Source organism: Lepisma saccharinum, chromosome 19, assembly GCF_977018435.1.
Source record: "Lepisma saccharinum chromosome 19, izLepSacc3.1, whole genome shotgun sequence".
NCBI classification, from domain to species: domain Eukaryota; kingdom Metazoa; phylum Arthropoda; class Insecta; order Zygentoma; family Lepismatidae; genus Lepisma; species Lepisma saccharinum.
Window position 1 is genome coordinate 67596222 of NC_139247.1, and position 121896 is coordinate 67718117.

General features: G+C 38.7%; 2 protein-coding genes across 4 annotated transcripts; one reads left to right on the forward strand and one right to left on the reverse strand.

The window, feature by feature from the left end:
• Window positions 1–25288: 25288 nt before the first annotated feature.
• Window positions 25289–33673, forward strand: LOC146003182 (uncharacterized). 2 transcript variants are annotated; one of them, XM_083141368.1, is made up of 2 exons: window positions 25289–25402; window positions 31769–33673. In XM_083141368.1, the coding sequence occupies exon 2, from the start codon at window positions 31782–31784 to the stop codon at window positions 33024–33026; it is 1245 nt and encodes a 414-aa protein (XP_082997494.1). In that variant the 5' UTR covers window positions 25289–25402; window positions 31769–31781; the 3' UTR covers window positions 33027–33673. The 2 variants fall into 2 exon arrangements, with proteins under 2 accessions (XP_082997494.1, XP_082997493.1); XM_083141367.1 differs by lacking the exon at window positions 25289–25402 and adding an exon at window positions 25457–25605.
• Window positions 33674–35043: 1370 nt separating this feature from the next.
• LOC146002907 (uncharacterized) lies at window positions 35044–121509 on the reverse strand. Of its 2 annotated transcripts, none has more exons than XM_083141006.1 (4): window positions 121382–121509; window positions 43181–43394; window positions 38329–38671; window positions 35044–35603 (listed from the first exon to the last, which is right to left on the reverse strand). In XM_083141006.1, exons 1-4 carry the CDS (start codon window positions 121388–121390, stop codon window positions 35057–35059), a joined length of 1113 nt encoding a protein of 370 aa, XP_082997132.1. In that variant the 5' UTR covers window positions 121391–121509; the 3' UTR covers window positions 35044–35056. The 2 variants fall into 2 exon arrangements, with proteins under 2 accessions (XP_082997132.1, XP_082997131.1); XM_083141005.1 differs by having other exon boundaries at window positions 120975–121498.
• Window positions 121510–121896: the final 387 nt, after the last annotated feature.

The following is a 121896-nucleotide window of genomic DNA, read 5'->3' on the forward strand; positions in this document are numbered from 1 at the left end:
CAGGCATGTAACGGGAGATCACACAAGCGAGCTTCCTCTATTCTGACTAATAAAACATCATTCTACTCTGTGAGCTGCAAGAAGAATATTGTGAGCTGCAAGAAGAAAATTGTGATTGTGAACTGCAAGAAGAAAATTGTGATTGTGATTGAAATTAACTAACGTGAGTAAATTTGTTTGTTAGCTTGGATAAGTTGGCTTTGTGTTATATAAATAGGTAGTGTTGCACGCAAAAAGAAGAGAGAGAAAGTATACAAGTTTTAAGTGTGTTGCATGTATCTCTCTTGTTTTTTTTCTTGCTTGTTTTATATATATATTTATTACATATTACTATATACATCAGGCATATGTACATCAGAGTAACGAGGCTCTGGCGTCTGGCAGACCAGTATAATTTTGCGTGTGTTAGCCTGTTTTTTTTTTGTGTGTTTGATATTTAGTGGAGGTACATAGTGTTTCGAATTTTATTATTATTTAGTTTTATACACAGAAAAGATATTAAACATAAAATTAAATAAAATATATCTAATTATGTTTTTTTATCACGACAAGCATTCACAAAAAATAACAATAATGTGGTTTAAAGTTTTTTAACGTAATTGCTACGTAAACAAAATGGCCGACTTGCAATGAGTGTGTCAGTTTTTTTAAGCCTAATTGCTACGTAAACAAAATGGCCGACTTGCAATGGCCGTGTCAAATATGAATAGATTGAGAGATGGAAAAAGAAGTTAAATATGCTTAAATAAAGTGCTCCTCCGTGCATAGCACCATACCATAAAAGCATATAGGAAAACTGCCATGTTTATGCATGAAACTTAAATATACATATAAAATTAAAATATTTGGTGCTGACCGCATCACACATTGCTGACTTTGCATTGTACTTTCCTATATTCACATATGCACAGTAAAACTAATCGGAACTAGGCCTACAGTTTTTTTAAAATAGGACCCGAACCACTATGTACTTTTATCGGGTTCGAACCCAGGACCTCTTGATTACAAGGCAACAACACAACTACCGCACTTTCGAGCCCTAGTGAATATGTAGGAAAAAACAACGGTATATACATAATCCAAAGTTGCGTGATTCTAGGCCCCATAGGAACCAAGAAAATCAATGTCTTGGAAAACATCTTAAGATATTTGTCTTAATCTTTAAGAAAGTCGACTTCCGGTCTGTCAAGATGTTACTTCCGGTCTGTCAAGAAAATTTTCTTAAGATATTTGTCTTAAGATGTTTTCCAAGATATTGATTTTCTTGGTTCCTAATTGACCTAGGATGATGATTTTAGGTTTGTTGGATAGGATTTGACAAAAACTATACGACTAGCAAATAAAATCGATTCCACCCCCTCAAGTTTCGAAAATATAGACAATTTTTTTATTTTTTGAGAAACTTGATTTGCTGGCTTAGTTTTTACCCTATTTCGAAAATTTTAATGACATTTGATAAAAAATTAAATGTACTCTACAACCTATTGGAAACATAATGATTAGTGCTTACTGTTTTCGAGTTATTTTAAATTTAAATTTCAAGATGTGATTTCTAAATTATTTTGTAACTCGTAAACTGGGGGTCGTAGAAAACCCATTCTTGTTTTATCTGCTATTGCCGGACAAATACTATAAACACAAATAATGTTTATTGTTTTGATTTAAAAAAATCGAAAATAACTTTGTTTTCTGAAAATAATTTTGTTTTCTGAAAATAAAAAAATGTGTGTATGGAAAAAAAATACGATTGTGTAATTTTTTATGATGTATGTTTGCATGTAAAAATAAGTATACCTGAAAGTTTTAGAATTTCAAAATAGCTATATATATATTTGCTATTATATCAGCCGAAACAATAGAATATATATAAACAAGTATATTTTCATAGTTTCATACCTCTACTAGATTGGTAGAAAAATATACTAATGGGTAATAAAATCTGAAGAAGATTCGTGTCTAGCAAAAATAAGCTAAATAGAATTACACATGCATACAATATTTATTGTGCTTTTTCCTATCTACAATCATATTTTTCTTATATATTTTTTTAAATTTTTTTACAGGGTTTATTTTGTAAACACTCTACCACCAACAGATCACATATAAATAAACATACCCCCCCAAAAAAATGCGCTCCATGAAAAGTTGCCCCGTGTGCAAAAAAACCATATCAAGCCAAAATTTTGCAAGACATCGTCGCACCTGCGTGCCAAGCAAGCATTTGGCTGCCACTGAACTATGTTCCGGATGCAATAAACACATTACAATTGCGTATGCCAAGAAACATAAGCTTATTTGTCTAAGCAAAAATACATCTGGTGCTCAACCGTCGACCAGCTCGACCAAGAGGAAAGCCGAAGCCGACTCGCCACCACCCGCCAAACGCGTCAAACCTGTAGCGAAAGCGAACCACTCTGCTTTCGAGCGGTTGTTAGAGGACTTTGTCCTCACTTCGGAGGGCTCATGCTACGTGCGTAGCTTTTTGGAGAACGTGCAAGCCAAAATCATTTCCATCCTCGGCGATGCACTGGCTACGCACCCCACCAAATTCTACGCATCGCTACGTTGCCAATACAAGAACCCGTCTAACAAAATTTACAGCTTCTGCCACAATACCAAGGCGAAGACGCTGCATCTGGCGGATATCGACAACCTCGAGGTCATCTACAACCAGTTTGCCGATGAGCTGGTGGCAAAACAAGAAGAACATCAAGCTAAAGGCTCGGGGGGCTCGCTGTGTGGCGAGCCTCACGAACTGTGCGTCAAACTTTGTAAGTTCGTGCCTCTCTCCGCCTCCAGCTACGTCCGCTTACCACGTACCATTGCGGCAAAGAAGGCCGTCCTGAACATCCTAAATAAAGATAACAAGTGCTTCGTCTGGTCGGTGCTTGCAGCATTACACCCTGTCGACAGGAAAAACCATCCACACCGGGTTAACCACTACCTACCCTACGAGCCAGAGCTGGAAGATGCGATGGCTGGGATCGACTACCCGGTGGCGCTTTCGGACATTCGAAAGTTTGAGGTTCGTGCGCGGTTGGCCATCAACGTTTACGGTCTCACTGACGAAAATGCGGTGTACCCTATTCGCGTGAGCGACGTAAATGTTGATGGTGCGCAGGAAATTCACCTTCTGCTCATCAAGACCGAGACCCATCACCACTACACCCTCATCCGTTCGCTCTCCCGGTTGGTGTCGAGCCAAACAAGCAAACACGAACACCACATAGAAGTTTGTCGCAGGTGCCTGTCAACTTTTGACAATCGAGAACAGCAGGATTATCAGCACATCAGAGGTCCCAACATCGCTGCAGAGAAGCTCGCTCGCCACAAGTTCTACTGTAGTAACAACGAGCCGGGTGTGGCAGTCTTGCCCAAACCTGGCACCGTGGAGCGTTTCCACATGCACGGTGCCATGGTGGAGCATCCCGCTATCATCATCGCGGATTTCGAGGCCTTCCTCAAACCCCTGTCTACTTGCGATCCCGATCCCGAAGTTTCTTCCACCACCCCTTACCAACTCCACGAGGCATCCAGTTTCGCATACGTTGTGGTGTGGCGAGACCGACATGTTGACCCCGAGCCCTATGTGTACCGTGGCCCCGACGCAGCCAAACACTTCCTCGAGAGGATGGTTGTCGAGGCCAACGAGATAGGGAAGGTACTGTTGACCCCCAAGCCTATGCTCCCACTGTCCCCCGACGATCAACGTAGACACGACGAGGCCATCGCTTGCCCTGTCTGCGTCGAGGAGTACACCGCCAACAACCGTAAAGTCCATCACCACGATCACTTTAACGGTAGGTATGTTGGTCCATGGTGCAACGGATGCAACCTCATGGCCCGGGACCCGCGCTTCATCCCTGTGTTTTTTCACAATGGCTCGGGATACGACTTCCACCATCTGGTACCTCACTTTGGGTACGACGACATGCGAATCAGCGTCCTGGCGCAGAACGAGGAGCGTTACATCAGTGTGAGCAAGTGGGTGCGAATCTCAGGATCACACTCTACCGTCGAGCTTCGCTTCCTCGACTCCCTGAGGTTCCTCCCGGCCAGCCTCGATGCTCTCGCAGGGAAGCTTAGCGACGAGCAAATGCTCATTACCTCCGGAAACTTTCCGAACTTGGACGCAGGTCTCTTCAGGCGTAAGGGGGTCTATCCCTACGAATACATCACAGACCCTTCCAAGTTCGCAGAGACGTCGCTACCTCCTCGAGTAAACTTCTACAGCAAGCTGCGAGGCTCGAACATCACCGACGAGGAATATCACCACGCCCAGTCCATGTGGCGCGAGCTGGGCTGTCGAACTCTCGGGGACTACCACAACGCCTACCTCAGACTTGATGTGACGCTCCTCGCCGACGTGTTCCAGACGTTCCGTGCGACCGCCATGAAGATCTACAAGCTGGACCCCGCCTACTTCTACAGTCTCCCCGGACTGGCGTGGTCGGCCATGTTTCTGGTGACGAAGATCGAGCTGGAGCTTCTTTCGGACGTGGACATGATGCTGTTTGTGGAACGTGCCGTGCGGGGTGGAATGGTCCAGGTGTCGCAGCGACACTCGCACGCCAACAATCACCACATGGCCACCGGTTACGACCCCTCACGACCGTCCAGCTACATCATGTACACGGACGTCAATAACCTCTACGGACACTCCATGATGCAGCCACTCCCTTTTAAAAACTTCGAGTGGGCTGACTCTTCCAACTTCGACATCGAAAGCTTCGACGATTCGGAACATGGGTTCTTCGCCGAGGTGGACCTTGAGTTCTCCGAGAAGCTGCAGGATTTGTTCAGCGATCTTCCCCCTGCACCCGAGTTCAAGTGTCCACCCGATTCCAACCAGAAGAAGCTCGTCATGGATTTCGAGTCCAAGAAGAATTACGTCCTGCACTACCAGAATCTCCGGTGGTTGATGAAGCAAGGGGTTACCGTCCACGCAGTTCACCACATCCTCAAGTTCGAGCATTCTCCATGGTTGCGTCCATATATTGAAGTCAACACGAAACACCGCACCGCAGCCACGTCCGAGCTTGATAAGGATTTCTTCAAGCTTATGAACAATGCGGTGTTTGGCAAAACTATGGAGAATGTACGGACTCGTGTAGATGTGAGGCTAATATCAAACAAAGCACAATGTCGCAGGCTCGTAGCAAACCCATTATTCAAATCGAGGACCATTTATAATGAGCAGCTGGCTCTGATTCACATGAAGCAAGGTGTGGTGAAACTCGACAAGCCCATCTACGTTGGAGCCACTGTTCTGGATCTGAGCAAGCTCCACATGTTCGAGACGTACTACGACATATTACGTCCACACTACGACCACAACATCTCGCTTCTCTACACGGACACGGACAGCTTGGTGTACCACGTCCACTCAGCCGATGCATACGGGGATATAGTCACGGTACCAGCTTTGGTTAACCTCTTCGACACCTCGGGCTATCCCCAGCCGAACCAGTACGGCATCCTGCCCCGAAACAAAAAAGTACCTGGCAAACTCAAAGACGAGAAGGACGGTGATGTAATTCTCGAGTTTGCAGGTCTTCGCGCAAAGGCCTATGCCATCAAAGCCGAGGGCAGCGTTACCAAGAAGGCCAAGGGTGTCGGCAGACAGGTGGTTCGGGAGCATCTCGCATTCGAGGACTTTGTCGATTGCCTCAAGACCAGGTCGTCGGTTCTAAGAGAAGAACAGCGCATCCAGAGCGTCGACCATGTGTTGACCACAAACAAAGTTAGAAAAATTGCGCTGGATCCCAACGACGACAAGACGTGCATTCTCCAATGTGGTATTCACACATTGCCGTGGGGACACTATCGCTTAGCAGAAAGCAAAACCTGCAACATATGCCCATCTTCAACAGAAGATTCATAAAAACAAAACAAAAAAAAAAAAAATCATGTTGTTAGTTATTACAAAAAAACATTGACTGTTATTACAAAATACTTTGACCGTATTCTTAAATAACCAGCATGCCTATGAATTTGTTCGGTTTCAAAAAACAGATTATTATGGAAACCATACCAGATCATGAAGTCTTACCTTCCGTGTTACCTAAACTCAACGGTCTGTTGATCATTCACCTCAACAGCATTTGGACGAAACTGAATGACGATGTGGGCAAGATGTTTTATGTTTTTAATAACAATTTACATTTCTACGAAATTCCGATCGACGGGAAACTTCAAATCACCGTGAATCCGGAAAACGCAGGCGAAATCAAAATTTCTACCGGCAAGAACATTTTTCGAATCAAGCACGACAAGATGCTTTCTAACATTACGTACGATGTGTCTGCAGGGGATTATCTTTACGTGGAACTCCTCGGAGATTACGACAAACTTATTCCTCTCTTCGTAGAATTACGTATCGTCTATCCTATTATAAATAACCGTTAACCAAAAATGCCTAACGACATTTTCGGCAACACCAAGCGTGTAGACCATGCAGAAGAGATTCTCATGTTGGACATTCGAGTTAAGAAGTTGAGGACCGATTTGATCGCTTTGCAGGAAACCTTAAACAAAAGTTTAGAGTCGGAAATCGCTACGCTCCAAACGCAATGTCTCGACCCCATTCTGAAAATCGATTCCGAACTGAAGACGCTGATAAAAAATTATGTCGACGTACCTTCTTACGACAGCGTTCAAAATATACAGTTGAGCGTGGATTCGCTTCAAAATGATTTGGCCAAATTACAGCAATTTCAAACGAAAAATGAAGATTTGGAAAAATTGAAACTCGAAATCGAAGAACGAACTTCCGCAATAGAAAAGAATTTCTCTGAACTTCAAACCGTGGTGAACGATATAGACGCAGAACGCTTGCATGTCGTCGTTTCCAAATTACAAGAAGAATTCACCAGCACGTTGGAAGAAATTAAATCCAAGTTGCAGACTTTGGAAGATACAATGACGAACCTACCATCGTCGGACGAACTGCAGGTCATCGGTAAAAGCGTCGCGAACATAAAAATTCAATTGGAGGCCTATCAAGATTTCGAACACATTCAAACCACCATCGCTACGCTTCAGGCGTCCTTGGAATTGATCAACGAAGAAATTAAAAATATTCACGCTGAAGCGAGAGCGTTGACGAGCATTCAAGACACGTTGAGCACGGTTCAGCATAAAATCGAATATTTAGAAAATTTGAACGTCGAAACGAATCTCGCTCATTTTCATCACGTACTCGACAACATACAGGGTGACTTGGAATCGTTACGGACGAGCGTGCCTTCCAGCGAAGATTTGGAAAAATTGAAAACGGCGGTGACGGCACTATCCGATTCGAGCGACATCAAAAGTTCATTGAGCGATCTCGAGAGTAAAGTGGCCAATCTCCCCACCTCCAAAGAATTGCACGCTTTGAAAAGAAACATATCTCGAATGCTGAAACGACTAGAAACGGAAACGGCGAACGTGGAACAGATTCGAGACGAAATTAGTTCGCTGGTGTCGACGCTGCCCACTTCGCAGAGCGTAGCCGACCTTCACACGCAGTTTACAGAGATGCGAAGCATCGTGAACGATCTTACCGAGAAGAGCTCGAAATTGAATCAAGTCGAGAACCTTCAGAACATTGTCGTCAACATCAGAGATCAAGTCGGAGTGCTGGAATCAACGCAGGAATCGACGCTGGCTTCTTTCGGCGCCAAGTTGCAAGAACTCAACGAAAACTACAAGCAGTTGAACGTGGAAGTGAAAATCAAACCGTCGTTTTCTGCCGTAGCGGATACCATAATCGAGCATTTGCTGCCCATCGAAAATAAACTCGGACAAGTTCACAGTAATCTGCTCGGCGTCGACACTAAATTCGCTAAACTGCATTCTCTGCAAGCTATCGAAATCAACAGCGTACCCAATCAACAGAGAATCTCCACGTTCGTCGAAGGTAACAAACTGTACATGTTGCATCCTTATCATCCGTACTACAAGTTTCTCCTCGATGGCACGATTCAGATAAACGAATTTTCGTACTGGTCTCACGGTAGAAAAGCTAGCGTTCCCACCATGACTTTGATATCGAATCGTGGTGTCCAGAAAGCAGGAAACATTCCTCTGGCACGTTGGAACGAAACGCGCAACATATATGAAATACACGAAGACGAAGATCTCACCGTTTTCGACGTGAGTGCCGGCGATAAGCTGATCGTTCAAAACACGAGCGAGGTGCCACCCTCTTTGAATCCCATCACGCTTGTGCTTCTCTTGAAACGTAATCTCTAAAAAATGTCTAGGCAAGCCATCGTCGAAGAATTGCATAAACCTGCACGCCGCAACTACGAACGTTTGGCTGTGGTAACCAAGGGCATCGACGACCTCTGGCAAAGTGACCTCGTGGAGATGAGCAGCGGCAATTTGAAAAACGTGCATAAATTGAACAAGGGCAACAAGTACCTTCTCACCGTCATAGACACGTTTTCGAAATTCGCATGGGCTCTACCTTTGAAGGCGAAAACGGGGACATGCGTCACGGAAGCATTCAAATTAATTTTTCGCGAAAGCGGTGGCAGACGACCACGGTTTCTGCAAACGGACAACGGTAAAGAATTTTACAACGCCGTATTCCAAAAGTTTATTCAAAAACACAAGATTCGACATTATTCGACCTTCAGTCACATCAAAGCCAGCATCGTGGAAAGATTCAATCGAACCTTGAAAACACACATGTGGAAACGATTCACGCTTCGGGGAAATTACAAATGGGTCGACATCCTGCCGGAACTCGTCGACACCTATAATCACACGGTACACAGAACGATAGGCATGAAGCCAGCCGACGTTACCAAGTCCGACGAGCAGCGTTTAATTTCTACCGTTTACTGTCCAAAGTACACACCCACGACAAAAAAAGCTAAATACAAAATTGGAGACCAGGTGAGGATCAGCAAATTCAAACGCACCTTCGAGAAGGGATTCACAAAAAATTGGAGCACGGAACTCTTTACGGTGGTTCGAGTTCTACCCGGAAACCGACACACGTATATAATAAAAGATAGTAGCGGCGAGATTTTGAAAGGAAGATTTTACGAAGAGGAACTCTCTAAAACGAAACACCCCGACACGTACCTCATCGAGAAAGTATTGCGTAGAAAAGGTGACAAACTGTTTGTCAAATGGCTGGGACTTCCGGAAAAGAGTTGGATCGACGCGGACGAAGTGATCTTGTGAGTACGTGGAACGTGGTGAAGCGTCTACCGGATCCGGAAAGTCAAACGAAGAAAAAGAACGGTGAGTTGCTTCCCGACAGCATCCGCTGTCTGATCGTAGGTCCTTCGGGGTGTGGGAAAACGACACTGCTCGTGGACAATTTTCTCCTCGCACCGAATTGGTTAGATTGGAAGAACAGGCACCTGTACGTGTTCTCGAAAAGTTTGGAGCAATCCAAATACCAGCAACTGATGAAACTGTACGATGGTCTGGACATTGCAACGTTCGCCTCGGAAATAAAACCACTCGACGATTGTCGTGAAAATTCAGTCGTTGTGTTCGACGACGCCATCCTGGAAAATCAAAATGAAATTCGCAACTTTTTCACGCAAGGTCGTCACAAAGGAATGGATTGTTTTTACCTAGCTCAAACGTTTTCCAAAATTCCAAAACAGTTAGTGCGCGACAACGCTAATTTCATATGTTTGTTTCGTCAAGATCACACCAACCTCAAGCACGCGTACGATGACTACGTAGGCGGAGACATGAACTACAATCAATTTTCGGAACGCTGCTGCTCTTCTTGCTGGAACGGTGACGATTTCGGATTCGCGACGATCGACATGACGAGGAAACCCAACGACGGAAAATACAGAAACAAAATCAACAACTTTCTAAACGTTGCAACGTTGTGAGAAACGACGTATATAAATAACGTCATGACGAAACGAAAAATCGAAGACGAAAATCTCAAGCTTCGCGATTACCTCGCGAAACGCTTCAAAGGTTGGAAATCCGAGAATCGCGGATTCTACGAAGAGAAGAAACGTCAGGATCAACCTGTGATCGATGCCATCAGCAGTCTAGGTAAAGAAATTAAAAGTGTCACGGAACAAAATAAAAATTTGATTAATGAACTCGTACCGCTTGCAGCTAAAAGTTACGCCGTACCCACGCCCATTTCAAGCATTCCTTCGACGCCGTTCGAACTGAAGGATGCACCGGCGCGACGTCGAGCCATAGGCAGCACGTCGTCGTCTTCGGATAAAATCGAGTTGGGACCTTTGGCACGAGACTACCTGAGTACAGGGAAATTCGACAAGGATGAAGTGTTCGGATTGTATCCCAGCATGGAAACCAGCGAAGGCGGCGGTGTGGTGTGGAAGATTGGGAAATCGAAGGTGACCTTCGAAGGCAACGACATTAAAGTCAATTTAGGCGACAAGGATAGTTGGAACAGGTATCCGGGTACGGTGGGACTGTGGGAACTCGTCGCCAAAAAGCAGCCGAAAGATTACACCGACGAAGATTACCAAAGTTACAAGGAAATTCTGATCATGACGGATGCCTTGTACCAGAACAACGACGCCTCGCAGAATAGGGTGAAATCGAGCAGCGGCGAGAAGTACAGGAATCTCATCAAACCGATTTGGAACCAGGTCAAAACGGGCAGCGGCGTCAAACGCTACAACACGCTACCCAAAGAATTCGTTTGGGTGGACGACGTGAGGAAGCTCGTGGACCGATTGTTGGTGATAGCCGGCGAAGAAAATGCAGGCAATCGTAATTTCTACAACGAGAAGGTTGGCATCGTGGACATGATCAGCACGAAACTTTCCAACTTCATCGTTAACGACGACAAGGGCATAGGTTACCTGATCAAAATCATCAACACGCTGCCTCCGAAATTTTGGAACGTGGCCGAAGGAAAGGGACTCGTGAACGACATCATCAACAAGTTACCTTTCGAGATGCATCTACCTGGCTATCAGTACTGCGGACCGGGTACCAAACTCGAGAAAAGATTGGAGAGAGGAGACAAGGGTGTGAATCCGTTGGACGCGGCATGCAAAGATCACGACATCGCCTACAACACCACGCAGACGGATCTGGATGCACGTCACGAAGCAGACAAAAAATTGGAACATGCAGCTTTCGAAAGGTTCGTGAGCAGAGACGCATCGCTGGGTGAACGGGTCGCCGCACTGGGTACCACCATCGCCATGAACACGAAACAAAAATTGGGGTGGGGTATATAAATAACATACCGTAAAAAAACAACATGGCTTGCATAACTGATTTGTAGCACGAACTACTATCTAAAATATTCAAAAAAGTAGTTAACGGAGATGTTAATAAACTTGTGATCATAGCAAGAACGACGCCGGCATTTCACATGGGATGCGAAATAGTTCTCAAGGACCGTCTTCGGGGGATCAGCGGCCTGAGGTGCGGCGATCTCAACATTCTCCTTTCGGCTGCAGGGGAAAAATTAAACGAGAGGTTCGATGAATTGCACGAGGCAATGCAGGGAAGAAGATGGTATACTAATGATTGGTACAAGTCTAAGCAGGAGAGGGAAGATATCATTACGCACATCATCGCGTTCTCCGAAGCACAGACTTTCTTCCTCTGTTAAAAAATAATAATATATATACGTGTCAAAAAAACTTGATATATAAATAACACACATCGTGAAAAAAAATAATATTGGGTATATATAAATAACACACATTGTGAAAAACAATTAAATTTCTCTCTAACACTTTGAAATTTTTTTGATATGACGATTGAAAAAATGAGTGATCTCCAAGCATTAAAACAAATGCTAAATTTGTCAGTCGAGTATGTAAAAATTCAGGAATTGGAAGTCGACAAACCTTACACGATAACTTCCGGTTCAATCGTTTCTACCCAGTATGGTCCCAAGGTACGCCTGTTGCTCAACGCACAATACAGTCTATTTTTACCAGATCGATATGCTAACATGTTATCCGACGAGAAGCTATCTATTTTAATCGAGAACAAAACTCGAATTGTGTACAAGGGGACAAAGGAACTTCTTGGCAAGAAATCAAAGCACGTAATAGAATTTGTGTAACGACTGCGAGGCCTTGAAAATATATAAATAACATACCGTAAAAAACTACACAAGAAAAAATCTCAGAATATATATATAAATAACATACCGTGAAAATAACACATAGAGCATCAACATGAAGCCCAAGGGTGTCGTGTACCAGATACCATATTCGAATCTAAAAAATCTAGGTGCCCTCGATGGGTTACTCACCAAGAAACAACGCGAGAAGAAACGTTCTTGCTTGTCGAAAGGACATGGAATGAAATTACTGCTCAGCACACCTCAATTGAAAAGATTGCAGCGTTCGCGGAAACAGCAAAAGATCGGAGGTTTCATATTCAGCATCCCGGCCATCCTGGCAGCATTGGGGGCCGTTGGAAGTTTGGCCGGCGGAAGTGCCGCCATCGCGAAAACCGTCATCGACTCGAAGAAGAACAAGGCGGAATTGGAAGAACAGAAACGTCACAACCTGGCCATGGAGAAGAAGGGGAAGGGCGTGATGAAAAAGTTTAAAAAAAAGAAACAGAAGCACTCACCAACCGAGACATTGAATCTCTGATCGAACCGTTACAAATCAAACACTTCAGAGGAGTTTTCATGTCCGACTCGTTACCTTCAAGCGTCAAAAGAAGAGAATGCGGAGTAGTCAACTTGGACGGTCAAGAAAATCCAGGCACGCATTGGATATGTTACCACAAAAACGACAATGATAAAGCATTCGTTTTCGATTCTTTCGGAGGTGTTCCACCTACAAATTTAGTTCATTATCTGAAAACGAACAAAACCTCCATATACTACAACGACGAACGCATTCAAGATTTCGGAGACGTGAACTGCGGTCATCTCTGCCTCTCCGTGCTCGCGTTTCTCTCTAAAATAAATAACCCTACGGTCGAAGATTTCCAGAAAGCATTGTGGAACCTCAAACAGCATCACTAGGATGGGCGTGTTCCATCTCACGAGCGAATCTTCAATCTTGAAACTCACGCTGCACGACGACATCGTCTATCCTAAATCCGTGGCTCTGCGTGCATTCTACAGCATGTACCTCATACCCAATGTTACGCATCACAACAACAAAATTAGCGTCGGAAGCGAACACATCGTCGTCACGCCAGGCCAATACAATCTTTCCACTTTGCAAGCTCAGTTACCCAAAGGCACATACCTTTCTCAAAATTCGGTCACGCACAGAGTGGAAATCCTATCCGCGACGGAGACCGTGGACCTGGGCACCATGGGAGAACTTTTAGGTTTCGAGAACGACACCAAACTCGAAGCTGGCATCAAGCACGTAGCAACCAACATTCCTAAATTCTTGGCCATAGAGACTCTGAACGTACACTGCAACGTGGCCGAAGGTATGATCACGAAATCTTCGGACGGATTGTTGGGAAGTCACAAGCAGACGGGAATCATAGCCACTTTCAAACCAAGTTCCGAGTTCATGGAACCGATCATCTACACGCCCTCTTCGCCGATCTATTTTCCAGTATGTCGCAACCGCATAGACGACATAGAGTTGGTGGTGACGAACGAGAAAGGAGACGTGGTGGATTTCGCAGGTGCCACTACGACGGCCATCGTGGAGATCAACGTATAATAAATAACCATACATAGTGAGCATGGAGCAAATCGAAAGTTACGAATTGCAATCTTTCCCTCCCAACCGTCGCACGTTCGCCAATCTGAACGAAGCGAACAGGGAGATCGAATACGACGTGGACGTAGGGGATGGGTTCGTTCATCCTCACAGAGCGGACCTCTACCTTCAATTCGACGTGGTGAAGAAGGAAAGCGGAGACGCGTTTCCCGCAGCAGCAAACTTGATACTCGTGGACAACTTCGTGCCTCACCTGTTCTCGCAGGTGGAGGTGAGGAAACACAACACCGTCATCAACAGAATAGATTATCCAGGCATCACGTCGACGGCAGTGGGAACTTTGAAATTATCCAAAACGGACGCAGCGTACTACCAGGCCGGGGGATTCGAAGCCGGGACCAAAATATCGACGAAAAGTCACACGGTGCTCTTTCCCATGCGTCTGCTGCCTGGTTTCTTCTCGGACTACAAGGAGATCATGTGGAAGGGAGGACTGCGCGTTACGTTTCGAAGAGCGGCCAACGACAACGACGCACTGATGCGATACTCTACTTTGGGTCCGGACGCCACCACGCCGATAGCCAACACTTTACCCGAAGCAGCCAAGTGCGTCATCCGGAGCATGGAATTGAGAATGCCGGTGGTGGAATACGAAACAAACTACGCCCTCAAGTACAAAGCGGAGATCTTGAAAAGTCCGCAGGTGCCGATTCACTTTCACGGTTACCAGTGCGTGCAGAAAATAGCGTCGGGAAGTCACATGGAATTCGACGTGACGACGCAGTTCAACAACATACAGTTCGACATGCCAGATTTCGTCGTAGTGCTCTTTCAGACCGGGCGCAATAACAATCAGGAAAAAGATTCCAGCAAGTTCGACGACTGCAAGATCAAGAACATTTATCTGAAGAATGGACGCAACGAAGTGTTCCCGCGCGAGAATTACAACCTCGACGTGACCAAAAACGATTACCTCAAACTTTACGAAGCTTACACGGCTTACAAACGCGTGACCGAGGGAAGCGTGGACATGTACTACACCCCAGCGAATTCAAAATCCGCAGACCGATGTTCGTCATCAACACATCTAAGAGAAAGAAGGTAGTGGTCAACGATCGAACCAACATCAAGGTCGTCTGCGAGTTCCACGATGCCTTGCCCGAGGATACCCTATGCAGTGTCATCCTGATTGCAGAGAAGTCCTTCGCCTACGACGTGAAGAACGAGAGGGTCACAGAGCAGTTTTAACAAGTTTTTTAACATCTTTTCTTGCACAATAAGTAATTTTTTGGACTAGCACAATCAGTTACAATGGCACAATACGAATTTCACTAGTTCAGATCAGTTACAAATGTCAATTTCATTAGTTATCAGTTACAATATCTTTTTGTACTATAGCACGAGACAATCAGAAAATTTGCACAAAAAAATTTGTTGTTGTTTTTACACGTGAAAATTAACAATAAAATTTCTTTTTTTATCGTTTCAGATGCTGTCGAAACATCAAAAACACATACACACACACTAGAAAAAAGCATGCAACTTTATTTGTAACACACACACATTCTCCATCTTCATCAAGAAAATATTAATAATAAACATAATTATTTTTATCTATATCTCACAATAAAACTCTATATCCAAAAATATCGCAACATCAAAATAACACTAGAGTCGTTAGTACACGTTGCATGCATTACGGAGGTCCTCTGTAGGGTTTCATGGAAGTTTGGGGGAAAAAAAAAACACGTGAAACTCTACAGAGGTGCGGTAATCTATAACCGCAGCCATTAGAAAACTTTTACATTTTTGGTTGGGCACCACGCACCCTGGCGAGGTTATAGGGGCCAGGCCTCCTAAAAACAACAATTATTATTATTTTGTTTGTTTGTTTGTGTTACAATACATACGCGCGCGCGCGCGTGCGTGTGGCAGATCGTTCCCCCGAGAGAGGTTTACAAAGGTCACGATATACGGAGTTGGAAAATTACGATATGGCGCATTCGCTCGTTACTGTTGCCATCTCTATTTTTTTTAGTTGTAAGTAAATTGCCAACACACTCTAGTTAATAATACTACATATTATACACACACACACGCACACACATACTGCGTTGCCATCCACCCATCTCTCTCTCTTTTACGGCGGTGCCGGCTCTCTTTGTTTAGTATATGCAGGTTGGCAAAAATTGCTATATGCACTGTAAAGCAAACCTCAAGCAAATTGCCAGCCCCTTGCTTTAGGTTAGGTTAGACAAAAAAAGCTGTAGGTGGGCTGTCGGTTGTTTAACTCTTCCCTCTCTCTTTTTTGTAAAAAGCTATGGCAAAAATACCAGTAGGTTGGCAACCTTGCTTTATGCACTAAGGCAAGTCTTAAGTAAACTTGCCAGCTCCTTGCTTTAGGCTAGGTTAGACCTGGTTAGGTTAGGTTAGGTTAGGTTAGGTTAGGTTAGAGTGGGTGTTGGCAGCTGTCGGTTGTTTAACTCTTCCCTCTCTCTCTCCTCTCTCTCTCTCCTCTCTCTCTTTTTTGTAAAAGGCTATGGCAAAAGTACCAGTAGGTTGGCAACCTTGCTTTATGCGCTGTAACGCAAGCCTCAAGCAACGTTGCCAGCTCCTTGCTTTATGCACTGTAACGCAAGTCTCAAGCAACGTTGCCAGCTCCTTGCTTTAGGCTAGGTTAAACCCCAAAAACAACCTTGGTGATTTTTTCGAGTAAAATATTGGCAACACTGCCAGAAAATAAGGCTCGTGCCTTACAAGAACAATCCATTAAGGCGAGCCTCAAGCAAGATTGCCAGCTCCTTGCTTTAGGCTAGGTTAAACCCCAAAAAAAAACCTTGGTGATTTTTTCGAGTAAGGAGCTGGCAACACTGCCAGAAAATGAGGCTCATGCCTTACGAGAAAAATCCATTAAGGCGAGCCTCACCGAGCCTCATTTTCGGGCGCAGAACCGGCCTTATGCACCTACTTGTACCTCAAACTATTTAAAACCTGGAGAAAAAAAACCATTACAACATGTTACTTCACCCTTCGTGTTTCCGTCAACAACGAAATGTGCTAGTCCCTACCTACAGTTTGAAAGTGCAATGTACCTCCACCAGGATTCGAACCCAGGGAGCCTTGATTACAGCGTTACCACTAAGCGATATATATGTAATACACACACACACAGATATATATATATATATATATATATATACGAAATATATGTAATGTAAGCAACATGTAACGTCTTGAAGCAAGCAAACTTTCGGAGCATTTAGATTTGAATTGATTTTTGTTATTTGGCGTAGGTTTTCTGTCCCTTTTGGCTAATCGCGACGATGAGGAGTGATGATGATATGATGAAATTGATGAAGAGAATATTAGAAAGAACACCCCTGCACAGGCTGGAATTCGAACCCGAGGCCTAAAGCGTTGTTGGCCCCAAAATTCTATGTAGGGCTAAATACAAAATTTTCAAAAATTTAGGATGTTTTCACAAAGAACCTTACTTTGAAAATTGCTACAGTGATAGCTTAATATGTGTATTTTAACCAGGGTTTTTAAAGTTTCTTGAATTTTAAATAAATTCAATTCCGGTCCAGGAGAGAAAATCAGCAAGCGTAAATGGGTTCTGCCATAAAGGACCTTCTTATCTATAAAGTATTTCAAATGGTTCCAGGAACCTTTTTTTCCAGATCAATTTAAATTCGGTCCAGGAACCTTTTTTCAATTAAACAATATGCAACTTGGACCGAATTGAAATTGTGCAAGAAAAAGGGTTCCAGTCCTGCAACAGAACCCATTACAATTTATGGGTTCTTGGAGCTTTAACAATCCTGATTTTAACAAGATTAAAATCAAAAATGGAGGTAAGTTGAGAAACAAAACTTAACTTTGTTAACCCCTCTCCACTGTAGTAAATGAACATTCAGCTCCTAAAATGGCACCAAATATATTTTTTTGTACTCTTGTTTGAATTATCTGTGTTCTAATATTTTACTCCTTAACTGAACAAATGATTTTATTTGAAAAATAAAGCAAAAAACATGCAAAGCGATTCACAAGTTTGGCAGATAGCAAAAAAAATGGAAAGAGGGGAAGTTATTGGAAATATGTAGTTTTCATTCTAATGTTCTTGAATTTGCAACATAGAATGTACCGCTGAGGGTGTACTAATAGAAGCTCCAATAAGAAAGCAAAAGCCTCGTTGCCAGAGACTTTGTACAAGGGTTAGCACAAAAGTCATGGCAACTATTTTTTTTTTTTTTTACTAGAATGCAAGACTGGCACAAGAATTCGAAATATACAAATTGAAGAAACTTTATGGAAATGAATAATGACTGAACAATGCAGGTCATGTTTACTAGAGGTTGGTAGGGAGGTGCTAATAAAATCATAACAGTATTGTTCTACAAGGGAAAAGCTTAAGTATTTGACATCCTAAAGGAATTTTTCTTTGTAGTTTTATTGTGTCATGTAAGTTATAAGGAATTCATTAGAAATATATTCACTATAACATATATTACAGGTTTATTCTACAACCCATAATATTAAAATTTCCTATAAGTGCCTTCATTTCTATTCACTTACCTAAACCCTTACAACTTACAAGGAGTCCGTAAATGACAAGATACATTATGAAAAACACATTCAAACTCTGGTCTCTTTGCACTGTATGAGTAAAAACAAACATCTATAACAGGTGGATGGTGGGCATGAAAAATTGTCGCCAAAATATTCAAATCCAGTGTATCAATGAAAGAAGCATGTCAAACAAATTTATGTGTGAAAGCTATAAAAAATTCCATCATCCATAACAAGAATAGAAATTCCGTATGCATGTACTTGTGAAAGTAAGTACTTTACTGAAAGGTCAGCATTATTCACACTTCATTTAGTGATGCATGTAGCATTACTCATCGCATATGAACTCATGCAAGCCGAGGATTAAGAACCAGGTAGGAAGCGGGTGGGTAATCTGACCAGGTCAGGTATACACACTCATGCAGAAAAACCAGGACCTTCCCTGGTGCAGTGGTTGCAATATCGTCTTGTAATCAAGAGGTCCCAGGTTCGATTCCCGGTGAAGGCACATAATGGTTCGGATCCCACTTTAAACTGTAGGTCCAGTTCCAGTTAGCCTTACTGTGCATAAAGTGGACTTAACACACCAATTCAATCAAGCAGAAAAACCAAGGAAGTAAGTGTTTCAACATACCACAGGTCACAAAGAAACCACAGAAGATTTTAGCACAAATTAATTATAAGCAGTAGCACAGGTTCTACATATGTACATGGATGGACTTATACCTGTATAACACATTTTGAACACGATTAGTGATCCTCCCCGATGACATAGTGGTAACATCATTGACTTGCAATCAAGAGGTCACAGGTTCAATACCTGATGGAGATTCATTGCACAGTGGTTCAAATCCTACTTTAAACTGTAGATCCAGTCGCAATTAGTCTATCTGTGCAAAAATTCAAGCAAATAGGATTAGTTGCTGCATCCCAATGCAGAACAATTTTTATATTCCAATCCTGTATGCTTATGTAAGCATGTTGGATGACTAAGGTTTGATGCTATAGGCATTATAATTAAGCTGAAAATAAGTATTTCAGGTCACAATATCTTAAGAGCATATCACTTGTGCAACCTATTTTCACAAAATAATTTCCGCTACTTCACAAATCAGTTCCTCCAAGCTACAGCCTTACTTCCATACTTATTTGCAGTATTCTAAATGCGTTCCTCATTCACCGATACAACTTGGAAAAATCATAATACAAATGGACTCCTTGTAATGGTACCTTGTTTTTTTGTTTTTCTTTCAACCCTTCAGTAGCCCTAATGAAAAAGTACACTGGCATTCTTTTCTCCCAGACAAAAACAATTAAGCAAAGGGTGATTCCTTTCCCATTAACAGCAAGAAAAACGTCACACAAAGATCCTCAGTCACATAAGAAATAGTCAATTTGCTCAAAGCAGATGTAGTGCAGGTATAAAAATCAATTTAAGTTATTCCAATTTTCCTTTCCAATGATATGTCTAACAACAAGTGCTAGAAATGAGACTGAAATGCACATATATGGATCAAAACTACATTCCCGAACATCAACAACGCTACAGAAAATGATTTGCGTAAGTACTTTCTCCTGTAAATTTGAAGAAATCCGTCTCCGGTATAGTAAAGTGTTACTCGACGATGTATACTACGCTGTTTGAAAACAAATAAACATTTTGAAACAAAAATGTAATGAATAAGAAGGATTATGCCGCGCTCACCCGCGACCGACGACGTGACTACATCCAGCGCGACCGATCCCGGGTTGATTTGAGATATTTCCAGGTAGAGGGAAAGGATAACAAATACATGAAAAACTAAATAACATAAATAACCAAGATGGCGCCAACGAGTGAAGACGTACTTTTATCAGCTCCTCTCAAATTGAAGACAAAATATGATGATAAATGTGCAAAGTGTAAAAGATCTGTAAAAAATGGAATTCTTTGCGACATGTGTGACGAATGGTTACACTTTAAGTGCGGCAACTTGAATGCCGATGAAGAAATCGACCAAAACAGTGAATGGTTCTGTCCGCAATGTGAAAACGGAGAAAAAAGTGTTGAAAATGAGGAACTTCCGAATCTTTTACAGGTAGTGAATCTACTGCAAAGTGATATAAAGGAGTTAAAAAATGAAAATGAAGCCCTGAAAAACAGACTAGAAGCTATTGAAAAGGCAAAGGAAATAACAAATTCTACATCCTCATGGACTCAAGTGGTTCGGAAATCAACAAAGAAAAAACATCACATCGATAGCATAAATTTCGAGAGTAAAAACAGATTTTCTACACTACAAGATTTCCAGACTGAAGAAATACATCCAGAAACTAATTCAAGAACGTACAGAAGAAATGTGAAGTCAAAAAACACAACCACAAACATCTCGAAAATAAAAAAATCGAGTGTTAGTCAACCAGAAGTGATCATCTATGCTGATAGTCATGGCAGAGGAATGGCAGAAAAAGTGAAGAGTCAGCTAGGCGATGTTTCAGTGTTAGGTTTTGTCAAGCCAGGTGCAAAAATTGGGCACATTGTAAGTAGCCTAAAACCTCAAAACAAAGAAATCAGCAGCTGTGTAGTGCTAATGGCAGGTTCAAACAATGTAGCATGCAATGAGGGTCACGATGTGATATATACATTGGAAAAGAAACTACCTGAAATAAGAAACTCTAAAGTGATCATAGTTAATATACCAATGAGATACGATCTCATACCGGAATCTTGTGTTAATGTGGCCATAAAAGAGACAAACAAGAATATCAGACACCTGTGCAAAAACTTTAGTAATGTCGATATTGTTGATGTAAGCAGGCTAGAGAGAAACAATTTCACAAATCACGGCATGCATCTGAACCGATCTGGAAAAGAAAAGGTGTCAAAAGCAATAGGTACGGTGATAACTGAATACATTATAAACCAAAGAAGAAAGTGCAATCCTATTGAACTGAAATGGCACCCCATAAATAATCAGGGAAGTGAAGTGGTAAATGGAAAGAAATATAGTGATGTGGTAAATAGCGGAAAAGTCTGTCTTGTGATGAATGGTGAAAAATGCAGTCAAATGGTAAGTGATAAAAATGGTAGTGAAGAAAATGAAGATTACAGTGAAGTGAGAAAAGATGAAAAAGACAAGGAAGTGGAAAATGATAAAAGAGTTAATGTAAAACAAAAAGAACCATCTGCACGAACATCCGATAGAATAAGGAATGTTCCGGGCAAATTTAAAGATGATTTTTTATTGTAAAATGTAAAAATGCAACAAATATTGTAAATGTTAAACCTAAGGAACAAGGTCTTACACCCAATAGTTTCTCTCAAATGAAAAAGAGAGTTATACAATGCAATATTGTGCATCTAAACATTCAAGGTATTACAGGCAAAGTGTTAGATTTAGAAATGCTCCTAACCGATGAATGTTTAGATGCACATGTACTGTGTGTTACTGAGCACTGGCTGTCCAAAGATGAAATTACTTACCTTCAAATTCCAAATTTCCACCTAGCTAGTTTCTCATCAAGGTCTCTAATAAAACGAGGGGGAACAGGCATATTTACAAAAAATGATATAATTGCCAAACAAATTGTCCCCAAAACTGTGAGACCTATAGAAAAACATTTTGAAGTTAGTGTTGTACGTCTTGCACAATACAATTTAATAATAGTATGTTGCTACAGAACGCCTGATGCAGACTATACAATATTCATAAAAAATCTGTCAGTATTGTTAGATGAATTAAAAAGTTATACATGTGAAATTTTGGTATGCGGGGACCTAAACATTGATTTTCTAAAAAATACAGGACGGAAACTGCACTTTGAAGCCACAATAAACACTTTTGGCCTAAAGCAAATTGTAACTACACCCACGCGCATAACGAAAGAGACACTCTCCCTCATAGACCACATGTTAATAAGTGTACACTCAAAAGAGTTTCAATGTGAAAACATATCAGTCCACTTCTCCGACCATGAAGCACAATTTTTATGTCTCACATGTAAAAGAGAAGCTACTGAATATCATAGAAAGCCACTAAAAATGCAGAAACGTAAATATGATGAAGGTTCTATACTCATGTTTGTTGGAAAACTAAACAGCGAAAATTGGGAAGATATTTATAACTTACCTTCCACAAACGAAAAATTTAATCTCTTTCTGAACAAAATTATCTTGTTACACAATGAATGTTTTCCACCTAAACAAGTAAACATATCCACCGAGTGTAAACCATGGGTCACAAACGGAATCAGAATCTCAAGTAGAAAACTAAAAATGCTCCATTCTGAAAGTAAGGTGAATCCCAATCCATCTTTTCTGAAATATTACAAGAGGTATAAGCAAATATATAAAAATGTACTCCACCAATCAAAAATTAATCATAATGACCGTAAAATCAATAATTCAAACAATAAATGTAAAACAATGTGGGAAATTATAAGAAATGCATCAACAAAACACCAATCTTTAGGTAATAATATGGTGATATGCATTAATGGAAAAGAAGTCCAACATCCCCCTAATATTGCGAATGCTTTCAATGAGTATTTTGTAAATGCAGTTCCAAATAGAAGGAATGGGTTTATGGCTGCTCCAGAAGAATGTTCTACACACATAAGAGTGAATGACAAATCCTTGTTCATTTCCCCCATTACTGAACAGGAATTAAAGATAATCTTCAGGCGTATAAAAAACAAACGATCTTCCGGCATTGATGAAATACCAGACTTCCTAATTAAGAAATGTTATAGTTCCCTATGTCAACCATTACTACATATAATAAACAATTCCATTGAACAGGGTATTTTCCCAGACAGGCTAAAAATAGCTGTTGTTAAACCATTACTGAAGAAAAATGACCCAAAGGATTTATCAAATTACAGGCCCATTTCCCAACTCTCAGTCTTCTCAAAAATTATTGAACATGCAATAATGATGAGAGTAGAAAATTTCTGTAGTAAACACTCAATCTTAAGCTTGTCGCAGCATGGTTTTAGGTCCGAACGAAGCACAAAAACAGCGTTAGCAGACTTAGTAGAATGTGTCACACAATCTCTGAATAATTGTAATCACACGGTAGGAGTCTTTTGTGACCTATCAAAAGCTTTCGATTCTGTAAATCACGAGATATTGCTGTGGAAACTTCAAAAACTTGGTATTCGTGGACTACCACAAAAGTGGTTTCAATCTTATCTTACCAATAGAAAGCAAATTGTAGAAATCGCTCGCACCACAGCAAAAGGATACGTAACACATCAACACTCCACCATGAAAAGTGTAACATGTGGGGTGCCTCAGGGAAGTATTCTTGGCCCTCTTTTGTTTCTTATGTACATAAATGATTTACCAAATGCTATACCTGAGGCAAATGCAATATTATATGCTGATGATACAAATATTATAGTAACAGACACTTCCAAAGATGCTCTACAATCTAAGGCTAATAACGTATTAAACAAATTAGATGACTGGTTTTTAAATAATAATCTACTCCTCAACAGCAAAAAAACAAATTACATTACATTTTCTACAATCCAAACCAGAAACCAAATAAGCCTCAATCTAATATCTGGGAATACACAACTAGAGCCTAACAAAAATTCAAAATTTCTGGGTATCATTCTGGATGAACACCTTAGCTATACAGAACACATAAACACGCTACAATCAAAATTAAGTAGTGTGTGCTATGCCCTTCGAGAAATGGTAGACATCTCAAGCACCCAAACTGTAAAGTGCCTTTATATGGCAAACTTTGATGCTTTACTAAGATACGGTATTATGGTTTGGGGTAACAAGGGCCACTCCAATGTCCTTTTTATGCTTCAAAAAAGAGCTATAAGAATCATAGCTGGAGTAAAGAAAACTTATTCATGTAGAACTCTTTTCCGTAAACTTAATGTGTTAACTCTCCCCTGCATATACATTTATGAATGCTTAATTTATGTTAAGCAAAATATTTCCAACTTTGCCACAAATGAGGAAATACATGGCCTAAACACAAGAAATAAAGACAAACTTCACATAAAACACTGCCGCCTCAACTTATGTAAGAAAGGTCCCTTAAACTCTTCCATAGATCTCTACAATAAACTACCACAAGATGTGAGGAAAGAACCAAACTTGATGATATTCAAGCACAAGATAAAATCAATGCTTCTGAAGCATGTTTTTTATTCTATAGCTGAATACATGGAAGCGGCTTTTACATAAGACAAATGTACATAATGTAGTATAATCACATATTATTCTTGTAAAATTAAATGTCAAATGAAAGTGGGTAATTAGTATATCTTCTCATGTTATATTTTTTTGTGATTTTGATATAATAGCAGAGTAAGACCCAATTTTTTACAATTTTTGGCTATATATTTTGTATTTGTAAAATCTATTAATGTACCTGTATTGTAATGTAAGTATTGACATGTCCTATATTACCATGTACTGTAATTTGTACACACCGGTAGTCCTTGGACGCAAATAAACTAAACTAAACTAAACTATAATTATAGCTAATACTGGTCGGAAAATTATTATTTTAATTCCAAATACTTACGAGTGACTTGTAGGCTCTTTGATTCTTGTACTCTCAGTAAGATATACGTAGTTATAGTTTTTTTCAGCTAAAGCACAAGACATAAGTTAAAAACAACCACCGTTGTTTACAAATAAACATAGCACCAAACTGACAGTATTCAGTTTCTTCGTGGAAGAATCGTCTTGTTCCACTATTCACATTATAATGATAATAGCACTGGAACGCACCATCCAACAACACCGAAATGAACTTCTGTTTGTTAAATGGAAACAAATATTCATAAACAATAAAGAATTACTGTGATTACAGAAAGATACTGAAGAGCGAAACGCTTCCAACTTTATAGTTTTGACGACATCTTGTTCAATGTTGCCAAACTAATGCTGCAGTGTAGAAAATTTGCAATAATTAAATTGTAAAAGGAACAATAAGCAACTTTTAAAAAGATGTATTCGATGTATAGATATAATATGCAATACAGTGCTGTAAATGGGGAAACAAACAATCCATAATTAATGTAGCTAATTGTAATTTGAAATGATTCAAAATGTGAGGGTACAGGGTGCGAGTTCTTAGGACGCTGTGCAAAGAGTAACGATGTTGTTGAAGTTGTCGTTTTCCATAGCTTGTAATGGTGGTTTAGTGTGACAGTGAAAGCTATATAATGTGGGGGAAAAAATAACAACAGTACGTATGATTAATTTTATAATCTGGGAATTATTTAGTTACATTGCTCAATGTTTTCTCATGACGAGTGTTGGATTTTCAGACGTAAACACAACACATTGTTTTGTTTATAACCATAGCTAAAATTGATTCAATCTGAATATTTTGGATGGCCTGTATGAATGTGCAATGAAAATATTTTATGAAAAAACAATAACAGTCAGGTACGTGCACACGAAATAATTTTTTGAAAAAACAGTTTTGTTTTTAAAATTATTTTCTGGCAACACACACAATTGATTTTCCTTGGCTTGGTCAGAATGAAAGATACGAGTGTTTCTGTTGTGATTATTCTTTATGACTATTTCGCTACAATTTGTATTATGATAAAGTTAACATGGATAAATCGCAATTGTAAAGTTGTCTTGTTTAATAAAGAAATAGATTTTTCTTTTAAAAAATTAATACTATACAACACTATCTATTTATGAAGATCACAAAAATAACATAAGTTTGTTTTGACAGTGTTTTTGAATGAACTCTCAAAAAACATATGTGTAACACCCTGCACTTTAACGCCATTCGATGTAAATAGCATACTTATCTTTATGATTTCCTCTTAATATACTACTGTAAAAATACCATAAACATTTTCAAAAGGTTTCTTATTGATGACATGCAACTTCTTTTGAGACCCTGAAAATGTTATAAACAAAGCAAGCCAATACACTGCGAACCAAACTTAAATATTCCTACCAACCCACTAGAAGAGCGGAATATTTTACCTCTCTTTGTTGAATACATAGGTATGTAAAGTTGAATTATAGAAATATAAGCCAGAGTCTAGGAAACATGCAAAGTAAAAGGTGGGGAAGTAATACATTCCATAATGGTATGAGCATGTTCCTGAAGTCATAACAAAGCGAATGATTCAAATTAAAATAATTGCCTTAATGGATTTGGTGAAAGCAGTTATTTTTACTAGGCGAAAGGGTCAGTCGGAGTTCTTTGTGTATGGAAAGTTATCTGAAGCAAACATGCAAGTGTATTGTCTGCAGTTAGCAGACAATTTTCACAAAACTTTACTGTGTATACTGTATAACATCTTTGTTACAATAACCTTTCTGTACATTGAATTTTGGCCGTTTCTATAAATATTTAATTTTTCTCACACGTTTTAAGGCTGAACACTAGACCAAGTATTCACAAGGACTTGTTTGCTCTTTTTGAGAAGAAAAAATGCTAAATGTCAGAGAAACTTTTCATTTAAGTATTCAACTCTGCGTAAATTCAAAATTCAAAATATGAGGCAAAGATAGATGAATAAATATTAGGAATTGCCAGTTTTTAACAAATTATTTTGATAATGATTCATTTTAAATGTGTGCTATCCTAAATGCATGACAACATTGTAGGCCCTATACTTAGCTTTCTTTAAATCTTAATCATGTGAAAGGTATAGTGGGATGTATAAGTATCACCAAGCAAATTGTCCATCACCTTATTTATTTTTATTTTTTTTTCCCAATAAGAGCTTCAAGAATTGAAACAAAGCAACTGCCAAGTTATTGGCAGCCTCTGCAACAATATACATAACGATCTATTCCTTAAAAACAAGTACTATCCAAGAGACATATTAATAAAAATAGTCATGGACGATTGGCCGAGCAGTACTCATGTATGCCACTTGTGCTCTCTGTACAGAGCACAAGTGGCCTAATCCATTCAAGACAGTTGTAAGAAAAAGGCACATGGTACTATTATCGTATGAGGGAAACACCTACGAATCATATATTTCGGACTTCTTTACATTGCTAACGTGTTATTTTCGAAGGTGAAATAATGCATTTCTAACTAAGATAATGTCTATTTCTTCTATTTACGAGTACTTACTGTTACTTGTTGTTTCGAATCTGTAACACATTATGGCCGTGATAGCGTACTGGTTTAGGGGGCGTTCTGAGGGTGTTTTGTCGATTTATGCAGTGTTGCAACCTCGTTCACCGGAAAATATCTACTTTCATGCCCGGATTTGAAATTATGCTAATACGTCGCAAACCATTGACATTAGCCTCACAAACCATTGACGTTAGCCCCACAAACCAGTGACGTTAGCCCCACAAACCATTGACGTTAGCCCCAAAAACCATTTTCCGTAAGGTTAGGTTAGGTTCAGTTAGGTTAGGCAAGCATAGTTAAAAAAAATAATTAAAAATACTCGACACGTGGTTCTAGTGAAAACACGGCGAGGCTGAAACACTGGCTACGGGGTTGCATCATCTTCACACACGGAACATTGCACTCTCATCCAGGGCGGGAGCAGAAACAGCATGTCGGACAGAGATTTTCGCGGAAAACAACACACATTCACATTAAAATGGATCAAATCTATATTCAGGAACTTCCACAACGCTAAAGAAAATGATTTCCGTAAGTACTTTCTCCTGTAAATTGAAGGAATCCGTTTCCCTCATACAATAATGTTACCAGGCACATTTAAAAACTTAGTATTATGTTTAGCTGTTGGAGCACATAGTGAGCAAGAATATGAAACTTACTTCTAGCACTGAAATGTTGGTAATTCACTGTTGTAAGTTATACATGTAAATCTATTTCCATGAACAGTAGAGTTATGCCACTTATGTTCTGATCCCCTCATGTATCTATTGTATGACTTTTTTTTGTGTGTATGTATACACTGGTGTCCTAAACTTGAGCACGAAAGTGACTTTTCCAACATACATGCCACGAAGACTATGCATTACACAAATATGTGATCAATTGGGTAGTCTAAGGGCTTATCTACCTACCCGTAAGTTGGTCAGTAACATCGAGAGTCGTAATGTAAGAGTACAAGCAGTGGTTTTGTTGGTTTAGTGAGGTCTTGTGGACTAACTGTGCTTCTGTACTTGCGCTTATTGTGCACATGGCTCAAATGCATCATCTAAATGAGTTTTATCATGGTCGGATTGTCGGAAGATTGGAAGAAGGGCAAACTGTGACCAGTGTCGCTGATGAATTAGGAATAGATCACAGCATTGTGTCACAATTGTGGAGAAGGTACAGGACAACTGGAAATGCCTCTAGACGTACTGGAGGAGATTGCCCATGAAAGACAACAGGTGAAGACCATTATGTGATGTTATGGGCAAAATGTAATCGTCAAAGTCATGCTGGTCAGTTGTCTAATAACCTGTTCGCCAGTACAGGGACACGCATATCACATTAAACTGTAGCAAGACGTTTGAATGAGGAAGTGCTGTAGGCACGTATACCTGTTAAATATGTACCTTTGAAACATGCCCACAAACAGTCTTATTTGTGAAGGTTTCGAGAGCACTGTACTTGGACGGCTGAAGAATGGGTAGAGTTCTAATCACAGGATGAAAGCTGGTTGAGTCTGACGTCTGTTTCTGGACGTCAGTACACCAGGCGTGAACCTGGGACACAGTACAAGCAAGAAAATATTGTGGAAAGGGACAAAAAATGTTACCAGGGGAATCATGACCTGGGCTGGCATAGTGGTAAATGGACGTAGTGAGTTGCAGCTACTGGAATGAGGATCGGTGACAGGTGAAAGGTATTCAGTGATGTCATCCTCCATCATGTTCCCCTGTTCCATGGAACTGTAGGTCCGGATTTCATTTTTATGCATGGTAATGCTCATCCCCATCGTACAGCATTGGCCTCGTGTAGTGGGGGTACGTTGATACACGGGAGCCGGCGGAGGTTCCACAATATCCAAACTACGCACTACAATTGTCGATGCATTGTGGGCTGCCACACGCCATCCACGCATAAATGCGATGCTTAAGGTACGAAGGCGATTGTAAAAGAAAGTTTTGTCCTGCACCATGTTCGCGAGAAACTTATGTTCCAAAATGAGGTGTTTAGCCTCAATTAAATCTCTCGTTGGCATGGCAGGATCCGTGACTTTGGTATGCAGCAATTGCATGTAGTCTTCTACGTTGAATTTTGGTGTAGTCTCGGAGTTTCGGTGAGTCTGGAGCTCCTCTCGCATGAGGGTCATCTGTGCTTGCAGCTGGGCGACCGTTGCTTGAAGTTCATGTACTGTAGCCATGGCAGGTGGATCGTCCAATGCTAAGTCCGGATGAAATTCAGGGAGAGTTGTCTGGCGTAAAGCAGGTCGTTTAATGCATTCAAAACGATCTGGATATGTTAATTCAACTGTAGAAGGTCTTCTGAGGTTCGAACTGGGTCCACCAGACATGAAGCACACGCACTTCTTCTTAGCTCACATCAAGAGCATCCCATCAGCTCCGCTGAATTCTCCAAACTGAGACCCCGCTGTGGCTGGTACGCTGGGATCACGTGACCACTTGGCACATCTGCATTATATACATACTTCAGACCGCAACCCAATAGAACATGTGTGGGATGCTTTAGGCAGACATGTTGTGGAGAGGAGACATCCACCATTAATGCTGCCGGAAGTCCAAAGGGCCCTCCATGAGGAGTGGAAAGCTTTGCTGCAGGAACTCAATAATTTTGTTTTGAGTATGCAGTGCCAATGTCAACTCTGTATATCTCACAGGAGGGCATACCCCATACTGATTCACCTATGGTTCATCACAGAGAGTGATTGGGTAGGTTGTTCTGGACATATGCTGCTGTTGGATGCTGATGAAGCAGTTTCAAAATCCACCGTGTGCTGCATTCAGTTTCATAACAGATGATTAGTGATTGTGTAAAATAGTGTGTTCTTTGTACCAAAATATCTTTGCTTCAAACTCCTATGTATGAGTAGAATGGGTATGCATGTTCCATGCTTAAGTTTTGGGCACCAGTGTGTATATATACACACACACATGCACAAATAAATTATATTTTTTGCATACACATAAAAAGTGGCAAATTGATCGTAATTATCATGTTTATGTATTTTATTATTGGTAATCTGGTCCGAATTTGTACTATTATTCTACAGTAAAAAGTTTGGTGTACAGATGAAGACTTCATTTCATATTTTTTTAGATGTCTTACACATGTTGTCTATTGGCTTTGAAGTGTTTAATTCAACAGCCTTTACTATTAAGTCTCTGATTGTTAGTGAAATGTTCTTTATTAGCATACAGTGTTAATTTGGACATTATACACTATCTATTTCTTCTAACTTATGTCTATTCTAATATTGAACAGTGAACAGTTTAATTTCGCCTGTGGTGGGATTGACCTATAACAGATCTGTAGTTTTACTACAAATATGGTGTGCAAAAAAAAAAAAAAATGTTCACTTAAAGACAAGAAAAGAGATGCTCTCTCAAAATATAGTGTTGGAATAGATTTAAGTAGTACAATGGACAACGGATAAAGCTCAATTAACAATGCATGCTGGTGTTTACTATTGTTTAACAGTACTTAAGGATTAGCTGGACCTTTGGCCGACACCAGCAAAGCCATTTTCGAAATTTGCTCTACTTTTGAAAAATCACTGTGATATTCCAAAATTTGAAAAATTACATCTGTTTTGAATTTCTCTTAGAGCAATCATGTGAATCTTCGAGAGGTTTGCTCTTGCTGTTGCGTAGATATTCACAATAGTTTCATGACTACATATGTCCATTGAACTATTGCTCATGTCTAAACAGCAGCAGAAGCAAACTACATACATGAAAATTCACATGATTGCTCTAAGAGGAATTTAAAACAGATGATCTTGGTGGCGAGTGGTTAGCACAGAATGCTACGATGCCAGGGATTGCAGGTTCAAATCCTGACCTGGGCATAGGGGTTCATTCTGAGTGTCCCCTTCATCAATTTCATCATATTTAGTCATCCTCATCTTCGTGATTAGCCAAAAGTGGCAGAAAAGCTAAGTAAAATAAGCCAAATCAATCAAAACATGTAATTTTTTCAGATTTCAAATATCATAGTGGCTTTTCAAAAGAATAGGAAATTTTGAAAACAGCTTTGTTCACCTCGGCCTAAGCTCCAATCGAGCCTTAATAGCCAGTTTGGTGTCCAAACTGCATAGGCAGATCACATGTTTTTATTAACCTTTTGACGCCCAAGCCCTTTTTCAATAGTAAGCCTCGGTTGCCCAAGCCGATTTTGAGCAAAATGCAGTTTCAATTAAATGAGTGTAGTTCGGAAGCTAATTGCCCTAGAGAGATGAGTGATATACCGTTGTACGCGGAATGAACCAGAGATTCAGACTATATGAAATTTTTGCAAATTCGGCGTATATGTGGCGGGGGGGAGGGGGGCTAACTCTCAAAACGACCTTGACACAGCATCTCGATCGAGACGCTTGGGCAATTGAGGGTTACTTTTGGGTATCTCGATCGAGATGCTTGGGCACCTAAAGGTTAAATGTATGCAAAGAATGGTATTAGTTAATACTACATTGGAATTTCTTCTTTACAGATATGCTCGAGTAATGGGGAAAACAAGTGATGAAGTAGGAGAATCATCTACTAGAAGTCCACACAAACCGGAAGATGCAGATGATGAGCAACCACTTAAAAAGGCTCGATACATTTGGCAGATAAAGGGCAAATATCACTTGAAGGAGAGGGATAGGAAATTCTTTGTATCTGAAAGCAATAGTTCTGATTGCTTGTTACCAGTTGACATGAAAGCATGCGAGGAAGACTATTTCGAAGCAGAACAGAATGTGTGTGAGTGCGGGGAAGGAAAACTGGTGGTGTCTCCAAGAGCGACATTAGTGCTGGAGACGTGTGAAGATGAGGGCAATAACAAAAAGACTGAAGATAATATGGAAGTGAATGAAGAAGTTGATGGTGATGATGAGGATGACGATGATGAGTATGAGGATGATGATGCAATACCAGCTGTAACATATGAAGGTAGCATACATGATTATAGTCACAGACATTTAAATCCTAATCAGAATGAATGTTTGACTCAGCGTTTCCCAACATTTTTAAACTCGGTCAATCACTCGAGTTGCAGGTTGAGAAAATGGCAAACAAAACAACTGGCGAAAGGTATAGTCGACAATACCATTAATAAAGTTCTTGAAGATATGGGCTTTGTTCCATTGCAGACTGACTCTGATGACATCCTAGAAGATCAGGAGAGCAGTAACCACTCCAGGCAAAATCTGGAAAATGAGGCAGTCTTGATGGCGATTCAGAGCCACGGATTACAAAGACAGGAATACGAAGCCCCGTCGGGAAGCGAGAAATCTTCTAGTCCTGCTGACGACGGAAACAAAAAACGAAAGGTCCAGCAGTGCTTATGCACATGTTCACTGCAGCATCAAGATTCTCCAAAGGGATCATTCGACCGCTTGGATCCTTTCCATCATAGACCAATTGTCTTTGAACAGGAAGATGGGTTGGCACCTACGAAAGTTTACACGAATATCCACAGTCTTGGCCGACTTCGCGTTAAAAGAATGAAGGCACCTAAGACAAAATCAGCCCCCAGTGTTTCCCTTGGGAAAGGCAACGATACCGCGGAAAACGATAGTAGTCTCTTAACGGATAAGGAGAAACTTGAAGATACAGAAAAACCCAGTGAAGTCAATGAGCAGAGTAATTCTCAGAATGATGAAGGTATATCGGTACTTGAACATGATAATTTCCTTGATCAAGCCGTATCTGTTGCTATAGAAAAGAAGGGTTTGGGTATGTTGTGTTGTATTGACCAGGGATAAATAATAAGTAATCTGTGTTGCAATAAACAGAATGTGAGCTAGATTTGTAAAGCAAGCTTAAGTAAAGAATGCTCTGCCATCAGTTGCTTTCAAGCTTAATGCGTAGTAACATTTGTAATGTGAAGTGGAATAGGTGAGCATACACTTGTGTGTGTCTATGTGGGATAAAACGAACTTAGGTGTTTGAATGTTGCCTGAATGTAATATGTACCTCATGCTACTACAGCAGTGTATTTTTTTTAGACTGAATTATGATGATTTTTAAGATCTGAAGTCCACTGAATGTTGCAAAGCATTTCATGACAGAAAAACAGAGGCGCTTTTTAAATGCTTGTCATAATTAGAATAATGAATGTCAATACCACATTCATATACAAAATGCCTTCCTTTCGCTTTTGTATGGTTAATAAATATTTTCATAGTTGTGGTGTAACAATATCTTGTATGTAGGTTGTGCCATTATGAAAAGAATATATATTTTGCAGGTGCTCTTGCATTTCTGCCTAACACTCAACAAAAATAAAGTTTGTCTTGAGAGATATATTTAAAGAACTGACAATGCTTTAGATTTAACTGGTGTATTTCTAATAGTTTGCTAGTAAAAGATTTTGTAATTAAAATTGAACATAAATAAATAATTTGTAGAAAACGGTACATTCAATTTGGCTTATACTTTTTGAATTGATGTGTATTTAAACATTTGTGGCAGTATTTTTTTAATGAATGAATGTGTGTACCTATACTGTCCAGTACAGTGTTTGTTTTATGAAAGAAGAATACCTCCCTGATGGTGTAACGGTAACGTCATCACCTTGTAATCACCAGGTTCAATACCCAGCGGAGGCAGTGGCATGCCCAGGATTTTCGAAAGGGAGGGATTATGTACACTTTTTCTGGTATTCAGCCCTTATTTCGCCATCTTTTCCTACCTTTGATTGATGTTCTTTTTTTTAGGAGTACTGAGCCAAAGGGGGGGGTTATAACCCCCACCAACCCCCCCCCTGGGCACGCCACTGAGTGGAGGCACTTTAACTGTAGGTCAAGTCCCGATTAGCCTATCTGTGCATAAAGTGGACTTCAAACTTTTATAAAAGATGAGTCTCAAGAATTAGAATATATAAAAAAAATGAAAAGACCCTTCTATCAGTGATCACCCCTCACAAACTCAATATGAGAGGAAAGCAAATTTAATTTAGTAATGGATAGTTCGTGTACACACATATACACACCTCTCAAACTGCATAAATTATTTGTAACATGTGCACGAACTATTCTAGTGGAAAAATTAAAGCTTGCATACCTTCTACACATTTTCAAATAGGAAACCATTTCTCAATCATTCTTTCAAAGGTTCTGGACCTTTAACCGCCCCAGGATTGTTCAAGCTCCAGGAATTGTAAATAAATTCAATTCCGGTCCAGGAGGGAAAATCCGCAAGCGTAAATGGGTTCTGGACTAAGAACCTTTTTTCCGTATCAATTTAAATACGGTCAAAGTTCGGTATTGAAATGAAACAATACGCAACTTGGACCAAATGTAAATTGTGAGAAAAAAAGATTCCAGTCCTGTTACGGAATCGGTTAGAATTTCTGGGTTCCTGGACTTTAACCACCATGATGTAAAATAATGAATACTACTAATAGTATTTTCCCCTCACAATTCAAGTTGCTATTCTTCCATTTCTGGCTAATTGCAACGATGAAGTTGAATCATGTTTGATATGTTAGCATTGTTTTTTTTTTTGCCACTATTTGCTAATAGCAAAGATGAGGATAAATAATTTGTAATATATATATCCAGGAATTGAATTTATTTACAATTCCTGGACCTTGAACAAACCTGGGGTGTTATAGGAAATTAGCTGAGATGAAACAATGTAACCATTATATTATGTTGCATACTGCAAAATTCTGCAGAATATGGGTTGGGTGTGTAAAGGTTAACTCCAATATATTTCTTTCCTGGCAGGACTTAGCCAAACGTGAAAGACAACAGAATAAAAAAATCAATTGCTTTATTGATTGATATTGTCAATACCACACTAACCTTGATCTTACCAAAGCCTGTTCCCAATCATCATTTTGTTCATTTAATACACATTGAGTATATGAATCACTACACTTTTTACAACAAAACAACAATGTAGATGGAACAAAATCTGTTGTTACATTGTTGACATGGACTTGTTTTGAAATGACCCAAATTGCACCATACAAAAAAATAGGAGTCTGGCATTTTGGATGGAAACAAATTGCTATGGGTCCTGTGACTAGATGCATACAAATGCATTTAGGGAGAAAAATGTTCCATGATTCAAAACAAACCTGTGGCTGCCATTGCATTTCAAAGTTGTGGCCGTTCGAATCCCTAATCATGTAAACACTGTGTTTATAAATTATTTGATATACAATTCTGATTGATAGTTCATAAAGGGAAGGAACTATAGAACCACTAACTGAATTATTAAGTAGAGTAAAATGTTTTGGTATAGTCAATATTGCATCTCTGTTTATTGCGCCAGGTAACTGAACTGTAATATAACTGGAACTGGTAGTGTATGAAGTATCCTGGAAGCATCTGAAAAAAAAATTAAACTTAATATGTACATATAAAAACAAGCTGTGGACAAAAATTAGGCACCTTGCATTGTAAGGTAGATTTCCGACTCATGCAATATGTGACACATGCTGCTTAGGAATGAGTCAATCAGCAGCAACTTTTCACACTGTAGTGGCATAACAGTGTGTACAAGCCTGTGTTCGATTGATGAAATTCTCCAGCAACATGTGTCAGTGTGAATTCTCCCTCAGGACAAATAGTTTTGGTCACGTACTATGAGTTTCATAGATTAACAATCAGTTGTGGCATGGAACGTGTGTGTGAGCCACTCAGGTAAAATAGATCCCACAACAGTCGGGCCACAGCAAAAGAAGGAAGTTGCATTTAAAAAAAAAAAAAAACTAACAGGTCTATGCTAAAATTGCAGTCAAGAGACCATACTCAAGAATAGGGACCACCATCGTGTGCTAGGCATTATGACTGCAAAGTGCTTCCCAACCAACTTTGGAAACATGGGTGCTGACTCCATGGGGCTTGGGAGGGCTCGATCCCCCCCAATGTTAACGATGTGATGGTAGAGCCCCCAAATAATTTTGCTTAAGAGAATCTAATGTATTATTTTGCTTCTCTTGTAAAGTTTACTCTGAATTGTGCCACATGAACTTCAATTTAAATACACATTTGAAATGTTCTAGACCATCATCTTTGGGGGGACTATGGTTGGACACAGCAAAACACATGACTTATTACTATATACTAAGGTTATAATTATGACTATTGTTAATATTTTTTACTAAAAATAGTTTCAAAATAACGAGTTGATATGACAGTTATACCAGTATATTGTTCAGTGAATTCTTAACAATTTGAGGTCGTAAACACGACTTTTAGGCAATATTGATATGTATGATACCCGAGACCTCCAGATCAAATCGAGTTGAGTCGACCACCCAACATGCTCGGCTACCGAGGCCGGCATAAAACTGTTAGGTTGGCCTCTTAATGTAAATACATACTTTTCAATAAAAATGTTAATTGTTATCTAAAAAAACAAATGACCAGACACAAAAGACATAAAAAGACTTTGAAATATTTTCTAAACATTTTTTATGTTACATTTCTTTTGCATGAGGAATATAATAGCTGCTTAAAAACTGCTATACGAAGACGTAATTTTTATTTTTAAAAAAGGGAGGGAGGGAGTCATTCCTTCATTTATTTCGGTGATCAGAGCCCCCCCCCCCCTCCCCAATAATTTTGACAAGTCGGCGCTGCTGTTTGGAAATAATACTCCAAAGTGAACTGAGTGCCATGGACTTGCTAGCAGCTACCCACAAAACTGAATGGTTACACAGGGCACAGAGAAAACAACACTGAAAACGTGCTATCTAGCGAGCGAGTCTTATATCTGTTTGCGTTCAAACTTAACTCTGTGGTGCAACAGCACTTTGAGAGCAAGGCCTGCAAAGAGGCTTTTCGTTGTGGTTGGCATATTGAGTCTCATCTCTGCTGTTTTGTTGCTTTCAAGACTGAAGCTCATTATTGCTTCTTCTCAAGTAGTTCCCCGGTTGTTCTCATGATGCTGGATCAACACAAATTTGTTTTAGCTCCCACAGGGAATCGAACCTGGGACGGCTTGCACGAAAGGCAAGAGTGCTAACCATTTGGCTCCATGATAGCCATTTGTATGCAAATGATACCATAAATAATCTCCATAAAACCTCCAATGGGACTGTTTGCAAGGTGTTGTTTAGACTGGAGGCAGCTCTGTTGTGTTCTGTGAATATTTCAATTACCCGGAAAAGATCCTTTAGTTGAGATGTAAAAGCATCTGAATTTGAAAGGCTACACTGAATTGCTGGGCAGCTAGGGTTTGGCATTTTCCCTACATCTACAGGAGGAACAAAATTGGTTATCCCAGAGTATTAGGACAATTCGCACAATCACTCAAATTGTGTGTGATTGGTTTGATGTACATGCCCACAAAGTCCCCAGATTTAAAAATTTTCAAGACATCCTTGAACAATGAGTAAAGTGCCAGAATTACCATCCATGGCCAAACTGTGGGATTGCTCAAAGGACAAATGGGTGAATATTAATGTCAACCACATCCAGGACCTTGTGGAATTCATGCCAGACTAAATGGTAGCTGTTTTTCAGTCTCATCGCGGTAAGTTTCAGTCAGAGGCATCTAACTTATTGTCCAGTGGCCGTATTAGTATGAATGGGATGGCCCAAAAATGGTGTCTGAAATACTGGCTACTTATCATTTTTTGTTACCTTTTTTGGGCCACCCTATATATAAAATTGTCTGAAATACTGGCTACTTAACATTTTTGGTTACCTTTTTTGGGCCACCCTATATATAAAATTGTCTGAAATACTGGCTACTTAACATTTTTGGTTACCTTTTTTGGGCCACCCTATACATAAAATATAACTTGCTGAAAAGTTCTGTGAAAATTGATTGTTGATATTGGATATTCTGTGAATAATAATTTCATCTGACTGCAATGAAGGAAACGAATTCAACTGAACAAGAATGAATGGTTGCAGCAAAACATTGTCTTTTCCCCAAAGGGAAGCAGCCCATTGTCATGCACGAACTTTCAAACAACTATTCATGATTTTTTTTCTATCGTGGATATTACAAAAGTGGCACGCAAAATTTGAGTGCAAAATCGAATTCATACTGAAGTATGGTTTGCAAAGTTATGTTAGGTATTATCAAAATAAATCTTACCCATATATTTCTAAATTCCACAATCCTGCTGAACGACCACCATTTTTTTCATGAATTTGACATCCAACGGGGTATGGAATGTAATTCAGATGGCGATTGCTGTCCAGGAATATACGAGGTTTTGAAATAAACGGTAAGGAGGGTAAATATAAAATATCATTGTCGACCATAGAAAGAATTTCCAATTTTGGTAAGTACACAACTTCTTGTGGTACGGTGCTAAATTTATTTCCATCTAGGCCAATCTCTCCTAGATTTCTGCAATGTCTCACATCAGGAGGTAGTGCTGTAAGGTAGTTTTTACTGAGCTGTAAATGAACAAGCGAAGATAACTGGCCCAACTCTGAAAAAGAATAATAGTTACTTTGTAATTCATCAGATATTATTACGGTTAAAAGCATTATTATGTTTCACAACATAATGGGCACAGATTTTATGCCAATTTTTTTCCAAAAAAAAAGTGGGGTATGACCATTATGTGAAGCTATTTTTTTAAAAAATGTTTTAGTATTGCTGAAACCTAAAAATAATTTATTACAAAATTGTTTTTGGTGCATCATTAGGATTAACACATTAGTTGTTATTGATTGGTGCCTTGTAGTCAAAATATTACACTTGAGAAAATTTGCTGCAGTGTTGCAAAGTATGGACTGAAAAAAAATATGTTCTGTGTTGGAAAATTCTGTGCCACTATCATTGGTTTCGTTATCTGATGCGAGGATTATGCAGTGAAAGGTTATGAAACAATTTCTAGAGAAAAAATGAATATGTTGTGAAATAAGGTAAACTACTCTACCTTCCTAGCATCATGATAAACATTTGGAGTGAAAAATGTGGGTGGGGGAGAAGAAAGGGTGATTGTTTTTGTTCGCTTATTTTCTAAAGTTAAAGATATCTTGGCACAACAATATACACATTCTTACTATTGTAAGTGTGTTTTGTTTTCATTATATAACTTTTCTTTTAGTTTGTGGTTGTTGCATGCAAGTAACAAGATGAAATGTTTTGGAAGAACACAATCCCTCCATCCGACATTAATTTGTAATATAAATTCTTACATGTGTACATTTACAATTTCACTTGAGTATTTATGCTAAAAATATATTTTGTTTGTAATGTCAATTCTGGTACATAATATATATATTTGAAAAATTTTTGTTTGTGGAAGTTTTTCTGTTACAAATTCCACATGCTTTACCAGAGATTTATTTTAGTTGTTTTATAATTTTTCCATTGCATTTACAGTTGTATAGATAATAATTTTTCATAAGCAATATATTGAAAACAATAAAATAATTTCCAATAGAAACCAATTCAATAGCCCCATCTAGTTCGCTGCACTTTTTGACTCTTTGCACCGAAGCGTATAGTTTCGTTACATGGTGCAGCACCGTGTCATCTAGTTTGTTGATTTGGAGTCAAGTAGTGTATTTGGTGCCTGCACTACATTCTGGGTCGGTGTATTGTCATGTGGTGAGTACTAACTAATCAAATGACCATTTAAAGCAGCAGACTGGCATTTGTTGAATCTTCTGAAGTTGAACACCGCTTTCAGTCTAGTTGGTTGAACGTCATTTCCTTGCACCACTCTGACACTGGATACAACTGCACTGCACCGAGTGTCAAAAAGTGCAGCCAACTAGACAGGGCTAAAAAGTGCAGTGAACTAGACGGGCTGGTACAATTGACCAATCGGTTCTGATAGTGTGTCTAAAAACTTATATTGGCTATCGGATATTGAGTAATTGAAAATATTCCCAGCTGGGATGACCTGAAGAAAACAAAACTATTTTACATCGGACTAAAAAAATCATCTCCACTGGGAAAGTGAGGTATGATATTAAATGTCATTTGGGTAAAAATAAATTAAATCTGTGGCATACCAGCCCTCTGGAGGCCATAACCTGCCAAGCAGCTTTTTCATTGGGTGACACAAGATCAATGCATCTAGTCCCATAGCCACTGTTTTGGAGCTTTATATGTTACAAAATATTACAAGGACTTAAAGCAGAATAAAGAATTTTATATAAATTAATCATTCTTTTTATAAAGTAGCATGTGGTGCTTGAAAAAAAGTAAAAAGGTAAAGTGTTCCCCTGTGCATAGCACCACGCCATGAAGGCGTATAGGGGGTGTGGGGGTAACGCCCCACACTTTCTTGATCCGGTCGTGAGTGGGGGTGATGTGATCAGCATCACGCCCCTAACCGCCTTTACCCCCCAGGGTTTCCCCCAGGTACCCATGTTATTCGACGCTGGGTGGGCGCCGGGGCCGCTTTCACCGTTAGAAAAGTTCCCGGATTTGAACCGGCCGGGGATCGAACCCGGGACCTTGAGCATGGTAGTCAGACGCGTTACCGACTGAGCCACCGCGGCCACTTGAAAAAAAGTGTTCCATTTAAAATTAAAACCCCTTTCCAGTATACGTATGTACATGCTAAGGAAGGTGTACATGAACCACCATAATTTAATTTAAATCAATAATGAGACTTGACATAAGGACAATACCAACCAGATTTTTTATTCAAACATTCATCCACTTTGTTTTTCTGGCGATGGAAAAATTTGTAACCAATTATAAAGGTTTTGTTAGTATTGGAGAAGGATGTCTTTCCACATAGTTTTTCAGGTGTTCCTTACATCAGTTGTCACCTGCAGTGTGGTGCAAATGTTTGTGTACTTTGGTTGCAGTTCAATTTTTGTCTCACAAAATCTCAAAATTGAGAGTATTTTATTTTTGAGTGGTGTGAGGAAGTGCAAAATAAATAGAGTTTTCCTTCAATATGGTGAGTTATACTGCATTATATGTGTTTATTTTTATCACAGCTATACTTCTAAAAGAATCAGGAAGTGGCAAGGTGAAGGACAAACTGAACAAAGAAAGTTTGCATAAATTTAAGAGAGAGGAGCCTGTGGAATTGTTAATTATGCCATTGCTGAGTTAGCCCATTTACATCAGACACTACTAACATCACTGATTCCATGACCAATACATGGTTTCTGGCATGTATTTTATGAGCTATTTTGGTGTTACACTTTGGCTTCTGCAAACAAACATACAGTACAGTCAAAAATAAACTGAACTTTTGCAGTAACATATTGCATAAACAATACACCATTTTACAGAACACCACCCTCAAAATAATGCCAGCTTCATACCACTTGTCAAAACAGCACTGGAGGCAATCTTTGGTCACCTCCTCCAGAACGTGCGTCACATACATCTTGACTTTGTCAGCTGAAGCAAATCTCTGCCGTTTGAGCAACTGTTTCATCTTCGGAAAGAGGGAGAAATCAGCTGGGGCCAGATCCGGAGAATATGGAGGCTGCAGAAGGATAGGAATGTTGTGCTTTGTGAGATATTCGATCACCTTGAGCAACCAGTGTGCGGTAGCATTGTCTTGGTGGAGCAGCTAGTTCTTTCTTTGCCATAAATGAGGTTTTTTCCAACGTACTGAATCTCGAAGATGACGAAGAACAGCAACATATGCATCCCGATTGACGGTTCGACCTTCAGGAATGAATTTGAAATGCACCAATCCCTGGATATCAAAGAAAACTTCCAGCATATCCTTTCCCTTGGTTCTGTCTGCACGAAATATTTTTTTGGTCGGGGTGAGGAGGATGATTTCCAGGTCGACAACTCCTGTTTGGATAGTGGATCATACAGAACACATACAAGATCTGGATCCTGGTCCACCCTGTCAATCATTTTTCCACTGACTAGTGCACGCTCCTCCCGTTGCTCAACTTCTTGGGAACAACATGCTCACGCATGTTGCATCTGCAAATCATTTGCGAGGATAGCGTTTGCCAAGTCATCTATCGACTGTCTACTGTTTTGACGGACATCTTCCTGAACTCTGGCAATCATTCCTTCCGTTCTTGCTGATCTGGGTCTTCCTGGATGTGGGTTATCTTTGGTGCACACGCGACCACTTGTGAATTGCTTGTGCCACTCGTGAAATTGGGTCTGCAACATTGCTTCCTTCCCATACACTTGGCGTAGCAGAGTAACGGTTTCCGTAAATGTCTTACCCAGTTTAACACAAAATTTGATGTTCACTAGCTGCTCTTGAAGCGCGTCATCTTACCATACCACCCTACGAACTGCAGTATCAGCACAAGATAGCCTTCGCTGTAACGTGTTTACCTTGAGAGCTGCACAAACGAACTGTCTGCTACATACGTCTTATCACATCAGCTAACCCTCTGCGCACCTGCAGAACAGTCATTGCAGATACAACCCCATGGTGGCCAAAGTTCGGATTATTTTTGACTGTACTGGATATCCTAGGATATATATGTTATTGCTGCTTTCTTTTTCAGATTTGTTGAAAAAAAGTTCTTGTAACTTATGTAAAATCATCCATTAGAACAGTGCCATAAAAGTAATGTTGCTAGATATTCCACAATGCAACAATTGAAGAAAGTACCAGGGGGGAGGGGGGGGGAGGGAATAACTTACCCCACCTTATCCTGCCATAATTCAAACATGGATAGAGAAAATATTGAGTACGTGAACTAGCATATGCAGGATTTTTTTTTGGGAGGGGGGGCTGGAATTATAAATGTGTATACTACATAGCTATGTTCTAGATGGGGCAGAGTAGACAACAAAATATTTTGTAATCAACATCTTAAACCTTTGTTTCAAAAGTTGTTCAAAGACAAAAATGGCAATCAGGCGGCATTCTAAAAGGGTTTGTATTTGTATTTGGTTTTCCAGAGTTCTGTACCACTGTCATTTGAAAATTATGATTTCCTCAAAATTTCGAGAATGGCTGTAGCCCCATCAGCACCTCTTTGCATATGCCAGTGAGAAGATATGAGTTTGTTTTCAAAATACTTACCGCTTGGAATATATAAGAGGTTATTAGACACAGCATTAAGTGTCTTCAGTTTCTTCAACTTCCCAATGCTTACTGGTAATTCCACTAATTGGTTTTGGCCAACATCCAATGTTTCCAAGGTTGAAACTTCTCCAATTTCTTCGGGAAGCTTTGTTAAACAATTTGCATATAAATACAAATTACTCAGGGAATGGAGTCGTCCAACCCACTGTGGCTGGGAAAGAAAAACAAATATGTATTTAACGCATCAAAAATATTGTAGCATTGCTAATTATCAAATAAAGACTTTCCACAATTTTCTTGTGATTACTTTTACAAGTTGAACACAAGGGTATGGAAGACATTCAAAATGAGTAAAATGTATGCAAGTTTTCTCTCGAGGTGTGGGAGGATGAACTTTTTCTCACCTACTGCGATATTGAAGATTTAGTGTTAAGTTCTGTCATCAGGAGGGGATTGAGGATCAACACTGCACACCTCCGTAACCTCTTCCCTACAGTGACGTTAAAGGTAAGTGCGAACAAAAAAATCATTGTAAATAATGAACACAAACTAACTATAAAAAGACTTGCTGCAAAATGAAGCTAAGGAAAACAATCTATATATATAGACTCTGCCACAAATAAACATTCCATATTAGGTAAGGTCCCGCCTGCATACAGCACCATGCCTAGAAGGCACATTTAGGGTAAGTGAGGTCCCACACCCCCACTACATATTCTCGATCTTGGCCATTTTGGAGATGATGCGATGAGCAACATGCTCCAACCACCTTTACCCTCCAGGGTTGCCCCCAGTTACCCATTGATTTGAGGCTGGGTGAGCCCCATAGCCGCTTTATGCAGAAACTAGGCTGGTAAAATTTCAACCTCAAAATACCCACCCCAGGAATCGAACCCAGGTCTCCCACATGGCAGTCGGACACCCTACCAACTAGACCACACAGCCTCAAATCAATGTTTACCTCGGAGCAACCCTGGAGAGTAAAAGTGACTGGAGCATGGTGCTGATCACATCACTTCCAAAATGGCCGAGATCGAGAATATGTAGTGGAGGTGTGGGGCCCCACATACCCTACTAAATGTGCCTTCAAGGCATGGTGTTGTATGCAGCTGGAACCTTTACGTCTGATCTTACCTAATATGGAATGTTTATTTGCGGCAGAGTCTATATAGATTATTTTCCTTAGCTTCATTTTGAGGCAAGTCTTTTTATAGTTAGTTTTTGCATTATTTACGATGACACAAAATAAATCCCCGATTTAGATGAAATTTAGTATACTTATAGAACTTCTAATGCTGATTACAAAAATGACAATTTTTTTTAAGATTGGTCAAGGGGTTCAGAAGTTAAGCGTTTTTTTAAATTCTCCGTGTACGTCACTTGCTGCTCCACTTTGAATGACACACATTGGGTTATAAATGATTATAACTTCCTTCAGGTTTGCCGTAGAAACTTCTAGTTTGTTTTCTTTTGTTCAGAATAGTGTAAGCTTTCATTTAAATATGGTTTCAGATGAGTGTATCAATAAACCATATATTTTTATGTATAGTTTCATGTATTTTTTTAGAAAAATAAATGACTTACTTCAAGAGCGAATTTCGTGCAATGCTTCCCCTTCAATTTTCCCCCAATTTTATATGTAGGAGGCTCAGAATGGGTACTAATGCCTGATGGAAAAATTGGGATGGGCGGTTCGGAGACAGGGTGATAAATAAACCATTTGCATCAAATGACATTAAAAGTTAATCTTATTAAAAATGCTTATGTATTTAGCACAAAACCTGAAGTACAATATGTTTTAAGGTATAATATTCAAAATTTATGTTCACTATGTATGAAGGTAAGCATGGACGTAACCTGGGGGAAAAGGGAAGCATTTCCCCCCTCCCAAATTTATAGATGAATCAAAATGTACACGTTAAATACATTTTGTGAACCTCCTCGCACTTGAGGAACAAACAAATAAAGAGTTATAATTGTGATTTTTCAAATGTACATATTTAGCAAATAATCCTGGACACTATTTTTATGGGATGGAAAACTTTGTGATTCTCTCAACCCAAAGATAGTCCCAAAGTTACGCCCATGAAGATAGTACTTAATAATATTTACTCTATTGTACTCTATGCATTGTCAAAATTTCATGTACTATAAATTGTGCCCTTCACATTTTAGAAGAATATTTTGACCATTTCGAACACACTAAAGTATTTGACTTATCACTCTCATTTGTGTTGCTAATGTCCACTGGACACAGAATACTTTGAGGCCAGTGGTAGTTGATGAACCAAGTGGATGCAAGAATTTAATTTCTGCATTTCCTTTTATCACGTGGACTTTTGAAGCCATCCTACAAACAAGTTTGAATCGCGCACACGTGCTACTACATAACTATTTAGAGTTGGAATTCAGAAAGCCACTTCTTCACAACAGTCAAACGATACAGTTATACAAAACATATATCATCAGCACTTATTATTTTTTCATTGACTGTTAAACAACCAGTGTTTCGAAGTAACTGGTTTCAAGTAACAGTTACTTCTTATTTAGGAATTCTAACTGTAACTAGCGACTTTTAAAAGTAAATAACTGTATCGTTAGCAAAGGTAACAAAGTTGCTTTTTACAGTAGAAGAAGAGCTAAATTTGACAATTCTGTTCCCAACTATAAAAAAAAAGAAAGATATGTACCTTCTCTGGATGCTACATAAAAGGATTTTCTTGGAATTGCAGGCCTGGCAAGGAAGCTATGCTTTGTTGCATGCTAACTTTAGAACATCTATGCTTTATTTCAATTTATTTCTAATTGTATGTGAAAACTTCAGTGTTTTTTGTGGACTACTGCATTCGTTGTCGAGCTAGGAAAAAGTCATTGCCGAAGGAGTGGATCTTTGGATCTTGTTGAACTTGGAATGGAGGAGAAAGAAATAGGTGGAAGTGGAATCAATGACACCATATTCAAAATACCGTGGTCAGCATACAATGGTTTCTTAATTAAAATCGTTCAATCAAAGCTCACTCTGTGTTCCATCATTCATTTGCAGTAGTAATGTAAATGGTTGATTTGGTTGTTTGATTTAGTGTTTTGAATCCACTTTATGCACAGTAAGGCTAATCGGGACTGGGCCTACGGTTTAAAGTGGGATCCGAACCACTATGTGCCTCCACCGGGTATCGAACATGGGACTCCTAGTAATGTAAATATATGAAGACATATTATGTACTACAAACACAAGTCTTCATGATCATTGATTGTGTGCAATTTTTTACACAAATCAATGAACATTAACTGTAAGTTACTTTCACAGTAACTGTAAAGTGTCTCACGGTTACTTTCAAAGTACCAGTAACTGTAACAGTTACTTTTTAAATGAGTAACTGTAACTTGGTTACTTGTAAAAAAAGTAACTTACCGAACACTGTAAATAGCCTGTAGCCTAAGTTCGAATTTGAATTTTATTTTTCTTCCATTGACCCTTGTTTAAAAGGGCATGGAAAACGTCAAGATACATAATGAAATAATAATTAGTTAAGTACATCATAAGAAAAAAGAAGAAACATTGTGTAGTACATTACATCACTACACCAAAGTAAAAATGAAAAAATACACTTCATTACACTACAATAAAAATTAAAAACACATTATCATTGTTGCATGATTGAAATAAGAATACAATTAAAATACATATTTTTTAGTACATTGGCCTTGTATTGTCTTGTTCCATGAATTCTCCGATACTGTAGAGAGCTCTCTCTGTCAAATATTTTTTTATTATTTGTATTTGTTTATCTTTTGGAGATATCAGTTTTATGTCATGAGGCAGCTGGTTGTAGAATATTTTTCCGGCATTCATTGGTGAATGTTTTGAGATATTGAGTTTGTGTTGGTTCTGGTAATAATTATCTTTCCCCCTTGTATTGTGGTTGTGTAATTGGTTATTTTTAGTCATGCTTCCAGTATTTAGAACAAGCGTTATAGCCTTATAGATGTATAGGGAGTATATTGTCATTATTTGTTTCTCCCTGAATAACTCTTTGCAAGATTCCCTACAGCCTAGTTTGTACATTATTGTAAGTGCTCTCTTTTGAAGTCTCAGTATTCTGACAGTATTATTATAAAATGATCCACCCCAAGCTATTATGCCATATTAAACATAGGGGTAAATTAGTCCCTAATATATGCATTTGTTAATTTCTGTTAAATTATATTCAGCCATTTGTTTTAGCAGGTATAGATTAGATGATAATTTACTGCAGATGTTGTTAATTTGTTCTTCCCACGTTAATTTTTGATCTAGTGTTATTCCCAAAAACTTTACTGAAGATACAGTTTCTATGAGCACATTGTATATGCATAGTGTTTGTGACTCAAAATCCATGTTTCGGATTGTATTGAATATCATAAATTTTGTTTTATTGTTGTTTATTATTAATCCATGTGAAGTATTGTGCCAGTTGGTTTATGGTGATAAAAGTGTTTATTTCAAGCTTCCTAGGGTCGATACCTCTGGCAAGAACAGTTGTGTCATCTGCATAGGTGACAATTTTTGTGTTTGGGTATTCTGGTACATTGTTTATGTACAAAATAAAGAGCAGGGGCCCCAGGATTGATCCTTGATGTACCCCCATTAACACTTTCCTACTTTGTGATTTAAAGTTAGTGACTATACCATGCATGTTGTAGCTTATTTGAGTAATTTGCATTCTGTCCTGTAGATAAGTTCATAAGCTATCCCTCTTATTCCTATATTGCTTAGTTTGACCATAAGCAGGTCATGTCTTACCCTATCAAATGCCTTGGAAAGATCTAGATATATAGTGTTTGCAGCTTCATGTTTCTCTAATGTTTCGGTTACATAATCGATTAACTGTGCTAGAGCTGTGTTTATTGATTTCCCTTTCTGGAATCCATGCTGGTTTCTGTTTATTATGTTATATTTGTTACAAAACTTTATAATATCATTTGATAATTTTTGTTCCAATATCTTTGAAAAAGCAGATGTTTGGGAGATAGGTCTGTAGTTCTAAATGTCTGTTGCAGCTCCTTTTTTTGTGTCAGTTAGTTGGTAAAGGTCTATCCAATTTTCCTGATGTAAGAGGTATTTAAGATAAACTATATTTTGGCCGCGGTGGCTCAGTCGGTAACGTGTCTGACTACCATGCTAAAGGTCCCGGGTTCGATCCCCGGCCGGTTCAAATCCGGGAACTTTTCTAACGATGGAAGCGGCCCCGGCGCCCACCCAGCATCGAATAACATGGGTACCTGGGGAAACCTGGGGGGTAAAGGTGGTCAGGGGCATGGTGCTGATCACATCACCCCCACTTACGACCGGATCAAGAAAGTGTGGGGCGTTACCCCCACACCCCTATACGCCTTCATGGCGTGGTGCTAAGCACAGGGGAACACTTTACTTTACTTTTTTTATATTTTGCTCACATGTATCCCTACATTCTATTGTGTAACTTTTTGAGTATTCTAACCTTTTCCCTTGTATTGTAATTTTTTGAGACGTGTGGTCAGAGTTAAGCGTATGTAGGACTTCAGCTTTAATGTGATTTGATTGTATGTTTGTTATCACATGGTCAATCAGGGTTTCGGTACTTTCTGTTATTCGAGTTGGTTCTTGAATTATTTGAGTTAGGTTGTTTGACTTCAAGGTATCCAAGTATTGAGCACAGTTTGTTTCTTGTTTTAGAAGATCTATGTTTATATCTCCAACTATTAATAGTTTGTTATGTTTTTTTGTCAGATGGTTTAGCATGTTGTCCAAAGCATTTACGAAGAGATTTATGTCACCGTTTGGTGATCTGTATACTGCTATAATCTTAAATGTATCTAATCCTATATTAAGCTCTACACCACTAACTTCTAGTATTTGTCAAAATAGTGCATAATTAATCTTCCTGGTGCTGTTGTATACCAGGTGTGCCAGTTAATAATTCTTAATTGATCCGAAAGAAAACAAGTGTATCTGGGGAGAAAGGTAACAAATGCCTTATTCAAAGTATGCACCATCGCTAGCTATACATTGTGCCCATCTGTCCGTCAAATTGTGGATGCCCTACCAGAAAAATCGTTCACATTTTGAAGTGATCCAATCAGGAAGCCATAGGTTGACATCTTCGTAATTGTTGAAGTGTTGCTGTGAAAGTGAGTTAGACATCGATGAAATCAAGTGGTAGTCCGAAGGGGCTAAGTCTGGTGAGAATGGCAGGTGGAACAAGAATTCCCAGCCAAGTGCAGAAATGGTGTCTCTGACGCCTTTCGCTGTGTGATGAGGCGTTGTTGAGCTGCAAAATCACATTTCCGTGTCTTGTTGCCCAATCTGGGCACTTATCGATCAATGCATGGTACAAATTGATGAGTTGTTGACGGTAGTGAACGGCATTCACTGTTTCACCTGGTTTCAGAAGCTCATGGTACACCACACCCTTCTGATCCCACCAAATGCACAGCATCGTCTTCCTTCCGAAGCGATTCGGTTTTGTGGTCGATGTTGAAGGTTGTCCTGGATCAACCCATGACTTTTTGCATTTTGGGTTCTCGAAGTAGATCCATTTTTCGTCCCCAGTCACTATCCGATGCAAGAAAGACTTTCTTTCATGCCGAGAAAGCAACATTTTACACACCGTTTTTCGCTTTTCCATTTGTATGTCATTCAGATGATGTGGGACTCCTTTTCCTGCCTTCTGGATCTTTCCCATGGCATGAAGACGATCAGATATGGTTTGGCGACCAACATTTAACTTCTCTGCCAGTTGTTGTTGCGTTTGCATATCGTCTTCGTCCAACAGTGCTTGCAATTCGGCATCTTGGAATTTCTTCAGCTTGCCAGGGCGATCTTTGTCTTTCAAGTCGAAATCACCACTTTTGAATCGTTGAAACCAATGCACATAGGCATCTTGTGTTAGGACATTGTCACCGAACGTTTCCACAAGGATACGATGGCTTTCACTTGCGTTTTTCTTTTGATTGAACAAGAAAAGCAGGATGTGCCGCAGATGCTCCTTATTGGTTTGGTCAACATGTTTCCCACACAAACCCAATATCATGATCACTCTCACTTGATTGCACATCCACGGCATTTTGACAGGTACTGTCCTGGCAACACACTGACGTAACAGTTGAGACTGTGCACCAGACCTTGCTTCCAGCGCCATCCAGCGATGAAATTAAGAATTATTAACCAGCACACCTTGTAGTACTGACACATTGTACTGCAGGGTCATTTCATCTTATGTGATTAATAAGATATTTATGCCTTGAATACTATTTCTACCGAATTGGTACATCATTGCGGCACTTGTTACTGTAGAAGTCTATACAAGTCTTTTAACTGTTCCAACCACCCCGTCACAAGCAGATTTTTCTGTGGTATGTGGCAAAAAAAGCACCATTTGGAAGAACTTCAATCAGAACAAATGTGTATTATTTATTCTTACTTCATATTACGTATCCCCATGAATAGTAGTCAAAAAAAGAATGCACAAAAAGAATGTTCTCAAAGAAAATTTGCTAAACTTGGGAATGCTAATATTGATGATTAATTTTTTTTTAAATTGAAGACAGTTGAAACTAACTTAGATACAGTGGAACCTCGATTTTATGTTATTCAGGGAGACCAAGCTGAAAAAACTTAAAATGCGAGAAAATGTAAAACAGGAAAATTTCTTAGCAATTTGCTATGTTGGGACCACCAAGATTGAATGTAAAATGAAGGAAAATGTAAAATTGGGGCTCCACTGTAATTATTATTTGTAAATTTTAATTAATCTGTAAATTTTGGAGGGGGCAAATGCTTCCCTTTGCCCCCGCCAGATTACGCCCATGCTTACCTTCACACATAGTGAACAGGAATTTTGAATATTATACCTTAAAACATAGTGTACTTCAGGCTTTGTGCTAAATACATAAGCATTTTTAATAAGATTAACATTTAATGTCATTTCATGTAAATAGTTTATTTATCACCCTGTCTCTGAACCGCCCATCCCAATTTTTCCATCAGGCATTAGTACCCACTCTGAGCTACCTACATATAAAATTGGGGGGAAATTGAAGGGGAAGCATTGCACAAAATTCGCTCTTGAAGTAAGTCATTTATTTTTCTAAAAAAATACATGAAACTATACATAAAAATACGTGGTTTATTGATACACTCATCTGAAACCATATTTAAATGAAAGCTTACACTATTCTGAACAAAAGAAAACAAACTAGAAGTTTCTACGGCAAACCTGAAGGAAGTTATTATCATTTATAACCCAATGCATGTCATTCAAAGTGGAGCAGCAAGTGACGTACACGGAGAATTTAAAAAGCACGTAACTTCTGAACACCTTGAACAATCTAAAAAAATTGTCATTTTTGTAATCAGCATTAAAAGTTCTATAAGTATACCGAATTTCATCAAAATCGGGGATGGTGGGTGACATTTTCCAAAAATTCTGGATGATTTGACATGGAATGACCAGTTTGCATCTATATATAGATTTTTTTTTTGTTGCACTTCTCTTGTGACTTTTTTTGTTGGAAGAGAAAACAAACTGAATATATGGAACAAGTACTGCATTATTTCACTAACAAAGTGTACATTACAGGTTGATAAAGCACTATTTGTCAGGATAAATAGTAAAATTAAGGAAAAGAACTGAATTATCTAAAAAATTCAAATGCTGTGATTAATAAGAACTATCTACATTAACAACATAAGGACACACATGTGTGCCATTGGAAACATTTACAACACTGCATTTCATGCTACTACTACGCAAGATCAGCAACAGCAGTAACCGCCACCTGGTATCAGTGTGCATTTTTTTAGGTGGCAGCAAAAGTAAACTGTTGAGCTTGTGTGGTATGTCCTTACCGGCACATACAGAATTTGAAGGAAATCAATTTAGTTTAGTTTATTTGCATCCAAGGACTACCGCAGGTGTACAAATCAGAGGCATGTGGTGGCATTTTCCGTTGGGGAAGCAGATCCCGAAAAATAAAGAAAACCAAGATTTAATTGCTTCTACTTGGTAACTTATACTGAAAAAAAATTAGCACTCTACCAGACACTGTTTTCTTGACTTCTCTCAGGGGAAAGATGAATGTCCTGGCGCAGTTGTTAATTTTTTCGCTTGAAAAAAGTGTGACCGGGGTTATCGAGTTTACCATCTGTGGACATGTTAGCTGTCTTAATAGACAGAACGCCCTGAAATGTTTATCTTTACATAGAATATGTCATCCGTATGTCAGCAATCATATTTTTGTGTTTCTTCTGTGTTTTGAAACTTATAAAGTTTATTTATGAATATAAATTTCAATTAGCTTGGTGGATATGCTACATCGCTCAGACTTGGACTCTTAATCGTGCAGTTCGCAACACAGAGGACATCAACAGACTGAACCAATGGCACTTTGGCTTTCTTTCAGCCCTTGTCGGTTGGAAAAGAAAATTTGCCTCCACACAACATACCCTCCCATTGGATCCTTCAAGGTTGATTTTTTGGGCCCTTGGCTACATTGTAGGCTACAGTCTGGCCAGGCTGTTACGCAGATGTTTTGTCAACATGCCGCTAGAGGGTGTTGATGGCTCCATATCGGAAAAGGACGAACCTTGGAGGCTTGCACCTTGCAGGTTGATTCTGTTGAGGCAACACGGAAGAAATAATGAAAAACCAAAAGTTAAAGAAGTAATTTGTAACAGTTATGCTGTATGTCACCACTGCTGGCCTTGCTGTACCAGACTGCATGTGCATTACAAATAACAGTACATGGTAATATAGGGCATGTCAATACATTACAATACAATACTACATTAATAGATCAAATCACAAAAACAAACATAACATGAGAATATATAAAACAGTACAGCCTACTACTAGGTGACACTAGTTATCCAGGTCCCTTTGACATTTAAATTTACAAGAAGAATATATCATTATGATATGTTATATCCATTTTGTCTTATGTAAGAGTTGCTTCCATGTATTCAGCTATAGTATAAAAAATATGCTTCAGAAGCATGGATTTTATCTTGTGCTTGAATATGATCAATTTTGGTTCTTTCCTCACATCTTGTGGTAGTTAATTATAGATTTTGATTGATTGATATGGTGTTTTAAGTCCACTTTATGCCCAGTAAGGCTAATCGGGAATGGACCTACAGTTTAAAGTAGGATCCAAACCCGGTACCCCTTGATTACAAGGTGACAACGCTACCACTGCACCATCTGGCAGGCCTAGTTTATTATAGAGATCAATGGAAGAGTTTAAAGGACCTTTTTTACATAAGTTAAGGTGGCAGTGTTTTATAAAGTTTGTCTTTACTTCATATGTTTTAGCCATGTATTTCCTCATTTCAGCCAAAGTTGGAAATATTCTGCTTCACATAAATTAAGCATTCATAAATGTATATGCAGGGGAGAGTTAACTTATTAAATTTACAGAAAAGTGTTCTACATGAAAAAGTTTTCTTTACTCCAGCTATGATTTTCATGGCTCTTTTTTAAGCTTAAAAAGGACATTGCAGTGGCACTTGTTACCCCAAACCATAATCCCATATCTTAATAAAGCATCAAAGTTTGCCATATAAAGCCATTTTACAGTTTGGGTGCTTCAGATGTCTACCATTTCTCGAAAGATATAGCTCACTATACTTAACTTTCATAGTAGCATGTTTGTGTGTTCTGTATAGCTAAGGTGTTCATCCAGTAGGATACCCAGAAATTTTGCATTTTTTTTAGGCTTAGGTTTTTTTTAGTTGTGTATTCCCAGATATTAAATTGAGGCTTATTTGATTTCTACTTTGGATTGTAGAAAATGTAATGTAATTTGTTTTTTTGCTGTTGAGCAGTCATCTAATTTGTTTAACACATTATTAGCCTTAGATTGTAGAGCATCTTTGGAAGTGTCTGTTATTATAATATTTGTATCATCAGCATATAATATTGCATTTACTTCAGGTATAATGTCTGGTAAATCATTTAGGTAACTGTCTGATATCACCCGAATGGATTTCTTCAAATTTACAGGAGAAACTACTTACTGAAATCACTTTCTGTATCATTGTCGAGGTTCTTCGAGGTATTTTCTTTCGCGGAAACTAAAAACTTCACCATAGAATGCTGCATAACAGTTGTTACGTAAGGAACTTGCATCTTCTGTAACATTAGGCCATTGTTTCCATTATGTACGTGCAGATGGCGCGAGTGTCGAAAGTCACGCGGTCTCGGCAGTTTCTCCAAACGTGCCTTTCTTTAAGAGATTTTTTTTTTTAACTATGCTTACCTAACCTAACCAAACCTAACTTTGCCGGAAATGGTCCGTGGGGCTATCGTGGATGGTTTTTGAGGCTATCGTGAATGGTTTTGGGGGCTATCCGTCAATGGTTCATGGGGCTATCGTGGATGGTTTTTGGGGCTATTGTGAATGGTTTTTGGGGCTATCCGTCAATGGTTCATGATGACATAATTTTTCGGTTAAGAAGGTTGAAACACTGCATACCCACTTTCAATTGACAAAACACAAGCACGACTGCATGCCATGTTGTCTGTTACCCAAGCGTAACAAGGAAGACAAATAATGACTTGTAATATGAAAAGTTGACACTATTTTATGGAAAAAGGCATAACTTCACCTTAAAGAATCTTCCGCAATGCAGAATATGTAAGTATCAATGCTAAAATTAAGGAAATAAACGAGTGAGAGGTGTTCGGGCCTTATCAGACAAGTACCAATCATTTATGTACATAAGAAACAAAAGAGGGCCAAGAATACTTCCCTGAGGCACCCCACAGGTTACACTTTCCATGGTGGAATGTTGATGTGTTATGTATCCTTTCGCTGAGGTATGAGGAATTTCTATAATTTGCTTTCTATTGGTAAGGTAAAATTGAAACCATTTTTGTGGTAGTCCACAGATACAAAGTTTTTTAAGTTTCCACAGTAGTATCTCGTGATTTACTTTGTCCTGCTATAACAAAAAAAGGAAGCAATTTATGAATAAGTTTTGGGGACACATTCTGATGATGTCACTGTTCGGTGCATCAGCAAAATTTCTGGTAACAGTTTCATACATCGGAGACACATTTCTTCAATTTTACACAAGAAACTACTTACAGAAATGAGTTTCTCCAAGGTTTACAACGTTTGTCGAGGTATTTTCTTTCATCGTGGAATATATTTGACCGGGAAATCATGTATTTTTCAAGAGAAATATCTCACCGACGCACAATTGCCATCCGTATATGGTTCGGGGGTTATCCGTCAGCTACCCGTGCATAATTTACAATTTGCACAAGTGACGAACACGAGAGTAGGTACTTTTTGGTGAAGGGTGTTGAAAACACTGCATGCCCACTACGATAGTCAGGATTTGCCAGCCATATTCTGTGTTATGGAAGCGAAAAAAGGAGTTAAAGAAATTACTCTCTATGTGAAAAATTGTGTTGTTTTTTTTTTTCGTGTAAAAAGCATAATGGCACCTTGAACTATGTTCCGCAATACACAGTTAGTAAGTACAAACCTTGCAAAACACAAAATATCCGATTTTAATGTGTCTCCGATCTATGAAATTGGTACCAAATTTCTTGCCTTGGGGTTTATACTGATGGACTAAATAGAACTGTTGGCGAAAAATGCAGGCTCGACCAGGACTCGAACCTGGGTCTCTGGCATTCTGTGCCATTTAGCTACTGAGCCGGCCTGGCGTCACCTGATTTCTTGCTTCCAGCGTAGGGAGGAAAGAGGCAACGTCTTCATCTCCTGTGTCTCAAAGGCAACATATCCCGTTGCAACAGATCACTGGCAGAAAAATCAGGCGACGCCAGTCCTGCCCGATAGCTCAATGACAGAGCAATGGCACGGAATGCCAGAGACCCAGGTTTGAGTCCTGGTTGAGCCTGCATTTTTCGCTTACACTTCTATGTAGTACGTCTCTTGTGTGTGCCTAATTTAATGGACTAAAGTTTGTAAAACGTTTGGTACTCATGTATATTTTCAGTTTGACTGTTCCTTAGTCTCTCAGAAATATATTTTGACTTAACCTGAAATTTTGAGAAAAATTGGCTCCTATAAGAAGTACTAGTTAAAATATGCAGTAAGAAGTGTAATGTTTACTTTTGATTACAAGTTCTGGAATTTTGCATTTAAGAATTCATAAAGAAATCATATTTTAAAAAGCCTGAAAAGTGCCACTTTTAAATTACTTTCTAACTTGTTCTAGAAATCTGCATTATTTGTTGCAAGTGTTTTGCATTCTACATTTTGGGACATTATATCCTATAGTTCCCTCATAGCGATCTAGTAACCCTACTTTTGGGTGAGTTTTCTTCAGTAATGGTTTAACAACACCTATGTGCATGTGTAATGATGATTTTGAATTACATTTACTCAGAACTTGAGCCCTTTTTTCTTTTATGAAATACCCTTTTCACCAGTCTGTTCTCCTAGTTAGGAATTCCAAAACATCGGATACAAATAAATAAAAAATGTGAAGAAACAAGGTTGGGATGGTAATTTACTAGACTGTGGTGAACACACATAGTTTGCATTACAAAAATATATTTTAAAGTATTTTTCTAATGCTAGATAGTTCCTTTGGTCAAACACTCAGATTTCGATAAGAATGGTCAAGGCAAGGGGGTGGGAGCAGCTCTGGATTCTCATGTCCGTGAAGTTAGCCTGAAGCGCCAGCCTGATCTGCGCATCCCTCAGTGAAGCTAGCCACACATTGTCCTTCCTTAGTCACCAATAGCGGGAAGGTAGCGTAACGTAGCTACCTTCCCGCTGTATCAGGGTGCAGGGTGCATGATATAAGGGTTGCCAGGGATGTAAGTGCAAAATATTAGAAAACGTCAGTGAAGTAGAAAAAAACGATGAATGTAATCCTTTTTTGTGTCGAAACTTTTGTTTTGCCCTTAGATAAATCGTTTCCGCCTTCCCACTATATTTCTGTACATTCCCTGATTTATATTTCGGCAATCAATTAAGGCTTACGTTGAAGTTTAAGGAAAACTATTATTAATAATAATATTGTTATTAAACGCATTTTGATACCGTGCCAAAGAACTGGCTTCGATACTTGGTGAAGCATGTGTTATTCGTATAATCTTCTGAAAAATTGCAAAGTTATTAATTTTAAATTTCTTTATCTGTTATATTAAAACAAGATAACTCTTTGCTCTTAGTGTTTATTTTCCAGGAATATATTGTATCTTCCCCCTCCCCGTATCGGATCTACTCTACAATAACCAGAAAATCTACACACTATTACACTTTTCAAGAAGCAGTGTTTACAGTTTTCACATTACAAAATATAACATGAAGATTTTAAAATAAAAACTTCCACGAGTTTCCTCTCTGGCTATGGTCCTGTATCCTCTGATTAGTCGATATGTTCTCTACGCCCAACACTAGAAGCGCAGAACCGACTTCAAGGCGAACCCATTTTTTCAGGATGCAATGAAACTCCTCTGTATTGACTTAAATTGACTCTAGACATGTTAGACTACAACACATTGCTATTAAAAATTACATATAATCAAAATGCCCCCCTCACGGAGCGCCAAAAAAGTGTAGAAATGTATCGAAAAGCCGATTTCAACGACGGACTATTTTCATAATATGGTATTATAATTCCTCAAATGTACCTGGACCTAATCTACGTATGTCGCACAAAAGGACTACGCGAAAGAAACCATTAAAATCACTTATTTACGCCCCTAAATTGAACTCCGAAATTGTCACTTTGGACGTTCCGTCAGCCCGAACGAGGAACACTTCAAGCGAAAATCGGATTTAAAGGACGGCCCTATTTCTAAACGAGGCCATCTATTTCAGTGAAATGTACTTAGGGTCAAAATACTTATATAGGACAACAACTCTCATACTATGAAATTCATTGTTTCACCTATTTACGCTCATAAAGTAACGTCAAAAACTGTCAGGCTGAGCATGTACTTGGAATGTACGCCCAACACTAGAAGCGCAGAACAGACGTCAAGGCGAGCCTATATTTTCAGGATAAAATGAAATTCCACTGTATTGACTTAAATTGACACTAGACATGTTAGACTACAATGCCTTGCCATTGACAATTTCATATAATCAATATGACCCCCCTCAGGGAGCGCCAAAGAAGTGTAGAAGTGTAACGAAAAGTCGATTTCAAGGACGGGCTATTTTCATAATATGGTATTATAATTCCTCAAATGTACCTGGACGTAATCTACGTATGTCGCACAACAGGACTAGGCGAAAGAAACCAATAAAATCGCTTATCTACACCCTCAAATCGAACTCCGAAATTGTCACTTTGGACGTTGCGTCAGCCCGTACGAGGAACACTTCAAGCGAAAAACGGATTTAAAGGACCACCCTATTTCTAAACGAGGACATCTATGTCAGTGAAATGTACTTAGGGTCAAAATAATTATATAGGACAACAACTCTCATACTATGAAATTCATTGTTTCATCTAATCACGCTCATAAAGTATCCTCAAACACCGTCAGGCTGAGCATGTACTTGGAATGTACGTCCAACACTAGAAGCGCAGAACAGACTTGAAGGCGTGTCTATATTTTCAGGATGCAATGAAATTCCACTGTATTGACTTAAATTGACTCTAGACATGTTAGACTACAATGCCTTGCATTTGACAATTTCATATAATCAATATGACCCCCCTCAGGGAGCGCCAAAGAAGTGTAGAAATCTATCGAAATGTCGATTTCAAGGACGGACTATTTTCATAATATGGTATTATAATTCCTCAAATGTACCTGGACTTAATCTACGCATGTCGCACAACAGGACTACGCGAAAGAAACCAATAAAATCACTTATCTACACCCTCAAATCGAACTCCGAAATTGTCACTTTGGACGTTGCGTCAGCCCGAACGAGGAACACTTCAAGCGAAAAACGGATTTAAAGGACCGGCTTATTTCTAAACGAGGCCATCTATTTCAGTGAAATGTACTTTGGTCAAAATACTTATATGGGACAACAACTCTAATACTATGAAATTCATTGTTTCACCTATTTACGCTCATAAAGTAACGTCAAAGACCGTCAGGCTAAGCATGTACTTGGAATGTACGCCCAACACTAGAAGCGCAGAACAGATGTCAATGGCGAGTCTATATTTTCAGGATGCAATGCAATTCCACTGTATTGACTTAAATTGACTCTAGACATGTTAGACTACAATGCCTTGCCATTGACAATTTCATATAATCAATATGACCCCCCTCAGGGAGCGCCAAAGAAGTGTAGAAATGTATCGAAAAGTCGATTTCAAGGACGGACTATTTTCATAATATGGTATTATAATTCCTCAAATGTAACTGGACTTAATCTACGGATCTCGCACAACTTGACTGCGCGAGGTAATCCACAAAAATCACTTATCTACCCCTTCAAATCGAACTCCGAAGTCGTCACTTTGGACGTCACGTCAGCAATGAACGACGAACGGTTGAGCAAAAAACGGATTTAAAGGACCGGCCTATTTCTAAACGAGGCCATCTATTTCAGTGAAATGTACTTAGGGTTAAAATACTTATATAGGACAACAACTCTCATACTATGAAATTCATTGTTTCACCTATTTACGCTCATAAAGTAACGTCAAAAACCGTCAGGCTGAGCATGTACTTGGAATGTACGCCCAACACTAGAAGCGCAGAACAGACGTCAAAGCGAGTCTATATTTTCAGGATGCAATGAAATCCCACTGTATTGACTTAAACTGACTCTAGACATGATAGACTACAATGCCTTGCATTTGACAATTTCATATAATCAATAACCCCCTCAGGGAGCGCCAAAGAAGTGAAGAAATGTATCGAAAAGTCGATTTCAAGGACGGACTATTTTCATAACATGGTATTATAATTCCTCAAATATACCTGGACTTAATCTACGCATGTCGCACAACAGGATTACGCGAAATAAACCAATAAAATCACTTATCTACACTCTCAAATCGAACTCCGAAATTGTCACTTTGGACGTTGCGTAAGCCCAAGCGAGGAACACTTCAAGCGAAAAACGGATTTAAAGGACCGCCCTATTTCTAAACGAGACCATCTTTTTCAGTGAAATGTACTTAGGGTCAAAATACTTCTATAGGACAACAACTCTCATACTATGAAATTCATTGTTTCACCTATTTACGCTCATAAAGTAACGTCAAAGACCGTCAGGCTGAGCATGAACGTGGAATGTACGCCCAACACCAGAAGCGCAGAACAGACGTGAAGGCGAGTCTATATTTTCAGGATGCAATGAAATTCCACTGTATTGACTTAAATTGACTCTAGACATGTTAGACTGCAATGCCTTGCCATTGACAATTTCATATAATCAATATGACCCCCCTAAGGGAGCTCCAAAGAAGTGTAGAAATGTATCGAAAAGTCGATTTCAAGGACGGACAATTTTTATAATATGGTATTATAATTACTCAAATGTACCTGAATTTAATCTACGGATGTCACACAAGAGGACTACGCGAAAGAAACCAATAAAATTATTTATGTACCCCCTCAAATAGAACTCCGAAGTCGTCACTTTGGACGTCGCGTCAGCAATGAAAGAAGAACGGTTGAGCAAAAATCGGATTTAAAGGACCGGCCTATTTCTAAACGAGGCCATCTGTTTCAGTGAAATGTACTTAGGGTCAAAATACTTATATAGGACAACAACTCTCATACTATGAAATTCATTGTTTCACCTATTTACGCTCATAAAGTAACGTCAAAAACTGTCAGGCTGAGCATGTACTTGGAATGTACGCCCAACACTAGAAGCGCAGAACAGACGTCAAGGCGAGTCTATATTTTCAGGATAAAATGAAATTCCACTGTATTGACTTAAATTGACACTAGACATGTTAGACTACAATGCCTTGCATTTGACAATTTCATATAATCAATATGACCCCCCTCAGGGAGCGCCAAAGAAGTGTAGAAGTGTAACGAAAAGTCGATTTCAAGGACGGGCTATTTTCATAATATGGTATTATAATTCCTCAAATGTACCTGGACGTAATCTACGTATGTCGCACAACAGGACTAGGCGAAAGAAACCAATAAAATCACTTATCTACAACCCTAAATTGAACTCCGAAATTGTCACTTTGGACGTTGCGTCAGCCCGAACGAGGAACACTTCAAGCGAAAAACGGATTTAAAGGACCGGCCTATTTCTAAGCGAGGCCATCTATTTCAGTGAAATGTACTTTGGGTCAAAATACTTATATGGGACAACAACTCTCATACTATGAAATTCATTGTTTCACCTATTTACGCTCATAAATTAACGTCAAAGACCGTCAGGCTGAGCATGTACTTGGAATGTACGCCCAACACTAGAAGCGCAGAACAGATGTCAATGGCGAGTCTATATTTTCAGGATGCAATAAAATTCCACTGTATTGACTTAAATTGACTCTAGACATGTTAGACTACAATGCCTTGCCATTGACAATTTCATATAATCAATATGACCCCCTCAGGGAGCGCCAAAGAAGTGTAGAAATGTAACGAAAAGTCGAGTTCAAGGACGGGCTATTTTCATAATATGGTATTATAATTCCTCAAATGTACCTGGACGTAATCTACGTATGTCGCACAACAGGACTAGGCGAAAGAAACCAATAAAATCCCTTATCTACAACCCTAAATTGAACTCCGAAATTGTCACTTTGGACGTTGCGTCAGCCCGAACGAGGAACACTTCAAGCGAAAAACGGATTTAAAGGACCGGCCTATTTCTAAACGAGGCCATCTATTTCAGTGAAATGTACTTTGGTCAAAATACTTATATGGGACAACAACTCTCATACTATGAAATTCATTGTTTCACCTATTTACGCTCATAAAGTAACGTCAAAGACCGTCAGGCTAAGCATGTACTTGGAATGTACGCCCAACACTAGAAGCGCAGAACAGATGTCAATGGCGAGTCTATATTTTCAGGATGCAATGAAATTCCACTGTATTGACTTAAATTGACTCTAGACATGATAGACTACAATGCCTTGCCATTGACAATTTCATATAATCAATATGACCCCCCTCAGGGAGCGCCAAAGAAGTGTAGAAATGTATCGAAAAGTCGATTTCAAGGACGGACTATTTTCATAATATGGTATTATAATTCCTCAAATGTAACTGGACTTAATCTACGGATCTCGCACAACTTGACTGCGCGAGGTAATCCACAAAAATCACTTATCTACCCCTTCAAATCGAACTCCGAAGTCGTCATTTTGGACGTCACGTCAGCAATGAACGACGAACGGTTGAGCAAAAAACGGATTTAAAGGACCGGCCTATTTCTAACCGAGGCCATCTATTTCAGTGAAATGTACTTAGGGTTAAAATACTTATATAAGACAACAACTCTCATACTATGAAATTCATTGTTTCACCTATTTACGCTCATAAAGTAACGTCAAAAACCGTCAGGCTGAGCATGTACTTGGAATGTACGCCCAACACTAGAAGCGCAGAACAGACGTCAAAGCGAGTCTATATTTTCAGGATGCAATGAAATCCCACTGTATTGACTTAAACTGACTCTAGACATGATAGACTACAATGCCTTGCATTTGACAATTTCATATAATCAATAACCCCCTCAGGGAGCGCCAAAGAAGTGAAGAAATGTATCGAAAAGTCGATTTCAAGGACGGACTATTTTCATAACATGGTATTATAATTCCTCAAATATACCTGGACTTAATCTACGCATGTCGCACAACAGGATTACGCGAAATAAACCAATAAAATCACTTATCTACACTCTCAAATCGAACTCCGAAATTGTCACTTTGGACGTTGCGTAAGCCCAAGCGAGGAACACTTCAAGCGAAAAACGGATTTAAAGGACCGCCCTATTTCTAAACGAGACCATCTATTTCAGTGAAATGTACTTAGGGTCAAAATACTTCTATAGGACAACAACTCTCATACTATGAAATTCATTGTTTCACCTATTTACGCTCATAAAGTAACGTCAAAGACCGTCAGGCTGAGCATGAACGTGGAATGTACGCCCAACACCAGAAGCGCAGAACAGACGTGAAGGCGAGTCTATATTTTCAGGATGCAATGAAATTCCACTGTATTGACTTAAATTGACTCTAGACATGTTAGACTACAATGCCTTGCCATTGACAATTTCATATAATCAATATGACCCCCCTCAGGGAGCGCCAAAGAAGTGTAGAAATGGATCGAAAAGTCGATTTCAAGGACGGACTATTTTCATAATATGGTATTATAATTCCTCAAATGTACTTTGATTTAATCTACGGATGTCGCACAACATGACTATGCTAGGTAATCCACAAAAATCACTTATCTACACCCTCAAATCGATCTCCGAAGTCGTTACTTTGGACGTGGCTTCAGCAATGAACGACGAACGGTTGAGCAAAAAACGGATTTAAAGGATCGGCCTATTTCTAAACGAGGCCATCTATTTCAGTGAAATGTACTTAGGGTCAAAATACTTCCATAGGACAACAACTCTCATACTATGAAATTCATTGTTTCACCTATTTACGCTCATAAAGTAACGTCAAAGACCGTCAGGCTGAGCATGTACTTGGAATGTACGCCCAACACCAGAAGCGCAGAACAGACGTGAAGGCGAGTCTATATTTTCAGGATGCAATGAAATTCCACTGTATTGACTTAAATTGACTCTAGACATGTTAGACTACAATGCCTTGCCATTGACAATTTCATATAATCAATATGACCCCCCTAAGCGAGCTCCAAAGAAGTGTAGAAATGTATCGAAAAGTCGATTTCAAGGACGGACAATTTTTATAATATGGTATTATAATTACTCAAATGTACCTGAATTTAATCTACGGATGTCCCATAAGAGGACTACGCGAAAGAAACCAATAAAATTATTTATGTACCCCCTCAAATAGAACTCCGAAGTCGTCACTTTGGACGTCGCGTCAGCAATGAAAGAAGAACGGTTGAGCAAAAATCGGATTTAAAGGACCGGCCTATTTCTAAACGAGGCCATCTATTTCAGTGAAATGTACTTAGGGTCAAAATACTTATATAGGACAACAACTCTCATACTATGAAATTCATTGTTTCACCTGTTTACGCTCATAAATTAACGTCAAAGACCGTCAGGCTGAGCATGTACGTGGAATGTACGCCCAACATCAGAAGCGCAGAACAGACGTGAAGGCGAGTCTATATTTTCAGGATGCAATGAAATTCCACTGTATTGACTTAAATTGACTCTAGACATGTTAGACTACAATGCCTTGCCATTGACAATTTCATATAATCAATATGACCCCCCTCAGGGAGCGCCAAAGAAGTGTAGAAATGGATCGAAAAGTCGATTTCAAGGACGGACTATTTTCATAATATGGTATTATAATTCCTCAAATGTACTTGGATTTAATCTACGGATGTCGCACAACATGACTATGCTAGGTAATCCACAAAAATCACTTATCTACCCCTTCAAATCGAACTCCGAAGTCGTTACTTTGGACGTGGCTTCAGCAATGAACGACGAACGGTTGAGCAAAAAACGGATTTAAAGGATCGGCCTATTTCTAACCGAGGCCATCTATTTCAGTGAAATGTACTTAGGGTCAAAATACTTCTATAGGACAACAACTCTCATACTATGAAATTCATTGTTTCACCTATTTACGCTCATAAAATAACGTCAAAGACCGTCAGGCTGAGCATGTGCTTGGAATGTACGCCCAACACCAGAAGCGCAGAACAGACGTGAAGGCGAGTCTATATTTTCAGGATGCAATGAAATTCCACTGTATTGACTTAAATTGACTCTAGACATGTTAGACTACAATGCCTTGCCATTGACAATTTCATATAATCAATATGACCCCCCTAAGGGAGCTCCAAAGAAGTGCAGAAATGTATCGAAAAGTCAATTTCAAGGACGGACAATTTTTATAATATGGTATTATAATTACTCAAATGTACCTGAATTTAATCTACGGATGTCACACAAGAGGACTACGCGAAAGAAACCAATAAAATTATTTATGTACCCCCTCAAATAGAACTCCGAAGTCGTCACTTTGGACGTCGCGTCAGCAATGAAAGAAGAACGGTTTAGCAAAAATCGGATTTAAAGGACCGGCCTATTTCTAAACGAGGCCATCTATTTCAGTGAAATGTACTTAGGGTCAAAATACTTATATAGGACAACAACTCTCATACTATGAAATTCATTGTTTCACCTATTCACGGTCATAAAGTATCCTCAAAAACCGTCAGGCTGAGCATGTACTTGGAATGTACGCCCAACACTAGAAGTGCAGAACAGACGTGAAGGCGAGTCTATATTTTCAGGATAAAATGAAATTCCACTGTATTGACTTGAATTGACTCTAGACATGTTAGACTACAATGCCTTGCCATTGACAATTTCATATAATCAATATGACCCCCCTCAGGGAGCGCCAAAGAAGTGTAGAAATGTATCGAAAAGCCGATTTCAAGGACGGCCCATTTTTATATTATGTTTTTTTATAATTCCTCATACATTGATGAAAAGGAAGAGAGGATAAGAAATTGAAACCACTTGGCATCAGAGGAAGTGTGCAGCAGGTGTATCCGGCCACAAAAGAAGTGTTGTATGTGAGGTGGCAAATATAAATTTTATAAAGAATATGGATGACAGAATCAAGAAAATATGCAGGATTGAATGTGAAAAAGAAGGAAAAATAAATAGCCTATGGAAACAGTTGGAAAGGAATGGCTACGAGAAGGAGGACATAAACAGAAGAAGGAAGAAAAGGTGCAGGGGACAATTGGAGGAGAAAGAAAAAGAGGAAGATTAAGAGAAAGAGAAAGAGAGGAGGTTTCGAATAAGGAGTATGGGGAAGACAACAGAAAAGATATGCAAAGTGCTTAGGAAAGCGGACATTAAAACTTACAGGAAGGGAGGGAGAAGCATCTTAAAATAGTGAAGAATGCAAACAAGAAAAAGGAAAACAGAGAAGAGGACGAGGAAGGGATTATCTACGAAATGAAATGTAAAGAATGTCAGAGTGTGTACATAGGAGAAACGAAAAGAGGCTGAAAGACAGGTTGAAACAACATAGGGATGATGTACGACTTAAGAGAGAGAGAAATGCAATATTTCAACACACGAGAGAAACAGGACATGACATAGAGTGGGATGAGACTAAGCAGATAGGAAGGGAGAAGAGAATGCTAGTGAGAAAATGGAAGGAAGCCAAGGAAATAGAGAACAAAGGTGAAGAAGACACAATGAACTGGAATGGGGGACTGAAGATATTCAAAGAATGGAAGAAGGTGTTAGAAAGAGTGGAAAGGACAAGAGAGAAAGAGAAGAGAAGAAGGAAGAAGAATGAAGGAAAAAGATCGTGAGATAAAGAGTCCAACCACATTTCAGATGAAAGAAAAGTTTTAGCCTTTCAGGTGAAAGTACAGTTGACAAGGGAAAGCCACCTGCTAGAATGATCCAGAACAACTTTCTAATAGTCTGGAGGGGAGTAATTTTTGTGTATATATATCGTCCTGTTTTGTACCTTGTTACATTTGTACTTGGTGCAGAGTCTGAAGAAGACCTTGCTAGAAGGTTGAAACGTTACGTTTAGTTTATGTTTTTAATGAAATAAATTTCTGCCTTGGTCAGCATATTGAGTTTTTCACATCATGGAAAGAAGGTTTCATGGTGTTATAATCTTATTTTATTTCAAATATTATTTGTTTTGGGCATAATTTACATCCGAGAGGACAAACGCCATTGTTGTTTCAATATTTCTTTCCATTCGGGAAAACGCAAACACATTTTACATTTCACAACGTAGGTTATTCAATTAAGTGCAAGGAAAATTTCGTATACTACTTAAAGGAACTAATGGTCCACCTGTAACACGTTATCGGCCCGATTGTATAAAGCAGTTGATCCTCGATTAGCCAGTAAAATTGATCTGCAGTCACGCTGAACTCTGATTTTGTGTTGTATAAAAGTTGAACTGAGATTAAGTCCATGCGATCTGCGGTCAAAGTTGACCCGCGATTTTTCTCCGATCAGCAGACATTGACCGTAGTTCAGCTGTTGTAACATGGCTGTACTAAAGAATATTTGTTTGTAAAATGTGTTGCAAGTGAACGTATGCGGCAAGACGGGAGAATCAATTCATAAAATCCTGTTTCCATAATAATAAAGAAGAAGCATGCACAACGAGGTGAAAATGATAAATATTTCTTCCATTTTTCTTTCTTTCCATATATCCTGTGTCATTGTTATTTACTGTTTGAAATACCATGGATTTTTTTCCCCTTGAAATTAGCCTTAAATGAGTGCAAAAGCATATTGTAACATTGTTTGATTTCACGATCAGAGAATGGTAACTTGAGAACAATCAAGTGTTCATTGATACAAACAGAAAACATGCCCCGCTTACGTTTTCTTGTTGATGTCATTGTAAAACTTGCGTTGGGATGAAGAGGGGGGCAGGTTCACGGACGTTAAAAATATTACAATTTCGCTTTACTGCATCCAGCAAAGTGTCATTTCTACTACTTTTGGCTAATCGCGAAGATAAGGATAAGTGAACACTCACAAGGAACACCCATGCCCAGGCAGGGATTGGAACCCGTGATCCCAGCACGGAGCCCGGCTAGAGTTTCTAGGAAATGAATACGACGATTAAAATTTCGACTTATAACCCGCGAGCCCCCTCCTCCCGCCTCCCCTGGAGATCAGCTCGAGCTCGAGCTACGGGCCTGGTTCACTCCCGGATCGTAGGTCAAATCTGAAATCTAATCTCCAGTTACTGATGTTTGTACAACCGGCCCTCGATGTCCTTTCCGCGATGGGAGAGCCGCGGCGACAAGCAGTCTGCCGCGGCGATACAGAGGACCGACCGACCACATGTGTCTGACACTTGGAGGGGAGGGGGGAGGGTCTGAACCGGGAAGGTTTCCTCTGACCGCGAGAAAATATTTGACAGGTGGCGGCTGGCATCAAGTTGTTTCCTTCCTTCTCGAGTTTCGTTGCCGCTTGTAAACGTATTTCTAAATAAAATAGTAACAATAAAAACAAGTCTACAAATATTATTATTTAGTTTCAACGGACTGCCTTGTATCTCGCTTGTATTATTTTTTTTGCTCATCGCGACGATGAGGATGAGTTACAGTATGCCCAGGACGTCCTCAAAATCTTTGTCGCTCTGCTACTCTACAGACGTGCAGCCGTGTAATCTTGGAAATGCCAGATGGTATCTGAAAATATATCAATTTCCAAACATGTCACACACAGGGCGATTCCAGAGTCAGGATTTCCCAACACACGAACTATGGAAATTCCAATGAAAACAGTGCCATCTCAAAAAATAGTCTTTACCAGTTGGATATTTCAGTGAAATGTCTTCCCAACCAGTAGCGCAGGAACGTTTTTCATTTGGGCAGCCTCCCATATATAGACACACACACCACAAGGACCTACCTACCTAGGTATAATGTGAAGGCATGAGAAATATTCCATTTTAGAACAGCTCACACGAATTTCCGTTTCTCAATGCAAAGTTTGCATAAATTATTTTTATTTATTTGCTTCTCTTAGAATTTATGGTTATTTATAAAACAGATATTAAGACCAGATAAAATTCCGAAACATATAAAGCTCTGGACCTTCTTCTGCGCCCATCTTGAATTTAATGGAACGGAAAATCAGAAGTTCGAAATGTGAAAATTGCAAACAAAGATACATCCATTAATATTAATGCAGTGTGAGATGAAAGGGGGTAAGGAGGATTCCACCCCCCTTCTATCTTGAGCCATCCCAACCAGGAATAATCATCTCTCACTCACTGGATATACGTACCATATTATTGAATATATCATACTTATGTACTTATAGAGTTCCACTTCAGTTCAGTTCATTTTAATTCCAAGTCCCATAGCTACATATAAAAATGTCTTTAAGCAATTTATAGCACATGTGTACCACATCCAATGCCTTTTAGAGGCCATATGTTCGGTATTTTCTCAGATATCTAGAGGGCTTTGTATTGAAAAAATACTGGGTTGAGATGATTCCCGATCTACTCGTTGTAGGTCAAACTTTGGAACATTTGTAAAACACTTGACAAAGCATATGTTTGTAATATATTTAATTTATAATTAGCTGTACCTAATGACGCTCTTCGAGCACTGACAGTACTAGCATTACAAATACAAAACCGAAATCCTTCAGATCTCAGAGCAAGCAAGGAAAACTATACGCTCGAATGTTTTTTTTTTCCTTTTCAATCTTTGGTGGACAATATGAAGAGTCGGCCAAGGTTTCTTTTCGTATGTAGAGGTATTAAATGCAAATACATGCGTGTGTTTTGAGGTGACATGTCAATTTCTCGTTTATGTGAAAAATTGAACTTTAAAGTAAGCAAAAGCATGTGTGCATCACAGTTATAGATTTTGACATCTATACAAAGAAAATCCAAGACACATTCCCATTTCGCCGGCCTCCGTGGCGGAGTAGTTAGCATATCGCGCTACGACGACATAGGTTCCGGGTTCGAATCCCGCCCTGGGAATAGGTGTCATTTGTGAGTGTCCTTTATAATATCATCACTCATCATCATCTTCACGATTCGCCAAAGTGGGAGAAATGCGAAGTATAATAAACCAAACCAATCAGTCAAACATTACCATCTCACTCATAGTCCTCGTGAATCCAATCCATACCAGTATCTACAGTTGAATGTGAAAGCGGGTTCAATGCCAAAAACCTCGTCTGAAATGATTAGAGAAATCCTTTAGAAGTTTTTTAAACTTACTTTTCCTTTCCTTAGACCCTCAGTGCAATGCTTTCATTCAAAAAAATTTGCAAGAAATTGGATCAAGTCTAAGTAACACAGTGCTCATTACAAGCCAACTGGCAAATCATAGAACCTGCAGCGAGTCTCACTTATCTCGTGCATTTATCTGACTAATGTATCAATATTAGATTTTAAGCAATTAATGTCCAATTCTAAGTATACCTAGTCCAAGGTAAAAATAAGTCCTCCCCCCTCTGATAAAATCACAAATTGCACCCTGTTTTAATGTCTAGAAAACATATCATTTCACTTAGGAATGATATCGCGATACGAGAGTCGAGAATTGTCACAGGCTCATCTCGTCTCCTGTGTGGTTCGTGAGGTCCTTCTCGTTCTTGTTTGTGTTTATTTTTGTTTCGGTTTCCACTCAGACTTTGTTAAATATTTTTCTAAATTCACTTTATGCTCAGATAGCTCGGGACTGAATTTACAGTTTAAATTGGAATCCAAAGCACTATGCATGTGGAACCCCTTGATTACAAGGCGAAATATCTCGTCCTGACCCACGAAATGTTTAGTATAAGGAAAACGTATATTGTGTCACCACCCAACGTTTTACAACTATATACTATATGTCATTGAAGTAAAACTTTTGTTATTAACGTTTGTCTGCTTTACATCTATTTTCGACGCTGCGAACCGTCGAAATACGGAATTTTATCCTGAATAGACGAAACCGGGCATCACAGGCTCGCAATTGACACTAATGGATTAACTTTGAAATTACGATAAACAAAATATAGGATTTACTTGGAAGAAAAATCAATAAGATATACGCTTGGTATGTCTGGATAAGTCATATAGTAATATAAATTTTTTTTAAGCAATTTCTTCAAATATGATACCAGTTTCGAATGAAATCGTCTCGCTTTAATATTGCAGATATTTATTTGTCTCGTCTCGGAATTTGAGAGGAAATAGAGACTTTTTCTTGTCTCAGTACCATCTAAATTTTCAAAAATCTTCTTCGTGTATAGGTTTAAGTATAGGTTTCCGAACACCCTCTTACAAAGTTATGAAAATTATGGGTGAGGTACAGGAGTACATTGTACCCCTCAAATTGGTCTGTCGTTTCTCGTCTCGTTTGTGTAAGTATTCCGTTTCGAAAAATTCCATTTGAAAAATTCATACAGTTTCCTGATGAAGATTTGTATCTTATCTTCGAATCGACGCAACCCCTTCTTTAGAAAAGTGTACCCCTTTACGCAAAAGAGAATTCGTCTGGAGCGTGACTTTCTGAGAGTGAACTTTATCTGATTCCATTGTTCCACACACATTTTAAACAATTTCCATCTCCTTAAAGAGGTTTCCAAGAACACAGGTCAATGAACTAACTCGTAACAAGCACAATGTAGTAGAATACGTTTACAATGGTTTGAATTTCTGTGGTAAGAAAGATAATGCTTTAAGTTATGAACAATATAAATATTTTAATTGAACGACTTGAAAATGTGTTATTTTAACAGTAGCACCTTGCGTCTGTCAAATTATGGAAGGGGGTACAGGGGGTACAATTGGATTTACGGATTTAGGGGGTACAGTACTACCTTAAAAAATTTGGGGGGTACAATGTATCCCTGTACCCCCCCCCCCGTTCCTACACCACTGTTCCCAACCCAGGAAAGTTCTCTACAAGTCATAAGCAAAGCGTGGGGCGATTTTGTACAGAGTGGCTTCTGTACGGGCGCATGCGAATGTCGGAATTATGCTGTCATAAACTCTGTAGAGAAATACTTAACATTTGGATTTGGATCCTTTTTTGAGGTCCTGTAAAAAAAAGAGAGGGTCTCTAGTTAGTATGGTTTCGGAGTAGAAAACCGATAAACGAACAAATTATATACATAAGGGTTTAGTACATATGGTTAAAATATAATTGCATGTGTTGTTTTCTCTGTTGTTCTTCTCAATTCTAACGTATCCCATTCAACTTCCTGTCTTGGAAAGAAATCCTGACCACCTTGCACGGTTATACGGAAAATGTGAAGATACATGAAAGTTAATCATTTATTAAAGTGGGATGCAGACACTTTTTTTTATCCCCTGTGTTAAAATATACCTAGTCAGTGGCATGCTCAGGATATTCAAATGTACTTTTCTTTCGCAGTCAGCACTCATTTTGCCATTCTTCCTGCCTTTGACGTTATTTTTCTTTACAACTACTGTGCCAAAGAGATGGGTTATGAACCTCCCAATGAGACCCTGGGCATGCCACTATGCCGAGTATTACTGTTATCTAAAGTCTGCCCATAACAACAATAATTAAAGTTTTTCTGCTTCCTTTATGTATTGAACCAACATATTTACAAAGGACAGAACGTCGTTGAAATTATCATCTCGATCCGTTTTGACACCTCAGTCTTTACAAAATGTTAACGCTGATCTCAATAAAATGCAGTTTCCTTCGAGCGGCGCCCCATATGCTCTTTCTACAGGCAAAAGATCTACAATATACTCAAAATACATAGATAAAATGTAAATGACATGACTTTTTCTGCAAATGGGTATATATGCACTGTAACGCACATACCTCGTAGTATTTCAGGGTTACGTAAAGTACAAATGAGAACCTCTACAAAACCGGTGTCACGGTTTATGTGGTCCCCCCCCCCCCACAAAGAACATAGTTCTGTCGGACCAAATAAACCACGAAATATGGTTACCTCGGTCCAAATCTCTCAGCAAAGGGGGAGTGAATATTAGGTCCCTCCCCGAGTGTACGGGAAAATCATTGGCATTAAACTGAAAATTCCGAATGGTCCTGCCAGCTAAATAAAATTAAACATTCACCTGGGGGAACAAAAAAATAAAGAGGTTAGCAAGGGGAACAAACTTCACCTAGGGAAACATGGTCCCCCAAAGGAATTAAAATCGGAACGTAGAATGAATATCACCCCGTGAAATATTGCCCCATACGAAACACCGGTCCTTACCTCTTCCCTTTTCCTTCAGAAGCAATTAGAAGCGCATGATTATCAGCATTGCGTAATTACCCGTCCCACCCCACCCAACACTCCCAGTCATCAAAACACACACAGAATTTTCCGTGAACAATCGATTAAATTTTGGCAGTGTGTAATGACCGCCATGTTAGGCAAATTTCAGTCATGTACTGCAATTTATGTTATTCGTATACTTTGAAAGTGGGATCAGAACCACTGTGCCATGTGCCTCCACCCGGTATCGAACCCGGGGCCCCTTGATTACAAGGCGACGACGTTACCTCTACGCTCCTCCTCGATGGTGTAGTGGTAACATCGTCGCCTTGTGATCAAGGGGTCCCGGTTTCCATACCCAGTGGATGCACAGTGGTTCGGATCCCACTTTAAACTGTAGGTCCAGTCCCGATTAGCCTTACTGTGCATAAAGTGGACTTAAAACACCAACTCAATCAATGAATCAATGAATATCACTCAGAAATGTTACGAGACGATTTTTAAACATAAAAGCCTACAATATCTGTCCAAGGAACAAGAAAAGGCATTTTATGGCAAATCGTTAACCTATTATTGCATAAAATTCTAAACAAATCTCCGGGATCAGCCCACAAAATTCCTAAAACCGTGCCAAAAACGAGTGGATGCACGAGGACAACATTTCCAACATCCGCCGTGACAATTAACGTGCTTACTTTGAATGTAATTGTAACTATAATTCTGAGAACTTTAAGTCATTTCGAAGCTAGCTGTTTCCATAGCGAAGATATCGCACGCGATTTGACGGGAGTTGGCGTCAGGGCGCCCGTTAAGCGTGCCGCTGTCAAGGCGCCCAAGGCTGAACGGAGGACCCTGTTTATCTTATGTTATTATATTATTAAGGAATTTTTGGAACATTCAAATTTTATAGGCTGTTAATTATCCCAAATAATATATGCTACGTTGTCATTATTTTTCAAATCCAAGATGACTAGGATCATTTCTATCTTTCACGCAGAAGTTGTTGTTTAAGCACAAGCTACATAAAATTTCTTCTTGATGTCGATTTTTGTTCAACAATGTACAAGATTGAAGTAATTTAGTCTTCGTTATAAATTCGTAAACTAAATCTTTATTTAATCATTTTATGTGTAAGGGCAAATATGAATTATTTTATAAAATCAGTTTCGTTATTTCCATCTGGTTCAATATTATAATATTATAGCGCCGCAATTCTCTCTCGCTTTCAATACTATATCGTTCTCCTATTGGCTGTTTACTTTAGGAGTGGGGAATGACGCTACGTGCATATGGCGACGTCAAAAGTTCCACGTTGGCATTCTCAATTGTTGCCAACCACAATTAAGCTTACTTTCGCTATTTAGCATTAATCTGACATATGCATTATCAGCTTTTCTTGTGTTATTTTTATAGTATGAGTTTGTAGCATTGTAAGAAAGAATCTGTTAAGCTGTGACTCGCGCCTGACGTAGCAGTTGAGGTCTTGCTATTAACGATGAAGGCGGACTATGTCGTGTTAAATAAGTTGCTTATCACTGCCTACGAACGAGCAGGACCCAACAAATTATAATGAGTATTTACGCGCGCAATTCGTGATTAAAGTTTTTGGATATTTAATTATAAAGTATTTGATTTTTATTTGACGTGATGTGCTGCTCGGTGGTTATCTTCCCGGCAGATTGGAGATTGCCTTAATCCCGATCCCTATGCTTCCAACTGACCGGCCGGAGCAAGGAGCGGTGTGTTGCCAATTCGGATCTCCATACCTTAGAGTTGCTATTGTGGTAGCACGTCAGGGCCACCTTTGGGAAACGCATGGCACTTATATTTTAGAAAAAGAAAATGAAATATAGACACTTTCTACAACTCGTAAAATTCTGTACTGATACCAACATGATTATCAGCATTGCGTAATTACCCGCCCCACCCCCACCCAACACTCCCGGTCGCGTATTTCACAAATGCACATGGGATTCGCAACCGGAGAGTTGTCAGCCTATCAACAGCCAGGAGGGAAAATGATGACATGTCGAACTTGTTACCACCCAGTTTCTCTTCAGTCGCGACTCGAGAGAGACGTCGCAGAGCGCAGAACTTGAATCACTCTTTCTTCCCAACGCCCAATGTGCTGCATTTCTTTTGATTATGTGCGTTATCTAACACATCGATGAAAAAGAACTGATCTTAAATTCCTTCTGTACGAAACACAAAAGAATACTTTGGAGTTTCATCCGAAAAATCGCCTCCCTGAAACAAAAACTTTGTGAGATTTGTTATTTTTCTGAGTTTCTTTTAATTTTTACTGCTCTTGGGGAAAAAACTATTTCTAATTCGTGCAAAAGTTTATATCTACATAGCTAACCAATTCTACAGTGCCCTTTCCTTTAATTCATCATTATGAGAATTCTCTTAACTGGGGGAAAGCATCACTCCACGTTTCTCCTACTTAAGCACTACTACCTCCTGAAAAAAGTTCTGCGGGCGGCCTTGCTTGCATCTACGCGTTAATAGAACAGAAAACTGGAATGAGATTGTGTCCCTCATACACAAAGTGAATAAATTCAGATTGATAATAAAACATATTAGTAGTGGGGTTTGTGGTATAACCAGCACCACTTATAAGTGTAGAAAGGGAGAGGCTATTTGATTGAACAATCCGATTTGCCTACACTTAAAACAATGGCAAGAGGGGCTTATACCCCAATTCTTCAGGTGTGATATGCCCTGATTTTTTAAGAATTTTGAATTCTAGTGTAGAAAAGGTGAAGCCTCTCAGACAGATTTGCCCACACTTAAAACAATGGCAAGAGGGGCTTATACCCCAATTCTTCAGGTGTGATATGCTCTGAATTTTTAAGAATTTTGAATTCTAGTGTAGAAAAGGTGAAGCCTCTCAGACAGATTTGCCTATACTTAAAATTATGTCAAGTACCCATATCATCTTATTGTTTATAGTGTGTTTTTTCTGTCAAAATTCCTGGGATTTTGAATTCTAGTGTAGAAATGGTGAGCCACCCCTCAGATTGATTCTGCCATGTGTACAAAAGCTGAATCTCTCAATTTGCTGTCTATAAGCTTGTCAAAAATAAGCCGCCCCCCTGTCATTGTTTTGGCTACATTTGAAATTGAGGGAAAAATATTTATATTCTCAAGCAAAACTCCCCAATCAATATATTGATCCAAGGGCAGGCTGTTTCATGTTTTTTCTAATCTTTTGATCAGTCACATGTCCCGGCAGGCAATTAATTATGCAGGGACCTGGGAGAGTTATGCGTGCATCCAAGAGATACAATCTATATTGTGCTTTTCAGGGAAAATTCCCCCCATACATGCTCTCATGTTATTGACTCCAAGAGGAATTCTCAGTAATAAGAATATTGACCCCTTGAATGACAAGCCGGAGCACAATTCTGGTCTTGTCTTGTTGTGTTAATATAAGCCCAGAGCTGGACTTACAGAGAATATTCCTTGCACAATTTTTATAGTCCAACTATGAAATTGTATTTAGCTGATATATAGCTATGAGTTCTGGGCTCTCAATAAAATGTGGACATAGTCCCATGGCTTATTGCCTTGTAAACAGGAGGCTCGGGTTTGAATCCTGATAAAATATAATGCCTCCCCTGATGGCAAAGTGTTAATATTGGTGCCTTGTAAACAAGGGGCTCGGGTTTGAGGCCCGACAAAATGTGTAAGATTGAAATACATGTGGCAAAATAATATCTCTACACGTGAGATTTTGAGAATATTCACTGCTAGCTGATATACAGCTGAGGTTTGAAAGTGTGTTGTACAACAGCATAAAAATATACACACACACACATATTTACTTCTGGTTTAAGTTCAATTGGACACCAGCCTCAACTCATATATCTAATATTAAAACAATGTAATTCTTCTAGAATTGTTCTGTGACTCTCTCATTTCTTACATCATAAACATATGATTTTTCCCCTATGAGAATAACACTACATATGGTGTCATCAGGTAATGCCTCATGGAATTCACAGATAATTTTAATATTTGTCCTGTCATTAACCACAACTTGTTTTCTTTTTGAGGTGTTGATTACAAACATGGGTCTCTGTGTTTTGAATTCATCTGGTGTGTAATGCATGTCAGTATTGCCAATAGTGACCCTTTTGAATGATGAAAATGCCTCATATAATTTGAGGAAATCATCCTTGGACATGTCTAAATTATAATTTTCTCTAGGAAATACCTCATTTCTGCCATTTTTAAGATATATGTTCTTGATGTTGCAGTTATCAAATTTGCTTGAATTTTTTTCCTGATTGTTGTGTCTTCCATTCTGAAACAATACCACCACAAAATCCGGCATGTCATATTGTATACTGGAGAATGAATTTGTAGCATCAAACTCATAATAAGTACCAGATGCGGGCTTCTGTACACATTGATATGTATAAAATTGTAGAGGAATTTGTGGATTTTTTATTATATCAGCTTTGTATTTAAGAGCATAACTGGCCTCATATTCAACAACTGGGATTCTTAACTCCATAGTCTGAATAATGCATCTGCCTTCATCAGGTAGGGTATTGGGCAGAGCTTCCCCTGTAGAGTTTAATGTGCTGTACCTCATCAAAGCATTATTATCATTGGCAGCTCTTCTAAATGTGATTCTTAAACCACCCTTCCACATAATATCTTTGTAATCTGAGAAGAATCCTGGCAATAGGCGCATCGGGAACAGCACTGTGTGGCTCTTAGATATAATTTTATCACCAGCCTCAAATCCACCTATTTTGTAGTAAGAAGCCTCGGTTTTGGATAATTTTAGTGTGGCCAAAGCTGTGGAGGTAATGCCGGGATAATCCACTCTGTTTATAACAACACCATGCTTTCTGATCTCAATTTCAGAGAACAGATGGGGCACAAAATTATCAACCAATCTTATATTTGAATTTGCCGGATAATCTGTTCCATCGAGCTTTACAACATCAAATTTGATGTATAGATCTGCTCTGTGGGGGTGTATAAAGCCATCCCCTACATCAAGATCAACCTCAATTTCTGTGTTGGGTTGATTTAAATTTGCAAATGTCCTCCTGTTTGGAGGGAATGATTGTAGCTCATAACTCTCAATATTTTCCATTTTCTTCTTGTATGTATTTTTATTTAAATATTAATCTCTATGATAGCAGTTGTTGTGGCTCCAGCAAAATCAACTAATTCTTCTTTTTCATTAGTGACCATCAATTCAATATTATCTATTCTGTTATGGCACACAGGAAAATATAATGTTGGGGATGGAGTGTAGATGATGGGCTCCATAAATTCAGAATTAGGTTTAAATGTTGCAATGATCCCGGTTTGTTTGTGAGTGCCTATGCCATTTGATTTGGTGATCATACCCTTAGCCACATTACAGTGAATATTTAGAGTCTCTATGGCTTAGAATTTAGGTATATTAATAGCAGTGTGTTTGATGGCCGCTTCAAGTTTTGTGTTGTTCTCAAAGCCTAACAGCTCTCCTATAGTACCCAGATCCACTGTTTCTGTAGCAGATACAATCTCTACTCTGTGAGTGACAGAATTTTGACTTAACACTACACCTCTGGGTAATTGAGCATTTAGAGTGGATAGATTATATTGCCCTGGAGTGATGACAATTTTTTGATCCCCTACTGCAATTTTGTTGTTGTGGTGTGTAATATTAGGGATCAAGTACATGCCGTAAAATGCTCTGAGAGCTATTGTTTTGGGATACACTATGTCATCATGCAATTTGAGTTTCAATATTGAATTTTGGCTGGTGAGATGGAATACCCCCATGATGTTTCAGATACAACAGGGCTTTTTGAAAATTTTCAATTGATGGTTTATTTATTTGAGACATATATCTGAGAACAGATAAGCACAAATGTCCACAATTAACATCTTTGAAATTTTGAACACGGGCATTATTGTAATAAAGATTAGCTGAATTTAGATATTTTATTAAATTTTCAGGAGGAACACCTCCAAATGAATCAAACACAAATGCCTCATTGTTTAAATATTTAAGATAACAAATCCAGTGAGTGCCCTGATTTTTGTACTTATCCAAATTAACAATGCCACACTCTTTGTTGAGTGGTTGCTCTGGCAAAGAATCAGACATGTACACACCTCTAAAATTTTTGATGCCCAGTGGCTTGATTAAAGCTTCAATATCTTGGTTTGTAAGCGGCTCTTGTTTTTTTAAAACTTATTCATGGCTCTCTTAACACCTTTGCCCTGTTTCTCCATGGCCAGGTTATGGCGCTTCAATTCATCTAATTCTGCCCTATTTTTCTTGGCATCTATTACTGTTTTTGCTATGGCAGCTGATCCCCCAGCCAAGCTCCCAACAGCCCCGAGAGCAGCTAAGATGGCAGGGATGGTAAATATAAATCCCCCACATGTGATTTTTTTCTTGATTGCTGTAATTTTTTTAATTGGGGGGTGCTAAGCAACAATTTCATACCATGGCCCTTTGCAATACAAGAATTTTTTTTCTTGCGCTGCTTTTTGGTCAAAAGGCTATCAATAGGCCCAAGAGATTTGAGACCTGCTTAAGGTATTTGATACATAACACCCTTGGCCTTCATTGTAGGTTTATTATATACATATTCACAGCCCCCACCCCAGTTTTTGTTTGGTGCTCATAGCTATGGTGGTTCCCAATGCTGCTATTTTTTCACTTAAAGAAGCATCTTTGCTTACAAATCTACCAAATGCAGCCTCTTCTAATTTCTTGTCTGCAACATGTCTCTTGTCAAGATCAGAATGTGTGTTGTATGCTATGTCATGGTCTCTACAAGCAGCATCTAAAGGATTTACACCAGGATCCCCTCTGTTTAATCTATGATCCAATTTTGTGCCTGGACCACAATACTGATAGCCTGGAATATGTAGTTCAAATGGCAGCTTGTTTATAATGTCATTAACCAAGCCCCGACCCTCAGAAATATTCCAAAATTTGGGGGGTAGAGTATTAATAATTTTTATGAGATATCCAATCCCCTTAGTGTCATTCGCTATAAAATTAGACAATTTTGTGCTTATCATGTCCATAATTCCAACCTTTTCATTGTAAAAATTGTTGTTGCCAGCATTTTCCTCCCCAGCTATCACCAATAACCTATCTACAAGTTTCCTGACATCATCAACCCAGACAAATTCTTTAGGCAGGGTGTTGTATTGTTTGATTCCACTGCCAGTCTTAATTTGTGACCATATGGGCTTGATTAAATTATTGTATTTTGCCCCACTGCTAGACTTGACTCTTTTTTGTGTGGGATCATTGTTCTGGTATAGAGCATCTGATTTTATTAATATTTCTTTGTAATATTCATAATCTTGATCTGTATAGCTGCCAGGCCTTTTCCTAGTTATCAGTTCCCACAATCCAGGTGTTCCGGGGTACTTAACAAAAGCACCTTTTTCTCCGAGACGAGATTCTGAATAAACAATCAGATCATCTCCCATAAATGTTACTCTGAAATTGCCAATTCTATGTATGATGCTACCATCAAGCTCTGTGTCAGCATATAAGCCAAACACCTCATCTTTATTGTCTTTAGGTGTGGTTAAATATTTTTGAGCAAGAAGACCCAATTCAATAGGATCCTGAGTAGCTTCAATTCTTCTAGGAGCAATAGGACTAGGTGTAAGAATACTGGAAAGTGGGGTGAATGGATAATCTAATATGTTCCTAGCAGCTACAGGCACAAGCTCTGTGATCAAATTTTGATTTTGCTCTGTAACAGTTTTGATATTTTTACCTAAATCACTAATAGCATCAATTATGGGCTGTTCTGTTTGTTTGTGTTTTTCATAAATTCCTCGGTTCTGTGATTTCCATCCCTTAAATCTTTTTACAAGATAATCTCTTAATTTAAGATCATCAATGATTGGCCTTTTCATGTTTATTTATATATGTTTCAATGTCTAGAAAATTGTTGATTTTATTTCTGTATTTGCCACTATTGGGTGTTCTTGTCATATCAATTGTGACAAACCCATAACTGTCCTGGTTCCAGCACCTACTGCAAAACTTGGAAAAATCATTGTAGCTCAAGTCCCCACCTACATATTCATCATGTATGTGTTTGAGGTTGGTATGATCTTGATGAAACACACATATAAAATTGCTGTTGTCTCGGATCAGTTGCTTGGGTATTTTTGAAAAAGTCTGTGCCAGGTAGAAACAATCAATGTTTTTGTGCCGGCCCTGTGTAAAGAAATTTCTAACCTTGTTTTGATTATCCAGTATAATGTCATCAAACACAACAACAGAATTATCGAGACAGTCATGAAGTGGCTTAACATCTGGTTCAAAAGTAGCAATATCCAATCCATCATATAGCTTCATCAGCTGCTGATATTTTAATTGTTCCAAGCTCTTAGAGAAGATATACAAGTGCCTGTTTTTCCAGTCTAACCAGTTGGGTGCCAATAAAAAATTATCAACCATTAGTGTAGTTTTACCACAAGCAGATGGCCCAACAATAAGACACCTAATATTATCAGGCAGCAAGTTGCCATTTCTCTTATTCTGTTGTTCAGGTTCTGGCAGCCTTTTTATAACATCCCAGGTGCTCATATTATTATTTTGTTTGCATCGATCCAGCTGTGTTCTGGAAGTCCTAGCCATTTGACAAATAACTTGTTGCCTTTTCTGCGGATGATTTTTTCTATGAGATATGTGTCAGGCTGTTTAGTTTTGCTGAGCTCTTCTTCATAGAATCTGCCTTTGAGAATTTCTCCTCGGTGATCCTTTATTATATATGTGTTAAGGGTCCCGGGTTTAACTTGAACCACTGTAAATAATTCAGTGCTCCAGTTTCTTGTAAAGCCTCTTTTGAATAAGTGCTTATATTTGCTGATTCTTACTTGATCACCCACCCTGTATTTGGCCTTTCCTGTTGTTGACTGGTATCTAGGATAATAAACAGTGCTGATCAATTTTTGCTCATCAGATGAAGTTACTTCAGAGGGTTTATGTTGATTGTGGAATGGACCGAGTTGTTATATTTATGTAGAAGTTCTGGAAGAATATTAATCCATTTATAATTACCTTGGAGGGTAAATTGTTTATACATAAGATTTTTTAGGGTTTTGTTGAATCTCTCTACAATTGAGGCTTTGAGATCACTGTAACTCGAGTAATGTTGTATTGCCTGGCTTTTAATAAATTGTTGAAACACTGAATTATAAAATTCTTTGCCATTATCTGTTTGCAAATAGCGCGGTGATCTTCCACTCTGATTGATGATTGTCCTGATGGCTTCTGTAACACATGTTCCAGTCTTGGATTTGAGTGGCACAGCCCAGGCAAATTTTGAAAATGTATCTATGATAGTGAGTAGATACTTGTAGCCCTTGTTGATTTTGTCTAAGTTTTTCAACTGCCCACTTGCCATTTCAATCAAGTCGCTCTGCCATAAATCATCTATGCCCTTTGTGACTACTGGCAGTCTCTTAAAATTATGCCTGGCTTGTCTGTGTAATTCATCAACAATAATTTCTCTAGACATAATATGTAAACAGGAATATTGCAACTATGGGGTGTTCAGCAGCTGATACTGCAGGATTTTCTAAATATAATTTGTCCCCTATTTGTATTTTAAATTCCAGAGAGCCATCATCTTCAGCATAGGCTGTTTCTAATGTATTGGGATCTGTAAAATCCTCTAACTCTACACTGGTGATTTTTACTTTGTTATCAGGATTTGTTATTGATAAGGTGGGGTAGTGGTGTGCCTGTGGTTGAAGCCAATATTTGATCTTGATTGGTCTCAATGTGCCCCCAACAAAAAACTGGTAATAAAATTGTGCAGGGGACAGCATATATATTTTGCCACCTGGTGTAAATGGTGAATCATATTCTTTGTTGGGGATGCTGTACAATTCAAGAATTACTGTATGTTTTGGATTCTCGATTATGCCTGTTATTTCTTTTTCGGCTGTAAGCAATCTGCTTGTTACAGATTCAAGGTGCTCATTGATGGTCCTAACAACATCATCATGGCCTGGCTTGATTTTTATGTCCACAATAAGTTTCTTGTATTGTTGCACAATTTCTTGTAGCTGGGTGGCAAAAACAGACAGAGCATTTGCTTGATTGGATTCCATGGTCCCTAGCTGTTGCTTGATATTAGCTACAATTTGTTGCAAATTTTCAACAACTGCCAATTTTGAATTTTGAGCTGTAAGATCATGGACCTGTCTTCTGATATCCTCAAACAGGGCATGCAGTTCATTAATATGTTGATTGGTTGGTAGAGTGGCCACTGTCTGAGTGAGATGTTTGATCTCTGCTTGGATATTCTTGATATCTTCTGATTTCAATATCCTATTCACTGCCCTCTTAATATTTTTAAGTTCCTGTGATGTAGGAAGATTTGATACTGTATTTTGCAAAGATTCAAGTGCCAATTTTACATTGTTTAATTCAGAAGCATCAGCCACATTTTGCATAGCATTTTGGAGCAGGGCTATATCTGCCTGAGTGGGTGTGGATTGTTGTAAAATTTCAAGTTTTGTTTGAATATCATCAATCAAATGATGAAAATGAGATAGTTCAGATTCAGTGTTGAGGTTTTCAAGCTTTGTGATTTGGTGCTGGACACTAACAAGAGTATCTACAATACCGGGCAGGCGGGATTCCAGAGATTCTTGTACATTTGCCAAATCACTTTGCACTGCTGCTATTGTACCTTCAAGATAGGTTATAGTACTTTGAATTTTTCCAAAATCTTCATATGTTTCAAGTTGCAGCTTAATATTTGCTACACTCCGAGTTATTGCACTCAAAGCATCAGAAGATGGCAAATTGTTCATAAAATTTTCAAGTGTCTCAATTTTTTCTTTAACCTCGGCTATGGCATTGTGCAGAGGATCCAGATTAGGTATTTGGAGGGATTGAATCTGTTCTTTTAGAGTGGATATCACTAGATCAAAATCTTCTTGTGATTTTATGCTTTTGACAATTGTTTGGAGCTGTGCCTGGACATTATTTATCTGCTCTTCCAATTGTTGTTTCAATTGCTCAGAATTGGTGGCCTGGGTCTTAAATTTGGCTTGAAGAGCTGCTACAGCTTCTTCTAAACTTTGAAAATTATCTAATGTTGCCAGATCAGTATATTTTTGAAGCAACAATTTGAGTTCAGAATCAATTTTAAGAAGAGGGTCCATGCATTGTGATTGTAAATTTGTAATTTCTAATTGAAGACTGGCATTGAGTGTGGTTTGTAAAGCTTGTAAATCACTTCTTAATTTCTTGACTCTGACATCAAGCATCAGAATCTCATCACTGTGATCTTCATGCCTTGTATGGCCAAATATATCATTAGGCATTTTTGTTTTAGTGGTTATTTATTATAGAGTATCTGATTCTTAATTCTATAAAAAAGGGTATAAGCTTGTCATATGATCCCGGGACCTCAATATATAAGCAGTCACCAGCAGAAACAGTATAAACAGTGCCAGAAATCATGTTTGAGTGCTTAATTCTATAAATATTTCTCCCTACTGAAATCTTGACATCACCCTCAGGGGTTGTAATAAATTGTAATTGCCCACCTACAGGTAATTGGTAATGAATTAAATTATTGTTAAATATGTACAATATTTTGCCTGTTTCATCATCAACATCTGTAAGTATGCTGTTCAGATGAATAATTAACAAGCCACTCAGTTTAGATATCATATCAGAAGAGAGTTGTGGTGTTGGCAGCTCCATAATAGCCTGTTTTTTGAACCCAAATAAGTTCATAGGCATGTTTATTTATTTCAAATCATGCTCTGTAATGGGGCATTGATTTCCATTTTTCAAATCACAATGCCCCCAAGGTAAAGTATGTATGCCACATGATAAAATGCATCTCTTATCATCATGTGGGTCCAGAGCCACTTTTCTGACAATATTTGTAGTCAATAAGTGATTCACACTCTGAATTCTATTTTCTGATGTTCTGATTGTGCTACATGATTTGAGGCAATTTTTGTAATCTTCAAATTGGAGCTCTGTTTCCACAATCACTCTGCCAATGCTCTTGGCTTTTTTGGCAACAACACCACTACATGTTTCAAAACTGTACATCTTGGCCCTTAACCCAGCAAATGCCACAATAACATCACCAAGTGTCTCATCTTTTAACTTGCCAGGCACCTTTTTGTTGTGGTGTTGAATCTCTGTATGTTCACTGGTATCAAAGTATTGAAACAATTCAGGCTGTGCAATATCTTGATAAACATCTTCTGTTTGAATATCAAGAACAAAACTATCAGTGTCCATGTACATCAATTTTACACAATCACCATAAAAAGGTTTCAGCACATCATAATACAATTTTAACATATGTAATTTGGCCAATTCCAATATCACAGCCCCTACATAAATAGGTTTATCAAACTTAATCTTTGTTTTTTTCATGTTGAAAAGAGCCATATTTTCATCATAAATTCTTCTATAATTGAAATTAGGCTTTGCAACCAATTTTTTGCTCAGGCTGGGGTCAGTAATTATTTTAACATCGGTATGTTTTCTGACATTTTCAATAGTTTTGCCGTACACAGAATTGACCATCAATTTAAACAAGGCCTTATCAAATTGGCTTATTGCTGATGTTCGAAGCTCTGTGTTTGTATTAATATATGGCTCCAACCATTTTGAGTGCCTGAACCTCAAAACTTTGCCAACTTTGCTCACTTGAACACCATGTTTCATCAGGAACTGGAGGTTTTTGTAATATATGACATAGCCCTGTTTTGGATCCAGTGTCATCATCAATTTCTTCTGTTTAGAGCCAGGTGAGCACTGAACCTCGGGAATTGGGGGCAGATCAGAAAATGTGTTGTGTAAATTATCTGGAATTGTCAGATCAACCTCTAAGAAGAGGCCATAGTCACTGTCATCAAAATCCTGAAGATTCTCAATATTGAAATTTTCAACCCATTCAAGCCCTGCATGTGGCAATTTTTTCATCATGGCATAACCATACAGGCTGTTTGCATCCACATACAGTATATAATTTGATTACAGTGCTGGATCATAATCAGGAATATATTTGTTATTTGCTCTGGCATATCTCTGAGAACATTGCACCATGCCTCCTCTTATACATTGTTCCATAAACAAGTACATGTCCTGATCCTGGATCAGATCCAATTGCATTTTAGTGTTCAAAAACATTGCAGACCATGCTAGGCCCGGAGCACTGTAAAAATACATTGGATCCAGCTTATAATTTTGCATGGAAGATTTTCTGAATGCCTGCAATATATCAGCTAAGAGGGTCACGTCAAGTTTTAAATAAGCCTTGTGATAATCACCAAATGTCTTGCATTTTAAATTGTTCCACATCAACTGGGCATGGTGATAATCATCATCAGTGATTCCAGATCCTCTGATTTTGCTGTAAAACTGTTGTTTTGGTGGCAGAGAACACTCATCAAATTTAGAAAAATCTGTAACATAATCATATGGATATACACCCTTCCGCCTAATTAATTTCAGGTCCTGATTTGGAAACAAAGCACATGTGATTTTGAATTGATCATCAGATAATTGAGTGGCCTGTGTAGCCAGGCTAGCAGATAAAATTCTGTAAGAATCAAGAAATCTTATGTGAATAGAAACACCATTAACTTTAATTATTTTGCTAATAGCAATATATTTCGCATCATTTTCAGCTAAAATATTTAAATTCTGCTTGTCAAACCCCTCATATCTGATCAGATGATGAAAATCATAATTGGATGCTCCAGGGCAAAATATAGGGACAAATTTTGGTCTCTGGATCTGAATATTGCAGCTATTACACAGGGCCATTAAGAATTTACCATCTGTATGAGAATGGTGTTTCACCTTGATATTTGTATCTGAAAATTCAGAATCACATACCGGGCATTTTTCTGCATTGTTGAAATCTTCAATCTGTTTCTCTGTTAAAGGCAACATGGGTTTTGATTTTAATAGAACATTAGATGCTATGTCATGGCACTCATTTTCTATTCTATGTGCAAATTCTTTGATGGCATCTGCTCCCATGTATAAATTTTCTTTACTAACAACACCATCCTGTACAACCACATAATAAAAACTGGAAGGTTCATGTAGCTGGTATGGTGTAATTGAAGATTCTTCAGGATCTGGATTGCAGAATGCAAGAGGTTTGAGATTTGATTCAAAATCACAGACAATATATGCTGGGTGTTCCAACAAGGCTTCAAACTTTTTGAATTTTGCATTTTCACTTGGATTAGGCTTCACCATATAAACAGGTTTATAATTGCCACAGTATTTCAGATGCTCAATTAACTTGTTTTTAGCAATTTCTGCATTCTCTTCCCGAACCCCATTCACCATTTTTCTACCATCAAATACACTTAAACATCTTCTGCACAACTTGAATATTGTATTGGATTTGTCTAGTTGTGTTCTCACTAAAGCTTCAAGATTATGTATCAGAGTGTAATGATTTGTGCCATCCTTTTCAATTAAGAGCAGATCAATCGGAACAGCAGATTCATCATCAAGTGTACTGATTCTGAGAGGATCTATCAAGCAATTGTCACGGCCAGTGGAACAAATAAATACATTAATAGATAATTGTTTTCCATTAATATTCCTGGCCTTTTTTTCAAATTTATCAATATTCTGAACAAACATTGGATATTCTAAACCCTCCATTGCCTCATCAAAATCATTTTCATGTTGTTTGTAATAACTTATTCTCTGAGGATTCCTTGAAACTGGATACAAAGCAGCTAAAATACACCACAAAAAGCATTTCTGGTCATTATTTTTTATATTAACCACGGCTGTTTTGTTTTTGATATTGGCAGGTAATGGCACATATGTAGATCCTTGTAATGGGCTGAATTCAGAAATATTAACATATAACTTGTGTGGAGAACCGCATAGGCTCCATCCTGACTCTTTTGCTGCAAATTCAGAGTGTTTAATATTCAATTGATCTATCAAATTGCCCATTATTTTGTCTGAATTTGTATTTGAATATACCGGTACAGTTTCTGTTATGTGGGGCTGTGTAAATTTTGTGCCATTTGACTTCTTATATTGTGCAAACAATTTGAGGGACAGCTTATAAGAGCCATTTTGTGTATTTAGAATTGCCTGCACATCAGGATTTACACTGTTCAAAAAATTCTTAATACCACATTTTTGCTTTGATTCAAAACAGTGATCTCTTAATTGGCCTTTAAAACTGCTAGGGATAGGTGGTGCATAGCGTGGCTGCTTTGCAGGTCCAGCATTAACAGGTGATTTATGCTTCCTTTTCAGACCAGATGTGGATGGTTGTGAGGGCAATGTTGATGACTGTGCATAAGAATTACACTTATGCCATTTGTAATATGCCTTGCTTAATATTTTGTGGCATCTTGGACACATTTTCATGGCCTTTCTCCATTTCTTACGGTCGCAAATATGCCGGTGCCTGGCCCAATGAGAACTAGATATATTTTTATTACACTGATTGCAATATTTTTGTTTTGGCATTTTTGTTGTTTATTTATATAAAATTTCTTGGTCCAAAAAAAAACAGAACTATGCCAAAACAATAACTAGGCCCTGGTGATCCCCAATATAAAATAATTTTGCTCTTTTTATGCTGTTGTATAACACTTTTTACCAGGTTTTCAGATCTGGGAGCTATCAATTATATATCAACTAACAATAATTATTCTCAAAATCTCACGTGTGGAGATATTATTTTGCCACATGTATTTCAATCTTACACATTTTGTCAGGACTCAAATCCGAGCCTTTTGTTTACAAGGCAACAATATTAACATTTTGCCATCAGGGGAGGCTTCACATTTTATGAGGACTCAAACCCAGAGGCCTCCTGATTGCAAGGCAATAAAAACCATGGGGCTATGCACCACACTCTACTGGGTCTCCTGGGATTTTGACAGAAAAAACACACTATAAACAATAAGATGATATGGGTACTTGACATAATTTTAAGTGTAGGCAAATCTGTCTGAGAGGCTTCACCTTTTCTACACTAGAATTCAAAATTCTTAAAAATTCAGAGCATATCACACCTGAAGAATTGGGGTATAAGCCCCTCTTGCCATTGTTTTAAGTGTGGGCAAATCTGTCTGAGAGGCTTCACCTTTTCTACACTAGAATTCAAAATTCTTAAAAAATCAGGGCATATCACACCTGAAGAATTGGGGTATAAGCCCCTCTTGCCATTGTTTTAAGTGTAGGCAAATCGGATTGTTCAATCAAATAGCCTCTCCCATTCTACACTTATAAGTGGTGCTGGTTATACCACAAACCCCACTACTCATATTCCAAATCAAACGAAAACCACGCGCACCCATCCACCCACATCACACATATATTGAAATGCATCGTACATTCAGGAAGATATTGAATTATATGTATAATAAATATATTCATACTACCTAGGTAATACTCCCGGATGTCCGGCTTCCAAATACGTATACGCATATATTACTGGACATTTAATGTCAGGATAAGTCGAAAGCTGACTTTCGCTTGTAATAAAACTTCAAGAATATATACATAGAACTAGATAATACTATTTTAAAATTAATTACAAGTTTTCTCAGATTTTGAGCACATTTTGAAAATTCTGAGTTCACGTGTCTCACTTCACCACATTTTATTCTGCGTCGCCTTTTTTGCCACTTGAACTAATCGAAGCCATGAGGATGACTAGTGACAGGATAAAAGAACACTTAGAAAGCCGTCCCCCATGCCCAGACAGAAGTCGAACTTGGAACCTTCGGTGGCAAAATCGAGTGTCCACCTTTCCATAGACTTCGCCCCAGAGACGCCGTACTATGATTGGATGCTGTAGTTATGAAATCATGAAAATACATTGTAAATTTATATTGCTTTTCGGCATGCAATAAACATAATGTTAAGAATCAAAGAGGCAATGTAGGATAGGGTGTAAGTTGTAGGAATTTCAGCATGTTTTTCGGTAAGTTCCTAACAGTGTTGTGTCTCCTTATTGTACGACGCACGTATATTTTTTTTGGTTGTACTAAATACAAATTTTGTGTAAATTCAAAGGGGGGTATATGTAAATTAAATAAGAATTGTGAACATCAATTGAATATTTTCACCTGTATGTTTTCGGAGTTCAAATTTAATTTACTGAAACTTTTTTTTTTTTTTGTTGCCAACATCTGGAGGAACTTTTTTACAGTCCTCGCCTAGACAGTATCTATTATAGAAAACTTTGTTGTGCACTGAAGATTTCTCTTCAATTATAGTAATCAACTGAGCTGTTTTTGACTCACTTTGATAACTGTTATATAGCTGTAACACGTGTAAACCTCAACTCTGTTGAAAGAAGGGTGGCTTCTAATGGCCGTGTGCACGAACGAAGATCAAATTTTAAACTCGGATCGGGAAAGGATCACTGGAAAATTCCATTGCACCAAGACGGTTCAACACTTGATCGCGATCTAGGAACATCAAAACGAGTTTATCTTCTGATCGGTCATTCGCCACCGTTTTGGTGTCTGATCCTGGTTCACGATACTGGCGCTTCGACTGCAGGCAGTTGTTTTTGAATATAAAAAGAGCGGAAAGTGATATCGAGGGCGTGCAAACGCTAGAGATGTTGGATGTACAATGCCGATAATTCGAGAAATGTGTAAAGTAAACTAAAAACTGCCAAAATAATAATAATAATTTGTGGTTCTGTGGCACAAAGTCGAAATTTTCTAAATACTGTACTTTCTATCCCAGAACACAAAACATATGCATGTGCAAGGTAAATTACAACAGAGGAAATATGATTGTATAAATTTACGAAAATACATGTTACTGGCTATTTACACGACACGACAATATAAATATATAAGAATTAAGAAATGAAAAATTCAAATACTTACCACAATACAGTAATAATAATAATAAATTATCTTCATTGAGCGGGCGAGCGTACCATACCATATGAGCGTACGGTGTTCTCTCGCGAATGCATTTCGTAAGCATTGAAGTCCCGTAGAAGAAGGTTCCATGCTTTCTCCTTATCCTTTTGTCTTGCGCCGTCAGTTCTTTTTTAAGATTATTATTTCTTTACACCGTACTACATCCTTGTACTCGTCGACAAGGTTGATCAGTACATTTCTCAAATTCAGATAAGTTTGCGGCCCGAATTACTTTCTTCTCCTACACGTTGATACTTTAGCCCGACCCTGTGGCCGAGCGGTTAGCACATCGCGCTGCGACGCCAAGGGTCCCGGGTTCGAATCCTGGTCGGGCTTGGTTGTTTGTGAATGTCCATTCATCAATTTCATCCTTTCATCACTCATCCTCATCTTCGCAAATTAGCCAAGAGGCACAAAACGCGAAGTAAAATAAACTAAATCAATCAATCAATCAATCAACGTTGATACTTTAACACATCACACTACTCTGTGGGGTTCTTGATTGTCATTTGTTTTAGCCAACCAATCAGGTATAGCCTTACAAATTAATCTCGGATCATTTGAACGGAATCTCGTGAACGTCGTTTTTCGTTGGTGCAATGCAAATCTTTAAACCAAGTTCATTTAGAGTGGATTAAAATTGATCTCGTTCATCTGAACTTCGAAATAATCGGCGTTGGTGCACGCGGCCATAAGAGGTGAAAGCGAACGACCTTGAAGAACCTCCCTTCTCGTTGCCCTTGCAGCAAATGACGTCAGCAAGTTTCTCCCTTGTGACTGGTTGAAAATTGTCCGGTTGCGAATCCCATGTGCATTTATGAAATACGCCTCCCGGTCATCAAAGCACACATAGGATTTCCCGTGAACAATCCATTAAATTTTAGCAGTATTTACAGGACATCCACAAAAAATTTTCCTAAGAAATTTTTGCCACATAATGTTTCGGTACTACTAGTCATCGTAAATCAATAATTTATTGTCTGCGTATGTATATATATATACACACTGCAGATTCGAAATTTCTTTCATACAGCACTAAAGACCTGAGTACTCTTATGGAAAGGGGATCATACTAGCAGAGAAGCAGACAGGCTGAAACCCTTGAAATTATTGTTTTCGCTAAATTCATGCATTGTAGCTTATCGCATTTAATACCTATGCATAAAAGAATCGTTATCTTTTATTTAGAGACATTCATATTCTGATGGTGCTCCCTTGCTGTCTGTCCGTAGCGTACTAAAGATTTTGTCCACCGTCAGAAATACATGCTTGTGACGGCCATGAATGTGATGAATACCGGATAAAAATGTTTTCTCAGAGCTCCTACTGTCGACCACAATGAAGATAACCGTAACGAGAAAAATCGTTCACAGGGATTTCCCCTACGCCCTGTAAACTAGTTACTTCCAAACACTGACACACATTAGGCATGCTTATATAATAACTTTCTGTAGACCCTATCCTTGCAATAGTCTATCTTTGATTAATAGTGGACCGAAATAAAAACCAAGACAGAATTCGCCCGTTTTTAGCGACGAGTGAATGAAACTATGATGGAAGGAAACGGTTGTGGTACAGTTAAAGGAAACATTCCAGCACAGGGGTGCACCCCACCTCCCATACACACACACCAAGGCCAATGCGCGTCACCCCAGATCAAATGATAATGCCAATAAATTATTTAGTTACAACAGAGTATCTACTACCATCTAATTACTGAAAGTCGCTCTTATTTATGCTTTACTGAGCACTTGTTCTGTCGTTTCTTCATCTAACGGATAATATTTATTTATTTCTCTTTTTTTCGTTGACCCTTTGTAAGAGGGCATGGAAAGCGTCATATTACATCTTGTTACAAAGTATTACCCTGTATCCCAAACAGGTTTATATAATCTCGTACATTTATATAGATAATGCTATAGCTACAGCTATGGACAAAAATTAGGGGTTTACAGCAATACAATATGTTATGGGTTCTGCATTTTCCCTTCACACTGTGATATACAACAAATTTTAATAATTTGATAGAAATTCAAATAGATATAATGTATGTATATAAGTCATAAACCGGATACATTTGACTACCGTATTACATTTAAAATTTACGGAATGTAATAGATACCTGCATTTTGACTTGTTTGTTAAGTGATGAAACTAAAATGTATAAGAAAAAATAATTTGGTTATGCATAGTGCCTTACTTGTACAGTTTTCAAAAGTACATCTAGTACAGCAAAAGGAACTTGGAAACAGCTAAAGTAAATGAATTACTAAAGAATATATCCTGATTCACTCCTCCCTCAGCTTTATCGCATATATTGCAGCATGGTACCAATGTGTAACATTTTACGTGTTGAATTTTATATTACTTCAAATAAAAATTAGCCCCCTATATTTTCATGCAACTATCTGCGCCATTACTCTTCCCCACCCACTTTATGTTCAGCCAGGGTAGCTGAGCCTAAAATAGCAAAACTTTACGAGGAGAGCCGCCACGATTATTTGTTCTGAACAGCGAATCCATATTTTTGCATTGCGGGTTCGAGACTCGTTGAAAGCGCTATGTGGTTCCATTTCTAACTTAAATTGTACACCCAGTTCCGAAACCCAATATGCGCATAAAGCTGATGCTTCCACGTAGTACACCCAATGGGCAACCTCAGTTCTACGTAGTACACCCTGGACTGCATTTTGCAGACGAACGAGGGTCTGGCGACTGGCCCCATGGCCAGTATAATTTTGTGTGTTGTCTTGATTGAGCTGAGTGCCTCTTTAAAGCCTCAGATTTTAACCGGTCAGAATATTTTAATATTTCAGTTGCGACACGACACTACAGTCTTGTTATTTTAGTGCTGGTAAGGGGCTGGACCCCGTACAAAGTGACGGGGTGCAAAATAGCCTTACTGCTGACGCACCCAAAATATGAGTTAAATTCAAATTCAAAATTCAAACCAGGAAACTTAAACTCCAATATTTTATATATGTAGTCATCCATAACTATCTTACGTCTCCCTGATAAGACTGATGTCTTGAATCATGAGGTCGGGTTCGATTCCCGGTTGAAGCTCATATTTGTTCGGATTATCTGTGCATAAAGATTACATAAATTCTGAAACTCTGAACAAGAAATTACATTGAAATTTCCTGAATTCGAGACGCAAGGGTCAATCCTAGCGTTCAAAGATCTTCCGGAACTATGCATTGTCGTAAAAACACAGTGAAGCACAGAACAAGTCACACATCACCAGAAACTCGCGGGGACAAGTTTCAGATAATTCAAACCCATAGAGTTGAATGGGGAAGACAAAAGCATGGTGGAACCCGGCTCGCGAGAGGTTCCCAAGAACAAACAGGGTTTCATCTTGGGTCCATATTTCCAAGTGGCAGGTTATTTGATTGGCCCACTCAAGGTTACTCCCCCCTTCCTCTCCCTCGAAGCAACCCTCTTTTCTGTCCTTTTCACGAGCTAGTGTGACATAAATAAGGACTGAAAATGTTTTAACATGGATGAAGTAAAAGCTCAAATGGTTACGGCAAATACCGGTAGAGATAAACCTATGATATGCAATAAATTACATTAATCTTGTGCCACTTTTGGCTAATTTGCGAAGATGGGGATGAGTGATGATAGAGTGAAATTGATGAATGAACAAACACAAACATCCATGCCCAGACCGGGATTCGAACCTGGTATCCCTGGCGTCATAGAGCCACGGAGGCCGACAAATTGCATTACATGAAATACCATCTTGGTAAAGGTTGCAGGCACGTTGCTCCACAGATCGGCAAAGAACTTGTTTAAATGCATTTTTTCTCGAATATAAAAAGATTAATAGAGACCGATATATCCCCAACAACATTCCTAACTAATAATTTTAACTGTATTTCTATTAAGTTATTCGACGTCCTTTTCCTGCTACTTTGGCTAATGGCGACGAAGAGGGTTATTGATGATTAGATGCAATCAGGGCCGGCGGAAGGGGGCCGCCACCCAAAGCGGCAAATTTCTAGGGCGGCAAAATTGGAAGAGAACAAAAAAATAAGCCTATTGAAAACTTGGAAGTTATAATATTACTGATAAAACTGATAGGCTCAATTTTACTCCACATAAGTGTAGTGAGCGAATATCTCGATGTGATAGATGCTGTTAGATTTCTTGCAAATATATCAGAGCACTTTGAAATAAGAAGAAGTGATGAAACAATCCAGTTACTTAGTCAGTGGTGGCGATTCAAAACTGGTGGGGGAAGACAGTATATTTCCCTTGTAGATAAGATTTAGCATAGTGCGGAGGCACAAGTGGCGGGAAGCGAAGGGGAACTGTCCCCCTCGCCCCCGCCAATCGCATCACTGTTCTTAGTTGATGCGAAGGAATGACATCAAATTTAGATATAGACGATACAAGATAGGCAATACTGTACAGGTGCGAAATCGAAAGAAGCGGTAGTTCCAGTATGACGAAACTGTTAAAAGATCCGCAAACACGGTACAAAGTTGATTTTTATTAGTATGTCCTAAACGTGATTATTTTAGCTCTAAGATATTTGAGTAGCTTGAACATCGTAGTGAATCTTTCGATTTCTCGCTTGATATTAGTAAGCTTAAAGACATGCAATTTGGAGCTAGCCTACTTTTATTGTTAACTGAAGAAATAACGACCACTTAATATTCGAACAGAATAATCAAAGTAAAAACAGCGTTAGATCGAAACAATTAGTGTAAAATACAGTAACCAGGTTATGTTTTCATATTTTACCATTTAAACTAAAATAATAAATGGTCCTGCAGTTTTCAAAATTGAAAAAAAAAAGATTTCTATAAGTTCTATGGGGTGAGGCGAAATAACAGAACTTTATTATTAACATTTTCCCAAATATTTATATTTTCTAGGAAAAGTTATGCAGAAGTTAACAACAAAATAAAATAGCTATGCATTTCAGTACACTAACTGTATGAAGTGGATATTCACTAATTCAGTGGATCGATATAATAATAATAAATTTGGAAAAAAGTAGGTTAATTTTCATTGGTTTATAATAGGTATTATATCATAATAATAAAGACAATGATAATAATAATTATTATTGTTGTTATTTCTACTATTCAAGTTTTATCAATGGCCTGACCGCCCCTATAAAAAATTCTGGCGACGCCCATGCATCTGATTTTTTGTCTCAAAAGTGTACAAAACTTGCTTGTATATTATTAACACATGAAGGCTCCAAATATGCGTAATTACCCTACTGCTTTGAAAGATGAACTGAAAGTACTTTAAGCTGTCATAAAATACAATAGTGCACCAAAGGAGACCATACGAGAAATAACATTCCATGTATTTTTTAAAAACATCCAATCATATCATAGGCCTTCAATGGTAAAAATATGAGCCCAAGTCTTCAAGGCATTTCTTTTTTAATACTTGTTACATTTAAGATACGTATAATGAAATTGTAATTTAGGTTCGCATTTTTTAAAGTTTTGCTGTGGTAGAGACATCCGTTTGTTCAATAGTGTTACATTATTTATTTTATTTATTATTTTATACTTTGATGTTTACTTAGAAAATATTGATTTTGATTTTCAATTTCCCGTTGTTGTGTAATGACGGGGGGGGGGGGGGGTCGAAAGGGAGCGGCATTCGCCGCGGTTGCCCAGGGTGGCAAAATAGCCAGCGCCGGCCCTGGATACAATGCAATTGATCAGAGGACAATGACAAAGAATACCCAGGTCCTGACCGGGATTCGAACCCTGGCATCATAGCACGGCTAACCACTCCGCCACGGAAGTCCACGTTACTCTCGTAATCACTATCATAATGGCACCATTAGTACAAGACCCATATGTGCCACAGAAGAATGTGCAACGAATGACATTAAATTAACTTGTAGTAGTCTCAGGTGGAATACTAGTTTTCCTTTTTAACAACAAGCCTTACACCACCTGAAATATTTAAATGAAAAGTAAAAATATTAATAATAAATAAAATTCCAATACTACTCGTATAGCAACACTGTATGTATTTGTAGACCCATTGTTAATTCCATCCTAATAAAAACTATTTACAGTAATTATTTTTTGTTACATTTTTATGTCTTGTTTCAACTTCCGTGACGGAGTGGTTAGCGCAACGCACATAACTCCAGGGATCCCGGCAAGGGCATGCATGTTCTTTGTGAGTGTCCCTTCATCAATTTCGAATCATCAATCGTCCTTATCTTCGCGATTAGCCAAAGATGGCAGAAAAGTGAAGTAAAATAAACCAAATCATTCAACCACTATTATTACTCGATTCGCTCGCACCACATGCAATATATTGTGCTACGTATTTTTACGTGAACATTTTACTATCTACAATGCGATAGGTGGGTTAATATTATAACAGCACTCTAAAATAAAAGGCTTCTTACGTTTAAGCTGGTGGGGGGTGGGGAGTGGGGCGATCACATTTCACTCTTATGCTAATTGATAATTCACTTAAAGTTTTAGGCATCTTGGGAAGCAGTTTTGAATTAATGCAAATGCAGAGAATGAGTAAGGGTGTTCAAAGACTTTCATTCTGCATATTTTAATTCCTTTTTTAAAGTTTATTCTCACGAAATTACACAAAAATTCGAAAATAATGACTAGCCAATATTCGCTACCAATATCACTGGACATTTAATCTAAAAGAAAATTGCGTAACACTGCAACTAATACGCTCGACTGAAAGAATTGCCGGACAGAGAGGTTTGTGCGGGGGGGGGGGGGGAGGTGGCTCGAAGTGTGACCATCTGTTCACCGTATCCCAAATTGTTTTATGGCCTGACCTGTCTCCCCTGTGGATGAGCAAGGGTCCAAGGGTTGATGGAAAGGGGTTGCACATTCCAGGAATGTGGGCATGGCCGGTGGGAAAGAGAAGACTGTAAAGTAATTGAGAAGGCCAAGTCAACCTCCCGCCCGAGCCCTAGACAAGTAGAGACAATGAGACGTCGATAGATTTGGACTCTGCACGTGTGTGGAAAGTTGCAGCCTATTGTGCGAAAACAAAGTTGTCCGGAGTCTACCAGACCTTATGTATTTGGAGACCCTAGGATAACAACACATCAGGCTTTGAGGTGGAGGGTGTGAAGGTCACTGTACTGTAGCAAGTGTGAACACAGAACTGATAGATCGTGTGCGGGTGCACGTTGACCTAAAAATGCACCAAAATGTAAACCTCTCTTCAACGTTGTTCACCCTGGAATGCATTTTGCAGACTAACCAGGTTATGACATCTGGATTCGCAGACAGTAAAATCACATGTGTAGGTTTTATTTGTGACAGTTGTCACATGTCTACTCGAATTTGTTTTCGGTTTCTCAAGGAGATATGGAGGCTGCTTGTTATTTAGTACTTTATACGTTAAAGTTAATATTTGGTAATTAGCTAAATTCTGGGTTGGTTAGTAAATTGATTTGGTCGACTTCATGTGCAATAACGCTAATCGGGACTGGACCTACAGTTGAAAGATGGATCAGAACCATTATGTGCCTGCACTGGGTATCGAACTTGGGACCACATGAGTACAAGGCGACCTCGCTACCACTGCGCCATCGGGGAGACCCGTACATTCTAGGTGATTACCGAATCAAAACTGAATAACTAATTCGAAATGTGTTCCCTTTTTGCCAGCAAATTATATAGAATCCATAAGTAGTAACTGCCATTGATTTGCTTTACCTCACCTTTCTACCACTGTAATTGTGATAATTAGAAGAATGGGGATAAGATAAAGTAGACATCAACACATAACGCGACGGAAAAAACTATAGAGAGTCCCAATATTAAATACAACCACCTATGGAAAATCCTGTACTGTATCTGCATTCAAACAATAAAATATTATTCCAAGCTCTGTAACATCAATCCAGTGTCATAAGCAGTTTCATAAGAAACAAAAAAGTCATATACTAGCAAGGCAACTAAATCGGTATTCCGCTTCTTCTGATCGACGTACCGTTCAAGTACATGCTCAGCCTGATGGTTTTTGACGCTACTTTATGAGCGTACATAGGTGAAACAATGAATTTCATAGTATGAGAGTTGTTGTCCTATATAAGTATTTTGACCCTAAGTACATTTCACTGAACTAGATGGCCTCGTTTAGAAATAGTACGGTCCTTTAAATCCGTTTTTCGCTCAACCGTTCCTCGTTCATTGCTGACGCGACGTCCAAAGTGACGACTTCGGAATTTTTATTGTGTGTCGTGTGCATTAGTGTTGATGGATGAGATGAGGAATGGACATTAACACGATTCTATGAATGTTAAGCAGGGTCTATGTTCTAGTATGTTATGTTTGAGATAGTGAGAGTATTATTGGCTTTGAGATGTACGTATTAATAGTAGGAAGAGATATGAAAGAACGAGTGGTACCTGATGCAAGGAGACTTGCGGGAGACCAGCAAGAGTTGGTCGGACTGGGATGAACATCGGTACGACGGTTGGTACCCGGGACATCATCAGGAAGGGAAGAAGTAGGGAGGGATTTCCTGGGAAGTATCGGGTACATTAGTACGTTCGGTAGTGGAAATATAGAGAATTGTCAAGAATCAGTGAGAGAAGTTTGCAGTGTGTTTAGTAACGAGAATAAAGAAGGGGGTGTAAGATTACAATTTAAGAAAGAATCGAAAAAGAAGAATCTTGGTTAAATTCGGTTGGTTCCTAGGTCGAGTCCTTGCAGTGTTATCCTTTGCCTTTCTCCGGGGAGACGTAACCTTTTTTCGTTTTGGCGTATCACTGTCTTCTGTATTAGTGTCTCCTTCTTCATGTTCCTGTGGGAGGTTCTGCTTCATTATCCTCTTGGTGATCTTAGTCCTAAGGAGGGATGTCCTGTTGTTGAGTTTGTCGAAGGTGGATTCTTTGTGATCTTCTGGGGGGTATATTACACAATAAAACTTATCCTAAGAAAACATTACCCACCCAATTACACACTTATGTAATTTCGTATATGTGATCATAAATAATATTAATGTTAAACACTAACACTTATTTACTTCCTACTATTTCTAACCTTTATCTTAATCTTCTTACCTTGTAGAATGATGTGAAACCAACTTTGTTCAGGAAAACCGAACAAATTTGGTTCTTCACACTGGGACGTTCTTGCCAATGTCACAGTGAATTATTGTAATTAAAAAATAATGGAAATCAAGGATGAATCAAAGAAAAGCGGGGGAATCCGTAAAAAATTCACGGAACTGACGCCCTGGGTTAATTTTCAGGTACCAGGGCATAAGCACATACCTCCGAAAGTAGCTTGACTACTTTTATCCGTATACATAAAAAAAAAAAAATAATCGTTCTATGTAACCATATATTGTATACTGTTTAGGAAATAAAAATTCTTTGTACTTCGGAATTCTATTTGAGGGGGTACATAAGTGATTTTATTGGTTTCTTTCACGTAGTCCTGTAGTGCGACATCCGTAGATTAAGTCCAGGTACATTTGAGGAATAATAATAAAATATTATAAATATAGTCCGTCCTTGAATTCGACTTTTCGATAGATTTCTACACTTCTTTGGCGCTCCCTTAGGGGGGTCATATTGATTATATGAAATTGTCAATGGCAAGGCATTGTAGTCTAACATGTCTACAGTCAATTTAAGTCAATACAGTGGAATTTCATTTTATCCTGAAAATATAGACTCGCCTTGACGTCTGTTCTGAGCTTCTAGTGTTGGGCGTACATTCCAAGTACATGCTCAGCCTGACGGTCTTTGACGTTACTTTATGAGCGTAAATAGGTGAAACAATGAATTTCATAGTATGAGAGTTGTTGTCCTATATAAGTATTTTGACCCTAAATACATTTCACTGAAATAGATGGCCTCGTTTAGAAATAGGCCGGTCCTTTAAATCCGTTTTTCGCTCAACCGTTCCTCGTTCATTGCTGACGCGACGTCCAAAGTGACGACTTCGGAGTTCTATTTGAGGGGGTACATAAATGATTTTATTCGTTTCTTTCGCGTAGTCCTCTTGTGCGACATCCGTAGATTAAATTCAGGTACATTTGAGGAATTATAATACCATATTATAAAAATTGTCCGTCCTTGAAATCGACTTTTCGATACATTTCTACACTTCTTTGGCGCTCCCTGAGGGGGGTCATATTGATTATATGAAATTATCAATGGCAAGGCATTGTCGTCTGACATGTCTGGTGTCAATTTAAGTCAATACAGTGGAATGTCATTGCATCCTGAAAATATAGACTCGCCTTCACGTCTGTTCTGCGCTTCTAGTGTTGGGCGTACATTCCAAGTACATGCTCAGCCTGACGGTTTTTGACGCTACTTTATGAGCGTAAATAGGTGAAACAATGAATTTCATAGTATGAGAGTTGTTGTCCTATATAAGTATTTTGACCCTAAGTACATTTCACTGAAATAGATGGCCTCGTTTAGAAATAGTACGGTCCTTTAAATCCGTTTTTCGCTCAACCGTTCCTCGTTCATTGCTGACGCGACGTCCAAAGTGACGACTTCGGAATTCTATTTGAGGGGGTACATAAGTGATTATATTCTTTTCTTTCGCGTAGTTCTGTTGTGCGAAATCCGTAGATTAAGTCCAGGTACATTTGAGGAATTATAATACCATATTATAAAAATAGTCCGTCCTTAAATTCGACTTTTCGATACATTTCTACACTTCTTTGGCGCTCCCTAAGGGGGGTCATATTGATTTAATGAAATTGTCAATGGCAAGGCATTGTAGTCTAACATGTCTAGAGTCAATTTAAGTCAATACAGTGGAATTCCATTGCATCCTGAAAATATAGACTCGCCTTGACGTCTGTTCTGCGCTTCTGGTGTTTGGCGTACAGTCCAAGTACATGCTCAGCCTGACGGTTTTTGAGGATACTTTATGAGCGTAAATAGGTGAAACAATGAATTTCATAGTATGAGAGTTGTTGTCCTATATAAGTATTTTGACCCTAAATACATTTCACTGAAATAGATGGCCTCGTTTAGAAATAGGCCGATCTTTTAAATCCGTTTTTCGCACAAGCGTTCCTTGTTCACGCTGACGCGACGTCCAAAGTGACGATTTCCGAGTTCGATATGAGGGGGTAGTTTAGTGCTTTTTTTGGATTATCCCGCGAAGTCCTGTTGTGCGACATAAATAGATTACGTCCAAGTACATTTGAGGAATTATAATACCATATTATGAAAATAGTCCGTCCTTGAAATCGACTTATCGATAGATTTCTACACTTCTTTGGCACTCTTTGAGGGGGGTCATATTGATTATATGAAATTGTCAATGGCAAGGCATTGTAGTCTAACATGTCTAGAGTCAATTTAAGTCAATACAGTGGAATTTCATTGCATCCTGTAAATATAGACTCGCCTTGACGTCTGTTCTGCGCTTCTAGTGTTGGGCGTACAGTCCAAGTACATGCTCAGCCTGATGGTTTTTGACGCTACTTTATGAGCGTAAATAGGTGAAACAATGAATTTCATAGTATGAGAGTTGTTGTCCTATATAAGTATTTTGACCCTAAGTACATTTCACTGAAATAGATGGCCTCGTTTAGAAATAGGGCGGTACTTTAAATCCGTTTTTCGCTTGAAATGTTCCTCGCTTGGGCTTACGCAACGTCCAAAGTGACAATTTCGGAGTTCGATTTGAGAGTGGAGATAAGTGATTTTATCGGTTTCTTTCGCGTAGTCCTGTTGTGCGACATGCGTAGATTAAGTCCAGGTATATTTGAGGAATTATAATACCATATTATAAAAATAGTCCGTCCTTAAAATCGACTTTTCGATACATTTCTACACTTCTTTGGCGCTCCCTGAGGGGGGTCATATTGATTATATGAAATTGTCAATGGCAAGGCATTGTAGTCTAACATGTCTAGAGTCAATTTAAGTCAATACAGTGGAATTTCATTGCATCCTGAAAATATAGACTCGCCTTGACGTCTGTTCTGCGCTTCTAGTGTTGGGCGTACTGTCCAAGTACATGCTCAGCCTGACGGTTTTTGACGCTACTTTATGAGCGTAAGTAGGTGAAACAATGAATTTCATAGTATGAGAGGTGTTGTCCTATATAAGTATTTTGACCCTAAGTACATTTCACTGAAATAGATGGCCTCTTCTAGAAATAGGCCGGTCCTTTAAATCCGTTTTTCGCTCAACCGTTCCTCGTTTATTGCTGACGCGACGTCCAAAGTAACGATTTCGGAGTTCGATTTGAAGGGGTAGATAAGTGATTTTTGTGGATTACCTCGCGTAGTCCTGTTGTGCGAGATCCGTAGATTAAGTCCAAGTACATTTGAGGAATTATAATACCATATTATGAAAATAGTCCGTCCTTGAATTCGACTTTTCGATACATTTCTACACTTCTTTGGCGCTCCCTAAGGGGGGTCATATTGATTTAATGAAATTGTCAATGGCAAGGCATTGTAGTCTAACATTTCTAGAGTCAATTTAAGTCAATACAGTGGAATTCCATTGCATCCTGAAAATATAGACTCGCCTTGACGTCTGTTCTGCGCTTCTGGTGTTTGGCGTACAGTCCAAGTACATGCTCAGCCTGACGGTTTTTGAGGATACTTTATGAGCGTAAATAGGTGAAACAATGAATTTCATAGTATGAGAGTTGTTGTCCTATATAAGTATTTTGACCCTAAGTACATTTCACTGAAATATATGGCCTCGTTTAGAAATAGGCCTTCCTTTAAACCCGTTTTTGGCTCAACCGTTCCTCGTTTATTGCTGACGCGACGTCCAAAGTGACGACTTCGGAACTCTATTTGAGGGGGTACATAAGTGATTTTATTGGTTTCTTTCGCGAAGTCCTGGTGTGCGACATGCGTAGATTAAGACCAGGTATATTTGAGGAATTATAATACCATATTATAAAAATAGTCCGTCCTTAAAATCGACTTTTCGATACATTTCTACACTTCTTTGGCGCTCCCTGAGGGGGGTCATATTGATTATATGAAATTGTCAATGGCAAGGCATTGTAGTCTAACATGTCTACAGTCAATTTAAGTCAATACAGTGGAATTTCATTTTATCCTCAAAATATAGACTCGCCTTGACGTCTGTTCTGCGCTTCTGGTGTTTGGCGTACAGTCCAAGTACATGCTCAGCCTGACGGTTTTTGAGGATACTTTATGAGCGTAAATAGGTGAAACAATGAATTTCATAGTATGAGAGTTGTTGTCCTATATAAGTATTTTGACCCTAAGTACATTTCACTGAAATAGATGGCCTCGTTTAGAAATAGTACGGTCCTTTAAATCCGTTTTTCGCTCAACCGTTCCTCGTTCATTGCTGACGCGACGTCCAAAGTGACGACTTCGGAATTCTATTTGAGGGGGTACATAAGTGATTATATTCTTTTCTTTCGCGTAGTTCTGTTGTGCGAAATCCGTAGATTAAGTCCAGGTACATTTGAGGAATTATAATACCATATTATAAAAATAGTCCGTCCTTAAATTCGACTTTTCGATACATTTCTACACTTCTTTGGCGCTCCCTAAGGGGGGTCATATTGATTTAATGAAATTGTCAATGGCAAGGCATTGTAGTCTAACATGTCTAGAGTCAATTTAAGTCAATACAGTGGAATTCCATTGCATCCTGAAAATATAGACTCGCCTTGACGTCTGTTCTGCGCTTCTGGTGTTTGGCGTACAGTCCAAGTACATGCTCAGCCTGACGGTTTTTGAGGATACTTTATGAGCGTAAATAGGTGAAACAATGAATTTCATAGTATGAGAGTTGTTGTCCTATATAAGTATTTTGACCCTAAATACATTTCACTGAAATAGATGGCCTCGTTTAGAAATAGGCCGATCCTTTAAATCCGTTTTTCGCACAACCGTTCCTTGTTCACGCTGACGCGACGTCCAAAGTGACGACTTCCGAGTTCGATATGAGGGGGTAGTTTAGTGCTTTTTTTGGATTATCCCGCGAAGTCCTGTTGTGCGACATAAATAGATTACGTCCAAGTACATTTGAGGAATTATAATACCATATTATGAAAATAGTCCGTCCTTGAAATCGACTTTTCGATAGATTTCTACACTTCTTTGGCACTCTTTGAGGGGGGTCATATTGATTATATGAAATTGTCAATGGCAAGGCATTGTAGTCTAACATGTCTAGAGTCAATTTAAGTCAATACAGTGGAATTTCATTGCATCCTGTAAATATAGACTCGCCTTGACATCTGTTCTGCGCTTCTAGTGTTGGGCGTACAGTCCAAGTACATGCTCAGCCTGATGGTTTTTGACGCTACTTTATGAGCGTAAATAGGTGAAACAATGAATTTCATAGTATGAGAGTTGTTGTCCTATATAAGTATTTTGACCCTAAGTACATTTCACTGAAATATATGGCCTCGTTTAGAAATAGGCCGGTCATTTAAATCCGTTTTTCGCTCAACCGTTCCTCGTTTATTGCTGACGCGACGTCCAAAGTGACGACTTCGGAGTTCGATTTGAAGGGGTAGATAAGTGATTTTTGTGGATTACCTCGCGTAGTCCTGTTGTGCGAGATCCGTAGATTAAGTCCAAGTACATTTGAGGAATTATAATACCATATTATGAAAATAGTCCGTCCTTGAAATCGACTTTTCGATACATTTCTACCCTTCTTTGGCGCTCCCTGAAGGGGGTCATATTGATTATATGAAATTGTCAAATGCAAGGCATTGTAGTCTAACATGTCTAGAATCAATTTAAGTAAATACAGTGGAATTTCATTGCATCCTGAAAATATAGACTCGCCTTGACGTCTGTTCTGCGCTTCTAATGTTGGGCGTACATTCCAAGTACATGCTCAGCCTGACGGTCTTTGACGTTACGTTATGAGCGTAAATAGGTGAAACAATGAATTTCATAGTATGAGAGTTGTTGTCCTATATAAGTATTTTGACCCTAAGTACATTTCACTGAAATAGATGGCCTCGTTTAGAAATAGGGCGGTACTTTAAATCCGTTTTTCGCTTGAAATGTTCCTCGCTTGGGCTTACGCAACGTCCAAAGTGACAATTTCGGAGTTCGATTTGAGAGTGGAGATAAGTGATTTTATTGGTTTCTTTCGCGTAGTCCTGTTGTGCGACATGCGTAGATTAAGTCCAGGTATATTTGAGGAACTATAATACCATATTATAAAAATAGTCCGTCCTTAAAATCGACTTTTCGATACATTTCTACACTTCTTTGGCGCTCCCTGAGGGGGGTCATATTGATTATATGAAATTGTCAATGGCAAGGCATTGTAGTCTAACATGTCTAGAGTCAATTTAAGTCAATACAGTGGAATTTCATTGCATCCTGTAAATATAGACTCGCCTTCACGTCTGTTCTGCGCTTCTAGTGTTGGGCGTACTGTCCAAGTACATGCTCAGCCTGACGGTTTTTGACGCTACTTTATGAGCGTAAATAGGTGAAACAATGAATTTCATAGTATGAGAGTTGTTGTCCTATATAAGTATTTTGACCCTAAGTACATTTCACTGAAATAGATGGCCTCTTCTAGAAATAGGCCGGTCCTTTAAATCCGTTTTTCGCTCAACCGTTCCTCGTTTATTGCTGACGCGACGTCCAAAGTGACGACTTCGGAACTCTATTTGAGGGGGTACATAAGTGATTTTATTGGTTTCTTTCGCGAAGTCCTGGTGTGCGACATGCGTAGATTAAGACCAGGTATATTTGAGGAATTATAATACCATATTATAAAAATAGTCCGTCCTTAAAATCGACTTTTCGATACATTTCTACACTTCTTTGGCGCTCCCTGAGGGGGGTCATATTGATTATATGAAATTGTCAATGGCAAGGCATTGTAGTCTAACATGTCTAGAGTCAATTTAAGTCAATACAGTGGAATTTCATTGCATCCTGAAAATATAGACTCGCCTTGACGTCTGTTCTGCGCTTCTAGTGTTGGGCGTACTGTCCAAGTACATGCTCAGCCTGACGGTTTTTGACGCTACTTTATGAGCGTAAGTAGGTGAAACAATGAATTTCATAGTATGAGAGGTGTTGTCCTATATAAGTATTTTGACCCTAAGTACATTTCACTGAAATAGATGGCCTCTTCTAGAAATAGGCCGGTCCTTTAAATCCGTTTTTCGCTCAACCGTTCCTCGTTTATTGCTGACGCGACGTCCAAAGTAACGATTTCGGAGTTCGATTTGAAGGGGTAGATAAGTGATTTTTGTGGATTACCTCGCGTAGTCCTGTTGTGCGAGATCCGTAGATTAAGTCCAAGTACATTTGAGGAATTATAATACCATATTATGAAAATAGTCCGTCCTTGAATTCGACTTTTCGATACATTTCTACACTTCTTTGGCGCTCCCTAAGGGGGGTCATATTGATTTAATGAAATTGTCAATGGCAAGGCATTGTAGTCTAACATTTCTAGAGTCAATTTAAGTCAATACAGTGGAATTCCATTGCATCCTGTAAATATAGACTCGCCTTCACGTCTGTTCTGCGCTTCTAGTGTTGGGCGTACAGTCCAAGTACATGCTCAGCCTGATGGTTTTTGACGCTACTTTATGAGCGTAAATAGGTGAAACAATGAATTTCATAGTATGAGAGTTGTTGTCCTATATAAGTATTTTGACCCTAAGTACATTTCACTGAAATAGATGGCCTCGTTTAGAAATAGGGCGGTACTTTAAATCCGTTTTTCGCTTGAAATGTTCCTCGCTTGGGCTTACGCAACGTCCAAAGTGACAATTTCGGAGTTCGATTTGAGAGTGGAGATAAGTGATTTTATCGGTTTCTTTCGCGTAGTCCTGTTGTGCGACATGCGTAGATTAAGTCCAGGTATATTTGAGGAATTATAATACCATATTATAAAAATAGTCCGGCCTTAAAATCGACTTTTCGATACATTTCTACACTTCTTTGGCGCTCCCTGAGGGGGGTCATATTGATTATATGAAATTGTCAATGGCAAGGCATTGTAGTCTAACATGTCTAGAGTCAATTTAAGTCAATACAGTGGAATTTCATTGCATCCTGAAAATATAGACTCGCCTTGACGTCTGTTCTGCGCTTCTAGTGTTGGGCGTACTGTCCAAGTACATGCTCAGCCTGACGGTTTTTGACGCTACTTTATGAGCGTAAGTAGGTGAAACAATGAATTTCATAGTATGAGAGGTGTTGTCCTATATAAGTATTTTGACCCTAAGTACATTTCACTGAAATAGATGGCCTCTTCTAGAAATAGGCCGGTCCTTTAAATCCGTTTTTCGCTCAACCGTTCCTCGTTTATTGCTGACGCGACGTCCAAAGTAACGATTTCGGAGTTCGATTTGAAGGGGTAGATAAGTGATTTTTGTGGATTACCTCGCGTAGTCCTGTTGTGCGAGATCCGTAGATTAAGTCCAAGTACATTTGAGGAATTATAATACCATATTATGAAAATAGTCCGTCCTTGAATTCGACTTTTCGATACATTTCTACACTTCTTTGGCGCTCCCTAAGGGGGGTCATATTGATTTAATGAAATTGTCAATGGCAAGGCATTGTAGTCTAACATTTCTAGAGTCAATTTAAGTCAATACAGTGGAATTCCATTGCATCCTGAAAATATAGACTCGCCTTGACGTCTGTTCTGCGCTTCTGGTGTTTGGCGTACAGTCCAAGTACATGCTCAGCCTGACGGTTTTTGAGGATACTTTATGAGCGTAAATAGGTGAAACAATGAATTTCATAGTATGAGAGTTGTTGTCCTATATAAGTATTTTGACCCTAAGTACATTTCACTGAAATATATGGCCTCGTTTAGAAATAGGCCTTCCTTTAAACCCGTTTTTGGCTCAACCGTTCCTCGTTTATTGCTGACGCGACGTCCAAAGTGACGACTTCGGAACTCTATTTGAGGGGGTACATAAGTGATTTTATTGGTTTCTTTCGCGAAGTCCTGGTGTGCGACATGCGTAGATTAAGACCAGGTATATTTGAGGAATTATAATACCATATTATAAAAATAGTCCGTCCTTAAAATCGACTTTTCGATACATTTCTACACTTCTTTGGCGCTCCCTGAGGGGGGTCATATTGATTATATGAAATTGTCAATGGCAAGGCATTGTAGTCTAACATGTCTACAGTCAATTTAAGTCAATACAGTGGAATTTCATTTTATCCTCAAAATATAGACTCGCCTTGACGTCTGTTCTGCGCTTCTGGTGTTTGGCGTACAGTCCAAGTACATGCTCAGCCTGACGGTTTTTGAGGATACTTTATGAGCGTAAATAGGTGAAACAATGAATTTCATAGTATGAGAGTTGTTGTCCTATATAAGTATTTTGACCCTAAGTACATTTCACTGAAATAGATGGCCTCGTTTAGAAATAGTACGGTCCTTTAAATCCGTTTTTCGCTCAACCGTTCCTCGTTCATTGCTGACGCGACGTCCAAAGTGACGACTTCGGAATTCTATTTGAGGGGGTACATAAGTGATTATATTCTTTTCTTTCGCGTAGTTCTGTTGTGCGAAATCCGTAGATTAAGTCCAGGTACATTTGAGGAATTATAATACCATATTATAAAAATAGTCCGTCCTTAAATTCGACTTTTCGATACATTTCTACACTTCTTTGGCGCTCCCTAAGGGGGGTCATATTGATTTAATGAAATTGTCAATGGCAAGGCATTGTAGTCTAACATGTCTAGAGTCAATTTAAGTCAATACAGTGGAATTCCATTGCATCCTGAAAATATAGACTCGCCTTGACGTCTGTTCTGCGCTTCTGGTGTTTGGCGTACAGTCCAAGTACATGCTCAGCCTGACGGTTTTTGAGGATACTTTATGAGCGTGAATAGGTGAAACAATGAATTTCATAGTATGAGAGTTGTTGTCCTATATAAGTATTTTGACCCTAAATACATTTCACTGAAATAGATGGCCTCGTTTAGAAATAGGCCGATCCTTTAAATCCGTTTTTCGCACAACCGTTCCTTGTTCACGCTGACGCGACGTCCAAAGTGACGACTTCCGAGTTCGATATGAGGGGGTAGTTTAGTGCTTTTTTTGGATTATCCCGCGAAGTCCTGTTGTGCGACATAAATAGATTACGTCCAAGTACATTTGAGGAATTATAATACCATATTATGAAAATAGTCCGTCCTTGAAATCGACTTTTCGATAGATTTCTACACTTCTTTGGCACTCTTTGAGGGGGGTCATATTGATTATATGAAATTGTCAATGGCAAGGCATTGTAGTCTAACATGTCTAGAGTCAATTTAAGTCAATACAGTGGAATTTCATTGCATCCTGTAAATATAGACTCGCCTTGACGTCTGTTCTGCGCTTCTAGTGTTGGGCGTACAGTCCAAGTACATGCTCAGCCTGATGGTTTTTGACGCTACTTTATGAGCGTAAATAGGTGAAACAATGAATTTCATAGTATGAGAGTTGTTGTCCTATATAAGTATTTTGACCCTAAGTACATTTCACTGAAATATATGGCCTCGTTTAGAAATAGGCCGGTCATTTAAATCCGTTTTTCGCTCAACCGTTCCTCGTTTATTGCTGACGCGACGTCCAAAGTGACGACTTCGGAGTTCGATTTGAAGGGGTAGATAAGTGATTTTTGTGGATTACCTCGCGTAGTCCTGTTGTGCGAGATCCGTAGATTAAGTCCAAGTACATTTGAGGAATTATAATACCATATTATGAAAATAGTCCGTCCTTGAAATCGACTTTTCGATACATTTCTACCCTTCTTTGGCGCTCCCTGAAGGGGGTCATATTGATTATATGAAATTGTCAAATGCAAGGCATTGTAGTCTAACATGTCTAGAATCAATTTAAGTAAATACAGTGGAATTTCATTGCATCCTGAAAATATAGACTCGCCTTGACGTCTGTTCTGCGCTTCTAATGTTGGGCGTACATTCCAAGTACATGCTCAGCCTGACGGTCTTTGACGTTACGTTATGAGCGTAAATAGGTGAAACAATGAATTTCATAGTATGAGAGTTGTTGTCCTATATAAGTATTTTGACCCTAAGTACATTTCACTGAAATAGATGGCCTCGTTTAGAAATAGGGCGGTACTTTAAATCCGTTTTTCGCTTGAAATGTTCCTCGCTTGGGCTTACGCAACGTCCAAAGTGACAATTTCGGAGTTCGATTTGAGAGTGGAGATAAGTGATTTTATTGGTTTCTTTCGCGTAGTCCTGTTGTGCGACATGCGTAGATTAAGTCCAGGTATATTTGAGGAACTATAATACCATATTATAAAAATAGTCCGTCCTTAAAATCGACTTTTCGATACATTTCTACACTTCTTTGGCGCTCCCTGAGGGGGGTCATATTGATTATATGAAATTGTCAATGGCAAGGCATTGTAGTCTAACATGTCTAGAGTCAATTTAAGTCAATACAGTGGAATTTCATTGCATCCTGTAAATATAGACTCGCCTTCACGTCTGTTCTGCGCTTCTAGTGTTGGGCGTACTGTCCAAGTACATGCTCAGCCTGACGGTTTTTGACGCTACTTTATGAGCGTAAATAGGTGAAACAATGAATTTCATAGTATGAGAGTTGTTGTCCTATATAAGTATTTTGACCCTAAGTACATTTCACTGAAATAGATGGCCTCTTCTAGAAATAGGCCGGTCCTTTAAATCCGTTTTTCGCTCAACCGTTCCTCGTTTATTGCTGACGCGACGTCCAAAGTAACGATTTCGGAGTTCGATTTGAAGGGGTAGATAAGTGATTTTTGTGGATTACCTCGCGTAGTCCTGTTGTGCGAGATCCGTAGATTAAGTCCAAGTACATTTGAGGAATTATAATACCATATTATGAAAATAGTCCGTCCTTGAATTCGACTTTTCGATACATTTCTACACTTCTTTGGCGCTCCCTAAGGGGGGTCATATTGATTTAATGAAATTGTCAATGGCAAGGCATTGTAGTCTAACATTTCTAGAGTCAATTTAAGTCAATACAGTGGAATTCCATTGCATCCTGAAAATATAGACTCGCCTTGACGTCTGTTCTGCGCTTCTGGTGTTTGGCGTACAGTCCAAGTACATGCTCAGCCTGACGGTTTTTGAGGATACTTTATGAGCGTAAATAGGTGAAACAATGAATTTCATAGTATGAGAGTTGTTGTCCTATATAAGTATTTTGACCCTAAGTACATTTCACTGAAATATATGGCCTCGTTTAGAAATAGGCCTTCCTTTAAACCCGTTTTTGGCTCAACCGTTCCTCGTTTATTGCTGACGCGACGTCCAAAGTGACGACTTCGGAACTCTATTTGAGGGGGTACATAAGTGATTTTATTGGTTTCTTTCGCGAAGTCCTGGTGTGCGACATGCGTAGATTAAGACCAGGTATATTTGAGGAATTATAATACCATATTATAAAAATAGTCCGTCCTTAAAATCGACTTTTCGATACATTTCTACACTTCTTTGGCGCTCCCTGAGGGGGGTCATATTGATTATATGAAATTGTCAATGGCAAGGCATTGTAGTCTAACATGTCTACAGTCAATTTAAGTCAATACAGTGGAATTTCATTTTATCCTCAAAATATAGACTCGCCTTGACGTCTGTTCTGCGCTTCTGGTGTTTGGCGTACAGTCCAAGTACATGCTCAGCCTGACGGTTTTTGAGGATACTTTATGAGCGTAAATAGGTGAAACAATGAATTTCATAGTATGAGAGTTGTTGTCCTATATAAGTATTTTGACCCTAAGTACATTTCACTGAAATAGATGGCCTCGTTTAGAAATAGTACGGTCCTTTAAATCCGTTTTTCGCTCAACCGTTCCTCGTTCATTGCTGACGCGACGTCCAAAGTGACGACTTCGGAATTCTATTTGAGGGGGTACATAAGTGATTATATTCTTTTCTTTCGCGTAGTTCTGTTGTGCGAAATCCGTAGATTAAGTCCAGGTACATTTGAGGAATTATAATACCATATTATAAAAATAGTCCGTCCTTAAATTCGACTTTTCGATACATTTCTACACTTCTTTGGCGCTCCCTAAGGGGGGTCATATTGATTTAATGAAATTGTCAATGGCAAGGCATTGTAGTCTAACATGTCTAGAGTCAATTTAAGTCAATACAGTGGAATTCCATTGCATCCTGAAAATATAGACTCGCCTTGACGTCTGTTCTGCGCTTCTGGTGTTTGGCGTACAGTCCAAGTACATGCTCAGCCTGACGGTTTTTGAGGATACTTTATGAGCGTGAATAGGTGAAACAATGAATTTCATAGTATGAGAGTTGTTGTCCTATATAAGTATTTTGACCCTAAATACATTTCACTGAAATAGATGGCCTCGTTTAGAAATAGGCCGATCCTTTAAATCCGTTTTTCGCACAACCGTTCCTTGTTCACGCTGACGCGACGTCCAAAGTGACGACTTCCGAGTTCGATATGAGGGGGTAGTTTAGTGCTTTTTTTGGATTATCCCGCGAAGTCCTGTTGTGCGACATAAATAGATTACGTCCAAGTACATTTGAGGAATTATAATACCATATTATGAAAATAGTCCGTCCTTGAAATCGACTTTTCGATAGATTTCTACACTTCTTTGGCACTCTTTGAGGGGGGTCATATTGATTATATGAAATTGTCAATGGCAAGGCATTGTAGTCTAACATGTCTAGAGTCAATTTAAGTCAATACAGTGGAATTTCATTGCATCCTGTAAATATAGACTCGCCTTGACGTCTGTTCTGCGCTTCTAGTGTTGGGCGTACAGTCCAAGTACATGCTCAGCCTGATGGTTTTTGACGCTACTTTATGAGCGTAAATAGGTGAAACAATGAATTTCATAGTATGAGAGTTGTTGTCCTATATAAGTATTTTGACCCTAAGTACATTTCACTGAAATATATGGCCTCGTTTAGAAATAGGCCGGTCATTTAAATCCGTTTTTCGCTCAACCGTTCCTCGTTTATTGCTGACGCGACGTCCAAAGTGACGACTTCGGAGTTCGATTTGAAGGGGTAGATAAGTGATTTTTGTGGATTACCTCGCGTAGTCCTGTTGTGCGAGATCCGTAGATTAAGTCCAAGTACATTTGAGGAATTATAATACCATATTATGAAAATAGTCCGTCCTTGAAATCGACTTTTCGATACATTTCTACCCTTCTTTGGCGCTCCCTGAAGGGGGTCATATTGATTATATGAAATTGTCAAATGCAAGGCATTGTAGTCTAACATGTCTAGAATCAATTTAAGTAAATACAGTGGAATTTCATTGCATCCTGAAAATATAGACTCGCCTTGACGTCTGTTCTGCGCTTCTAATGTTGGGCGTACATTCCAAGTACATGCTCAGCCTGACGGTCTTTGACGTTACGTTATGAGCGTAAATAGGTGAAACAATGAATTTCATAGTATGAGAGTTGTTGTCCTATATAAGTATTTTGACCCTAAGTACATTTCACTGAAATAGATGGCCTCGTTTAGAAATAGGGCGGTACTTTAAATCCGTTTTTCGCTTGAAATGTTCCTCGCTTGGGCTTACGCAACGTCCAAAGTGACAATTTCGGAGTTCGATTTGAGAGTGGAGATAAGTGATTTTATTGGTTTCTTTCGCGTAGTCCTGTTGTGCGACATGCGTAGATTAAGTCCAGGTATATTTGAGGAACTATAATACCATATTATAAAAATAGTCCGTCCTTAAAATCGACTTTTCGATACATTTCTACACTTCTTTGGCGCTCCCTGAGGGGGGTCATATTGATTATATGAAATTGTCAATGGCAAGGCATTGTAGTCTAACATGTCTAGAGTCAATTTAAGTCAATACAGTGGAATTTCATTGCATCCTGTAAATATAGACTCGCCTTCACGTCTGTTCTGCGCTTCTAGTGTTGGGCGTACTGTCCAAGTACATGCTCAGCCTGACGGTTTTTGACGCTACTTTATGAGCGTAAATAGGTGAAACAATGAATTTCATAGTATGAGAGTTGTTGTCCTATATAAGTATTTTGACCCTAAGTACATTTCACTGAAATAGATGGCCTCTTCTAGAAATAGGCCGGTCCTTTAAATCCGTTTTTCGCTCAACCGTTCCTCGTTTATTGCTGACGCGACGTCCAAAGTAACGATTTCGGAGTTCGATTTGAAGGGGTAGATAAGTGATTTTTGTGGATTACCTCGCGTAGTCCTGTTGTGCGAGATCCGTAGATTAAGTCCAAGTACATTTGAGGAATTATAATACCATATTATGAAAATAGTCCGTCCTTGAATTCGACTTTTCGATACATTTCTACACTTCTTTGGCGCTCCCTAAGGGGGGTCATATTGATTTAATGAAATTGTCAATGGCAAGGCATTGTAGTCTAACATTTCTAGAGTCAATTTAAGTCAATACAGTGGAATTCCATTGCATCCTGAAAATATAGACTCGCCTTGACGTCTGTTCTGCGCTTCTGGTGTTTGGCGTACAGTCCAAGTACATGCTCAGCCTGACGGTTTTTGAGGATACTTTATGAGCGTAAATAGGTGAAACAATGAATTTCATAGTATGAGAGTTGTTGTCCTATATAAGTATTTTGACCCTAAGTACATTTCACTGAAATATATGGCCTCGTTTAGAAATAGGCCTTCCTTTAAACCCGTTTTTGGCTCAACCGTTCCTCGTTTATTGCTGACGCGACGTCCAAAGTGACGACTTCGGAACTCTATTTGAGGGGGTACATAAGTGATTTTATTGGTTTCTTTCGCGAAGTCCTGGTGTGCGACATGCGTAGATTAAGACCAGGTATATTTGAGGAATTATAATACCATATTATAAAAATAGTCCGTCCTTAAAATCGACTTTTCGATACATTTCTACACTTCTTTGGCGCTCCCTGAGGGGGGTCATATTGATTATATGAAATTGTCAATGGCAAGGCATTGTAGTCTAACATGTCTACAGTCAATTTAAGTCAATACAGTGGAATTTCATTTTATCCTCAAAATATAGACTCGCCTTGACGTCTGTTCTGCGCTTCTGGTGTTTGGCGTACAGTCCAAGTACATGCTCAGCCTGACGGTTTTTGAGGATACTTTATGAGCGTAAATAGGTGAAACAATGAATTTCATAGTATGAGAGTTGTTGTCCTATATAAGTATTTTGACCCTAAGTACATTTCACTGAAATAGATGGCCTCGTTTAGAAATAGTACGGTCCTTTAAATCCGTTTTTCGCTCAACCGTTCCTCGTTCATTGCTGACGCGACGTCCAAAGTGACGACTTCGGAATTCTATTTGAGGGGGTACATAAGTGATTATATTCTTTTCTTTCGCGTAGTTCTGTTGTGCGAAATCCGTAGATTAAGTCCAGGTACATTTGAGGAATTATAATACCATATTATAAAAATAGTCCGTCCTTAAATTCGACTTTTCGATACATTTCTACACTTCTTTGGCGCTCCCTAAGGGGGGTCATATTGATTTAATGAAATTGTCAATGGCAAGGCATTGTAGTCTAACATGTCTAGAGTCAATTTAAGTCAATACAGTGGAATTCCATTGCATCCTGAAAATATAGACTCGCCTTGACGTCTGTTCTGCGCTTCTGGTGTTTGGCGTACAGTCCAAGTACATGCTCAGCCTGACGGTTTTTGAGGATACTTTATGAGCGTGAATAGGTGAAACAATGAATTTCATAGTATGAGAGTTGTTGTCCTATATAAGTATTTTGACCCTAAATACATTTCACTGAAATAGATGGCCTCGTTTAGAAATAGGCCGATCCTTTAAATCCGTTTTTCGCACAACCGTTCCTTGTTCACGCTGACGCGACGTCCAAAGTGACGACTTCCGAGTTCGATATGAGGGGGTAGTTTAGTGCTTTTTTTGGATTATCCCGCGAAGTCCTGTTGTGCGACATAAATAGATTACGTCCAAGTACATTTGAGGAATTATAATACCATATTATGAAAATAGTCCGTCCTTGAAATCGACTTTTCGATAGATTTCTACACTTCTTTGGCACTCTTTGAGGGGGGTCATATTGATTATATGAAATTGTCAATGGCAAGGCATTGTAGTCTAACATGTCTAGAGTCAATTTAAGTCAATACAGTGGAATTTCATTGCATCCTGTAAATATAGACTCGCCTTGACGTCTGTTCTGCGCTTCTAGTGTTGGGCGTACAGTCCAAGTACATGCTCAGCCTGATGGTTTTTGACGCTACTTTATGAGCGTAAATAGGTGAAACAATGAATTTCATAGTATGAGAGTTGTTGTCCTATATAAGTATTTTGACCCTAAGTACATTTCACTGAAATATATGGCCTCGTTTAGAAATAGGCCGGTCATTTAAATCCGTTTTTCGCTCAACCGTTCCTCGTTTATTGCTGACGCGACGTCCAAAGTGACGACTTCGGAGTTCGATTTGAAGGGGTAGATAAGTGATTTTTGTGGATTACCTCGCGTAGTCCTGTTGTGCGAGATCCGTAGATTAAGTCCAAGTACATTTGAGGAATTATAATACCATATTATGAAAATAGTCCGTCCTTGAAATCGACTTTTCGATACATTTCTACCCTTCTTTGGCGCTCCCTGAAGGGGGTCATATTGATTATATGAAATTGTCAAATGCAAGGCATTGTAGTCTAACATGTCTAGAATCAATTTAAGTAAATACAGTGGAATTTCATTGCATCCTGAAAATATAGACTCGCCTTGACGTCTGTTCTGCGCTTCTAATGTTGGGCGTACATTCCAAGTACATGCTCAGCCTGACGGTCTTTGACGTTACGTTATGAGCGTAAATAGGTGAAACAATGAATTTCATAGTATGAGAGTTGTTGTCCTATATAAGTATTTTGACCCTAAGTACATTTCACTGAAATAGATGGCCTCGTTTAGAAATAGGGCGGTACTTTAAATCCGTTTTTCGCTTGAAATGTTCCTCGCTTGGGCTTACGCAACGTCCAAAGTGACAATTTCGGAGTTCGATTTGAGAGTGGAGATAAGTGATTTTATTGGTTTCTTTCGCGTAGTCCTGTTGTGCGACATGCGTAGATTAAGTCCAGGTATATTTGAGGAACTATAATACCATATTATAAAAATAGTCCGTCCTTAAAATCGACTTTTCGATACATTTCTACACTTCTTTGGCGCTCCCTGAGGGGGGTCATATTGATTATATGAAATTGTCAATGGCAAGGCATTGTAGTCTAACATGTCTAGAGTCAATTTAAGTCAATACAGTGGAATTTCATTGCATCCTGTAAATATAGACTCGCCTTCACGTCTGTTCTGCGCTTCTAGTGTTGGGCGTACTGTCCAAGTACATGCTCAGCCTGACGGTTTTTGACGCTACTTTATGAGCGTAAATAGGTGAAACAATGAATTTCATAGTATGAGAGTTGTTGTCCTATATAAGTATTTTGACCCTAAGTACATTTCACTGAAATATATGGCCTCGTTTAGAAATAGGCCTTCCTTTAAATCCGTTTTTCGCTCAACCGTTCCTCGTTTATTGCTGACGCGACGTCCAAAGTGACGACTTCGGAACTCTATTTGAGGGGGTACATAAGTGATTTTATTGGTTTCTTTCGCGAAGTCCTGGTGTGCGACATGCGTAGATTAAGACCAGGTATATTTGAGGAATTATAATACCATATTATAAAAATAGTCCGTCCTTAAAATCGACTTTTCGATACATTTCTACACTTCTTTGGCGCTCCCTGAGGGGGGTCATATTGATTATATGAAATTGTCAATGGCAAGGCATTGTAGTCTAACATGTCTACAGTCAATTTAAGTCAATACAGTGGAATTTCATTTTATCCTCAAAATATAGACTCGCCTTGACGTCTGTTCTGCGCTTCTAGTGTTGGGCGTACATTCCAAGTACATGCTCAGCCTGACGGTCTTTGACGTTACATTATGAGCGTAAATAGGTGAAACAATGAATTTCATAGTATGAGAGTTGTTGTCCTATATAAGTATTTTGACCCTAAGTACATTTCACTGAAATAGATGGCCTCGTTTAGAAATAGTAAGGTCCTTTAAATCCCTTTCTCGCTTGAAATGTTCCTAGCTTGGGCTCACGCAACGTCCAAAGTAACAATTTCGGAGTTCGATTTGAGGGTGTAGATAAGTGATTTTATTGGTTTCTTTCGCGTAGTCCTGTTGTGCGACATGCGTAGATTAAGTCCAGGTATATTTGAGGAATTATAATACCATATTATAAAAATAGTCCGTCCTTAAAATCGACTTTTCGATACATTTCTACACTTCTTTGGCGCTCCCTGATGGGGGTCATATTGATTTAATGAAATTGTCAATGGCAAGGAATTGTAGTCTAACATGTCTAGTGTCAATTTAAGTCAATACAGTGGAATTTCATTGCATCCTGAAAATATAGACTCGCCTTCACGTCTGTTCTGCGCTTCTAGTGTTGGGCGTACAGTCCAAGTACATGCTCAGCCTGACGGTTTTTGACGCTACTTTATGAGCGTAAATAGGTGAAACAATGAATTTCATAGTTTGAGAGTTGTTGTCCTATAGAAGTATTTTCACCCTAAGTACATTTCACTGAAATAGATGACCTCGTTTAGAAATAGTACGGTCCTTTAAATCCGTTTTTCGCTCAACCGTTCGTCGTTCATTGCTGACGCGACGTCCAAAGTGACGACTTCGGAGTTCGATTTGAAGGAGTAGATAAGTGATTTTTGTGGATTAACTCGCATAGTCATGTTGTGCGACATCCGTAGATTAAGTCCAAGTGCATTTGAGGAATTATAATACCATATTATGAAAATAGTCCGTCCTTGAAATCGACTTATCGATAGATTTCTACACTTCTTTGGCGCTCCCTGAGGGGGGTCATATTGATTATATGAAATTGTCAATGGCAAGGCATTGTAGTCTAACATGTCTAGAGTCAATTTAAGTCAATACAGTGGAATTTCATTGCATCCTGAAAAATATAGACTCGCCTTCACATCTGTTCTGCGCTTCTAGTGTTGGGCGTACAGTCCAAGTACATGCTCAGCCTGACGGTTTTTGACGCTACTTTATGAGCGTAAATAGGTGAAACAATGAATTTCATAGTATGAGAGTTGTTGTCCTATATAAGTATTTTGACCCTAAATACGTTTCACTGAGATGGATGTCCTCGTTTAGAAATAGGAGGGTAGTTTATATCTGTGTTTACCTTCAAGTAGAGATCAGGCTGACGCGTCAGGCTAACTTCACGAACAGAACTACTCATTTTGTCGCATTCTAGGTTGTTTTTGGAGTATTCGATCGATAATAATATACGTAAGTTTGTTATCAGCTTTAGATCTATTCCGTTAAGTTTTATTATGATTCTATAATTTTAAAATAGGCTTCAAATTTCTCTTCTACTCGGTCTTTGTCTAGAAATAATGTTTGGGGAGAGGTGATAAATTTTATTAAGCTTTTCTTTGTGTTTTTTTTAAAAATAATTTTATACATATATTTCTCAATGCGGTATATTTCTACTCGATTGTGAGGAATATTTGAAATTTAATATTATAAAGGAAAAAAATCTATTGTGTCTTTTAGTTGGATTATGGATTATTTATTTGTACGCAATAAGTTATATTTGTTTGTTTTAATTGGATTATTTATTTGTACGCAGTATTTAAATTAGTAATTATTAATTACTTATGCATGCATGTAACGGTAGGCAACTTCCCATCTGGTGTGTTTTGGATTCTCTTTCGGGTGCTATATTCACGTGCGCGAAACGTTCAGGCTGGCTCGTATCAGGCTAACTTAACATAAGTTGGATTCTCATGCTTACATCACTTGTAACACAGCTATGGAATTAGCCTAGTTTCTCAATTAAAAAAAAAATCTGTGCATATAAAATACGGTTTAACACGAATCTAATGCTGACCTTTGCATGACTAAAAGCAATGGCTTCCATAAAGTTAGTCTTATAATTTGTGTTGACAATCAGAATTGAGGAGTGAATGGGTCGGGTACCCTATTCTACACCCTCGAATTTTGAATTTGAATTCTGGGAAAAGGGGACTCATAAAATATGATATATCTTACCACTGAACTCAAGTTATTCCACTTTAAGTACAAATCTTCTACATGGTCTCCATTCTGTTTCAACTCTTTTGGTAACTCTGAAAACCCTCGATAATTCCAATGTAATATCAATTTACTTTGCACTTCTTTAGCCATATCTGGGTCCATTCAATAAAAACATAGGCTACCTTAAGTGTTTCTTCGCAAGAACACTTTTGGCCGTTAGCTTTTTGAACGAAGTGTAAAATTAGTCTAAACGTTTTATCTCACAGGTTTGCCAAGTTAATTACTCTTCACATGTTATTTTTGGATCCCTGAACCAGATGTTCGGTAGCGTACAGGGTTGCGTCTACAATCAGATCTCCCTTTAAACCAAAGCAACTTGTATTTGCATACACGAATCTTCAAAAGTAAAGACTTTCACATACCAATAGCATTTAATATTTTATCTTGTTAAGTCATCCAAGTCGGCAATGATAAACAACTCTTATCAGTTTTCAATTTGGATGCCCGATTGCCTTGGCAACCGAGCAACCGACCAGGGATTCCATCCACAAAGATTGTGATGGAATCACTTATCGCACAACATTTGAGCAACCTTGTGTTCTGACGTCACAAGAGGCAGGTTTTTAAAGCAGGGAGTCGTAACGTACCCAATTTGCGTTACACGTTACGTTCCATTTTGTAGGAGGAAGAGTATGGTTCAGCTGCTGGTACCCATGTAACGTAACGAAATGCAATATGTTACAGACTGACGTTACAGAGAACGTAACAAAATGTATTATGGTAGATATTAACGTTATAAAGGAACGGAACGAAATGAGCACATTGGAACATAACGTAATATGCAATATGGTATATACTACCGTTACAAGGATACAAGGAACGTAGTAACGAAATGCATTGTGGTATATACTAGCGTTACAAAAAAACGTAACGAAAT

Coding starts and splice junctions, on each gene's coding strand:
- LOC146003182 (XM_083141367.1), top strand. CDS start 25,571: ATGAAAATATTTTATGAAAAAACAATAACAGTCAG. Junction 25,606..31,768: donor GAAAAAACAATAACAGTCAG/GTACGTGCACAC, acceptor TCTTCTTTACAG/ATATGCTCGAGTAATGGGGA.
- LOC146002907 (XM_083141005.1), bottom strand. CDS start 121,121: ATGGACCCAGATATGGCTAAAGAAGTGCAAAGTAAATTGATATTACAT. Junction 38,672..43,180: donor CCTCTTATATATTCCAAGCG/GTAAGTATTTTG, acceptor ATTCTTTTTCAG/AGTTGGGCCAGTTATCTTCG. Junction 35,604..38,328: donor TGGAATTTAGAAATATATGG/GTAAGATTTATT, acceptor TTTTTTTTTCAG/ATGCTTCCAGGATACTTCAT.